At 42.4% G+C, this 144,179-nt stretch overlaps 2 protein-coding genes and 1 long non-coding RNA gene across 4 annotated transcripts in view; 2 read left to right on the top strand and 1 right to left on the bottom strand.

Moving 5' to 3' along the window:
• The window catches only part of LOC120536302, a 12,378-nt gene extending 2,152 nt beyond the window's left edge, over positions 1-10,226 (top strand). The window contains exons 2-3 of the long non-coding RNA XR_005635099.1: positions 9,555-9,706; positions 10,155-10,226. This is a non-coding gene — a long non-coding RNA (uncharacterized LOC120536302). The remainder of the gene's footprint in view (positions 1-9,554; positions 9,707-10,154) is intronic.
• A 40,540-nt stretch (positions 10,227-50,766) lies between these two features.
• On the bottom strand, positions 50,767-118,954 carry reep6 (receptor accessory protein 6). Its single transcript, XM_039767121.1, has 5 exons — positions 118,668-118,954; positions 107,645-107,738; positions 82,398-82,536; positions 57,726-57,894; positions 50,767-51,134 (listed from the first exon to the last, which is right to left on the bottom strand). Exons 1-5 carry the CDS (start codon positions 118,783-118,785, stop codon positions 51,091-51,093), a joined length of 564 nt encoding a protein of 187 aa, XP_039623055.1. The 5' UTR covers positions 118,786-118,954; the 3' UTR covers positions 50,767-51,090.
• A 10,676-nt stretch (positions 118,955-129,630) lies between these two features.
• Positions 129,631-139,370, top strand: c10h19orf25 (chromosome 10 C19orf25 homolog). 2 transcript variants are annotated; one of them, XM_039767119.1, is made up of 3 exons: positions 129,631-129,737; positions 136,197-136,342; positions 138,775-139,370. In XM_039767119.1, exons 2-3 carry the CDS (start codon positions 136,207-136,209, stop codon positions 138,969-138,971), a joined length of 333 nt encoding a protein of 110 aa, XP_039623053.1. In that variant the 5' UTR covers positions 129,631-129,737; positions 136,197-136,206; the 3' UTR covers positions 138,972-139,370. The 2 variants fall into 2 exon arrangements, with proteins under 2 accessions (XP_039623053.1, XP_039623054.1); XM_039767120.1 differs by lacking the exon at positions 129,631-129,737 and adding an exon at positions 133,491-133,604.
• Positions 139,371-144,179: the final 4,809 nt, after the last annotated feature.

Genomic DNA, 144,179 nt, shown 5'->3' with positions numbered 1-144,179 from the left:
AGTTTGGGAACCTCGACAGGAGAATGAAAGCAAATGGGACGTATCCAGAGTGCCTCAGCAAAGGGTCTGAAGCAGGGGTGGGCAAAGTCAGTCCTGGAGAGCCGCAATGGCTGCAGGTTTCTGTTCCAACGCAGTTGCTTAATTAGAAAACATCCATCCATACATTTTCCAACCCGCTGAATCCGAACACAGGAGTAGTAATATGTCAGGCGGCTTCTGTCAAAATGTAATTGAATTTGATTGATGACATTAAGCCCCACCCCTTTTTAATTGATGACCGGAAGTCCCCTCCCCCAACCACCTGTTGTTTGTTGACCTTTGATGACCTTTAGCCAGTCCCCTGTTGATTGATGACCGGAAGTCCCCTCCCCAAACCATCTGTTGTTTGTTGACCTTTAGCCCGGCCCCAGGAAACTGTCAAGGGCAATTTGATGGATGCCCCCACCCTCCTTGAACCCCCCAACACCCCACCCCCTGGCTTGGCCACCTGCCCTGCCCCATCTCACTAGGGCAAGTCCAGACATGCCCAAGGGCTGCCTAGGCCCCCGCCCCCCTTGAACCCATCACCACCCCCAACCACTTCCCAGCCCCCCTCTTCCTAAGACATGTTCAGGCATGTTGCAGCCGGACCCTGGACAAGTTCAGGCATGTTCCTGGACTGAAGGGACTGCCTAAGCCTCACCGATAGGCAGCACATGATGTCTGGCCCCCTTCTTCCGAGGACATACACACACACATGCTCCGGTCGGCCCGATCTAACTTGTCGCCGTTCCTGCCAATATTGCTTTAGGTAAGAATCCTTGTATCTATGTAACAATTATTTTTAAAATATCTATCTTTCTAATCGTTGCTATATCATTTGTAAACCCCTTGTATTTTATCTAAGTCCACTTACAGGGCCAGCTTTTCCCATCTCCGTGAAGATCCTTTCACAGAACAACAACCGACATCCAACTCACAGACAGGCTCTGCGTTTAAAAGCCTTCAGCATCGCACACAGAAACGAGATGTCAGGCATAGTGATGGGCGGAGTGAAGCCTCATGAAGCATCAAAACGTTTGAAGCAATTGTGTCGGAAATCGTATCGAAGCTTCGAAGCATTTGACACTCACCTCTCTAGTGACCCCTCCTGGCCATTTTCATTAACATTACACAAACTCATGCTCCTCTTCAACGACGTCTGTTATAACTCTTATTGCTTTTATTTATTCGCTGCTACAGACTGACAACAAAGATAAGGGTTCGTCAGCAACTTCTAGTGTCTGATGTCTAAAAAATATAAATATATATATATATAACTAACGCCGACAAGGAGAATGCACTATACGATAGCAAGAGTTAAACAAAATAAGACGCCTCACTCATGGATTCCCGGCTCTTTCAATTAGTATTTACTTTTGCACTGTATTATCATTATAATCGCTCCTGTTATTAGTATTAGAATTAACCTTCATCTTTTCTGGAGATCACATTTAATAGCCTTAAATGTTTTCTCTGGTTTGACTTAATTAAAATGGAGTAGACGGAAAATAAAGGTTTATCCCTGTACTTTGCTATGATATAGGTAAGCACATTTGAGAAAGAAAAGGTGAAATCCTTAAATCAGTTGTTATTATTCGATCAAGTATTGAAATATTTCATTTATCAATACTTTACAATATTTTGTGGAGCACGAAAGTAACGAATTAGCTACAAAGAAATGACGCCGTCAATGGCTCAACTAACTAAGGTGGTTGCTTTTCAAATTCTGAGCGTAGTGCTAGCCCGAGTTCGATCCGACTTAAAGACTCATCAAAATTAACAATAATAAAAAAATGATCAGAATTGAAATCTTTATAACCAATTTGAACTAAATAATTTTGAGAGATACTGTGGAAGGATCGCATAAGAGATCTGTTCGGAAATCGCCATCAAAATGCGATGTCTAATTGCGGATGGCAGCTCACGTATTTACATTAATCCATTTCTATTCATTGCCATTTGACGTCCATGAACCCCGCCATTGAATAAGGCAGTGGTTCTCAACCTGTGGGGCGCGAAGTAACAAAAAGGGGGGCCGAAGATGTGAAAAAAAGAAAACATCTGTTGGAACCAAAACAAATGAACTTAAACTACATTCTGATAATAGAACAATAAATACTGTATAGAGTTAGATAAATGTCGATAAAAGTTAAGTAGGTATAATCAAATATGCATCTACATTTCAAAAAATGTTAGGGGGGGCGCGATTAAAACTGTTATGGAAACTCGGGTCACAAATACTTAAAGGTTGAGAAACGCTGGAATAAGGTGATAACAAAGCCACTGTGGTAGATCAGGTTGAATTTGCTCTGCTGCACCAAACATTTAAAGGTGTCAATCCGGAGCACATCAGAGAGGCTGAGAGACACGACGCAGATCAGTCACCGGCACACTGGCACACAGACACACAGACACACACGGGACAATCCAAGGTGAGCGCTGCACATATCAAGGTCGGCATTAAAGATTGAGTGCTGAGGCAACAAAAAGCAGCCGGATAAACACATCTGGACCTGCTGTTGAAAAAGCATTTCCTTTTCCCTCGTGAACACATCTTCAAGGTCCGGACAGGTAATCAGTAAAAAGTTTTTTAGTCACAGCACAGTGCAATAATAAAACATTTCCTAAAACATATAGTTGTCCAGTCTGTATCATTCCTAAGCAATCTTCCAGTAATAGAGCCGCAATCCCAGTTACTAACACATTAACACTCAAAGTAAGAACACATTCCACCTTATCAATTTAATATTTAAAAATTGAAACCGCTAAACCCGCCATCAACAACTACAAAAACAGTTGAAACCGTTACTCAAATATTTTTTTTTTGTTATAGAAATAAAACAAGATGCACATTTCCATTTGATATATCTTTACTAGTGTTCTCGCCTTGCTCACTCCCGGTCCACGCTGGAATTTGCTGTTTAATAATAATAATAATTAAAAAGAAAATCACTCTTTTGGGTCATAATTCACAGGGGGTGGATGTGGGACCCGAACCCACGTATGCTTTATTATGAAGCGGTAACGCTACCGCTGCACCACTACTATTTTCAGGAGGATGGTATATAATGTATGTTTTTTAATGTATACATGTATGTATGTACTGAAGACGAAAACAATTCTATATAGATGTATACTATATGACATACCTTCAGTGTTGCATGAAAATGTTGCATGAGGCAAAGAATGGATATTTAGGAGAGTATTATAGTGAGAGATGTGTCGTCACCCGTATTGCTAAAGCTCTTCTTTGCAGCATTATGCATTCAACAAGTCGGCGTTTGTATGATGTATAATTTTTAATTTTATTTTTGCCACAACGTATTATCGGGCACGATCATTTAACATGTATTGATCATCTACAAACTTTCATTTCAATGGGAATTCTGTTGAGTTTTTTAACTCTGTTGATGCCATATGTACTTCAAACGGGAGCTCGATGAATAAATAATGAGTCGAAGCTTTGCGCAGAGTACTGAGATTGCATCATGACGGGCTTTGAACGGGGCTCCGAAGCCTCAGACATGCGTAGAAATGAGATTGCGACATGACAGGCTTCAAACGGGGCTCCGAAGCCTCAGGCATGCGTACTACTGAGATGATGACGGGGCTACTGAAGCCTCAGACATGCGTAGTACTGAGATTACATCATGATGGACACCGAAGCCTCAGACAATCATGACGGACACCGAAGCCTCAGACAATCTTGACGGGTCTCCGAAGCCTCAGACATGCGTAGTACTGAGATTGCGTCATGACGGGCTTTGAACAGGGCGCTGAAGCTTTAGACATGCGTACTACTGAGGTGATGACGGGGCTACTGAAGCCTCAGACGTGCGTAGTACTGAGATTACATCATGACGGACACCGAAGCCTCAGACAATCATGACGGACACCGAAGCCTCAGACAATCTTGACGGGTCTCCGAAGCCTCAGACATGCGTACTACTGAGATGATGACGGGGCTACTGAAGCCTCAGACATGCGTAGTACTGAGATTGCGTCATGACAGGCTTTGAACGGGGCGCCGAAGCCTCAGACATGCGTACTACTGAGATTACATCATGACGGACACCGAAGCCTCAGACAATCTTGACGGGTCTCCGAAGCCCCAGACATGCGTACTACTGAGATGATGACGGGGCTACTGAAGCCTCAGACATGCGTAGTACCGAGATTGGATCATGACAGGGCTTCGAGCAGACATGGTCACTGGTTACTGAATCTTTGTGAAGCCTCAGCACACTGAAAGGCATTGACCTCTATATTTTGAGAGTCTATCTGACACTTAACTCTCTAGTTATATTTTGTAATTCGTATTGACATTACACATTTCAGTTGATATGGTTAAGCTACAATTCAGGTAGTTGCTGAGAATTAATTATTGTTCTTGTGGATTGCTGTGATTTCCTTTGTCTGATACATAGTGTCAAAGATATATTGTCATATATCAACTTTATATATATATGAAAAGATTAGGTAAATCATTCAACCTTTTTATGGAACACTTAATTTTGTTCAAAACCGTATGTCATATAGTATACATCTATACATATAATTTTTCCGTCTTCATTAGGAGAATACAACAATGATACTCTCGTATCAATTAAACCATTTTAACATGCATATGTCAAACAACATATTTCATCCGCCGCAGTAAGAACAGTAGTAAGTAGTTCGGTTGTGCAGAGCTCGTTAATTATCCCGATTAGGTGGCTCAGTGGTGTTGTCGCTCAGATTCGCGTCGCTGATCCTCCTCTCGTGAAAGTTTTTTTTCTATTCCTCCATTTAACAAGCTTGGACGGATAGCGAGCGAATCGAGCTATCGAGGGAAGGTTGGGCCACCGTAGTTGGGCAGGGGGCACACGCCCCTAATTATATTGTGTATGTAAAGAGTTTCACTGCAAAACGTAATAAACTTCATATTTGTGTGTTTGGAGACCCTGGTGTCGTACTGAATTTGTATTGTAGAAAAACAAACTACTGTCCAGCATGCCTAAATGTGTCTTTTCGTTTCTGATCGCTATACGGCACTTCCAACTTGGGACAATTCGCTATAAACAGTTTCAGCCAACCAGCGCCTTCTAAACATGCAGAATGACAGTGTGAACCTTCATTGTAGCGGCGCAGCATCTTCGTTTTCAGTCAGTCATTGTCCTGTTAGACTATTTACTGTTAAGTGCTGCTTGAGCTACCGTTTATAGTACAACAGGTGGCCTACGTAGTTCTTAAATCGATATTGAAATGCACACACAAGTCTCTGTGGACGAAGTTTTCAACCAGACAGCAGGTGTGGTTATAAAGCAGCTTTATTTTTCAGAGTCACGGTGAGAAGAGTTTCAGAAAAGCAGACAATCAGATACATGACAGCGTCAGGGCTCTTCTGAACCCCGTCTGTTGGGTGGGGTCCAGTTTTATACCCCTAGAATGCGTGATTTAATATCATTATAAAATGTAACAGTCAACACATTTATTATACACAAACCTTGAGCCCCTTTAACGCCCCTTGTAAAACTTGATTTCTTGGCTCCTTTTGTTATGGCGTTCAGATGTAAGCTAAGGGACAACGTGATGAGGCAGACTCATGTGTGGAATGTCAGACCTTGAGTCCTTTGCACAAACATTTTTCTGTTTGCTAAAACAAAGCATTCTATTACAAGGTTTAGTAAAGCTTACTTCTCAGACATGAATTAGTACAAGGGAACGAAGAGAACATTCAGTTTCCACATCTCCTAAACTATTTATTGAAATACCTACATTTACAGTGTCCGTTTTAGGAAGTCGTAGTTTTTACTTGTTCTCGTTATTAGGAATTATAATTTCTCAGTGTCACATATTATTCGTTACTACTCGCGAGTCCCGTATCATTGAGATTCTGTTTTATATTCTGTATAAGCAAACTTTTTAAAAGGAGCGTTGATTAAACTGACTATAGCACACTCTAAAAAGCAATTCAAGGGACCTCTAACCACCACTTAACCAATTGCATTATATTAGGTTAAAAATTCAAGTTCAATGATTTTATTAAACATTTTAATTTGAAAACATGATTTAGTGTGTTGACGTGAAAGAATTTTATTAGTACATACTTTAGCTTAGGGTTGTAAGTAATCTAAACTCAAATTCCTTTCTTCATTTATTGAAAAGCAATATTCAAGTTCGTCTAACCTAATATCATTTTATGGCTACTTCATTTCTCCGTTTCATGAGTGGGCAAGAAGCTCCTCCCTCTTAACACGCTGTGACAAGATCGTAACGCCATACTGCTAGTGCAACAAACAACTACGGTGAGTGATAGAGCAGATATTTTAATTGCTGTCAAAGGTGACCTAATTCCTCCCTCAGTAATCCTTCATTATTATTTGCGCAATGCTGACAGGACTAGTAACGTTACTTTACGTCTGTGGAGGTTAAGCTACGGAGTCAGGCAGGCTAAGGTAATGGCTGTCTAACTAGCATTAGGCAGGTGAGCAGGTAAAAGCTAAGTAATAGAGGAGCCATTTCAAGTTAATAACTATTTACATTGCTCTAAGACAGCGGTTCTCAAACTTTCGTATTATGCGCCCAACCCCCTTTTCTACCTGGAATAATTCTGCACCCCCTGCATAATGTAAAATAGATGAGAATAACCCCAATTCATCTAACAAAGGTATGATACTCGTGCAGTGTCGCTGTATCCTATCATTTTTATTTCCATAAGATTTGCATGTGTTCGGCTAACTTCGATGAAATATTTGCAATTTATTTTTTTAAAGTGCTTTAATGAGTGTTAAAATGCCCTGTGCGGTTTTTAGTAGTAATTCTAATCCCCAAAACAAAGAATACATTATTTATTTTTTTATGTAAAGTAAAGATTAAATATGTTTTAATTTTTAAAAATCTCGTAAACGAGGACACCGATGAAGTCAATCTGCGCGAGACGAACGTATTGTAGTGACCCGGCAGCCAGCGCTGGCGGCATGATGCATTGTGGGTAATTTATGTAAAGTTTACTGTTGTGTTAAATTAGCAAGGCAATCGAATTATTGTTCCTGTTGTAATTGTTGTATGTGTTTGTGTTCAACTGGTGGGATGGGTTTGGGTTATTGCCGTCCGGGGTTATTAAATTGTAAATAGTTACCATCAATGAGAACGATGGCTTCGTTAATGACCTTGGCAATGGCTTTGCAATGAGATGGAGCTTTGTATTCTGACTATCTACTCTAATAAAGAGATACAACAGGACAGAGCTGTGTATTGCTAAGATTTCATCTAAGCAATGATTGCTGAGACCCTCGGAGTCGTGCGGTGTATGGGACACGAGTGCTCGCTGGCTTAATGAGCTGGGTACAGCTGGTGCATGGCGCTGGCATTCCGCTGGCCGACCAGCTTGGGGGAAGTGCATGGCTGAGTTCGGCTCTGAAAACTTTTAAGACTCAACCACGGGTCGCTACAGTATTTTCGACAAAAATTATGCCGCTGTTAGTTGTATCATGAAAATAACCCAACACGCAGTAAATTATTGAACTCAATTTGGCAATCTTGGCTACGCTGCCAGTGTGGTGCAGTCGCGCCGCATGATCACCTGATCTGTTGTTACCCGGATGTTCGCGACAGACACCGATACGTCTCGAACTTTCTGGGTTGAAAATATATGGCGTTATTTCAGTGCCACTATTCTGAGCGCACGTAAAAAGATATTGCAAGTGCAAGTGTTGCATTTTGAGGAGAAATTTATTTTGAGCGTACAAAAGCTGAATTTGAGTGAACAAAATTCATTGCTGCGTGCAAAAAATGTATTTCAGTGTTTGCACTTATCCATATACACACACAATAGCACCCCCTCTCGCTCAGTTTTTCATTTGCGCTTGCTCGCAATGTGTTGCTTGCGCTCACAACATTCTCTGCTGCGAGCGCTCAACTCTCTGTACACCGTTATAAGTGTGCCACAAAACCAACCAATCACAGACTTGGTTTCAAAAATTCTGATTGGCTCTTACGGTCTCCAATCAGCTCGCTAGCTGCTGCATTCCGGAAACAGTCCGAAATGTAGCAAAATCCAGCTAAACTCAATTAAACCCCAATTTGCGGATAATATCTTTAATTATTTTATTTTAAAATATATTATTTGTTAAGACTATCGTTGGTGTAGTATAATGTAGTTGCATTATACAACCATGCCAACTGACTGTTTCCGGAATGCAGCAGCTAGCGAGCTGATTGGAGACCGTAAGAGCCAATCAGAATTTTTGAAACCAAGTCTGTGATTGGTTGGTTTTGTGGCACACTTATAACGGTGTACAGAGAGTTGAGCGCTTGCAGCAGAGAATTTTGTGAGCGCAAGCAACACATTGCGAGCAAGCGCAAATGAAAAAACTGAGCGAGAGGGGGTGCTATTGTGTGTGTGTATATGGATAAGCGCAAACACTGAAATACATTTTTTGCACGCAGCAATGAATTTTGTTCACTCAAATTCAGCTTTTGTACGCTCAAAATAAATTTCTCTTCAAAATGCAACACTTGCACTTGCAATCTTTTTTTACGTGCGCTCAATATTTTTTTACGTGTGCTCAGAATAGTGGCACTGAAATAACGCCATAAAAATACGAGACTATAAAAGCAGCAGCAGCGGCGCCGCTCGTCATAGAAACAAACTTCAAATAGAAAAGGAGCTCAGAGCGTCGTATGTCGAATATCAAACCAAACCTGGACAGGCCGTGTACTTTAAAGCAGGCACATATTAGTCATTAGATCTACGCCTTAGAAATGCTTTATTTTAATTTTAGTTATAATGCATTCATTATGATTATATGCTTGCAAATTTAAATTTGAAATACAATTTTGATGTCTTGTTCATTTATTAGACGCCCCCTTGTAAAATGTTAAAAAACCAAAAAAGGCTGAAGTAAATTATCTACCACCTTATCCTCGAGGTGAAACAAGTGGAAGTTTGGAGAAGGAAAGAGTGAACCTCTTATATGAAGTGATGAAGAGGGAGAATTGTGTTGTGGTTGCAGAGAAAATGGCCAAAACCTTCTCTCTTCGCAGGAAGGAAATAATTTATCAGGCCCCTGCAATTAAAGACATCATTGACTGATGGCCTGCTTTATTTGATGCAACACAGGTGAGATTGTACACTCGTATTTAAAACTTATTTAAAAGTCAACATTTGCTTGGCATGCTTTAGACAGTTAATTGCAAAGTGTTTCCAGTCCTGCTGAGTTTAGTGGCTCTCCACATAGAAGCAGATCACCGGTCCTTGCTGTGGCAATGCCATTTGAGTGACCCAGCAACTGATACTGAATATTTTGGATGGATGTCTCCCTAGTTTAAGGTCGAATTATCTGTTAACCTCCCAAGAGTGAGAGCGCCGGGCACTAAAGAGCAGTCAACACATTCAAGCTAAAGCCCAGCAGCGTAGTGCATTACTGGTGAACGGTCATATTGGAATATCACTAGGCTGCGTTTTGTTGTTGCTCTTGAACTATCAAGATGTGGTTTAGCTAATTGTCTGCTAACTTTAATTATGTGACAACTTGTTTGTGTAAAAACAGATAAATGAAGAATTCAAAAGAATAACCACTGTAAGTCTTCGACATTTATGGCCAAACGTGATGCTTGCACCTCCAAATTAATGGATGTAGTCTCATCAAGGGGAGGAACTTCAGGACTGAGGAGAAGGCACATTAAGAATCAGCTTCTAGAGGTATGAACACTAATCAGACTTGACACCCTTTTGGATTAGTCATATTGTGAATTTCCCCTTGGGATTAATAAAGTATCTATCTATCTATCTATCTATTATATAGTGCCTTTCACATCTATCTATCATATAGTGCCTTTCACTCTATCTATCAATCTATATTATATAGTGCCTTTCACATCTATCTATCTATCTATCTATCTATCTATCTATCTATCTATCTATCTATTATATAGTGCCTTTCACATCTATCTATCTATCTATCTATCTATCTATCTATCATATAGTGCCTTTCACTCTATCTATCAATCTATATTATATAGTGCCTTTCACATCTATCTATCTATCTATCTATCTATCTATCTATCTATCTATCTATCTATCTATCTATCTATCTATCTATCTATATTGGAATTTAATGTTATTCTTTTTTCTCTTTTTACTCAATTAGAACAATGCAATTGAAGTACGGTGAGAGGTGGCCATTCGTTGCCTGGTTGTCTACCTTGGAGAAAAGGACCAGGACCTTTTCAAGGAGTTTAACATAAGTAATTTATCACAGTGGAATCTACATTTTAATACACCAGGAAAAAACCTGCTGTAGATGACTGTAATTGTTACTGAAAACCTGTTTCACTTGTAAAGTGGTTATTTTAAAAAAAAATATATGTTGTTTTTATAACTTTTACTGTGATATGCCTAAAGTAAGAGATGACAGTTTAAAAAAAGGAAATTGTTCTCTGCAGACCTCAACCAAAGAATTGAAAGTAAGTTCTACTGTGGCAAAATTTGACATCACAAATAGATTAAACCTTCTCACTTTCCTAAAGAATGACACATTATAATGCTAGAAGATAACTTAACACAGTATATGCAAGAAGACTTCATTAAATAATAGAAATAAGCACAACAGTATTTTGCTAAATCTTGGCCATCAATACAATACAATACAATACAGTTTATTTTTGTGTAGCCCAAAATCACACAGGAAGTGCCGCAATGGGCTTTAACAGACCCTGCCTCTTGACAGCCCCCCAGCTTTGACTCTCTGAGAAGACAAGAAAAAACTCCCAAAAAAAAAACCTTTTAGGGAAAAATGGAAGAAACCTCGGGAAAGGCAGTTCAAAGAGAGACCCCTTTCCAGGTAGGTTGGGCGTGCAGTGGGTGTGAAAAGTAGGGGGTCAATACAATACAATACACAGAACAGAACAATTCCTTAATACAGCATAATAATAAAAATTTTAGAAGTACGGTTTAACAGTAAATGATATGACATAATTGGGTTTGGATATTTTTAGAGTCCTGGAGACCTCATCCATCACGCTGCCTCCCCATTTGGCCATGCCACGGCTGAAACGTTGCTCCGATGAAAGGACCCCTCTTTCCCATGATTCCTGTGATCCTCCATCAGGGATGACTTTACCATAGGCAGGCACACAACTTGGCAGGTGAGCCGTGGCACCAATTGCCACATTTGGGTACCGAGAAAAGAAACAGAATAGGTGAGGGTTAGTATTCAAATATAATTATCAAGTTACTTATGTTATAGTGCTAATAACTAACAACAGAGACGCAGTCTGCACAGTTAATCAGCAGCTCTAGTCAGGGTGTGCTAAACTGAAGTAGTGAGTCTTCAGCCGGGATTTAAAGGCTGAGACTGAAGGGGCATCTCTTATGGAAGCAGGAAGACCACTCCACAGTTTAGGGGTCCCGTAACTAAAAGCTGGACCTCCCACTGTTATTTTATTAATCCTTGGAATCCTAAGCAGACCGGCATCTTGAGATCTTAATGTGCGCTCAGGTTTGTAAGTCATGATAAGTTCAGACAAGTAAGACGGACCTCGGCCATTTAATGCTTTATATGTTAAAAGGAGGATTTTGAAATCTGTCCTGAACTTAACTGGGAGTCAGTGTAAAGATTTAAGAACTGGAGTTATGTGTTCATATTTTCTTGTTCTTGTAATAATTCTTGCAGCGGCATTTTGGATTAACTGGAGGCTGTATAGAGAACAGTTTAAACATTCAGTGAACACCGCATTGCAGTCGTCAATCCTACTAGAGATAAATCCATGAATTAATTTCTCACAATCCTGACCATTGTTCCATTTGTAACTGAAAAAAAAAAAATTCTGACTGTATTGACTTAATGCTTAGTCCAGACATACACCGTGTGCACAATTATTAGGCAAGTGAGTATTTTGACCATATCATCATTTTTAATGCGTATATTCCAACTCCAAGCTGTATTAACTTGAATGCTTATTGGCTTAAGCACGTCAGGTGATGTGTATTTGTGTAATGAGGGAGGGTGTGGCCTAAGGAGATCAACACCCTATATCAAGGTGTGCAGAATTATTAGGCAGCTAGTTTTCCTCAGGCAAAATGGGCCAAAAAGAGATTTAACTGACTCTGAAAAGTCAAAAATTGTAAAAAGTCTTTCAGAGGGATGCAGCACTTTTGGAATTGCTAAGATATTGGTGTGTGATCACAGAACCATCAAACATTTTGTTGCAAATAGTCAACAGGGTCGCAAGAAACGTGTTGAGAACAAAAGACGCAAATTAGCTGCCAAAGATTTGAGAAGAATCAAACGTGAAGCTACCAGGAACCCATTATCCTCCAGTACTTTCATATTCCAGAGCTGCAACCTACCTGGAGTGCCCAGAAGTACAAGGTGTTCAGTGCTCAGAGACATGGCCAAGGTAAGGAGGGCTGAAACCCAACCACCACTGAACAAGAAACAGAAGTTGAAACGTCAAAACTGGGCCAAGAACTATCTGAAGACAGATTTTTTCAAAGGTTTTATGGACCGATGAGATGAGAGTGACTCTTGATGGACCAGATGGATGGACCTGTGGATCAGTAATGGGCACAGAGCTCCACTCCAACGTGGAGGTGGGGTACTGGTATGAGCTGGTATTTTTAAAGATGAGCTAGTTGGACCTTTTCGCATTGAAGATGAACTCAAAATGAACTCCCAAACCTACTGCCAGTTTTTCGAAGACACTTTCTTCAAACCGTGATACAGGAAGAAGACCATGATTTTTATGCAGGCCAATGCTCCATCACTTGCATCGTAGTTCTCCACTGCGTGGCCAGCCAGTAAAGGCCTTAAAGATGAAGGAATAATGACATGGCCCCTTCCTCATCTGACCTAAACCCTATCGAGAACTTGTGGGCACTTCTTAAACGCTAGATTTACGGGGGAGAAAAACAATCCACCTCTCTGAAGAGTGTCTGGGAGGCTGTAGTCACTGCTCCACAAAAAGCTGATCGTCAACAGATCAAGAAACTGACAGACTACATGAATGGAAAGGCTTATGACTGTTATTGGAAAGAAGGGTGGCTATATTGGTCATTGATTGATTGATTTTGAAATGTCAGAGATGTTTATTTGTAAATTTTGAGGTGTTTGTTTATTATTCTCACTATAACAGATGAAAAGAAACAAGTGAGATGGGAAAATTTTCATTTTTCCTTTAGTTGCATAATAAATCTGCACACTAATAGTTGCCTAATAATTGTGCGCACATATGTATTCCCCTGATGATGGTCACACTCACATTTCCATTGTGAAACATTCAGGTTTATTAACATTTTGGATTGACTGATAGCACTGTGTTTGTTCCATATTAAAATTAATCCTCAAAAATACAACTTGCCTAATAATTGTGCACACAGCGTATTCAGGTTTCTGATTAGGCTGCCAAACACCATCTTTTCTTGTTAGTGGATTAATCAATACCTGACCAACTTTGCCACTATGAAGATTCTAGTAAGCTTTACTGCTCTTGTAATTCTTCAGATTGGCACTTTTGACCCCTACAAACAAGAAAAAAGCGAGTTAAATTTGTCTCCATAGCTATTGTGTGATGGCAATGCTACTCACTGCTCATGATATGTATGGCTGTGTGTTGGAATGGTTAAAATAACGTCAACAGTAATAACACAATTCTGTTTTTACTAAACCTCTTCAGATACTTTTGCTTTTGTTCTGTCAGGATATTGAAGAGTTTGAAGCAAACTTTGACAGGCAAGTATTGAACATCGCCATCATCAAAGACCAGGATCCAAACACTGGAACCATCGCGATCGAGGAAGCCAAAATCCTGGATGGTATTAATGTCCCAAGGTGCTGTGCTGTGCTGTGCTCATGGGTTTGATATGCTCTGAATCTGAGCTACCCAAGGATCTCAAATGTACATATGAAGTATTTCAGAAACTGTTCCTTGAACTTGATGGACTAAAAACAAGTGGAAAAGTAATGACTCTCAAGTACAGCAATTTCTAAGAACACTTTTTTTTCAAACCACTGCCAATTTTTTTTTTTTAACCCGTGTTATTATTTAATCCAAAAACCGCTGTTTCAATTGTAAACATTGTCAGGTTTTGTTTAAAATTTGTGTTGATTATGAACTGTTGAAAACCTCTTCATTATGGTTTTGTAATACTGTGTTCAAAGAATGGTGCTGTTGTGTGTTTGTACCTCATGATCTATGCAAGCACTTGGGATTTTCAGAGTAATGTTGTTATATTTTTCAAAATATTTTTGCATCTTACAATAGAAGTCAGGTTTGACAAATTTGGCAATTGAATATTACATTGGGGGCGGCACGGTGGCGCAGTGGTAGCGCTGCTGCCTCGCAGTTAGGAGACCCTTAAGGGTTCGCTTCCCAGGTCCTCCCTGCGTGGAGTTTGCATGTTCTCCCCGTGTCTGCGTGGTTTCCTCTCACAGTCCAAAGACATGCAGGTTAGGTGGATTGGCGATCCTAAATTGGCCCTGGTGTGTGCGGTGGGTTGGCACCCTGCCCAGGATTGGTTCCTGCCTTGTGCCCTGTGTTGGCTGGGATTGGCTCCAGCAGACCCCCGTGACCCTGTGTTCAGATTCAGCGGGTTAGAAAATGGATGGACGGATGGAAACGACAAAAGCTTAGTCCTTCAGTAATTCTACTTACGTCAATTATTTACTCTGTTGATTACTTATTTACCCCCGCGCGCAGCCTTTGATAAGATGAGTTCACAAGGATGTTGCTGACAAGGTCAGATGCTTTTTTGAAAGTTTGGCTCCAGATGTGCTTGCAGCTGCTGCTCCTTCTCAGTACTTGAGTGATCTTTACGTTCACCTCTGGATGAATTCGCAAAGTTTCTTTACAACTTTTTTGTCTCATTAACGCAGAAATCCCGAGGCTTTCCTAAAATTGCAGAAGGCACTGTTGACGGCGCTGATTCTGTTTTAAAGACAGTTGTGATTAGTTATGCAGAACACGCTTTTACTCCCATTGCTTTTTGGAAATCAATAATACAAATCAGCAACAGATCTGGGAATCACTGAATAGTAAAAACGTTTAATGAGGAATGTCTTGCGCATATACTGGTGTAATGACCACGTCGGCTTTAGTGAAGCGTTTCTTAGCCTCTGTGATATGATCGACATGGGGTAGAATAGATTCGGGATTGTTATAATACGTGCCAAAGCTCTCCGCGGTCCCGAACAGACACGTAGCTAGCTGTAAGCTGCAGCCTGTATGCCCCTGGAGCGCTGACGGGGATCGAGTCAGACCCTACTGACGCCGTGAAGCGCGCGATTGTCTTAACACATTATCCCTCCTCCCCTGACAGCTCCGCGCTGATTCAGTCCAGGCGCGCGCGCGTGCTTTTCAACAGCTGAACGTAAGCTCCCATTCTACTATCCCCATGCGCTGGGCACGCAGCTTGTTCCCAAGACGGATGGCTCTTTAAAAGCTTTCACGATAACGTGTAAAACACGAGATAAATAGCTCGATATAAGCCCCTCATACACACACACACAGTTAAATAAGATGCAGCAGCTCCCTTTTAAATCACGTTTGAGACGTCTAAATGCTATATTAATTAATATATTTATAATTTGAATTAAAATCGATCTAAAACCATCACTTGTTCTATCCATTTTAATCCTCCCATCATGAAGAAAGGCGTTTAGTTTTTTCTAAAAGTTAGATTGCCTTAATCAGATCGGATATCTAGTGCTAGAAAAAGGCGTTTTAAAATACTCTTTGGCAAAACAGGTCTTTCCAAAGCACAGCATCCCACCACCTCCGGCAGTCTGAAGCTAAGGTGGGTGTGGGGGAGCAGTGTCGATTCACACTTCAGCTGTTAGTCCGGCTCAGGCCGTTTATGACCCATAACCTCGCGGCCGGAGTAAACTGTGGGAAAGGTGAAAAGGTCTTACGGAGATGCGTGCAGCTGTTTAAACAAATCTACGGGTTACAATGGAATCTATTAAACAAATTCTGGACTTTTCATCACCCTTCCAAAGGTGTTGTTTTTAAACACCGGACAACGGCCATTACACGGATGTCCGGTCAAAATGATGGGTAAAACACCTGATATTACAGATCACAGGGCACATTCCAAAACATCCAGCTTTCGGGTATATAAATAAGCTGTGTTCGTATCCCAAACCCATTTCTTTACGCTTCGTTCAGAACAGCAAAGATGAATTTCTCCCAATACGGTTTGTCAGCACGAATTTATTAGAATAATGTATTGTAATTTTAATGACTACAGCTAAATGAAATCTAATTATTCTTCATACAGACGAATCTGCAACAGCAATCATCAACGATCCCCCAGGTAAGGATATTCATGATTCTTATGTACGCATTAAATTAACATGTTTTAAAAACTGAGATCTGAATTCTTATATTTTTTCCTTAGAGCTGTTCATACCTGTCGATTCGCAAAATGGTAAAAAAAACTTTTTTAATATATCTTATTTAATACGCTCATGGCTTGCATATCAGTATTTAGGCTGCGCGTTCGTGTGTCGGCGCGCGCTCTGTAAGCGCTTAAGTGTTTCGGTGTTGGCTCGGGAGCGCGCGTGCATGCGTAAGCGCTTAAGTGTTTCGGTGTTGGCTCGGGAGCGCGCAAATAATTAAAGATATTATCCGCGAAATTGGGGTTTAATTGAGTTTAGCTGATTTAGCTACATTTCGACTGTTTCCGAATGCAGCAGCAGCTTAGCTGATTGGAGACCGTAAGAGCCAATCAGAATTTTTGAAACCAAGTCTGTGATTGGTTGGTTTTGTGGCACACTTATAACGGTGTACAGAGAGTTGAGCGCTCGCAGCAGAGAATGTTGTGAGCGTAGCAACACATTGCGCAGCAAGCGCAAATGAAAAACTGAGCGAGAGGGGTGCTATTGTGTGTGTATATGGATAAGCGCTAAACACTGAAATACATTTTTGCACGCAGCAATGAATTTTGTTCACTCAAATTCAGCTTTTGTACGCTCAAAATAAATTTCTCCTCAAATGCAACACTTGCACTTGCAATATTTTTTACGCAGGCGCCAATATTTTTTTACGTGTGCTCAGAATAGTGGCACTGAAATAACGCCATATAAGTGTTTCGGTGTTGGCTCGGGAGCGCGCGTGCATGCGTAAGCGCTTAAGTGTTTCGGTGTTGGCTTGGGAGCGCGCGTGCATGTGTAAGCGCTTAAGTGTTTCGGTGTTAGCTCGGGAGCGCGCGTGCATGTGTAAGCGCTTAAGTGTTTCGGTGTTAGCTCGGGAGCGCGCGTGCATGTGTAAGCGCTTACGTGTTTGTCCATATAAAACTGCTTATAACATGTTTCTACCGGGCTGATCCGATCATGAAAGGGAATGATGAGTCTATAAATATGTCTTAACTAGCCGCATGAACGATGTGCGTGAGTGAATATTTGAGTATAATTACTGGGTTGTAATGGAAAAAGAGAGCTGAGAGTCACGTGTGCTTTGTAAACGCTAGAGTCCGTTGAGAGTTGTTGGTTTGTTCTGTGGTCTGAGATTTAAATAAAAAAATACATTTTGCTCTTAAAAACTTGGGTTTTGGTTGCCGCTAAGGAACCGTGTGGGAATTTTTAAAGCTTTTTCTTTAGAAGGGTTTTTTTTGCTTTTTTTTCGCCCGCACAAGAGCAAAAGTAGCTGGGTGTTTGGAAGTGCGCTTGGAAAAGTTATTTGTACTTGTTCTTGTTACCTGTATTTGAATTAGCATCGAGGCGGCAGGGTAGAAAGCAGCAGTAACTGATATCGGCATTTGTAAATAAATAACCGCGTCGTCGTAACAGCGATTCCTTAGTTTAAAGGAAAAGAAAAAAAGGCCGCGGCTGACTTCAGAGCAGTAAAAGGTGGAAAGTCAGTAGTGCGCAGGTCAGCGGCCTGCGTTAAGACACCGATCAGGCACAAGGAGCAGTAGGTACGGAAGCGTATTAGGGCCACGGTGAAAAAATAAAATAAAATACGGACACAGCGAAGAAAAAAAAAGTCTAAATGTCGAGATTAAAGTCGACATGTTGACTTTATTCTCGACATTTACACTTTATTCTATTGTTTATTTTGTCAGTAGAATGTCGCAAACTAAACATCTTAAAATGAATGTTCAATTTACTAGATTTTCTCAAACCCCTTCTTTAATTAATATAGCACATTAAATGCTTTTATATTAAGTGTTCCCCGACCCTGTTTTAATCTCTATGCGCTTCTTCAACTGACTTCCTCTTGCACTGAGAGGCGCAGGCAGCGATCGGCGCACATTGACTTCATGATGTTCCTGCTCTAAGAACATTCAGAATACTAAGAGAAATACTTGATATCTTCTTCACGATGAAATGCATTAAAGCATGTATTAAACATGGGTGGCGTGGCTATAGAGCTGCTCCCTTGCATTAAGGGCTCCCCAGTTGTATGTTCAGTGTAGTGCAAAGTCCCAAAAACTGGATATATGAATGGGTATCGCACAGGTTTAACTTAAATATTGTGTACATATTGGGCTTGGTGGGTCGGAGACACGAACACAGGATTACATGGATGTTCTTCTGAGCGGGCTTTCTTTATTGCATGCGTGCTGTCTCTATCTGACGTACTAAACCTCCAGTTTCTATCCTTGCTTTTTCTTTCTGCACATAACCAATCACCACAAGATAAACGTCTTTGTGAAATTAAAACAAGTTATAAACTTAGACCTCGGAGTTTTCAGAACTTTAGATTATTAAAGCATGTGGGGGCACGGTGCTTGCTGGGATGGAGTTTTCAGAAATAAAAAAAAAATCTTCATTATACATGTTTAATTATGCCATCCATTCAGGGTTGCGCCCATCCCAGCAAGCATCTTGTGCGAGGCAGGAGTAAAATCCTGAATGAGACGCCAACACATCGCAGGGTGAATACGTGCAACATATAAAGTAGCAGGGTCAATAATACAGAACAAAACCCCACATCCTACATGTCTTTGAAAGGAAACTGAAACACGCCGAGTAGACCCACCAGAAAAACATGCAAACTCAAGGCAGGGAACACCCGGGACCCCCTTGCTGCGAAGCAGCAGTGCAACCACCACGCCACCGTGCCCCCATATGCTTTAATACATTTTAAGTTTTGAAAACTCTGGGGTCTAGGTTTATAACTTGTTTTAATTTCACAAAGACGTTTATCGTGTGGTGATTGGTTATGTGCAGAAAGAAAAAACAAGGATTGGAACTGGAAGTTTAGTACGTCAGATAGAGACAGCGCGCATGTAATAAAGAACATCCATTGAATTTTGCGTTCGTGTCTCCGACCACCACATCACGAGCCCAACATTTACACGATATTCCAGTTAAACCTGTGCGATACCCATTTATATATCCAGTTTTTTGGAGCCTCATCACACTTGCCATAAAGTTCACTACACAGAACATACAACTGGGGACCCCTTAATGCAAGGGAGCAGCTCTATAGCCACGCCACCGTGCCCCCCGCCACCCATGTTTAATACATGCTTTATTGCATTTCATCGTGAAGAAGATATCAAGTATTTCTCTTAGTATTCTGAATGTTCTTAGAGCAGGAACATCATGAAGTCAATGTGCGCCGATCGCTGTCTGCGCCTCTCCGTGCAAGAGGAAGTCAGTTGAAGAAACGCATAGAGATTAAAAACTGGGTCGGGGAACACTTAATATAAAGCATTTAATGTGCTACATTAATTAAAGAAGGGTTTTGAGAAAATTTAGTAAATTGAACATTCATTTTAAGACGTTTAGTTTGCGACATTCTACTGACAAAATAAACAATAGAATAAAGAATAAATGTCGAGAATAAAGTCAACATGTCGACTTTAATCTCGACATTTAGATTTTTTTTTTCTTCACTGTGTCCGTATTTTTTTTTTAACCCGTGGCCCTATAATACGCTTCCGTAAGTAGGAGCAAATAAGGTAGTAAAGTTTTATTTATTTGTTTATTTTAGATTAAACAGTCCTTAGCGGTCCAGAGGCAGAACAGTTAAGTGGGCGACAGCGTATTGGTTCATTAATACAAACAGTGCGAGTGAAGAGCTTATAAGTAAGAAGAGCGCAAAGTTAGGAGAAGAGACCGAGAAAAGTAAAGTGAACCTCATAGAAAGGCAAACAGCAGGCAGCTGAGAGGGAGAACAGGACAGGAGCTTAAGGTGTCAAATATCTGTAGCAGATCTTAGTGTCACCATTTAAGTTAAGGAGCAGCCGAAAGAAGAAGAAATTTAATTTTAAGGGAAAAAAAAAATAGTTAAGGCAGTTTAGTATTCCCAGATCAAATTTTAATAATGCAATGCAAGTCCTGTTGGATGTTGGACTTTTAGATGATGGTTTGGAAGAGCCAGTTGTCTATGAGGGCTACATCTGCAAGAGATGCCAGCTGATCCAGCACCTCGAGCTCAGGGTCGCTGAACTGGAGGAGGAGTTGGCTGACCTGCGTTGTAATAGAGAATTGGCGGACTTGGCCCAGGTGTCCTTTAGAGAGATAGTGTGCACCCCTAAGGTGGCGCTGGAGGAGATTCCAGACCAGACAGGTAGGAATAGGTGGGTCACGGTCACAAGGTAAGGTAAAGGGTGCACACTGTCCAGGGCATCAACCCCAGAATTAGAAGTGTCTAACCGTTATCATGTCCTGGCGGAGCTGGACGGTGACTCTGATAATTCTGAGGTGGTAGGCAGGGTTGAGGAGCCCCAACGGGCCACCTCAAAACCAGTTCCCAAAAAGAGAGAGGTAGTGATAGTTGGGGACTCAATCATTAGGGGATTGAAGCGCAGGTGTGCTCCAGAGAGAGAGTCTCACACGTGTGTTGCCTTCCGGGAGCACAGGTGGGAGACCTCCTGGAAGGGTGGATAGGCTCTTGGCCAGAGCGGGGGTGGATCCAGTTGTCATTGTCCACGTTGGAACAAATGACATACATAAGGGTAGTCTGTCAGTTCTGCGATCCAAATTCAAAGAGTTAGGTACCAAGCTGAGGAGCAGAACTGACAAGGTAGTCTTCTCCAAAGTTCTGCCTGTGCCACGCGCCAGTCCAGGTAAGATTGAGGAGATTAGAAGGCTTAACGCGTGGCTCAAATCTTGGTGCAGGGTAGAAGGGTATAGGTTTATGGGGCATTGGGACTCCTTTTGGAACAGATGGGACCTGTTCGCCGTGACGGGTTACATCTGAACGGAGGGGCACCAATGTATTGGGGAGGCGTATGTGTAGGCTAGTCGAGGATTGGGAATGGGGGCAGGGAGTTTAGGACAGGCCAGATTTAGATCTATACATGGAAGAACAAACAATGGTGTAGAAATAAAAATGCATAGTAATGTAAATTTTAAGCAAACACGTAAAGATAGAAGGATTAACACATTAAAAATAGCTTGCCTTAATGCTAGAAGTATCAAAAATAAGGTAAGTGAGTTGGAGTTGTATGTAGCAGAGCATAATTATGATATTATAGCAATAACGGAAACCTGGCTAAATAACAAAGATGGGGATGAGTGTAACATAGAGGGATACACATTTTTAGGAAGGATAGACAGAACAGAAAAGGAGGTGGGGTTGCTGTTTATGCCAAACAGGAATTAAATGTAAGTCATCTTCAGTTGGATGATGAGCCCCATCTTAGTGAGGACATGTGGCTTCGCCTGGAAAATATTAGGGAAAAGGTCTCATTTTAGGAGTGTGTTATAGACCACCCAATTCAGACAGTAATTTCAACACACATCTTTTAGTAATATCAAAAGGCAAGTTTACAGGGGATATTATAGTCATGGGGACTTTAATTATCCAAATATTAACTGGGATAACCTTACAGATGGAGGAGCACAAGAGCAGGAGTTTTAGAAGTAATCAGCGACTGTTTTTAACACAGCATGTTAAAGCACCAACAAGGGGTGAAGCCTGTCTGGATTTAGTATTCTGTAATAATCAGGATAGAATTGAGGGTGTAGAGGTGATTGAACCACTAGGGTCAAGTGACCATAATGTAATACAATTCTCAGTATTTTGTAAGAGTACAGATGCAAAGACTAAAATTGTTAAGTTGAACTTTAGTAGGGCTAATTTTGAGCAGATGCGACAAAGTCTAAGTAGGATAGACTGGGATAAGCTTTTAAATGTGGAGACAGTCGTGGAACAGGTTTAAAAACATGTAATGCAGGACAGATACATACCTAAATTTGGAAGTAATAGGAAACTAAAAAACTCCACGATGGATTAATAAAGATTTAAAAAGAAGTTGCAAAGGAAAAACTGCTGTATAAGGCATATAAGACTAATGACTGCAAAGAGAATCGAGCGATATGAGAACATGAGGGCAACCATTAAGAAGGATATCAGAGAGGCTAAAAGACAGTTGGAGAGGAATATAGCAGATAAGGCGAAAGAAGACCCCAAGAGATTCTTTCAGTATTTTAGTAGTAAAAGAACAGTTAAGGAGGAGGTCAAGTTCATCAGGAATAGTAATGGGAATTAAAAGATACAGACAATGAAATAGCAGATGCCCTAAACTTACATTTTTCTGAGGTGTTTACAAGTGAGCAAGTGGATAACCTGCCAGAGGTAAACAACTACTAAGGAGGTACTGAGGGATTTGGAAATTGTAGAGGGAGAAGTGCTGCTCAGATTAAATAAGATGAAATCAAACAAATCACCAGGCCCAGATAATATTTATCCTCGTGTTCTTAAGGAGGCTAGTGAGTACATATATAAACCCTTGACACATATTTTTAGGAAGTCACTGTGCACTGGAGAGATTCCAAAGGACTGGAAAATGGCAAATATCATCCCATTATATAAAAAGGGTGACAGGGCAGATCCAAGCAACTATAGGCCAGTAAGCTTAACAAGCATCACAGGAAAATTAATGGAAGGAATTATTAAGGATAAGATTGAGCAACACATGGCAAGGACAGGAGTTATTCTGAACAGTCAGCATGGGTTCAGAAGAGGGAGGTCGTGTTTTACTAACATGTTGGAATTCTATGAGGAGGCAACAAAAGGATACGATCAAAGTGGAGCTTATGATATTATTTATCTGGACTTTCAGAAAGCATTTGATAAGGTGCCACATGAGAGGTTGGGCATCAAGTTAAAAGAAGTGGGAGTTCAGGGTGATGTTTTTAGATGGGTGCAGAATTGGCTCAGACACAGGAAGCAGAGGGTGATGGTGTGAGGAACCTCATCAGAACTGGCCGATGTTAAGAGTGGTGTTCCACAGGGGTCAGTGCTAGGGCCGCTGCTATTTTTAATATTTATAAATGATTTAGATAGGCTGTGGTGGGTTGGCACCCTGCCCAGGATTGGTTCCTGCCTTGTGCCCTGGGATTGGCTCCAGCAGACCCCCGTGACCCTGTATTTGGATTCAGCGGGTTAGAAAATGGATGGATGGATGGATGGATGGATTTAGATAGGAATATAAGTAACAAGCTGGTTAAGTTTGCAGATGATACCAAGATAGGTGGATTAGCAGATATTTTGGAATCCGTTATATCATCACAGAAGGACTTGGACAGCAGACAGGCTTGGGCAGTTTTGTGGCAGATGAAATTTAATGTCAGTAAATGTAAAGAATTACACATAGGAAGTAAAAATATTAGGTTTGAATACACAATGGGCGGTCAGAAAATCGAGAGTACACCTTATGAGAAAGATTTAGGAGTCATAGTGGACTCCAAGCTATCAACTTCCAAACAGTGTTCAGAAGCCATTAAGAAGACTAACAGAATGTCAGGTTATATAGCGCCTTGACGTGTGGAGTACAAGTCACAGGAGGTTCTGCTCAACCTTTATAACACACTGGTGAGGCCTCATCTGGAGTCCTGTGCGCAGTTTTGGTCTCCAGGCTACAAAAAGGACATAACAGCAGAAAGAGAAGGTCCAAAGAAGAGCGACTGGGCTGATTCCAGGGCTACAGGGGTTGAATTATGAGGAAAGATTAAAAGAGCTGAGCCTTTACAGTTTAAGCAAAAGAAGATTAAGAGGTGACAGGATTGAAGTGTTTAAAATGATGAAGGGAATTAGTAAAGTGGACCGAGACTTGTATTTTAAAATGAGTTCATCAAGAACACGGGGACACAGTTGGAAACTTGTTAAGGGTAAATTTCGCACAAACATTAGGAAGTTTTTCTTTACACAAAGAATGATAGACACTTGGAATAAGCGACCAAGTAGTGTGGTAGATAGTAAGACGTTAAGGACTTTCAAAACTCGACTTGATGTTTTCTAATTCTAATGTCCAGGAATACAATAAAGTTATTTCAAAACGTACGGCCGATTCCTTTATTTTCTTTTCTTTAGAGGTATATGTACAAGTAGATTCGCCGATCAATTTTGATGAAGCAGGTGAGAATTTTTACTAAAATGATAAAATGTTTACAACGTTTCTACGTGCGCACTCGTGCATGTGATTACTAGCGTTCGGGCACACATGAGCTTTGCTAAATGAAATGTAATACATACTAGAGTCCCCAAAAGTCCCGGTGATTTTAGACGTATCAAAAGTATTGTTGAATCATCGGGTAAATGAATATTATAACGTGTTTCTGTATTTATGAGATTATATTTTAATACCTTGACACCCGATTATTTTGAAAATGATTTTATCCAACTTAGTTTAGGGGTTGCTCGTGCAGTTTGTTAAAGTGCTTCGTGTAGTTACAAGTAGCCGATCGGGTTGAATTAGGGATGATGCGTATTAAATCGTTCGGTGTTAATTAACCGGCTGAGCTGTGTGTGTGCGTGTGTGTGTGTGTGTGAGTGTGTGTGTGCGTAAACACGTGTAGATCAGCTTGTGTATATGTGTGTGTGTCTGATTGGAGCTCGTGCATTTGGTTTCAGCCGGTGCAAGCGCTGGAATGGGGAAATGTTATTTTAAATAGGTATGCATTTTGTTTTGTAGACGAAAATTCTGTACAAAATGAAACAGTTGCTCAAAGGGATTACACTGATTTGTACATTCACAGTAAGTGCCCTTTTCAGTTTATGGATGAAACTTTGGGGAACACACTTATCTGTAGATTTTGTGAAAAGAGTCCTTTAACTGAGAAGGTTATAATTTTATTTTCAGATTCAACTTTCCCGGGTGTTTTAACACAATTGCTGCAAGTTTCAGACAATCTAGAACTGTACCAAAACTGGCAGAATCCACAAACAACAACCCCTTCGGAGAGCATCAGCGGGCATTCTCCAGCACCCTCTTGGAGCATTCTCCAGCAGCGCCTCAGAACAGCCGTGGGTATTCTCCAGCGCAATCGTCGGCGTCTTCTAATTCTAGCCGGCGTTCAACCCCCCAGGTGGGTCACTTTACCGTCATCGCTTCACTCTGAGCGAGGATCCCGGCGAAGAAATCGTTATTCACCCCGATATTCCCATCGGCCTGGCCACGACCGGAGACATCGCGAAAGACTGGTGCAGTTGGGCAACGTTCTTCGCTGGGCACTTGAGCAATTTATAGAATTAGAGTCTCCTGGGTACAATTCCGTACCCGACATGAGTTTACATTTGCTGCATCTGTATACTTTTTCCAATATTCTACCCAGAAATTAAAGGATAGGTTTTATATTACTTATTTTTTCATTAAAAATAACATTGAGTGCAAATTTTTATTTTCTGTGCTTATAACTGTAACCTTTACTTAAATTTAGGTCATGCCTGAAAACGGGTCTAGCGGTAGCCGCAACGAACGCGACAGCGGTACAGACAGCTTCCGTGAACATCCTGTAGGGCGCAAAGGTAGGAAAAGGCCATCCAGTGAAAACCTGAGACTATTAAAAGAGATGTCTGATAACCTTGAATATTCTATAAAACCCCCTAAAATACCTACCCCTCCGCGATCACCTGAAATTGTTCAATCACCAACCCTAGTGACACATCCTATTGACAATTTTGATCTCCTTGATACTTCGCTCCAGGTTCTAAATTCTGATGAAATAGCCGTAGTTAACGCTCTGTTGGAGCTTTTGAAAAATACCTCTTCTCAGGACAGAATGTCTTCAGGCCCTTCACAACAACCAATTGCCCTAAACACGAATGTGAAATCCCCACAACCTTCTACCTCAGGAACCTCGGGACCTAGTAAGATCAGTCTTCAACACTCACCTGTTGATGACTTAAAAGAGCCGGATACTTCCTCCCCACATCCTCAGACAGGATCAGGAGTGAATAATTCGTCCGGGGTAAACTTGAGTCTCAAAACCAACTCTCCACAGCCATCTACCTCGCATACGGTGAATCCATCGTCTCCAGAGCCGTCAGTAATTTCCCCACAACCCTCTACCTCACGATTAAATAATTTGTCTATAACGGAGCGTCCAAAATTTAACAATATCGAGATTAGACACCGCTTTAATTTTTCTGAGGCCTACACACTTGATTCATTCGCAGAAGTTTTTAATCATATACACGAGACCCTTCAGCAAATATTAGACAGTTTTACGAGCACTTTGAATCCTATGGATCTAGTTCAGTTAGAATTACGAGCCGAATCTCTCAACCCCAGTGTTTTTTCCCTAACCCCGCGGGCATGCTTTCTGTTGAAGACTTTTTTAATCAAATTGAATTACTTCTCCAGAGTCACACTACTATTTTAGCCGATTCCAGTCTGACGCTAATCGTTCAGGTGGTCAGGGTTCCATCTGGCGGCGGCGGGGCTAGGCGTAAAGCCTGTTCCCTTTTCAACGATGTAATCCTTCAAAAGAAACGGAAACACCTATGGTTCTCCTTTAACCGGGATGATCAGTGCTGTTTTGCCAGGGGTTTGCTGTCTGTATTAAACGATAGGTTCAGAAATTGTGTGAACAAGAGGCTCGCCGTCTGCACGTCGGGGTCGGTTTATCAACGGATCAGAAAGTAACGTTTTCAGATGTGGAAAAATTTGAGAGGCTACTAGGAATTAAAATTATCGTCTGGTACAGGGAACCGAACACCACCGCTCTATTAAATTTGAAGCGACCCGGGTCAGAAAACCAAAGACGGCGTTCCTGTTTTTGCACCAGGATCATTATTACGGTATTTTAATCTAAAGGTATCTATTTTAATCTAAAGGTATCTAAAAGGCTTTCTGGGATTTTCCTATGTCTGCAATTTCTGTTACACGGGATATTCTATACCGTCACGACATCTCTGCGAACAGCACTGTGACGTCTGTTTATCTACAAACTGTCGATTGGTTGACGGGGAGGCTTTTCGATGTCCCGATTGTCGTCGTTTCTGTCGATCAAGGGTTTGCTTCGAACTCCACAAAACACCGAAATGGAATGAAAAGACGCATCGGTCTGAAAGTATCTGCGACGTCTTTAAAGTCTGCGCTCTCTGTTACGAGAGATACAGCTTGAAAGCCGGTTCAAAACCTCACAAGTGTCGACCCAAACACTGTCGTGTTTGTACAGCGGTCGTGAAAGAGTCGGATGAAAACCATCAGTGTTTTAGTCAAAGCTTACCGCAAAGACCGAACCATGAAAAATACGTGTTCTACGATTTTGAGTGCCGTCAAGATGTGGTACACACATCCCCAATTACATCCACTGCATGCATTGGAACGGTTAATCGTGGAGATGGGCCGGCGAGGACTGCGTAGCAAAATTCTTTCACAGATATCGATGTCCGAAATACAAAGATTACACGTTCATAGCTCACAATTCTAAGGGGTATGACGGATATTTCCTCATGAAATATCTCGTCGAAAGCGGACAAACTCCATTTGTTACATCTCAGGGTTGTAAATTAATGTACTTTATAGAAGAAGATTACAACTTGAGATTTATCGACTCGTTGAACTTCTTACCTATGAAATTGAGCAGTATGCCCAAAGCCCTGGGATTCCAGGCTCAGAAAGGGTACTTTCCCCATTTCCTTAATACCGCTGAAAATCAAAATTACATCGGCCCATACCCCGAGCCTAAATATTACGGCATTCAATACATGATGAGCCAGGAAAGAGAGGAGTTTTTGTCTTGGTACGACTCGATCAAAAGCGGTACCTTCAACTTTAGACAAGAAATGGCATACTATTGTCGAAACGACGTGGTTATTTTGAGAACGGCGTGTATGAAATTTAGAGATGAAGTGGTCAGGATCGGTAATATTGATCCTTTTCAATGTATGACCCTAGCTTCTCTCTGTCTGACCATGTACAGACAAAACTGTGCGCCTGATCATGCAATTGGAATCATTCTGACTGATCATTACAAAAGCACTCACAAAGCTTCTTCCAATGCTTCTATTCAGTGGCTAATGTTTCTTTCCGAGAAGGAAAAAATAAACATTCGTCATGCCCTGAATCACGGTGAAGTCAAGATGGGATCTTTTTATCTAGATGGTTACGCCGAAGTTCAGGGTGTCCCGACGGCCTTTTCACATCTCTACCCTATGGATACTAAAGAGGGCTTTGATGTAAGACTTCAACACCCGTTCTCAAAAATAGCCTCGGGACCCTCCTGTTCGGGCAAATCGCATTATGTGAAAAAGCTTTTGGAACACACAGAACATGTGCTTTCTCGTCGCCCTGACAATATAGTCTGGTTTTATAGCTGCTGGCAGCCTCTGTATGATAAACTATTAACCCGATTTCCCAAAATCAAATTTTTGGAGGGGTTACCCGCTTCATTAAGCGACGATGAACTACTGCCGCCTGATCGAGTTAACTTGGTGATCGTCGACGATTTGATGGAACAAGCGAGCCATAGCCAAGAGATTGAGTGGGCCTTCACAAAATATACTCATCACAGGAATTTGTCCATCATTTACTTGGTCCAAAATTGATTTTTTCAAGGCAAGAAAAGTAGAACGATAAATCTGAATGTCAATTACATAACCCTTTTTAAAAACCCGAGAGAGAAGCTGCAAATCACCAATTTAGCGCGTCAAATGTACCCTGGTAGGGTGAAATTTTTCTTGGACGCCTTTGAGGACCCTATGCGACAATCTCACGGTTATCTGTTGGTGGATCTGAAAGCCCAGAAACCTGACGAATTTCGTTTACGTATCGGCTTGTTCCCTCCCGATTGGCCTGCGGCGTACGTCGTGAAAAAGATAGACGTGTGATTTTCCGAGTATTTGAGAAAGAGACGGCATGTCGTGCAGAATAAAAAGAAATCTCCCTCTGCTCAAGACCCTGCATAGGGTCTCCTGTCGCCGAAGAAAAGTGATGCTGAGCGAGGCTCCTGACGATTTCATTTATGCTCTGGCCGAAATAGCTCTCAATACTTTAAAGGCGCTTTTCCACTGCATAGTACGGCACAGCACGGTTCAGTACAGCTCACCTTGGCTCGGTTTGCGTTTCGACTGCAGTTTAATACCGCTTTAGAGTGGGCGGGATTATTCACGTGTCGCTATAGTTGCGCCGCCTCTACTGCCGTGACACCGTGGAACTTTTACAACAACACGCAGACAACGACAACACTTTAGCTCGACGGCGCGCAAGGGTAAGCATCTAAAAAAAGCACATCACTAGCTAACTTGTATCACTGTTGCAAAGCATAAAATGAACTTAACTGCCAGTGTAACATTAAAATGCTGATTCTGTATATTACAGATCTTCCACATTTTGCAAAAAAGTCGCCGCAACAGACCATCTGTTTGGACATTTAACCGTGCTTCAGAGTGGTGGGATGTGATTGTTCCCGGTTTTACAAACACTCAGTGGCTGGAGAACTTTCGAATGTCTGAAGAAACATTCATCCACTTATGCAACAAACTGCGTCCAGCGATGGAGAGACAGGACACAAACTTCCGCGTGTCTGTACCTTTAAAGAAAAGAATAGCCAGTGACGCAGTAATGATGATTTTCTCCGGCCAATCAGTGACCAGCAGAGTTTACACGCCACGTTTTGGTAACGGTTCAGCGCGCTTGGAACCTCGGCTGAGGTGGTACTAAAAAAAGGACCAGGTACTGTTCCCAGTGGAAAACCCCCCAAAAGTGAGCTGAACTGAACCGTGTCGTGCCGTACTATGCAGTGGAAAAGCGCCATAAAACGCCGTGTCCCCCTGACTTCTAGACAGTTCAAGTTGCTGAAGAAGCATCGTTGCGCCGTTAAAAAACTCGGTGATAAAAAAACTGCCCGTTAAAAAGAAAAAAGTCATTTTAAATCAGAAAGGAGGTTTTCTCGGAGCCCTGTTAAGTGTGGCCATTCCTTTCATTACTAGTTTAATAGCTTTGAGAGTATAAATATGGAATACACACGTAAGATGTACCTGGTCCCTCAACAACAAATGGCTCAGTGGCAACAGAAACCCCCGGCTTCCAACGACCTTTTAAGCGCTACAGAAAGTGAACTGGATAAACAAATGAAACTCATACTTGAACGTGATGACTTGAGCGTCGATGCAAAAGTAAATCTTTATACGACCGTCTTGCAAAGATACCTTACCTTTGTGAAAAAAGCGGATAAAGAAACCGGTTCTCTGACATTATTGATGCCTGTCGAGAGCCAGGAGGATGCACCTAGTACCCCAGAAGAACGGGTGTACGACGAGATTTGAAAAAGTGCTCCGGATAAATCAAAGAAATATACTGAAATAATTTTACAGAAAATGTCGCATCACCCTAATACAACCTATTGGAATAGCTTGGGAGAGTTTGTGTTTCGTGGAGAACCGTTACCCGGAACGAATACTGTATGGTCGATCTAATGCGGAACTTAACCGCCCATCACAACATACCGTCCTATCGGAGACCTAGGGGCTGGAAAGAATTTATTAAGGCCCTGGCCGGCTTGAACATTCCGGCCTCGGCCGTACCAAACATGGACACTAGAGAACTTCTAGAGAGTTTCAAACCACCCTCCGCAGACGGGGCTTCTGTGCTGTCTGCTGCCGCGGCGTCTGCTTCCGATACACCTGTTGGCAGGAAAACCAGATCTCGCAAAAAGAATGAATGGATTCCTTATTGAAATGTAATTATATTTTTGTTTAATAAAATATTATATTTGATTACACAGTTTGCCTATTCTTTATTAAGATAATTACTGGGCACAGAACTTTGCATACAGGGGTGATCCTGAAAGCTTCTAAAAGTGTTCTTAGACAAGGTGTTGACAAAATTTTGAACCATATCATCGTTCTTGGTGACTTCATTAAAATACAGGTTCATGACCTCTTGATAAGAGCGTCCTTTTCCTCTATGATGCAGGAAAAAAATACAGTGTTGTCTGCAGACGGTGGAAAAACCAGTTTTGAAGCTGCCGGGTATGGTGAATAATTTCTTTACAGTTTCTGTTTAAAAAGCTGTATATTTCCTCAGGAAAATAAAGTCTGCTGGAGCTCCATAGGAATCAAAAAATTCTCCAATTCCGTCTTCTCTGAGATGTATCGCCAGCCAGTGTTCTCCGGGTTGATTTTGACGGTGAGTATTGACGATGATCATGGTCGGGAGCTCCAGAAGTATCTTTTCAGGCAGTTCGTCACACGCCAACACTCCGTAAAACAGATTTTCTGTGTACGGATTACTGGACATGAGTTCGATGATCTGCAGGGTATTCATGCTTTTTAGTAATCATAAAGTATATTTCTTCTCTGGTTTTTGTCAATAATGTTGTCAAAGACCGCGTACACTATTAGATTCACAGTATTGGGTAGGGGCTGCCGAAAGCGGATTTCAAATCTCATGTTCCCAGTTTTCATCAATGAGAAATGGTCTCCGCATTCTTGAGTTGGCGTCAAATCAAAGGCAAACGGTGTAACCTCGGGAGAATTCAGAACGGCTGATGGCCAGAGGCTGGTCTTTCAAGTGTTTTCCGGTGGCCAACACATGGTTGTAATATTCTCGAGCTGTGGTGTCATTAGCAAAATTGGGTTGAAATGGTTTGGCGGGAATCTGTTCTCCGTCCAAATACAAGGCCAGGAATTCCACATGGTTATGCTTGAAATTGAAGGGGTTTCTGGCGTAATCCCCGGAAAAGGCATCATTATCCACCATGCCTAGGACCACGTACTTGGGTAATTGTCCCAAGAACAGATTCTCCTGATTGCTCACCCGTATCCCGGCCGGTAAACTGAGAACTTTCGTATTCACTCTTTCCACGGGGTACTTGACGTTGGCATTTGTGAGTGCGTGTGCGTGCCCCAATTTCACCGCCGCTGAAACTAACTTTCTTGACAAAAAGAGAGGCGGCTAAAATGTTTACTTTGTAACGCTCGGCATCTCCGGACATCGGACAGAATTCATTTTTGCTCCGCACCATTTTTATTCTGACGTCCACTCCGTTTAGAATTAATTTTTCTTGAAAAAATAGGTCGGAATGAATAGATCCGAGGAGTTCTACTGTCTTACCCTGGACCGTTGTTTTGATTTGGGAAAATGGTTCAAGGGATTAAAACATAAGTAGGCAAAAATCAGAGAGAAGAGGTCCGATACTTCAATAAAATTTACTTATTCAATCATAACATTTAAATACATATAATGCAGTAGCGATAGATTATAGAAACAAATATATGCTTACAGTAATAAAAACAAACTCATGCTTACAGTATATCAAAAGACACAAAGCTATCATCCTAGACCAGTAGACTGAGGGAGCCCACATGTCAGTCTCGTCAGAGGATCAACTCGTTAGCCTACTCACAAATACCAAGCAGGTGTGCACATTCCCCACGGTTGAGCTTCCAAAGAAACTGAGGGCAGAACCTTCCCTTATATACTAATTAGGTGTCCTTGCCCAAAGCGGCCTACGTGGAAGCAGTGTATGCAGAAGTGATCAATTTCAGCCTACCCCCTCCTTCCACGGGACACGCCGCTATGTTTTTCTTCTACTCGGCCTTGAGACTAGTGCCTGATACCAGAAGACACAGTAATATGCTTACATGTGAAAAACAAGTCGGCATAACCTTGGCTGTATCTTTAGAACATTCCCGGCTGTTTCTCCCAAAACATTAGTAATGCAGCTGGGTTTCGCACTGAAGCGACCAACGTCCATCTGCTCTCTTGATCCCCCCTTTAGAAAAATCCTTCCATTACAACCGTATAACCGTTTCTTTTTTTGAACCCCTCATTCGGACCGTCCAAGGTTGTGTTTTCATGTTCATTGGCCGAGTCTTTGTAAAAAAGACCCGTACCAAATTGGAACTTCAGAGTTTCACTGCTGTAATTTAACAATCCCTCAAAAAGGGCCCTATACGGGTAAAGGTTGGAACTCTGTGATATTAAGCGATCTCCCAGGGTTACATCCACTTGTGAAAATAAAGCGGCTATCGGATAACTAACAAAGGCTACCTTGGCCACGGGGAGTGGATTAGTTCCGTCGGCATTGACGACTTTGCATCGGACGTGTAGAAGCGTGTTATTCAGGTCCAAGTAGTCTTCCCCATTCCCAGTAATCAGAAACTCCAGCGGGTGACTTCAGATAGAGCTGAGAGAGGGGGGACCTCGACGTAGATGCTTTTTTCTACACTAGTCTGAGTATAGGGTACCGTAAACAAGTCCAGTTCGGATTTCACACACTCTTGAGACATCCGATGAACGAAAGACATTTTGAGTTAAAAAATGTTTTTCGATTTCTTTTTTCTGCGGGTGCGGAACTTATGCTTGTGGCGGAGAGAAGAAAATGAAGTAAAAGCTGAACGGCGCGTCTTTTTGATGATCGGGGCTGGTCGTGACCCAGGAGGTCTCTTGCGTTTAGTTTTCCTCATCACCATTAGATCCGCCTCAGCTTGATTTTCTTCGTTTCCTCGAGTCATCGCTCCTGACATGGCTCCAGCCACCACGTCTTTGACAATATTCTTAGCGGCTAATTTAATGTGTGGTTTGACAATTTCGAATCCTCTTTTCAAGAGAGGCAAAGCTCTTCTAAATAACCCTCAAAATATCCCTCCGATCCCAGAGCTGTACATCACTGGGGACCCAGAGAACCCGGGGAGTCGGTTACCGGTTTGGGCCTCATAATAATGCACGTAAGGGCTAGGGTCCAGGTAAGATCTCATCTCTGTATTAGTCGTGTATACACCTCTTGGAGGGTCTGAAATGTAACTTGACTATGACCTTGCCAAACTGAAATGGAACTGCTTTGTTCTGATCCGTCTTTATTTCAATGGTCAAAGTATCAAACTGATTCTTGCTGACCGGAACGTAGTGCGGTTTGTCGTAGGTGATTGTGGTAATCTTATTCATCTCATCCTCAATATGTACGCATCTCAAGAGAGGGACGTAGCTGTCTCCGACTCTTTGGTGAGACACAATGTCGTGGTAGACGTACAAGGAATAAAACCCCGCTCTGATATTCACGGGGTAAGGAGCTTCATTCACCAGACCAATAGTTGTGTCCGAATGAGCTCCTAGAATCCTACCTAATTGTCCCTTGACATGCAGAGTTTCATCCTTCACAGTGTTTGAGAAATAGAATCTACGCTTTAGAGCCTATAGCGGAATTTCGTAGGGTCTGCTGAACGGGACTCCAAGAATTTTGAATCTTTCAACACCACTTCATTCATCTTGTCTGCCACTTTCTCGACACTAGAGTAATAGCCCGCGGGAATAGTATAAAATTTAGCTATTAGCGGATTCATCAACATAAATTCATTATCCGGTTTGTCTAGGGTGTTCCAGGTGTGCGGATAAAGAATTTCAGCCAATCCAACTTCCCAGGGGCCCTGTAGGTCGATTGGGGCGGCTAATTTGACGGTAAATTCGGCGATGGTATTATTAGGGAAAACATCCTGGGAAGAATTGCTGGGTAGTACAAGGTAAAAGCTTTTTCTCTCCATTGTGATCAGACCGTGAATGAAATACTATTTTTGATTCTCAGTATTTAACGTCTTGCGCGTAGCTTTCAGGATCCAACTGTTAAACTTTTCAGGCCACCCGAGCCATTTCACCAAAATATGCTTTTTTCTACGGATATTTTTTTTCGCCAAAATCTTTTCAATCCTGAAGACGCCCGTACCTCGAATCTTTTGTAACTCGGCGTCGTAAAAGGAACCTATAATGTCTTCGCCGTCATAATCCTTGAGCTTGTAGACGGGCGGATCCCTGGGGACTAGTTCAGAAACGGTAAATACCTCGTCTGAAAAGGTTTGTTCGTAACCCTTGGTAAAAGGACTCCGGGATTTTGACACTCTGACCGTATCGCCGACTTTGAATTTATATTTTAGATTTCTTTTGGTTTTAGTTAGGCCGTATAAGTTTTTAAAGACTTTCCAAGAATTGGAACTATTCACATCGGCAGGGGCCATTTTTATACCTGATAGCTGAGATTATAAGATTTCACCAAGTCCTGCAGCCCCGGCAGACAGGCCCGGGTATTCCGGGAGCTGAAATAATGCCACATTTTGGTCTTCAGAGTTCGATTGAACCTCTCCACCACCGAAGCCTTTAATTCACTAGCGGTGGTGAAATGTTTTATTCCGTGTTTGTTGATCAGGCTTTGAAATTCCCGATTGAGAAACTCTTAACCGCTATCCGTCTGAAGTTTGACGGGTACTCTACCTTCCTCCAAAATATCTCTTCTTTACCCGTTTTTGTTTTTCAGAACCCTGACCCAAGCGTATTTAGAAAGAATATCTATATAAGTCAGTAGATACTTGTAACCTCGGTTATACTCGGCCAGGTTTGTCATATCGGCCAGGTTTGTCATATCCGCCAGATCAACCTGCCATTGCCCGTCAATATTGGAAACATACACCTTATTCCTTTTAAAATGGATTCTGGCCGGCTTATGTATCGTGTAGGTGTATTGCCCAGATAACAAATCGGACACTTCTTGGGACCCAATATGGTGACCCGCTTGCGAGAGAGCTCTTTTCAAGGATTCTTTACACCCCAAGGACCCAGGATTCTCAGAGTTATATGTTTTTTCCAAGACCTGCTCCATCGCCGGTGATAAAACAGACACTGACACCAGTTAAAAATTAGAAAACCTTTATTTAGGAGTCTGAATTTTCAGACGGTTGTGGTTTCAGGCTCAGAAAGACCCATCAGCTCTATCATATCATCAAATTCCAGGTCCTATTTAGTCCACAGATTCATATGACCCTCATGATTAATATTTCGCTTACAAAACTCATTTGCCACACGGCGGGTTACACAGTAGGAGTATTCATCCATTTCATAAAATGACTGCATCAAGAGTAGCATAAATAGAGCTGGTACTTTCAAATTCATCTACAGTCTTTTTCAATCACTACACATATTTTGGGAATCGGCAGTAGAATATTAAAATAACCGAGAACATTCACAGCTAGTCGTTTCAGCCAATATTTACGGAAAATATTCAGAATCTTCTGAAAGTGACCTTGACGGTAGGCGATTTCAGGTTCAAAGAGGCAGGTATGCCTTACCTGGGCAGGGTGATTTACACCACAGCCTTGACATTCTTTTTTCTGGTCGCAGTAGACAATAATGTCCAGCAGAGACGTCCTCAGACCTTTAACAAGCTGTAGGACCTTTTTCCAGGTTTCAGGCAGTACCCCATCGGGGCAATCCATATTTGTCTCAGAAAGTCCTATCAACATCGGTTCCTGCGGAACTTGTTTGTGCACCCAAGGCTGCCCTGGAGCTAGGTGAGAGGTTTCCGTCTGATCGCCATTAACGGAGACGACAGTGTCCGGCTGATCACCATTGGCTGTGAAGGGTGACGCCCGACTAGACCAAGGAGACTGGAATCCGCTGTCTGTCTCAAGGTCTCTTGACCAGAGAGTGTAATCAGGCCGTATAGTAAAATAACGCGGGTCAGATTCTTGGTGGTCCTGAATGCAATCCATCCGCACAGAGTTATAGAACTGGTAAGATTAAGGTCTTGAAGCCGCAGTCTTAGGCGGAAACCCTGAGGATGTTACGCCGAACTCCGTCGTTTCAGAGTCCGGAGCTGACGATATGCAGAGAGCTTTTAAAAGCTTCAAAGAATTCTGAAATGGTCTGAGCCTTCGTCTGGATCCGTTGACAGACTGAGTATTTATGGTAAGAGGGATGGGGCGTGGCGTAAATAAAGGGGGGTTTTAAAATTCGTCATCGCTCGATTCGAACGATGTTTCAGCCAGTTAGTCCGTTACCGGTCCGTCGCTTCAGCTTGCAGAATTCAGTCCTTGAATACTACAGGCGGAGGACAGTTTTCCTTAATGTCCGCGCCTGATTTTACCCTTGTTTCGCACAACTTGACCCGATCCTCGTCAGCCGCTCCAGCTTGAAGAAACTCGGGAACCAAACATCTTTTAACCCTTTTCAAATGATCCTTAGAATAGACCCTGTGGAACTGGCGCTTCACTGGGGCATCGGTCATATTCCATTTTTTTTTTTTCTTCACAGAGTGTTTAGAACTGAGGAAAATGCATCGCTTTTTATACACCAGTTTCAGTAGTGGCCCAGGAAGTGGAGGGGCCAGACATCAGGTGCTGCCTATCGGTGAGGCTTAGGCAGGCCCTTCAGTCCGGGAACATGCCTGAACTTGTCTTAGGAAGAGGGGGGCTGGGAAGTGGTTGGGGGGTGGTGATGGGTTCAAGGGGGGCAGGGGCCGAGGCAGCCCTTGGACATGTCTGGACTTGCCCTAATGAGATGGGGTGGGGTGGTGGGGCATCCATCAAATTGCCCTTGACAGTTTCCTGGGGACAACAGATGGCCGGGCTAAAGGTCATCAAAGGTCAACAAACAACAGGTGGTTGGGGGCGGGGACTTCCAGTCATCAATTAAAAGGGGGCGGGGCTTAATGTCATCAATCAAATTCAGTTAAATTTTGACAGAAGCCGCCTGACATATTCCTACTCACAGGGTCACGGGGGTCTGCTGGAGCCAATCCCAGCCAACACAGGGCACAAGGCAGGAACCAATCCCGGGCAGGGTGCCAACCCACCGCAGGACAAACACACCAAGCACACACTAGGGCCAATTTAGAATCGCCAATCCACCTAACCTGCATGTCTTTGGACTGTGGGAGGAAACCCACGCAGACACGGGGAGAACATGCAAACTCCACGCAGGGAGGACCCGGGAAGTGAACCTGGGTCTCCTAACTGCGAGGCAGCAGCGCTACCCACTGTGCCACCAATTACAAAACAATACTTGCCAATAATTTTAATTACATGGCTTATTAGTTCTTTAAGTCTGCCATGGTAGGCCATTTTCATATCCTAGATTTTGTTTCCTTTCTAAAGATATCGTCCAAATGATAAAATGGGTGAGCGATTCTCAGTCCTTCACTTTTTCTCTTCACTTTCCTTCCAAGTATTTAATTAAAGCAAATATTGCCCAATAAATGCACACAAGTGTAAACGGAAGCAAGCTAAATGGAGAAATGCTGGCTTCTTCTGTCATTTGTTAATAAGGAGCAATTAAAAACCGAGAATACAGCTGTTTAAGACTGAAATAAGAAAAACGAGTGAGACAACTAAAAGGAAGCAAAAAAATGTCAATTGAATACTAAGTGTTTCTTATTAAGCAATTGGGTTGGAAAAAAACCTGCAGCCACTGCTGCATTCCAGGAACAAATGTGCCCACCCCTGGTGTAAGGGCTCGTTTATACTTCAGTCTTAGAACGTGTATGCGTACGTATCATGGCTGCCACGCATTCCCAGCGTTCATTTGAAGCGTCCTCTGAGGACGTCCTTAGAAATTAACGTGACACGTGCACAAGTTGCAGTACCAGCAAAAAGTCGGGGGGCGCAATGTGATAAAAGTTAGAACGTGACACCAGAGTCTCTGTTTACTACCTACATGTGACAGAAAGTCGCTTTGGTGATCCTCCAGGATCAATGTGCCTGCTTCAGTGTTTGATGAATGGTTCAATGTGGTAAAGCAAAATATCGACATACAAATGCATTTATGATGCTTTTATATTCACGTGTCGCATATTCTGCAACGTAATGACACGATACATTTTAAAAACTATCAACTGCCAGACAGTGTTCAGTAGCCATTAAGAAGGCTAACAGAATGTCAGGTTATATAGCGCCTTGATGTGTGGAGTACAAGTCACTGGAGGTTCTGCTCAGGCTTTATAATGCACTGGTGAGGACTCATTTGGAGTTCTGGGTGCAGTTTTGGGCCCACCAGACATAGCAGCACAAGAGAAAGTCCAGAAAAGAGCAACTCGGCTGATTCAGGGCTACAGGGGATGAGTTATGAGGAAACATTAAAGGAGCTGAGCCTTTACAGGAGAAGAAGAGGAGACCTGACTGAAGTGTTTAAAATGATGAAAGGAATTAGTCCAGAGGATCGAGACGATGACTTTAAAATGAGTTCATCAAGAACACAGGGACACAGTTGGAAACTTGTGAAGGGGAAACATCACACAAACATTAGGAATTTTTTCTTCCCACAGGCAATCACAGACACTTGGAATAAGCGACCAAGTAGCGTGGTAGACAGTAAGACTTCAGGGACTTTGAAAACCCGAATTAAGGTTTTTTTGGAAGAAATAAATGGATAGGACTGGCAAGCTTTGTTGGGCTGAATGGCCCGTTCTCATCTAGGTTGTTCTAAAAAGGTACAAGCACAAAGAGTGTTTTATTGTGGGAAACTCTTTGAATCAAGCATTTCCCACCATCACAGCCACAAGTATAGTAATAAGCACAATAAAGCAACTGTTTATCTTCCTCTCTCTTTTTCTCGTGCACTGCCTCCTCCACTTCTACTCACAAGTGTGGGCCACCTTCCTCCCGATTTGTCAATGTGATGCAGGCAGCTCCCTTTATCTTTCACCCGGGACTACTTCCAGTCTTCTGCACACGTGGTCCTAAAGCACTTCTGGGTGAAATGGAAACCCCATGAAATAGGGCTACCCAGCCCCTGGTGGCACCCACAGAACCCAACGGGGCTGAGTTGAAGAACTTCATGTTCCATGCTGCCCTCTGGGAATCTGAGGCACCCCTGCAACCCAGGCCGGCTGCCATCTAGCAACCAGGGGAACATAACTCTCTGTCCTTCCATCTCTCAAGTAAGGCTGCCAGGCGTCCCTTACAGTGTCATTGAAAAAGTTTTCTCTTACGTTGAGTTTCCTGAAGTTGCTTTTAGAACATTGGAACACTCTGGACGAGAACAGACCATTCAGCCCAACAAAGCTCGCTAGTCCTCTCCACTTATTTCTTCCAAAAAAACACCAAGTCGAGTTTTGAAAGTCCCTAACGTCTTAATGTCCACCACACTACTTGGTCGCTTATTCCAAGTGTCTATTGTTCTTTGTGTAAAGAAAAACTTCCTAATGTTTGTGCAAAATTTCCCCTTCTCAAGTTTCCAACTGTGTCCCCGTGTTCTCGATGAGCTCATTTTAAAGTCACCATCTCGGCACACTAATTCCCTTCATCATTTTAAACACTTCAGTCAGGTCTCTTCTTCATCTCCTGTAAAGGCTCAGCTCTTTGAATCTTTCCTTTGTAGGCACGGAGCTGGACAGTCTGACATCCGTGGCAGAGCGACGGGCACTGAGCAGGCTCCTGTCAATCATGGAGAATCCACTGAACAGGATCATCTCCAGACAGAGGAGCAGCTTCAGCGACATTATTGTGGTAACCGTCAGGATTATGGCGTGAAGGCAGGTTTGGTGCAGATGGGGTCCAGCACACAGGTGGTGGGCCTCATCTTACAAAGCAACTCATTAACAAATGCAGATGTGACTGGTGAGAGATTAGAAAAGGAGCTGCATGGAGTGGGATGACAGGGAAAGATATTAATGGATGATGGATTTATGTTAGTTAAATTATTTTATCTTTTATTTTTCAGTGTTTGTAATTGGGCCAGATGCAGGTTGAAGTAGTTTATTAAACTTCAGAGAACAAAACCCTGGGGGTTATCATGGCCACTTTCTATTATTCTGCCCTAATGCGTGTTCATTGCTGCAGGTAGAACATCTTTATAAGTCCTTCTGATGGTCAGAGAAAGCCTGGACGTGCACAGTGAGGCCCGTCTTACGTGGCATTCTCTCAAGGCGTCGGCCAGCTGCTTTCATAGACTGGAATTCTGAATTATACCATGGAGCTGAACGATTAAAGAAAACTTCCTTATGTTTTATCGGAGCTGCTTTATCAAGTGCTGAATGAAGGGCAGGTGTTCTAGTGGTCAACAAGACTATCTTGGGGGAAGACCGACAAAGATCAGAAATGGAACTAGCAAAAACAGAGGAGCAGATATTTTTAAGGTTTCAGGCAGTGAACCCATGGGGTCAGTTGATGCGGCCTGCACAACTTCAAGTCCTTCTGGTCATTTTTGATGTTCCTTCTTCATACATAAAACATGGTCTAAAAATGACCTACAAATGAGGGTTTTTTGGGTCTAGAGGGCCAATAACAGGGAGGAACCCCCAAAAAATTAGGGTTAGTAATAAATTAATAATTAATAAAGTATCTATCTATCTATCTATCTAAAAAACTTGACATCTTGCACAATTTCATTTCATTTTGTTAATATCCATCCATTCCTGCACTTCAGGCCTGTAACACATTCCAAAAAAAAAGTTGGGACAGTAAAGCATTCCGCACTTTTGTAATGTCGCCATTCTTTCTCACATCACTTAAAAGATGTTTTGGCACTGAGGACACCAAGCGATGAAGCGTTTCAGTTGATATTTTGTCGCATTCTTCCTGCAGACACATCTTCATTGTCACATTTTTCATTTCAAAATTCTCCACACATTCTCAGTTAGGGGCTGTTGAGAACTACAGGAAGGCCAGTTCATTCCCCAGACCCTTTTGTTTCCGCCGCCATGCCTTAGTGGCGTGCGCAGAATGTGGTTTTGCATTGCATGGACATCCCTGGAGAAGATGTCGTCGTGAAGGCAGCATACGTTGCTTTAAAATCTCAATGTACTTTTCTGCATTAATGCTGCCATCACAGAAGAAAGGCGCTGACACAACCCCATAACATGACAGACCCTGCAGACTTGTTGCTGATAACAGTCTGATTGGTCCTTTTCTCCTTTGGGCTGGAGCACACGGCGTCCATTTCTTCCAAAAGAGATCTGGAATATGTGATTTTTCTGTCGTCTGTGTTCCCGTAAAGGTTGCTTTTCAGATTTTGTTACCCACGTGTGTCCGCATCTCCACCCCAGCCTTTGCTTTTCTTGCTATTAGGACTTGGCTCCGCCCATTTCTCTGTGGTACTCTGCTCCAGCCCTTTATTTTACCTGCTATTATCACTTGGCCCCTCCTACATATGTGGATTATTAGGATGTGACCATGCCCATGTGTGTCTGGGTCTCTGCCCAGGCCTTCTTTCTGCCTGTTATTAAGGCTTGGCCCCGCCCATTTATATCTGGGTTTCCACCCCATTCCTTGTTTTTTCTTGCGATTAGGTCTTGGTCCTGCCGATTTCTCTATGGTATTCTGCTCCAGCCCTTTATTTTACCTGCTATTATCACTTGGCTCTGCCTACACATCTGTTATTAGGATGTGGCTCCGCCCACTTGTGTCTGAGTCTTGGCCCCAGCCTTTCCTTTTGCCTGCTATTAAGTCTTGGCCCCACCCCTTCATTTTACTTGGCATTAGGACTTGGTACTGCCTATGTGTGTTCGGGTCTCCACCCAGCCCTTCTTTCTGCCTGTTATTAGCGCTTGCCAAACCCAAACCCCCCAATTTATATTTGGATCTCCACTCCATCTTTTCTTTATATCTGTTATTAGGTCCTGGTCCTGCTGATTTGTCTATGGTTGTCTGCCCCAGAACATTGTTTTACCTGCTATTAGGACTTATCCCCACTTATTTGTGCCTGTGTCTCCACCCCAGCTCTTACTGTTCTTGCTATTAGAATTTGGCCCCACTCATTTCTATCTGCTTCTTGGCCCCAGCTCTTTATCTGCTGTTAGAACTTGGCCCCACCCATGTATGTCTTCTATTAGGATGTGGCCCCGCCCACATCTTTCTGGGACTTGGCCCCAGCCTTTTATCTGCTGTTAGAACTTGGCCCCGCCCATGTATGCTATTAGGATGTGGCCCCACCCACGTGTCTGGGACTCAGCCCCAGCCCTTCCTTTTTGCCTGCTATTAGGCTCAGGCCCTCCATATACGTGTTGGCTGCTGTATGACTCAAATTATGCAGCAGTGAAGTAAAAGGTGTTTGGGGGTTCAACTGGTGGAGTTGCTTTAGGCTTGCTGGTCATTGTAAAGTTCTGTTGGTTTATTCAAATATATTTCTTTCTTTTGTAACCAACAGTAAGTGCTTTTTAAGTTGTTCCACAAAACATAATGGTTACCAATGGAAATAAAGAAAAGGAAAAAGGTGTTTTATTAAAGAAGGTAGTAGTACTGGAAAGGGAAGAGTCACAAGGCTGAAACAACAAACTGAAAAATAAATCTGAACTGCCCCCTTCGTGTGACTAACACGGGATTTAAACACCTTTGTTTGCACAGCCAATGGCCCCGTAGTCACCTTTCCCACTCCACCTCCCAGTTGAACCTTCACCTTTCTAGCACCCTGCTCTAAGCCCTTCGGGATTCTTTGAATGGTCCTCCTAATTACCCCCATAGTGCCCCCAGGAGACTCTGCATCCCTAAACTCTAGCTCTCCAACAATTTCTTGTGTATGATTGTGTAGTTAAGTGTTGTGTGTTATAAACTTTATTATTTGCGCCTATTCCACGTTTTATTATCTTAATAGTGATGTCTTTCCACCAACATTGGGAATCTGATCCTGTTGCTGTCGATTATCTGCTTCTACGCCAGTCTGTGCAGGCCACAAAACCTGCTTCTTGAATCTGGGAGGTCAGGCCTTGAAACTAACACAAAAAAAGACAAAGAATGAACCAGAAGATGAGACAAACTTGTAAACAAAAAGTTAAGAGTCGCAAACGGGGAAAGTCTGAAATCTGACGTCAAACTATAAACGTGTCTGGAGTCCCGAGTACAGTTTTGGTCTCCAGGTTACAAAAAGGACACAGCAGCACAAGAGAAGGTCCAGAGAAAAGCGACTAGGCTGATTCAGGGCTACAGCGGATGAGTGATGAGGAAAGATTAAAAGAACTGAGCCTAACGCTTACATTAAGTTTAGGTCTTGTTAGGTCTGAATACACAATGGGAAGTCTGAAAATCAGGAGTACACCCCATGAGAAGGATTTAGGAATCCTAGTGAACTCAATACTATAAACTGCCATTAAGAAAGCATTAACAGAATATCAGGTTATATAGCGCCTTGATGTGTGGAGTACAAGTCACAGGAGGTTCTGCTCAAGCTTTATAACACACTGGTGAGGTCTCATCTGGAGTCCTGTGTGCAGTTTGGGTCTCCAGGGTACAAAAAGGACATAACAGCACAAGAGAAGGTCCAGAGAAGAGCAACTAGGCTGATTCAGGGCTACAGGGTGTGAGTTAGGAGGAAAGATTAAAAGAGCTGAGCCCATCACTTGCATTAAGCTTAGGTCTTGTTAGAGTTGAAATCACAATGGGAGATCTGAAAATCAAAAGTACACCCTATGAGAAGGATTTAGGAGTCATAATGGACACAACACTATCAACTGCCAGGCAGTATTGAGAAGCTATAAAGGAGGATACCAGAATGTCAGGTTATATAGCGCCTTGATGTGTGCAGTACAAGTCACAGGAGGTTCTGCTCAAGCTTTATAACACACTGGTGAGGCCTCATCTGGAGTATTGGGAGCAGTTTGGGTCCCCAGGCTATAAAAAGGACAAAGCAGCACAAGAGAAGGTCCAGAGAAGAACGACTAGGCTGATTCAGGGCTACACAGAGTGAGTTATGAGGAAAGATTAAAAGAGCTGAGCCTTTACAGAGATGAAGAGGAGACCTGACTGAAGTGTTTAAAATAATGAAGTGAATTAGTCCAGTGGATCGAGACGGTGACTTTAAAATGAGCTCATCAAGAACACGGGGACACAGTTGGAAACTTGTGAAGGGGAAATTTTGCACAAACATTAGGAAGTTTTTTCTTCACACAGAGAAATGGAATAAGTGACCAAGTAGTGTGGTGGACAGGAGGACTTTAGGGACATTCAGAACTTGACTTGATGTTATTTTAGAAGAATGAAGTGGGTGGGACCGGCGAGCTGTGTTGGGCTGAATGGTTTGTTCTCATCTAGACTGGTCTAATGTTGTAGCCCAGCTAGCATAGGGCACAAGGCAGGAACATACTCTGAACGGGGTACCAGTCCATCACAGGGCGAACACACACAGATCTATTTGGGGTCACCAATCTGCCTAACCTGTATGTCTTCGGACTGTGGAAGAAAATCCATGCAGAACACGACAACTCCATGTAGGGAGGACCCTTGAACCCGGGCGTCCTTATTGCGAGGCAGCAGTGCTAGCATTGTGCCATTGTGCTGCCCGCCCATGAAAAGAAGACATTGTATTTCATAATAATTAGAAATGAGCCTTTACAGAGACGAAGAGGAGACCTGACTGAAGTGTTTAAAATTATGAAGGGAATTAGTCCAGTGGATCGAGACGGTGACTTTAAAATTAGTTCATCAGGGACACAGTTGGAAACTCGGTCAGTGCAGATTTCACACAAATGTTAGAAGATTATTTTTTCTCTCAAAGAACCACAGACACTTGGAATAAGAGAGCGGGTAGTGTGGTGGACAGGAGGATTTAGGGACCTTCAGAACTCGACTTGATGTGATTTTAGAAGAATTAAGTCTATACGACTGATGAGCTTATCAGAAGTTATAATATATAATATAAATTATCCACAACCTCGGATGAGAATGAGAACCCGACGCTGACCTTTTAACGCGTCACATGGCTGACGTCATGTGCCACATTCTTCATATTTGTATCCCAAGCTGCAAGTCAGGGATTTCCAAAAAGGGTGTCCAAAACGGCACCTGATATTTGAATTACCATGTAACCCGTCTATAGGAGAGAAGGAAAAAAAAAATGATCACCTGCTTATGTCCAAAGGCAGAAATAAAGGAAGGGAATAATCAAGGAATTCATTTACAGAATATACTGCATTACCAAAAATAAGTATGTAAAAAAATGCAATTTGAACACACCTGTAATCTTTCAAACAAGAAACAATAACCAACACTGAAAATAGAGAACAAAATGTTGGCATGCAAAGATGAACTCTAAACCGATGGAAACTGGAGTAGTGTTTCTCTGCATTGAGAAATGAAATATGGCCACCTACTCAGCAAAATGTTTCAGCATCCACAGTGCCAACGTGTTTCAAAGATGAAATCCTCTTCTTTTACTGAAAAGAAATGAAATACAATTGAAAAACAGTTTCTACATACAGTGGAACCTCGGTTCACGAACATCTCTGAACATGTACAAATCGGGTTACGACCAAAAAGTTCGCCAAACTTTTGCATCTGTTCACGACCACACACTCGGTATACGAACAAGACAATTTCCCTTCTGGTTTGTACGCGCCGATGATTTCCGCACGTGTTCAGTCTCTCCCTGTACAGTACATTGTTCTCGGTCAGACGTGCATCGCGCAGATGGACTTTACCTCAAAACTGTAATCTCCTCTCCACCCAGATTCCTGCTCACTTTCTTCATGCCAGAACTCGACTCATGCAAAGTTAATTTTTTTGGTTGTTTATGGTTAGTTTTTGTATAAATTACGGATTTTTCAAGTGCTCATTTTTTTCCCCTGTGCTTAAAACCCCTGCAATGTTAGTTTTCTCTGTTCAAGGTTTTCTTAGTGTTACTCAATGTTTTTACATTTAGTTTACTATTACACTGGCATTCTATGATATAATTATATTTTTGTGCTTAAAAATCTTTAAAAATATATATTTACATACAGTTCGTATGGTCTGGAATGGATTAATTGTATTTACATACAATCCTATGGGGGAAATTAGTTCGGGTCATGACCAAATCGTGTTGCGAGAGTTCCAGAGTTTTGGAACAAATTACGGTCGTGACCCGAGGTTCCACTGTACCCAAGAAGAATTTAGAAGAATTAAGTGGATAGGACTGGCAGACGTTGTTGAGCTAAATGGCCCGCTCTCATCTAGACTGTCCTAGTAAGTACAAACCCTAATCCTCCATGAAAAAAGAAGAAACCCCCCCAATTGTCTCAGAAATGACTTGAAACTGACAAAAGTTGTCGGCAGCCATCATTGTTTATTCCACATTTAACAAATATCAGACTTTACAGTTTTGAATTCTACAGAATATTTCAAATAATAAAAGAAAATGGCATGGACCCGTCACCTCATATTTTGTGGCACAACCTTTAGACTTTGCAATCACTGCCAACAAGCGATTCCTGGAGCTCCTCATGAGACTTCTGTCACCTGTCCACAAGTTGTGTGGCCCACTCGTCCTGAGCAAACGGCTCCAGCTGTGTCAGGTCTGAATGGGGGTCTTCTCCAGACTGTGTTTCAGTTCTTTCCATAAATGTTGGATGGGATTCAAAGCAGGGCTCCCAGAATAGCCTAATGTTTTGTTCTTTACCATTCTTGGTGCTTTTCGCTGTGTGTTTTAGCTTATCATCCTGTTGGAGGGTCCAGGAGCTGCCACTGAGCCTGAGCTTTCTGACACCAGGCAGGACGTTTCACTCCAGAATGTCTTGAGATTTAATTTTTCCCTGCACAGACTCAAGGCACCTCATGCCAGATGCAGCAAAGCAGCCCCAAAACATCACAGAGCCACCTCCATGTTTCACAGTAGGTCCGCTGTTCTTTTCTTTGAAAGCTTCATTTTGTCATCTGTGGACACAGAGCTGATGTGACTTTTCAAAAAGCTCCAGTTTGGTCTCATCTGTCCAAAGGACCTTCACCCAGAAGCACTGCGGCTTGTCAATATGCATTTGAGTAAATTCCAGTCTGCCTTTGTTAGGTGGAGTCCTAAGAGGAATAATCTGTTCAGCATTTCCTGGGTCTGCCCTGAGATTTCCTTCCAGTTGCACAGGATGGTCCTAATCAGATGCCTGAACCACCTCAACTGGGTCCTTTCAATGTGGAGGAGCAGTAGCTCTACTTTGAGCTCCTCCTGAATGTCTGAACTTCTCACCTTCTCTCTAAAGCTGAAATAAGACATCCTGTGAATGAAACTCATTTCTGCAACTTGAATCCATGATCTTGTTCATTTGGGCACTACCAATAGCTCGTGACCATAGGTGACATCACCACCTACGCATTTTAATCTACTTTGAATACATTTTAAAGCCAGAAACTGCTGCAACCTTTGAATTCACCAGAATGGGTGCAAAATATCAAAGCAAAAACATAACAATAACCCTGCAAAAAATTAAAACGGGACCACTTGATAACACCAGCCTTATCGCATCCTTGGAATTCTGTGGCCTAGCATATGGACTCTTTTTAATGGGTGTAAAAAGGAGAGATAAGCTGAAGGCTGAAATTGGGCAGAGACCTTCCACTGTGTATTCACACCTCACATTTTTACTTCCTACATGGAATAATTTACATTTACTGACATTACATTTCATCTGCCACAAATCTGCCCAAGCCTGTCTGCTATCCAAGTCCCTTCTGTGATGAGTCAACAGATTCTTGATGATCTGTCTGTCCACCTCACTTGGTATCATCTGCAAACGTAACCAGCTTGTTATTAATATTCCTAACCAAATCAATATATTTAAAAAAGCAGTGGCCCCAGCACTGACCCCTGCTGGTCACTACTATTTATATCGGCCAATTCTGATTAAGTTCCTCACACCATCACCCTCTGCCTCCTGTGCCTGTGCCAATTCTGCACCCATCTAAAAACATCACCCTGAACTCCCACTTCTTTTAATATGATGCCCAACCTCTCATGTGGCACCTTATCAAATGCTTTATAGATAAATAATCTCATATGCTCCACTTTGATCATATTCTTCTATTGTGTCCTCTTGAATTCCAGCATGTTAGTAAAACATGACCTCCCTCACCTGAACTGATGCTGACTGTTCAGTAAATCTTCTGTTCTCGCCAAATGCTTCCATTTACTTTCCTGTGATGTACACTTAGCTTATTAGGCTATAGTTGCTTGGTCTGCCAGTCTCCCTTTTTATATAACATTTTCCATTTTCCAGTCCTTCAGAATTTCCTCAGTGTGCAGCGACTTCCTAAAAATATGCATCAAGGGTTTATATCCATACTCACTAACCTCGCACTAGAGGACATGATCTACATTGTTAAACCTGAATAACTCCCAGGACATTACACTGCTGCCATCTAGTGGATAAAAGAATGTGATGCCACAAAAAGAATAAAATAACTCTACAACTCTAAGGTAACTCATAAATATTCACAAGTTGGGTTGAGCCTTCAACCAAAAAAATACAATGTCATGTAAGCAAAAAGCTGTAAAGCCGGTTTTGGAACAAACTGCAACGGAACCATCAGTTAAATCAAGTGATAGTGATGATGACAATGTGAATTTGTCATTACATGTTGACACAGGCAGTGAAACTGATGCACAGGGCACTGTATGACCAAACTACTGTGATCTCCCTTATTGACATCAATTGTGTTAGGCTGCAGTGAGGTGCAATGTCTAGGTGGCAAAATTAAATATGGTTGTACTGTATATACTTGCGTATAAGTTGGGTCTTGAAACTCAAAAAAATTGTTCATAAAATCAGACCCCAACTTATATGCCCATTCAAAAATGCAACACTCTTTGTTTTTTTACATCTTCTTGCTTCTTCCAATCTCGCATCAGTTTCTCAGACACATCGAATTTTGTTGCAGCAGCGCAGTTACCAATTTGTTTCGTCACTTCAACGACTTTTAATTTAAAACCAGCTTCATATTTTCTTCTGATCGAACGCTCCATCGTAGATAAGGGATGCTCTTACGATAAAGGTGTATGAGGGCGTGAGATACAAAAACCACAAAACAGTGGAAACGTTGCATCGGAATAGTTTGGGTATTACCGTAAGGTCACGTAGGCACAAAAAAGGCTGTGTGCTCCATGGTTACTCTCTAACATGGGCATTAATATATCACAATTTTTTGGACCAATAGCGTGAGTTTTCCACATTCGACTTATATGACCGACATTATAAAATAGCAGAAATGATTTGGTACAAATCAAGTCTCAACTTATCCGTGAGTATATATGGTAATCCAAGTGGAAGGACCAGAAGGGCATTAGGCCCCTAAGCACTCCTCATAATCCAGAAACTGTTAGTCACATCAGGGAAAATGTGAAAGTCACAAAGTTTTGCACTATGGTAAGTCTACAATAACACAAAAGGTGCGTCGATCATGTGGATGAGGCACTGACACTCTACCCTCTGATGCAGAAGCAACAGAAAAATACAAGAAAATCGCACAAAGAAACCAGCGTCTACTGTCCTGACATTGAGCTGTACACTGGTGACCGTTCCAACACGTCACATGAAGGATGTGTACTAAATCTGCATTAGTACTAAATTGACCTTTCCTCCTGTATTTATGTTGACGTTTAGTACGTATGTGTTTGTTACACAAAAAAACATTTTCTTGTTAAAAAAATATATATTTTGGCTCATTTTTCGGTTGGAAACACAAAGGAATGTACCATTAGGGCACCCGAACAACAGAAGAAAGACAGCAAAAAAAAAAAAAACACGTAAATAATGAACAAACAAGGACAAAAGCATTTTACAAAGAAACAGAAAACAGTAATCAAGAACCTGCTATTGAGACCTTCTAGTAGAAGCCGTAAATGTGACCCAGACAGAGAGAAGCACACAGAGATGGGGCGGAGTCGAGGGTGTCCATCGTTTATTTGTGTCAGCTACACCAGGATAAACCAAAATGGAAGAGACTCTCATCCATACACACTGCAGATGGGAGGCCTCCCCGAAGTCTACAATAAAATAGGAGCAAACACACACACACACACATATATATATTATATATATATATATATATATATATATATATATATATATATATATATATATATATATTATATATATATATATATATATATATATATATATATATATATATATATATAGACACACGTAAAAGTGCCACAAACACACACACAAAATGAGCACAATAAATTAAGTGGGGAAGTCTTTGAAAGCAATTGCCTGAACATGTTGCTGGCAGCTTTAAATTAGCGTTACTTATCTTTGTTACATATTCTTAAAAATGTCCTTTACTTAGGTATGGCTCAGTGTACCCAAATGGCTGGCAATAAATACAAATGTTGGGTCTAGAGTGGATAATGCATCATCTGCTCCTTCTCTAGGTTGTATAGTGCCTTTGAAAAGCAGTAGCTGGTCTCAGCTGGCAGGTGAGGAGATCAGAACCGTGAGGTGGAGGGAGGCTGATGGCCGTCGATCACTGGGTCTTGTGGACAAGAGAGTCTACCGTGGCTCTGGAGGCTGAGAAAGAGACCAACAAAAAGAACAAAATTAGCACAAAAGTTTCATGAAAGGTGCTGTATACGATGGTATGGATCTACAAACTTGCTCAGTTGGCGGCTTATCTCACTTATTTTACAAAGGCTGCAACCTTCCCCACCTGCTGGATTGCACAGTGCAACCCATCATAAAAAAAACATAATGGTGTCGCAGCAGAACGTTAAATAATTAAACATAACTCTATAATAATATAAAATTATGCAACCAGAAGTGGAAACTAAGATCTTTAGGACTTCCAGAATATAAAAAGTTAAGAATGACAATAGAAAACATTTATGAAAACACCAAACAGGACCTGCTCCCAGTTTTCTGATGGTGTAATCACAACCTCTTGAGACAGACAGACAGAAAGGGTCCGATAAAACAGCAAGACTCCCACACCTCCTTGAACAGGAAGGTCATCCTAAACGACACTGCCATCAACTAGCTGGCAGAATGAAACTGTTAATGTGACAAAGAGTAAGTGAAGCACCGCATGCCATTACACATCAGAAGAGTCCAGACCCCCCTCTGGTCCCCCTAGGACAATGGTGGCGAACCTATGGCACGCGTGCCAAAGGGGGCACTCAGAGCTCTCTCAGTGGGCACGCGCGCCCTCGCCCGAGCACAGAGTTCGTTACTATAAAGCCAGAGGAATGCGGGGCCGGGCTGCTCCCCTCACCGCTCCCCCTCTTCACGCGCGCCGGAGGACTTTTCTCACATCACCCGCCCCTCTGCCCAGCAGCCCAATGGGAGCGTTTCCTTCCTCTCCTGTCTGGGGTAAGGCGGGCGGCACACATGCTGCTTGAGGGTGCGGCACGGACTGCAGCCTTTTGAGTCCCATGTGGTCCACAGCTCAAAATTGAAAAGGCCAGTTTTAACAGATAATTGCCGCACTCGCGGCTTAAAGGGTTATGGTAGAGTGGCCGGAGCGGTTTCCGGGAGCTTTGTGATGCGGGCAGTCCTCACTTAAGCGCACAGGTGAGGAGTCGTCCGCATCTGTAATTATTGCCGGGAGTTGCTAATCGCCACACCTGATCCATGACCCCGTAATATATAATGGAAGCTTTGGGGCGGAGCTTAATAGGGAAGACCTGCGTAAACACTTGAGAGGATCGAAGGGATGACAAAGGACAGCACAGTTAGTTATGAAAATGAAATCCTTAAAGTGTGGAATTCTCTGCCAAATAATCTTAAGTCAATGAAGGCACTTGAGATTGCTTTCCTTACTTTTTTTGGAACATCTTATGCTTGTGCGCAGCTGTTTTCAGCTTTGAAATAAATCAAATCTGACACCAGAAACAGACTAACAGATGACCTGAGTGCTGCATGTGTTGCTCTCAAGCTTACAAAGTATGAGCCAAGGTTAGACAAATTATCAGCATGCATACAACAGCAAACAGCACATTAATTGTTCAAAAGCATACCGAATGCAAACTTTTACCTTTCAAAAAAAGTTGTTTGTATCATTGAAAGCTCCGCTATTATGTTTTTCTTTTAAGACAAAAGATGTTAATGTATGAGTGGCTTTTCTAAACTAAAAGCTCAGTAGATAGACAGACAGAGCATCAGTATTGGCAGTTCAGTCCAATTTGTCATCCAGCTGCACTCCCAGGTATTTATAGGTCTGTACCCTCTGCACACACTCACCTCTGATGATCACGGGGTCCATGAGGGGCCTGGGCCTCCTAAAATCCACCACCAGCTCCTTGGTTATGCTGGTGTTCAGTTTTAGGTGGTATTCAGGTTAAATTGCCATGTTGGCACTTTGCGATAAATAAGTGGGTTTTGGATTGCAGTTTGGGCACTTGGTTTCTAAATGGTTCGCCATCACTGCCCTAGGATTTCACGCACAGCCCCCACTTTTAAAACTGTATTAGGCAGACTTGAGGATAAAGTTTGCATTTTAAAACTTTAGAAATGTTTGAGAGCTTTAATTTGATTTAGAATTTTATTTATTTAACGTAATAAATGTTTTGCTTGTTTGGGCCAGGATTTTGAAGGACAGCCCTCTCCCTTTGGGCACCATGTTTGAGGCAAAAGTGTAACACTTCAACCTGCTCCTCATATTCATGAGAAAAATACCTCTTAATAGATCGCTTATGGGATTTTTTTCAGGTGACATGGGAAAGCACAGTTTTTCGAATGCAAAAATACACTTCTTATTTTTTCTTTGCCTGACAGATGAAGGTGCCAGGAAACCACTGTGGCCCAGTTTCACGTTAGCCAAATGAATGACCGGTATACAACCTGAGAGTCACATGATAATTTCATACTGTTCCATAAAAACAACCTTAACAGAGCATATGTCCACTCCATGGTATTCTGTCGACTTAGTGCTATTACTTGATGTTGTCTCTTAAGTCAATGTTATCATTTAATGCTATTCTGTCAATTAGAATTAGAATTAGAACAATCTAGACGAGAACAGGCCATTCAGCCCAACAAAGGTCGCCAGTCCTATCCACTTGCTTCCTCCAAGAAAACATCAAGTCAAGTTTTGAAAGTCCCTAACGTCTTACTGTCTACCACACTACTTGGTAACTTATTCCAAGTGTCTATCGTTCTTTGTGTAAAGAAAAACTTCCTAATGTTTGTGCGAAATTTACCCTTAACAAGTTTCCAACTGTGTCCCCGTGTTCTTGATGAGCTCATTTTAAAATACAAGTCTCGATCCACTGCACTAATTCCCTTCATAATTTTAAACACTTCAATCATGTCACCTCTTAATCTTCTTTTGCTTAAACTGTAAAGGCTCAGCTCTTTTAATCTTTCCTCATAATTCAACCCCTGTAGACCTGGAATCAGCCTAGTCACTCTTCTCTGGACCTTTTCTAGTGCTGCTATGTCCTTTTTGTAGCCTGGAGACCAAAACTGCACACAGTACTCAAGATGAGGCCTCACCAGTGCATTATAAAGGTTGAGCATAACCTCCTTGGACTTGTACTCCACAGATCGTGCTATATAACCTAACATTCTGTTAGCCTTCTTAATGGCTTCTGAACACTGTTTGGAAGTTGATAGCTTGGAGTCCACTATGACTCCTAAATCCTTCTCATAAGGTGTACTCTCGATTTTTCGACCGCCCATTGTGTATTCAAACCTAATATTTTTACTTCCTATGTGTAATACTTTACATTTACTGACATTAAATTTCATCTGCCACAAATCTGCCCAAGCCTGTATGCTATCCAAGTCCTTCTGTAATGATATAACGGATTCCAAATTATCTGCTAATCCACCTATCTTGGTATCATCTGCAAACTTAACCAGCTTGTTACTTATATTCCTATCTAAATCATTTATATATATTAAAAATAGCAGCGGCCCTAGCACTGACCCCTGTGGAACACCACTCTTAACATCGGCCAGTTCTGATGAGGTTCCTCGCACCATCACCCTCTGCTTCCTGTGTCTGAGCCAATTCTGCACCCATCTAAAAACATCACCCTGAATTCCCACTTCTTTTAACTTGATGCCCAACCTCTCATGTGGCACCTTATCAAATGCTTTCTGAATTTAATCATTTAATTCAATGTTACTACTTCCTGCTATTTTCTCAGCTCTATATTAATATTCAATGTTATTCTCTCGATTCAGTGTTATTATTATGTTCTTATACAATGTTAGTGTCTCGACTCACTGTTATTATTCAGTGTTATTACGCCGACTCAATTATATCTGTTGACACAATGTTATTATTAATCAATGGTATTCTCTCATCTCGTTGTTATCGTTTAATGTTAGTCTCTCAACTCAATACTAGTCTTGTTATTCTCTAAACTCAGTGTTACTACTCAATGTTATTCTCTCACGTCTACTCATTACTCAGTGTTAGTCTCTATCCTCTAAACTCATTATTATTATTGTTATTAGTCAATGTTATTCTGTAAGCTCACTATTATTCTCTCGATTCAGTGTTCTTTTTTTGTGTGTTTCTCTCTACTCATTGCTATTATTCGTTGTTATTCTGTTGACGCAATTTTATTACATAATGCAGTTCTCTCAACTCAATGTTATTACTCAAAGCTATTCTGTTAACTCAGTGTTAAAACTCACTGTTATTCTCTCAAGTCTAAGTCATTGTTAGTCTCTATCCTCTAAACTCAATGTTATTATTCTGTAAGCTCACTATTATTCTCTCAATTCCGTGTTATTTCTAAATGTTATTCTCCCCAATAAATGTTATTATTTAATGTTATTCTATTCACTCAGTGCTACTACTTCATGCTATTTTCTCAACTCAGTGTTAATACTAAATGTTATTCTTGTGATTCAATGTTCTTGTACAATGTCAGTGTCTCAACTCATTGTTATTATGTCAACTCAATTATATCTGTCGACACAATGTTATTACTTGAGATGAGAGAATTGCATTATTACTATAAACTATCTGTTAACTCAATGTTAATCTTCCAACTCGATGTTCTTATTCAATGTTATTCTGTCGACTCTTAATGTTAGTCTCTAAACTCAGTGTTATTCTGTAAACTCATTATTTTCTTGATTCAATGTTATTCTCTCAAATCAATGTCAGTCACTCCACTTTCAAGGTTCTTCTGTAAATTCATGATTATTCTCTCGATTCAGTGTTATTCTTCAATGTTAATCTTTCGACTTAATTCTGGAGAATCTAGCTGAACAGAACTGGTCATCTAAATAGTCTGTTCTTGTCAAAATGTTCTTACAACCCTACCTTTAGTGAATTTAATGTCTTTGCATTATAGATGTATGATTACAAGGTGTAAGAATAGCCCCAGGATGTGTTATAGTTAATTCACTCATCCTAATCGGTCACTTACCTCAATCTAGTGACAGGGCAGGCTGAAGAAATAAAACAACATCGAGAAGAGGGAGAGAGAACAGACATGAAAATCAGACAGTGGCAGAACAGTAAGGCAACACACACACACACACACATACACACACACTAACAAGGAAAAGCAGAGAGAATCTTGGAAAACAGTACACCTGCCTACGGGGGTGCCATCATATCCAGTGCAATTCACTTTACTGGGTGACTATCACTGGCACCCACACAGCAGCAGGTCACTTGGGCTCTCATTTTATCCTAAGTAATGCCTGTTAAATCTCTTGGGGACTGGGACATGCCACCTACTCTACAAGAGGAAGGAATACGGGGCAAAGAGTAAACCTTTCCTACACCTCTCAAACATGTAACAATCCCAACTGTTTTCCTGTTTCAGTCATGACACACACTCCAGCAGATATAAAGACAAGTGGCAGAAGCACAAGATGTTGTTACGTACTGAAGCACTGGGCACTGGTCTGGCAGGTGCCCCCGAGGGCAGGCAGCTTTTGGTATGAGCAAGTGTGTGCAGCACTAGATGAAGAAGAGAAGAAGACAGAGACAAGTGAGACAGTAGAGATAGATGGACACACAAATGAGTGCAGCACCCCCTGCACATAAATACTGTAGGGTGATGTTGTCCGTGCCAAGGCGGCCACTTTTTACTTCTGTTTGTCATCTGCGATAGGCTATTCACAAAATACACACCTTTTTTCATTGAGCTGTTGAAGGAGTTACACTTTCCTGTCACTAGATGGCAGTAAAAATGAGGCAGACGAGCTGTGCAGCCAGCAGGCTTTGTAACAAAATTTCACCAGAAGTTTGCACACAAAGAACTGATGTCCTCCTAGAACCCTCACCTATTCTGTTTCTGTTCTCGGTACTCAAATGTGGAATTTGGTGCCACTTGCCCTACAGCCAAGTTGTTTTTCCTGTCTAAGGTAAAGTCATCTCTGGAGGAGGATTACAGGAATTGTTGGTTAGAGGGGTCCTTTCATCGGATTGGATCAGCTGTGGAATGGCTAACAGAGGGAGGCAACTTGATGGATGAGGTCTCCAGGACTCTAAACAAATCCAAATCCTATTATGGGATATCATGTACTGTTAAATTCTACTCCGTAGTTGTAATATTTTATACTGTATTGTGGATTACTTCTGTTCTGTTCTGTGTTGTATTGACCCCAATTCTTTTAACACCCACTGCACACACAACCTACCTAGAAAGGGGTCTCTCTTTGAACTGCCTTTCCCAAGATTTCTTCCATTTTTTCCCTTTTTTTGGGAGCTTAGGGAGTCAAGGCTGGGGGGCTGTCAAAAGGCAGGGCCTTTTAAAGCCCATTGCGACACTTCTTGCATGATTTTGGGCTCTACAAAAATAAACTGTATTGTATTGTAATTCATCCCCTTAATACAGCAACCACCCTTTCCACAAGCCGACTTCTCTGTGGTTCGGGTAATGCGCAGCAAGCTTCATCTGTGCCACAGTGATTTACACACCAGAGCTGCCTCTTCATCTCGGCAGCATGAGTAGAGTTTTTTGGTGATGGCCACCCTGGCCCATTTGTGGTTCACCAGACCAGGATCCATTACGGCAACTTTAGCACAGAATCTGAAACGGCTAAGCTGGCAGCACCAAAACAGGTAATGGCAAAGCATGATGTCTCCTTTTCTTCACGAAGACCATTCAGAGGTTAATATAGGAATCATCCCAAGAGCTCGAAAACACATCAAATGTTCTCACCCGCCCCCTATTCCTGACCTACCTTCTCTTGTGACACTCTCCGCCGCGCTGACTGCTCTCCCGCTCAGGTCATTGATCACGCTGTCCACGGTGGACTCGTGTTTGAGGAAGAAAGGCCGCACAAGCCGCGTGTAGATCAGTTGTGAGCCGTTCCAGGAGATAGGAGCCATGCACCACAGCAGAAAGATGCACTGCAAAAGAGACAGACCGATGAGAATGAGTGAGAGTGAGCCGCTCACTGTCACCATGACACAAGAGACTGAAAGACAGTTGCTGAAGTGTTTAGTTGGAAAGCCACTATACACAGTGACACAGTTTGGAAATCTCACAGACAGCATGGAAGACACTATACACAGATTTGGCAAAATCATGGGGGATTTGAAGGACACCACATAGTGACATGTATTTGACATCACTGGCGGTTTGAAGGGCACTATACAGAGTGACACGCATCTGATAACTTCATTGGTGGTTTCAAAGACACCACACGCAGAAACTTGGATCTGACTTCACTGGTAGGTTGAATAGCACTAAACAGGGTGAGTTTGGAGGCTTGCTGTCTGGGTCTGTCACTAACCTGTCGGTCCAGGTTAACGAGAGCACCTCTGATCTTTTCATTTCAAAATAACTGCCCCCTTCTTTAACTGCTGCCTCCATGAGGTTGTCTCCAGACATATAGATTATATGTCTGGCTTCAGTGGGACTAGGCCAACCCTGACCTAGGTGTCGAATAGGGGGCTCTGCGGCTAAGGATTTGTGCTGGTATATGGAAGATTCCCGGTTCAAACCCCATCACTGCCAGAAGGGATCCTACTCTATGGGGCCCTTGAGTAAAGTCCTTAACGTGAAAGTTGCTCCAGGGGCACTACACAATGGATGACCCTGGGCTACAACCCCAAAAGTCAGAAGACAATTTCCACTTGGGAATTAAGAAAGTATATCAAATCAAAGAAAAAAATGTTGACTTTGGTATCGATAGAAGCTTTCGGACCTCAGTACCAGCACCAAAACGGTTCCAAAGCAAATAACGTAGAAGTCCCCCCACCACTGCTGTCTCACAGTTAGCTTCATTCCTCCAGCTAGTCTGTGCCACCTTGCTACACCACATTCCGCAAAGCATTAACAGGAGCTGGGTATGGTGGTTCACTCTTTGGAGTGTCCGGTATGTTTATATAAATATGTATGTACAGATAGCTTCGGTGTCAGGGGTGCCAGTTCCCCCTTTTTGATTCCAGCAATGTGTAATTTGTACATTAAATTTAACAATCAAAGGGTGGGTCCCTCTTGGAGTTTTGATTATCCTGATAAACAATTCAGCGTGAAGCGCTTGAATCAAATCCATTTACTGCCAGTACCGAAATTAAAGAGATGTACAGTGGGTATAGGAAAGAATCAACCGTTCGAAATATTCCTTTTTTTTGCTTTACAGCCTTAAATGAAATCACACATACATTTTTTTTCCAGCTTTACTTAATGCAATCTATAACATCCAAGTGAAAGACATCACAGCTACAGTTCAAAAGAATTATAAAAAATCAAAAACAAGACCTAATGAGATTAATAGAGGATCCCCCCAATGTCAATGACATTTTTTTAAGCCACCTTTTGCTTAATTGACAGCCTTGAGTCTGGAGGGATACTCCTATCAGCTTTACACACCTAGATAGAGCCCACTCAATATTTGCCCCCCACTCTTCTTTACAGTTTAACTGTTCAAGTTCGGTCAAATTGGATGGTGAGCGTTGGTGGTCTTTCCACAGATTTTCAATCGGATTTTGGGCTCTGACTGGCGACAAGAGGACATTCACTTTTGTCTCCTTCAGCCACTGGGTGCTCAATTTTGCTGTGTCCTTCAGGTCATTGTGGTGTTGAAAGGTGAACATTCTGCTCCTCTTCAACTTTCTGGCAGAGGGTAGCAGGTTTTCCTCTAGAATTTGACGGTATTTTGCCCCATCTGTTTTTCATTCTACCCTGACAAGAGCCCCAGGCCCCCCACAACAGGATGCTGCCCCCTCTATGCTTTACTGTAGGTATGGTGTGTTGTGGATGATGAGCTGCATTGGTGTACCGTTTGGTGTTGAGGCCAAATAGTTCAATTTTGGTCTCATCTGACCATAAGCCCTTTTTCCACTTGGCAACAGAATCTTCAAGGTGCATTCTGGCAAAGCTCAAACGAGCCTTCATGTGGCCTTTTTTGAGTAGTGGCTCTTTCCTTGCCACCCTTCAGAACAAGCCACAATTGTGGAGCGCTTGTGAAATTGTTGTCACATGCACACCATTAATGACCATTCTTTGCCATCAAATCCTGTAACTCCTTCAAAGTGGCCATTGACCTCTCGGTAGCCTCTCTTACCAGTTTCCTCCTTGCTCTTCAATCCAGTTTGTACCCAGGGGGGGTCCTAGTAGTACCAGACACTTCTTTATTTGGACTTTACTGAACTTCCTGGGACTGATAAAGCCTTTGAGATTTTTTTTGTCTGCATCACCTGCCTTATGTCTGTCCACAGCTCTATCCCTGAGATCTTCTGAAGTGACTTGCCACCCACAGTCAGTTGTTTGCTGTCAGTTGCAGTGCCAAGCAAGGGAATGAATGGACCAGGAACAGCTTCACTAATCACACTCATTACAAGTGATCACAGGTGGGAGGAAGCCAGTAACCGCAATGGGAATGGTGGGCACTGACACCTGATTGAGGTGGGGGGGTCCTTTATTCATCTCAGGATTTCTTGTTTTTGATTTTTTTTTTTCTGAACTGTAGCTGTGATTATCTTTCACTTGGATGTTAGAGATTGCATTCAGTAAGTAAAGCTGAAAAAAATATTGGTTTGTGTGTTTACATTTAAGGCTGTAAAGCAAAAAAATGGGAATATTTAGAAGGTATTCTTTTCTATACCCACTGTAGCTTTGTGTTAAAGCGAATTTAAGGGTTTGTGGTGGTGTGTGGGTTTTAAATCAAATATGTGAGCTCAGGCTCAGGGGAGTGTGGGTGCATGTGGCAGCGTAGCTGAGTGATCCTGATTGAGCGCCCATTTACATGCAAATACAGTCACTCTTGCTGATTTCCTCGTTAACACTCTGGTGATTGTAATCAAGGCACCTACACCTTCAACACTTTAACACTAGAATTACCAGAGCCTACGAAAAAACTCGTAGATCTGTCCCACCTTAAATCGCTACTTAAATCCGTCCGCACCTCTGTCTCTTGTCCTGTTAATGTGCAGATTAAGAGCAGCAAGCAGCCGGCTATTCCATCCCCCACCGTCGCAGAACGGGCACGAACTTCTCATGGCTCATGCCTTGATTGATTATCTGGGAGTGAAGTGGAGTTTTAGAGTGGAAATAATAGATTGTTATTTGGAACACACGCATTTCATGTCTGTTCCGTTTCTACAGTAATCTGCGTAAACACATTGTTAATATAGAAACTTTTTCATATTTTAGTAATAAATGTTACAAAATGTAGGCATAAACTATAGAATATGTGAGGACTGATTTCCAAAGATCAAATAAACACTTTCACAAAAGGTTCAAGAATAACAGAGCCTTTCTTGTGGTGTAACGCTAAGATTTGCTGTTGTAGTACGTCTACCGTGCCTCAGAGACTTGATTTCGAATCCCCATCGGGGAGAAACTGTTATTTTTTTCTTTTTAACCTCAAACGGACATAAAATTTATAAATTGGTATGCACTGTCAGTTACTGAGATCGTTATATTTTCATGAGGGATGCTCCTTTTAAAATATTTTTTAACAACTGAGACTGCAATTAACATCAACAAGTGTCCTTATAACTGTTATTTTTAAGATCCATAATACACAGACAGACAGAGCACTGCGTAATAGAGAGACAGACAAACAGGCAGAGAAGTCACTAAATAAACAGGGAAAGTACTGTATAATAGATATATCAAAAAACAGCTAAGGGAATAGTTATATAGATAGATAGGAAGGAAAGGCATTATATGATAGGCAGACAGGGAAGCTGCTATATAATAAAAAAATTACTGTTATTACTATATAGATAGACGGAGTTCATAGTATAATAGACAAACAGAGAAAGCACTACTAAATGAAAAATAGGCGGGCGGGCAGGGGGTTAGAGCGTGATCGTCATTGAGAAAATAAAACTCAAAAAAGGAGGATGCAAAATCGACAAGCTTCTGTTCCAAGATAGCCGGTTCCCCAGGAAAGTAAACTGTGTCAGTGTCAAGTGCCATTTGAATGTCATAGAAGCCACAGCATATAGAAAAGTGTGCGCATTGCTACAGGTACACACGTTGTAATGCAGGAAAGATGGTTCTTGTACGCTCTAACCCCGCCCCCCGCCTGCCTCTTCTGATCTGACAGCGCGAGCGTTACTTCGAGTCAGATCGGGGAAGAGGGGGAGGGGTTAGAGTGCGTGAGCTTATTCAGTGCGGCAGGAACAACGCACATGTTGATCCTTTTTCTTTCTTTCAGTACATGTGCCTTCCCTGTTTATTTAGTGACTTCTCTGCCTGTTTGTCTGTCTCTCTATTACGCAGTGCTCTGTCTGTCTGTGTGTTACGGAACTTAAAAATAACAGTTATAAGGACACTTGTTCATGTTAATTGCAGTCTCAGTTGTTAAAAAATATTTTAAAAGGAGCATCCCACATGAAAATATAACGATCTCATTAATTGACAGTGCATACCAATTTATAAATTTTATGTCCGTTTGAGGTTAAAAAGAAAAAAATAACAGTTTCTCCCCGACGAGGATTCGAACTCAAGTCTCTGAGGCACGGTAGACGTACTACAACAGCAAATCTTAGCGTTACACCACAAGAAAGGCTCTGTTATTCTTGAACCTTTTGTGAAAGTGTTTATTTGATCTTTGGAAATCAGGCTTCATATACTCTATAGTTTACGCCTACATTTTGTAACATTTATTACTAAAATATGAAAACGTTTCTGTTTTAACAATGTGTTTATACAGATTACTGTAGAAACAGAACACACATGAAATGCGTGTGTTCCAAAACCAAACTATTATTTCCACTCTACAACTCCACTTCACTCCCAGATAATCAATCAAGGCATGAACTGGGAGAAGTTCGTGCATGTTCTGCGACGGTGGGGGATGGAATAGCTGGTTGCTTGCTGCTCTTAATCTGCACATTAACAGGACAAGAGACACTGGCGGAGAGGTGAGGACAGATTTAAGAAGTGATATAAGGTGGGACGGATCTACAGGTTTTTTCGTAGGCTCTGGTAATTCTAGTGTTAAGAGAGCCTAAGGTGAGAAAGCAAAGGGAATTGAAGGAAAAAGAGAGGAGAAAAGAGTCTGGAGGTTAAAGGGAGACAAAGAAGAAAGGAAGAAGGATCAGGACTGAGGTGGAGGCAAGCGTTCGGGGATGTGCCCCCGGTGGAGCGAGCAGACGGCACTCACTCCTGCTCCTGGGTCTTACAAAACTCTTCCTCTGCTATTTAAAGGTAGAATTTTAAGGTGTGACGCACTTCTTCCTTGATGTTAATCCTCATGTATGAATGTTGTGTAATTTAAATACCATAATGGTGATTCTGCATGTAACAAACCTCCACTATTTTGAAACCATTTCATTTGTCTCAGAGTTGTGGGAGGCCAGAACCTAAACTGGAAGCAACAGATGTATGGATGGACCTAACCACTAATGTGGAGGAAGTTTAATGAAGATGAATTTATAAAATGAAAACATCCACTCGGTATACAATGGGAAAGATTAGCTGCCCTTGATCCCTCTTAAAGATTCCTCCCCAAGAAGAAATGGCTGGGACGGCTCAAAAGAGAGCTGAAGCATAAGAGGCTTACGCTGAAGGGACACGAGGCTCAGATTAGAGCAGAACAGTTCCACTTTTGAGAAGTTATCCAAATAAACAGCCATGTACAAAGCTGCTCCCGGGGCAGTGGTTCTGGAATAAAGATGTCATGTGAATCTGTAAAGAACCCAAAGTGGATGACAAGTCACTCAAGAATGGCAACTATTTTCATAAGACAGGGTCCTTCTGGCTGCTGAGTGGGGTTGGCCTAATCCATGCAGGTGACCTCAGGCCTTAAGGGCCTCATTGCTACTCATTTTAACCACCCTGAAATGAACTGTCCCAAGGCTACACAAGGTCTCAATACTATACTGTAATACACGATTCATCTTTCCATACAAGTGTTGATGCAAAAGCTCAAGATGATGGCTATAGTGAGGCAGAGGGCATCTACAGGCAAAACAACAACAGTCAGGTGTTTAATGAAACTCCTGCCCTGCATTGCACCACTGCCACATCATTGCCTGATAGATAATTGTTAAGATACGCAGGTGTACAGATATTCTTAGTAGTGTGTACAGTCGTGGCCAGAAGTTTTAAGAATGACACAAATATTTATTTTCACAAAGTGTGTTGCTTCAGTGTTTTTAGATCTTTTTATCAGATGTTTCTCTGGTGTACTGAAGTAAAATTACAAGCAGTTCAGAAGTTTCAAAGGCTTTTATTGACAATGATATGAAGTTTATGTGCAGAGTCAATATTTGCAGTGCTAGTGCTTGTATAGTACGTGTTAACACACTGTGACCATATTCAGGTATGGCATGTTTGCTATTTCCAATCAGACACTAATGTTAATTTGCTTCGGTTACTCATTTTGGGGTACAGTGAGATGCTGGGTGCCGTGCAGCCTTGTCCGTGGTTTTTCTGGAGACGTGTCAGCATCATTAGGCACATTTACTATTTCAGGTGTCCCAAGGACTGAAAATGAAATCTCCTGTGATCCTTCGTTATCTCACTTAGCGGCAGTTCCTTTCACCACCTTTTTAACCGGGTGTGAGCCCAGTGATGTCTCTGAATGCCAAGTATAATCTGGTTTTGCAGGAATGTTTTTCCTTTGCAACAGATTATCTTCATTTTTAACACATGTGGTGTGTTCCAAACACACACTGATTTGTTTAACAGCTGCCATTTTAGGAGACTTTGCAGTCGCTTGCTATCTGTCAGGCCAGGTTAACAATGGCACCATTATTCTTTGCTGTTTAAACTACTGCCCCAACTCTGAGCTCCAACCTTTCCACCTTCATGAGACGCTGGATTGGCTTAAAAATTCCAGTGTGTGAACTGTCTAATTGTTCCCATCCACTTTTAAGTTAAATTCACTTTGGTTTTCTCCAGATGTAAGTTTTACATGCCTAGCAGTGTGCAAGTAGGGATCTTCAAAACACAACTTGCTATTTTGGGGAACGGAATTGGTCAGCTTCTTGGGCTCAATGCCCTGGTCTGATATATGGGCAGTGCCCCTTCATAATGTATAGGGTAAAGACAAACTTGTCCTTAATTTACCCCTCTGCTTCACAGTTTAATATTACAAATCAAATAACTCAGTCGTGATTAAAGTGAACATGGTAGAATTTCATTTAAGTGGCCTTTGCATACATTTTGGTCCCTCCATTTCAGGGCACCATAATGTTTGGGACACAGCAATGGCAGGACTAATAAAGCCATCACATTTAGGACTTTGACGCATATCCCTTGCATGCAATGACTGCTTGAAGTCTGCCATTCATAGACATCAGCAGGTGCTGAGAGTCCTCTCTGGTGATGCTCGGCCAAGCCTCTAATGCAGCCATCTTCAGCTCCTGCTTGTTTTGGGGGCTAGTTTTCTCTTCAGGATATAGAAGACCTGCTCAGTTGGACTGAAATCAGGCGACTGGCTTGGCCACTCAAGAATTTTCCATTTTTTAACTGTGATAAACTCCTCTCTTGGCTCAGTATTATGTTTTAATCATCATATTTTTGTAGGATGAAGCGCTGTCCAGTGCTTCAGAGGGAACTTGAGCAGATACGATGTTTCCCCACACCTTAGAATTCACTGTGCCGTCAGCAGTCACATCATCAATGAAGAGAAGTGTGCCAGGACCTATGGCAGCCATAAATGCCCAAGCCATAACACCACCAGCACCATATTTAACAGATGAGGTGGTCCGCTTTGGATCTTAAGCAGTTCCTTCTTGTCTCCACACTTTGCTCATCATCCCTCTGACACATCCAACATCTGCCTCCTGAAGACACAGCAATTTGGGGGCTTTTTCTTGACCACAATGAGGATTCATCTTTCATCAGCAGTGGAGGTCTTCCTTGGCCTACCAGTCCCTTTGTTATTACTGAGCCCAGCAGTGTGTTCTTTCTTCTTCATGATATTCCACACAGTTGATTTTGGTCATCCTAAGGTTTCACCAATGCCTCCAACGGTTTTATTCTTGTTCTTCAACCTCAAGATGGCTTCTTTGACTTTCACTGGCACAGCTCTTGTCCTCATGTTGAAAAATGGCAGCTACAGACTCCAAAAGGGTAGAAGCAGGCCGAGGTGTCTTACGAAGCCATGGAACCCATCTGAGGAATCACAAACACCTGTGACACCAATTGTCACAAACATTATGGTGCCCTGAAAAGGGGGGACTCTGTAGAAAAAGTATTGTGTGACTGAAATGTATGAAAATTCCCTTCAATGTGTACTTTAATCACAAGTCTGAATTGTTTGATTTGTGATTTTAAACTGTGGAGCAGAAGGGAGCAATTAAATAAAAATGGGTCTTTGTCCCAAACATTATAGAGGGAATTGTATTTCACTATGTAACTGCAACTGTTATGATTTAGTAGTCTGTTATTAATCTTTGCTGGTCTTTACAAGATTGTCTCTGAGAATAGTTGGTAGATTGAATTACAGAAGAACCACAAGTTATCTGTGCCCTGATTAACCAAGGCTCCATATTATTTGAGGTGAACCTATAAGTGTAATACACGGCATGGAAATGTTGACTGTGGGAATGCGGGTGTGACTGTCTCCCCCCTCAGCCATTGTCAGTGTGTCACCAGTGTTGTCCGTGTACACCTGCTCTACCCCTTTGTTCACTTTAGAATTTTTGTGCTTATACAATGATGAGGACTACGTAGAAAATCCAGCAGGATCTCTCATACAGAGAGTCTGAATGCCATCGAAACAGCACTTTTGTACATTGAACAGCAGGAAGACGCTACCACCTGCCAACAATCTGATGAGGAGGCGACTGCAGAACTGTAAACAGAGGCTAAAAAGTGATGCTGTACCATAGAAATGGGCAAAAACTTCAATATCTGCAACTTTTAATCCAAAATTGCTGCTGCTATTCGTTTTCAGTATTTCTAGGTAGCATCGGTCCATATTACCTCAGATAATTGGGATTCACCACTGTACGTGAAATAGTTTCATTTTCCACCTGGACTGATTCAAAATTTGTTCTTTGATGGTTTTGAAATGGCATGATGCGGTGTTAGTTCTTAAATGGATACCACAGTTTTGAAAGTTGGTAACTTTTATGTGGAAAACCATTGCCGGAGGGAGCGGTCGTGGAAGTCGTGCACTGTGCAGTCTTGGTGTGACAGTTTCTTAACTCTTTTAGGGCTAATTACTTCTTTTTTCTCTTTTGTGCGCGCAAAGCAGTGGTTTCTCACATAAACCAACATAATAAATAATACTTATTTAAGAGAAATGTCACTCTGTTTTATGTTTCATGAGCCACTACAGTATGTAAACTCACGTGCTAATTACATACTTGTTACATTCCTGTTGGTCAAATGGCTGGTAATCCGTAGTGTCCACTAGCATGCTGTGTTGTTTGATCAAGTCCAGTTGCCAGCTTGCCTCCCACAGATCTGCGTCTGTGTACTCCTTCCAGGGTGAACATTGCTGTAGGCGCATCAACTGGGGATCGATCAGCTGATGCAGGGTCCTGATTTTCGTTTTCGATCTCCAGATCACTTGCATCAAAATCGGAGTTCGATAAGATATAATCCAATAATACACAAAAAATAAATAAAAAAGTAACTAATATGCACCGAGTATTTTACTTTGCACATTTGCTTCACTCTCTCACCTGATGTCGATGCCATCCTAGACGCACACAAAGGGATTCGCTGTCAAGTCAACAAGTTTAACGGTCCTACTAGCAAAGAGAGCCTACCTATTACAGAACACTGAGTTTTGCCAACATTTACAGCTATTTTTCGCTCCCTGCCCCTGAATGTCGACTAAAGTCGACATCCACCCTAAAAGAATTAAACTGATATTGTCAAAACCTGTGGATATTCTGTATTAAAAAACTTTTACTAGCGCTCTATTTCGAATTAACACTTTGAACGTGAGCTACGAGTTAAGTCGTATTTCACTGATCTCAAAGCGTAATGTATAACTCTTATGTCAATATATGGCCATTATAGATGCAGCCAGCTTACCGCCCCATCTCACTTCTCTACTATAGTGCTGCCATCTACTGGAGAGCCATAGAACTTTGCTTTGTCTGTTTATTTATTTAGATGCAACAACTCACAGAAAATAGTGATATGAATAGTGTCACACATATATGAGTAGGAGGACGTTGTATGGAACAAGTGTAGGTAGTTCCACGCAAGGCCAGGGGATGGTGGGATGCACTAAATCTTCTCCTGCTGTCTTAGCAGACCACCCGCTGAAAACCTGTCTGACCTATCACTTTCAGGTTCCAGCACCTAAGACGATATCACTTTCAGTTCTGATACCTAGGCTGACGTCACTTCCGGCTCCGGCGCCTAAGACAACGTCAGAAGGAGGTCACTTCTGGTTTCCCTATATCACTTCCTGCCTTCCTCCTTAAAACCACCATCTTCCAAAACCTAAGTCAGTTCATGTCTGGACTCCAAAAGACACGTCTGTCTACAAGACTAAACCCATTGCAGTCTGGGATAATATATGGGTGGCTGCCCCAAACCTTTTTAAGTGTGTCGAGTCTGATCTTTTCGCAAGAGACAGTCAGTAGTTATGTCATTGCAAATAAAGTATTCAATCACCTTGAAAGTCATCACAATTTTCCACATAACAAAAGATTTGTCAACAAATTTATTAATTCAGTATTTTTAATGTGATCTCTTATGCTGTAACAATACATTTCTGAAGTCCAAGTAAACCATTTTCTGTAGATATGTAATTGAAGAAGACTCCAAAGTTCAAGTCTGCATCAATGTTCCCTCTAAGGAGTAGCATATAGTGAGCAAAAAACATTGTTTATGAGCGACATTTTGTTTAAGCCAAAAATTTATGAGCACCAATTTTTGCGTAGCGATTCTGGGGTTTATTTCAGAACAATGACAAGTTGTATTGACATTTGAAGAATACTTAAAAATTGAAGAAGCAGGTTTACATAAGCAAAATATTTATATTAAGTAAATGTACTAAGTTAAACTTACTAAATTAGTTCCTCAGTCAAATTCAAATAGTCTCTCTTCTGCTTTTTTCTGCTTTCCAGATGTTATAAACTTTATCTACGTATACAGCCTTTCCAGAATTCAAGAAGAGTTTAATTCTCATTAAATGTTCAACTTCTAAACGGTTTCTGGCTTTAGTCTTTATACTGTTCATCAGGCTAAACCCTCTTTCACAGTCTGCATTTGAGGCTTGGAATGTGCCGCAAAAATCCATGATTAAGAAGAGTTCATTTAAGTGATCCTTTACAGTTTTACTCGTGCCGACCGACAGGGGAAAAAGGGGGGCGGTTTGGCAAACATTTACTCGAGCCGATTAAAATGTAAAGATGTTAGTTTTGGTAAATTTAAGTCCTTTGAGTATCTCGCCGTTGCTATTCATGGAGATTCTCACGTTCTCGTATTATCCGTGTATAGACCTCCTAAATATAACGCGTCTTTCCTTGAGGAATTCTCTGACTTAATGTCAATTTTAGTTACAAACTATGACGCACTCTTAATAGTCGGCGACTTTAACTTTCATGTCGACAATCAGTGTGACCAAAAGGTAAAGGAATTCATGAACCTCCTGGACTCTTTTGATTTGAGGCAGCTCGTAAATCAGCCTACACATAAAGCAGGTCATACGTTAGACTTAGTGATTACTAAAGGACTTAAAGTTGATATAAAGCAGGTCACTGATATCGGTCTATCAGACCATTTCCTTCTACTATTTAATATAGAAATAAAGATAGAAAACGCTCATGAGAAGCATTTTGTTAAAAACGCTTCTTTGACTCATCAGCAGCTTTAAAGCTTACAACTATTCTAAGCAATCAGTCCGTTTATAATGCCAGCTATAATAGCGAGGATAATGTAAATAGTAAAGTGGAAAACTTTAATTCTAAAGTAAGAACTGCTGTTGACATAGTTGCACCTGAAAAGACAGTTAAAAAATCCTCTAGTACTGTTATTCCATGGAAGACCCAAAGAGTGTCTGATTTAAAGAGAACATGTCGTAGAGCTGAGCGTAAATGGAGGAAAAACTAACTATCCACTCTGAAATATTAAAAGTTAAAATAACAGAATACAATAACACTGTCCGTCTTGAGAGGCTGCTATTTCTCTAATATGCTATTTCTCTAATATTATAAATAACAATGCTAGTAATCCCAGAGTCTTATTTTCAACAATTGACCGTCTGTTAAACCCAGGTAACACAAAGGAATGCCCCCAGAATACTTCCAGTGAAACCTGTGAGAACATTGCTGTATTTTTCACTCAAAAAATTAATGATATTAGAGATAACATAGTATATCTCCCCAACACTGCAGAACCTCCAAAGCCCCGGTACTCCGGTATAAACAAATTAAATGCTTTCACCACTCTTATTCTATGTTAATTATGTTGACTTATGTTTATCTTTTATTGTGTCTTCTATTTCTCTATTCATTTTGTAAAGCACTTTGAGCGACATTTTTTTTGTATGAATATGTGCTATATAAATAAATGTTGATTGATTGATTGATTGACTGTTGTTGAGTGAATGTAAGAATATCTGAAAATGTCTTTAATGCTCCACATTTTAACTTCTCATTAATAAGAATTTTGAATTCTGAATACTGTTTACAAATATCACTTTTAAGAATATCTTCATCTTTCTGTAGGAGAAGACAGTATCTGGCTGAAAGACTTTTCATCTGCTCATGTCCAAATGAATACTCCTCCTGATTTGCAGTGGCACAGAAAGAGTCTTTTTCAAATATTGACCAATCTTTTAATTCATCATATGGAAATCGGCTGTCCATATGGTCACACATCTGCTGGATAAATTTTATTATTGACGTTGTGTTCACTGGGACTTGAAATGAAGAAATTAGAATGCTTGTTTCTTCAAGGAAATGCTTATTCTCTCCCAGATCCTGTGATCGCAATTTCTTAATTTTTGCTTTTGTAAACTGAAAGGCTTCAACAGTTGAAAGCACACTTCTTTGTAGAATTTTAGTTAATTCCGCTAGTTCTGCTAGAACATCATTAAGTATTCGAATTGCTACATGGTGTTCTGGATAACGTAACTTCTCCGAGCAATATTTGTGAACAGGATCATTGTCTTCCTCCACTTTTTCTTGGCAATATTGCAGCAAAACATCATAATTCTTTACCAAAGCATTTACTGGGAAATGTCTGGATAGCCACCTAACCTCATTCAGTGGTCTAAATGCAATCACATCTGCATCCGCAGCTTTAGCTAGTTCTTCAAACTTTGCCTTCTTAACAGATGATCTGCAGAATATTGTGTAAACAGTCCTTAGTAAAGTTTCTATCTCTCTCATCAAGGGTATATTCTTCCATGCATCATCTATACCCAAATCCTCACGATGGGCTAAACAATGTTGCTCTGATAAATGTGGAATTGACTGTCGCAATAGTGCAGCTACACCTTTTCTTTTACCCAGCATGACCGTCAGAAGTAAACATAACCATCTTGTTTTAATCAAACCTGTTTTCAAAATAAAAGTTCTGAATAGCTTGAAAGAGTGATGAACTATCGCTATTAACTTCAGGATTCCCGCAAACACAGTTTTATAGACGGATTAATTTTCACTCCTGCACTTTAGGTATAAAATTAACGGAAATGTCATTTGACTCATCAACTATCAAGGTATGATAAGCTGCTTTCCTTATTTCGGTATACATTTCAGTTTTGATAGCTGAGTTTATACACTCACTAAACTCAAAGGCATAGTTCTTACTTCACCAACTCTCTGGGATTTTGACATATTTTCCGACGTGATCATCAATATTCTGAACTGACAGCATTGAAGAATTTATTCTAATAGCAAGCAAAACGTTATCTATTAAAATCTTTACCTCATCCGGGGTTGCTTGTTTTCACTGTGTGGTCTCTTTCCTGGTTTCACGATCTTCTTTTGATTCAGTTAGCATGCTGTTTAAAAATCCCTCTGCTTTGATCTTTAAGTTTTGTGACACAATCCACATGAGATTTTTGACCTAAATGTTTTTTTAGATGATCAACTTTCCAGTCGGTCCATGTTTTTCCTGCCGTCCATTTACTGTTGGCTCCAACTTTCACGCAAATTTTGCATATAACACCATGTGCTTCGGAGTACAGTAATCCCTCACTATATCGCACTTCGACTTTCACGGCTTCACTCTATCGCGGATTTTAAATGTAAGCATATCTAAATATATATCACTGATTTTTCGCTGGCTCGCGGATTTCTGCGAACAATGTGTCTTTTAATTTATGGCACATGCTTCCTCAGTTTGTTTGCCCAGTTGATTTCATACAAGGGACACTATTGGCGGATGGCTTAGAAGCTACCCAATCAGAGTATGTATTACATATTAACTAAAACTCCTCAATTATATAAGATATGCTTCCCACACGGTGCTTGATTGTTTGCTTTTCTCTCTCTTCTCTCTGCGCCTGACGGAGGGGTGTGAGCAGAGAGGCTGTTTGCACAGAGGCTGTTTGCCTAGAGGATACGGACGCTCCTCTACAAAATGCCGCTTTATCGCGGTGCTTCGGCATACTTAAAAGCATATATTGACAGTGTCATATCTGAGAATTCCCTGTAATTTGCAGCTCTATTCATTATCTCAAAACACCATGCACATTCACAGTAATTCCCAGTTATGTCCACCACTCACACCCATGCCCACAACCATACAGAACTGATCCCACATCAGAGAATTTCCAGTTCCTGCATAAATTCACACCCGATTTGACGCTGTTCGTTTGCAAATAATATTGCATTAGTGCGATGATGTTTTTACATATATTGTCTCTTTCTTTCAGGTGTGTAATAGAAACCACAGCATAGAGAGAATTGTGTACATTGCTTCTTACAGGAAAAGGCGATGGAAAAAGTGCACTTTTGTTATACTTTTACACCAATATATGTTCCTGTGTTTGAGTGACACGGGCAGATGGGGAGTGTCTGATGATTGCATATAGCGCCAAAGTTACTGCTCTTTACCATTCTCTCCTCTGCATGTCCTGGAGTACAAAATAAACAGCATACAGTAACATGCGGGGTCTGGCAGGAACACTCAATAAAACTGAATAAAAAGAAAATCAAGTGATGGTGAGATACGAAGAAGGCAGCTTCGCCAGCGTTTGTGTGTCAGAACCCTTTGGGGGTGGCGTTAGTATGCATCGTGGTACACTGCAGAGCTATAGCGCGTCTTTATGTGAAAACAGCCGTGTCAGATGGGGTGTATGGATTGATTCTGAACGCGACTGAGAGAATGAAAAGTGAATTAAAAAAAAAAAACAAAGCTAACTTTTATCTATACTAATAAAAAGCAAAGCCCTCACTGACTGACTCATCACTAATTCTCCAACTTCCCGTATAGGTAGAAGGCTGAAATTTGGCAGGCTCATTCCTTACAGCTTCCTTACAAAAAATGGGCAGGTTTCATTTCAAAATTCTGCGCGTAATGGTAATAACTGGAAGCTATTTTTCTGCATATACTGTAATGAAGTTGAGCTCGAAAGCCACTGGGGGGCGGAGTTTCGTGTGACATCATCACGCCTCCCACGTAATCATGCAGTATGTAGAAAACCAGGAAGAGCTCCAAAAACCGCTGAAAAAAACATACATTATATAATTAAGAAGGCAGCGAAACAATTAGAAGCGAGCGAGTGACAGATAAAACCATATTCAGCGGCTCACGTGAACTGACGCAGTGCGCAGACAAAAAGCAACAGTTCCAAAGAGTGCTGAACAAAAACCGAATTACACTGCTACGCTCAAATAGACAAACCACACGCCGTGGCGCAATAGTAGAGGCTTCACCTCTAGCGCTGGCGTCCGAGGTTCGATTCCCAAAAGGGGATGCACTGATGTACGCGCGCTTCCCGATTCATTTTAGCCTCGCATCCCCTTGGTTTGAGACGTATGAAAAAATATGCAGTTAACGCAGAAAGACAGATCATCAATTGAAGCTTTATGAATAATGGATACTTTATTCACGATCAATGATTGTTTTAGTAAAGCCATACTCAGTGTATTCATTAGATGAACGGTAAAAAAGTAAGAGCGAGGGGATGATGACTTATTGAGGCACGCAGTCAAAACCACAATAGCACGTGGGCTCGATGTACTGTAGTGCACGTCAACTCGATCTGAATTGCGCAATCACATTTGAAAAAATATATCTTTTCAAGTTCTATTTAGTCCATATGTGTCAAACTCAAGGCCCGCAGGCTACATCCGGCCCGGTGTGTAATTATATCTGGCCCGCGAGATCATTTTATATATTATTGTTATTAATGGCCCAGGGATATGAAGCGCTGGTAACACAATAAACTACAGATCCCATAATGCAGCGCTTCAGCTGCCTTGCCGAACTTACTTACGTTAATCAAGTCTAGCTTATGATGCTGCAAGTTATTGCGAAGCTAGCCCACACGATGCCAAAGAGAAAAGGTGATTCTGAACATAGAGCCTTTAAAAACCGATGGGAGGCTGAGTATATGTTTACTGACATTGCCAGTAAACCCGTGTGTCTCATTTGTGGAGCTAATGTGGCTGTAATTACAGAAATTAATCTAAGACGGCACTATGAGACAAAACATCAAGATAACCTGAAAGACCTGAATGCAATGCACAAGATACAGAAAGCAGAAGAGTTAAAGAAGAATCTGACACTTCAGCAGACGTTTTTGCCCGTGCACAATCACAAAGTGATTTCAAGTGAAGCTACTTTTATGGGAGACACAAATGCACCAGTGCAACTTGCCCCACTTTCCCTGTTGCCAAGTAATGTTGAACCAAGTCGGCACAATGGTGTTCCCAAATACGCACTTTGCTGATAAACTTAGCGCACTGCGCACTGAGTTTGCACGGCGCTTTGGTGGCGTTGAAGAACAAAAAAAGAATTTTGAGTTGTTTTGCAACCCATTTTCCGTCGATGTGGAAACTGCACCTGTGCAGATTCAGATGGAGGTGATTGAGCTGCAGTGTAATGGCACACTGAAGGCAAAGTACGATACTGCACGGCCCGCACAGTTTATTCACTCTATTCCCGCACAAATGCTCCAGCTCCGTCTACATGCGGCTCGAACCTTGTGCATGTTTGGTACCACATATCTGTGTGAGAAGCTCTTCTCAGTCATGAAGACTAACAAAACAGCACACAGGAGTCGCCTTTATATTTCCAGGTTTTGTTATGCACCATGTTCATATTTGAATTTGTATAATTTTGACAGGATATACTTTTATGGAGAACAAAATCTTTTGGGATATTTAAAATTTAAGTTTATTTTTTATATAAAATTACATAAGAGTAAAGAAATTTGAATGTTTGTTCTTTTAACGTTTACTTTATTTCTAACTAAGGTTTGAGTTGATTTATTCCGAAATAATATTCTGTCAACTAAATAAAAATTCCTTCTATTTAAAATTTAAATAGAACTTGAACTTTAACAAACAGCGTATTGCACTGATACGAAATAGCCTGCCCATTTAATTATTTAGGAATGGATAAATAAATTAAGATTTTGTACAAATAATGTTTTTCATTTTTCTTCCTTCATGGATTCTGGCACCCCAATATATATAGATATGTATGTATATATATGTTTATGTATATGTGTGTGTGTATATGTAGATATATATATATGTATGTATATATGTGTGTGTATATATATATGTGTATATTTATATATGTATGGATATGTATATATTGTGAACGCTGGCCCCAGCACAGACAGACGGACGACATTTTTTCACCCAACACACTTTATTTACACTATTTACAAGTTTAGTGCACTCACGCAACCCCAGTCCCTTCAGCACCGAATCCCCCAAAAGTCCAGGGCCCACAGTCTCTGTGCCTTCGCTCTGGCCGCCTCCTGTCCTCTCTCGAGCTCCGTCTTACTGCCTCCCGACTTCCACCAATGACTGGAGGGAGGCGGCCCCTTAAATAATGCCCCGGATGAGCCCCAGGTGTTTCCGGCCTCTTCTCCTTAGCCACGCCCCAGCGTGGCGGAAGTGTCGGCTGCTTTCCTGGCGGCTCTCCGGGCGCCACACAAAGTGCTCCCGGGATAATTAGGCACCGGGGCGCCGCCTGGCGGTGGCCACGGGTCCCTACAGGGCTGGGCTTCCAAGCCCTGTACCCGAGGCCCCTGCCTAACCAGGACGGACGCCCCACTCAGTCTGGAGGAGGTACACGCCCTCCTCCGGTCTTCCAAGGCGTCCCGGCCGGGCTCCATCCCCGGCCAAAGACCACACAGGGTAAACCGGCATTGGGCGCCGCCTGGCGTGACCACGGGTCCCTACAGGGCTGGGCTTCCAAGCCCTGCACCCGTGGTCCCCAATATAACCAGGGCGGACGCCCCCTCACGGTCTGGAGTAGGCACAAGCCCTCCTCTCCTCCTCCTGGGCGTCCTCCTGGACCACTATATATATATATATATATATATATATATATATATATATATATATATATATATATGAATGACAGCAACACTCATCACTCACAACAGTGACAAAACAATTACACTGACAATCATGTTACGTTATTTTCAAAATGTTTTCTTTTCTTTTTCATTGCTTCTTTAACACACTACTTCTCCGCTGCGAAGCACAGGTATTTTGCTATATATATTGACATTGACAATCATGTTACGTTTTTTTTTTTTAAATGTTTCCTTTTCTTTTTCAAAACTTCTTTAACACACTACTTCTCCGCTGCGAAGCGCGGGTATTTTGCTCGTAAGGATCATAAATTACACCAGCTGTTACAGACTGAAATCAAATGTATGCTTTTATTCTAAAATAGTAAGACTAAGAGCAGTTTAATTCTCAAAACGAAACACTGCAGAATCGAACCCGTGACCTTTTGTTTCCCAGTTAGTAGCCAAATGTATTGCGCCACGGAGGCGATCGTAATTAGTGGGTGTCAATGTCACATGTTAAGGAGGCTTTTTTTTCTGCAGCTATTTTTTTGAATACACACTGAGGAGAGGCAAGACACATGACAGCCCGCATGGAGTTTGCTAAAAGACACCTGAAGGACTCTGAGATGGTGAGAAATAAGATTCTCTGGTCTGATGAGACCAAGATAGAACTTTTTGGCCTTAATTCTAAGCGGTATGTGTGGTGACAACCAGGCACTGCTCATCACTTGTCCAATACAGTCCCCACAGTGAAGCATGGCGGTGGCAGCATCATGCTGTGGGGGTGATTTTCAGATGCAGGGACAGGACGACTGGTTGCAATCGAGGGAAAGATGAATGCGGCCAAGTACAGGGATATCCTGGACAAAAACCTTCTCCAGAGTGCTAAAGACCTCAGACTGGGCCGAAGGTTTACCTTCCAACAAGACAATGACCCTAAGCACACAGCTAAAATAACAAAGGAGTGGCTTCACAACAACTCTGTGACTGTTCTTGAATGGCCCAGCCAGAGCCCTGACTTAAACCCAATGGAGTATCTCTGGAGAGACCTAAAAATGGCTGTCCACCAACGTTTACCATCCAACCTGACAGAACTGGAGAGGATCTGCAAGGAGGAATGGCAGAGGATCCCCAAATCCAGGTGTGAAAAACTTGTTGCATCCTTCCCAAGAAGTCTCATGGCTGTATTAGCTCAAAAGGTTGATTATACTAAATACTGAGCAAAGGGTCTGAATACTTAGGACCATGTGATATTTCAGTTTTTCTATTTTAATAAATCTGCAACAATTTCCAAAATTATTTTTTTTGTCTGTCAATATGGGGTGCTGTGTGTACATTAATGAGGAAAAAAATTTATTTAAATGATTTTAGCAAATGGCTGCAATATAACAAAGTGTGAAAAAATTGAAGGGGGTCTGAATACTTTCCATACCCACTGCAAAAGCATGTATGGCATTTGCTACAAAGCATGAGAAAGACCCAGTTAAGATGTGGAAGATGATTTTATGGTTGATGAGACCAAAAGAGAACTTTATGGCCAGACATCAAAGAGGTGTGTGTGGTGTAAAATTAATGCTGGCCAGGCCTCAAGAAACATCACGTCTACGGTGAAATATGGTGGTGACAGAATCATACAGTTGGGGATGCTTTTCATGTGCTGGGACTGAGAATTTTGTCAGAGTTGATGGGACAATGGATGGACACAAATATTGCACAATATTGCAGGAGAACCTGCTCTAGTCTGCCATGAACCTACAGCTCAGGCGAACATTCATCTTTCAACATGACAATGACCCTTAGCAGAAGGCCAAAATGACACAGGAATGGCTCAGAAAGAGAAAGGTGAATGTTTTGGAATGGCCAAGTCAAAGCTAGAGAGTCTCAAACAATTCTGCCAAGAAGAATGAGGAAGAATCACTCCTGAACAAAACTGGGACATACTGACCCCAAAAGAATGAAGGCTGTTGCTGTAGCAAAAAAGGTGGTCTCAACAAAGTATGAATGTGCAGGCCTTGAATTCTTAGGCAAACACTCACTTGGGAGTTTTTCATCTTCAGTTAAATATCTACAGGAAATGGTTACTTTGGACTTTGGAAATGCATTGTTACAGCACATTAATAATACTGAACAGGTAAATGTGTGTACAAACTAGAAAACTATGAGGACTTTCAAGAGGATTGAATACTTTTGCACATCGCTGTAAAACTGCTGGTGTTTTGACACAACTAGATGAGTTGCAAGATGAATATGTTGATGACAATGATTATGATCGAGATAGTGACAACCAGCTAGATGATGGGGCACCTGGTGCGGATTGCATGCCATGAAGCCGTTTCTTCATCACAAGGCATCCGAATTGTCACAATTGTCAGGACAACACAACATGGGCATTCTGTCACCCACTGAGTGCCAATAGCCACAAACTACCAAATGCAACAGTGCAAAGGAACACATGTAACGGCAACATTCTGGTTGATTTTGCGACCCTTTTCATTGCGCTAAGAATCGTAGTTCGCTTGCAGGAGCGATGTATTTGCACTAATCCGAGAAAGAGGCTGTGGGCCGAGGGAAAGGGGAGGCACAACGTCAGGAGTGGGGAGCCATGCGGGGCCCTCCTCACTGTTCTGTTTCACTACTACGTGGGCAGATCTGGGAGGGGTGGCTAGTGTGTATGTGTGTGTATATATATATATATATATATTAGGGATGCACCGAATGTTCGGCAACCGAAATAATTCGGCCGAAAATAGCCAAAAAGCACTTTCGTGTTCGGCGAATAAGTAAAAGGCGAATACATTTTGCCGAACAATGACGTTTTTAATGACGCGATCAAATAGTAACCCGCGTAGAGTGAGAGGCGCGCTTTATGCAGCAAAAATGTCAGCAGTGTGGAAGCACTTTAAAGCGTCAGAGAAAGAGGCAAAAACGGCCGTTTGCAGACACTGTTCTGCTGAATTGTCCAGAGGGGTACATCTGCAAAAACGTACAGCACTTCAAGTTTAATTTATCACTTAAAATCAAGACACCCCGAACATCATGCAGAGTACGAGAAAGACACGGCGGCTACGGCAACAGCAGCAGCGAAAAGGAAAGTAGCTACTCCCAGTCCTAAGACACCCACTCCATCTGTGGCTGACTTCTTAGAAAAGGCAAAAAAGTTTGCCAATGACAGTGCCAAAGCTAAAGGTATTACTAAAAGGATAATGGAATTCATCGCATTGGATGATCAACCATTCTCTGTTGTAGAGGATGTTGGATTTCGCAGGCTTATAGACCATATTGAGCCCCGTTACACCATGCCTAGTAGACGGCATTTCTCAGACGTGTGCTTACCTGAGATGTATAACGTCGTTTCAACTCACGTCCATGAGCTCTTGGCTACAGATATTGCAGCCCTCAGCTTCACGACTGATATTTGGAGCTCGGATGTGAGCCCCACCAGTATGCTGAGTTTAACTGCGCAGTGGATCGACACAGATTTCAAGCTACAAAGATTGTGCTTCACTCACAAGAGTTTAGAGGGTCCCATACAGCTGTAGCCATATCCGAGGCGTTCGCCAACATGTTTGACACTTGGCGTATCGACCGATCTAAAGTGCATGCGGTAGTCAGTGACAATGCAAGAAATATGGCTAAAGCCATGGAAGATAGTGATCTGAAAGGCATACGGTGTATGGCACACACAATTCAACTGGCGGTCAACGAGGGATTGTTGAGTCAGCGCAGTATAGCAGATGTGATAGCGATAGGCAGGAAAATTGTTGGCCATTTTAAACATTCACCGCTTGCCTATGCGCCTACAATCTATCCAAGAACAGTTCGGAACGCCACAAAATCGTTTCCAACAAGATGTGAGCACAAGGTGGAACAGTACATATTATATGCTGGAAAGTCTTTTTGCGCAAAAGCGAGTCTTGGCTACATACATAGCAGATCATGACCTGCCCGCGACATTCACAGCATACCAGTGGGTGTTAATCGAGAACGTTCTCCCTTTAAGAAGATAACAAAAGAGATAAGCTCATCTGATGCATCTGTGGCAGACGTCATACCTTTACTTGCAGCACTAAAACGTCTTTTAAACAAAGAGGCTGAAACAGACCACGGAGTTAAAACAACTAAAAGTGCGCTCTTGGAAGCTGTCAGCACACGATTTAGTCAGGCGGACTCAGAACCCCTGTACTGCATCGCGACTGTGCTTGATCCACGATATAAAGATCATTACTTGGATGTGGGGAAAAGCTGCGCACGAGAAATGATCCAGGCCGAGTTGGATTTGGGAAAGCCGCTAGGTGATGGAGACGGTCAGGTGATGCACAGCGCGGAGATGAAAACAGCGCAGAGAGTAAACGGGCTCGTACTACAGATGAGCCGCGCACAGTCTCGCTGTCTGACATGTTCGATGAGATCCTCCAAGAGAATAACCCATTTGCAAGACAGAGGACAAGCTCAACCGCTCAACAGTTAGATGGTTATCTCTCAGAAGTCCCCATCCCCAGGAGCAATAACCCTCTCAATTTTGGAGGACCAATCAAGGCCGCTTTCCGACCTGGCGCAGATGGCACGCAGGTAGGCTATTGGGAAATTAATTTAAGATTTTATTTATATTTTGGATTATGGTAACACTTTATAAGTAGTTTCTATTTTTAACATTAACTAAAAATGAAAAACCCTTATTAAAAGCATTTATTAATCTTAATGTTAACATTTACTAATACAGTATTATTTACAGTAATTTTTAATTAAAAGTATCAAAAGTGGTAGGCCTATTTGTTAAAATTGTTAATGCACTTATACTAACATGAACTAAATATTTTTTATTATCTTACATTAACGAAGATTAATAAATACCATAACAAATGTATTGCTCATTGTTAGTTAATGCAATAATGTTAACAAAAGGAAACATTGTAAAGTGTTACTACCTATATTTTATATTATGTATTTTGTGAAAATGTAACTATTTTCAGTGTAGTAAAATAGTAGGCCTACACTGGGTTTCAACCATTTCATTATCTTGAAGACATTGTTCGTTTTTAAATGAGCAACTGTCAGAAAACTGCAATAAAAATTTCAACTATTCTGCAGGTACTTGTCTGCTCCATGCACAAGCACCGACAGCGAGAGACTGTTTAGTGCTGCATCTCATGTCATCGATGAGAAGAGGAACCGACTTTCATGTGAGAAAGCAGAGAAGCTACTTTTCATAAAGAAGAACCTGCCACTTTTCCTGAAGAAGTAGGCTAAGTAGGCTTATGTCTAGGACAGTTATTCATTTGTTGTGGGTTCATCCACATTTTTGCACTATTCAATGCACATTTGTTGTTGTAGACATACAGAGTTACATTCTTTCAGCAGTCAGTTATAGGCCTAACATAGGCTATTCAAGAAGGGGCTTCAAAGATGGCCAAATAAAAATATTTTTTTATTTTACTAATTTATTTATTTTAAGTTATATTGTGCTTTGTTTGTATAATATCTGCTGGAATGTTAAAAAAATGTTCAGTGTTAAATAAATATTTTGAAATTGTATTTTTGTTATTTGATTTATTTCTCTGAAAAGCAACACAAAATAGTAAAAAGCAAATTTTACTATTTAATTATTGTAATGGTGAAAAATTGGCAAAATAAATGGAAAAAATGCGAAACACGTTGTTGTATTCGCCAAGCATTTCATTATTATTCGCTTCGCCAAGAATTTCATTTCGTGCATCCTAATATATATATATATATATATATATATATATATATATATATATCAATACAATTGTTCGTGCTGTAAAAGGCTGAAGCCCCATCCAGGGAGTGTGTGTTTTTTTGTTTTGCTTTTTTGACTTATGACTCATCTCCCAGTCCTTTTTTCTTACCTCTGCCCATTATTTTCTGTTCTGTGGCAAGTCAAGTGACTCACTCAGTTTCACACAGCTGAGCCACAAGGAACCTTGTGGTTTAAAGTCCAGCGACTCAGCCATAGCACCACACTGTCTGCTGCCGGCCAGGAAACAGCCAAACCCCAGCAGGATTCACTTCTCTTACCTTTCCAGCGTAGTAAAATGGAAACCAGAAGAGGAAGATGTCTGAGAAGAACTCGGCAACGTTGAAGATTCCGTAAACAACCCAATAGGTCAGCCACTGGGTGTCATCATCCTTATTAACGCTTTCAATGGCCTTGATCCTATGGAGGCAAGAAGAGCAACATGGATGTTAAAATTGTCACTGTGGGGAATTAAAATGGCAAACAGGCTGCATATTAATTTCATCAGCACCCTCTCACTTTTGCCACATGACCTTAATTTTAGGAATGAAAAATACACTTATGGATCAGGTAAACAGGACGTCATTTTTGTCATGGTAAGGATAAAAAAAAAAGAAAAATCGAGAAACAAATTTTACTGACACAAAAACAATCTATAAATTAGTGGAAAACGTTCAAACACATTTACTTCCAAAACATGACATCAATACATGAAAGTGTTAACGGGAAATATTATTTGTTTTACTCAAGTTTTAGAGTATGGAGTTGTAGGTGAACTCTGCATAATAAATCAGTGAAATCCTTTAAGAATATTACACTCTTGTTTGTTAAATTTCTTATGTTCTGATAGAAACCCTTGACAACCTTCAAAGGATAAGTTTGGTATTTTTCAAAGTCAAAGCTGTTTCTTTACAAGCATGGTATTTATGTGTTTCCCATATGACATCGAGTTCTAAAGTTAATCGTTTCCTACACATTTGAAATGGTGGGAAATGCTCCAGGATTAAATAAAAATTCTTTTGCTTGTACACTTGTGTCCGAGCCTGCTTATGTTGGGAGTTAAGGGAGCTGGCGCGCCCCCGTCATCCAATATTATATATATACTAGCAGAATACCCGCGCTTCGCAGCGGAGAAGTAGTGTATAAAAGAAGTTATGAAAAAGAAAAGGAAAAATTAAAAAAAAATAACGTAACATGATTGTTAATGTAATTGTTTTGTCATTGACATGAGAGCTGCTGGCATATATATATATATATATATACACATACACATACATACATACATACATACATGTGTACATATATACACACACATATATACTATGGGGTGCGAAACAGGCAAATACATTGATTTTCTGAATATATAAAGTCGGCGTCAGAATATATAAAGTCAAAACTTGAATATATAAAGTCATTCCCGAATATATAAAGTCACTGTCGGAAATATAAAGTCAAAACTTGAATACATAAAGTCAGCGTCGGTATATATAAAGTCAAAACTTGAATAAATAAAGTCACCGCTGGAATATATAAAGTGAAAACCTGAATATATAAAGTCAGCGTCGGAATTTATAAAGTCATTCCTGATTATACATAGTCAACATCGGAGTATATAAACTCATTCCTGAATATATAAACTCAAAGTCAAAATATATTGATTAAAACGACTCTGAACTGAAGTAAGTTAATAAAAACGTATTCAGAAAAATAAATTAAAAAAACACTGTTCGGTTAATGTTTTGAAAATGATGCATTTGCCCTGCCCAGGATTGGTTCCTGCCTTGCACCCAGTGTTGGCTGGGATTGGCTCTAGCAGACCCCCGTGACCCTGTGGTCGGATTCAACAGGTTGGGAAATGGATGGATATTGCAGCACTGACTTTGTATATTCCGACGATGACTTTATATATTGAAGTTCTGACTTTATATATTCCAGCGCTTACTTTATATTGTGAGCTGGAGGGCTTCGCTATTACGTGTGGGGACGAAACTTCACTTTGGTAACTGATCATGCTCCACTTCAATGGTCATACCGACAGAAAGATACAAACTCTCGCCTCATGAGATGGTTTCTGGGCTTACAACTTTTACCGTTTCACAGTAAAACATCGAACAGGTTCTGAACACGTCAACACAGACATATTATCAAGAATAAATGAACCTGGTACAGAGAGTCGCTTGATTCACGGAAATGTGAATAAAGCTGAGGGGGAGGGTGTGAGCTGAAGATACAGACGCCTCTGGGAAAACCACAACCCCTGAAACACAGACTACCATCACATTGTTCCTTACTTTCTCACTTGTGCTATAACGCGTAATGCAAACCTCGCGCGATACTCTGCTAACTTAAAAGCCTTGTGCAGCGCCTGTCAGTTGAAAATTGATTGTTTGCTTGCTTTTATATATTTATCTCCCCTCCTCCTCCTCCTCCTCCTCCTCCTCCTCCTCCTCCCTGCCCAACTTTTGTAAGGAAGCTGTAAGGAATGAGCCTGCCAAATTTCAGCCTTCTACCTACACGGGAAGTTGGAGAATTAGTGATGAGTCAGTGAGTGAGTGAGTGAGTGGACTATGGCTGGCAGTTTATCCTGGCCAAGACCCCCAAGCCGACAGATGGAGCCCTCCCTGCAATGTGAAGATGCCCAGAATTCCAGCAGGGCATCATGGACTGTGGAGTTTTAATACACAGCCCTGATGGATAACATCGGGACCACCAGGGGACGCTGCAGGGATGCACAGAGACGTTTGTTTTCCATACAGCCCGGAAGTACATCCCAGTCTCATGGTTCGAAGAAATAAAGTCCGGTGTTTTCAATCAAAGGGATGCCAATCAGGTGTGAGTGGGCACCCTGTGTTATTTAAAGAACGGGATGTATTAAAGTCTGCTCTTCACAACACATGTTTGTGGATGTGTATCATGGCACGAACAAAGGAGATTTTCTGAGGACCTCACAGAAAGAGTTGTTGATGCTCATCAGGGTGGGAAAGGTTACCAAACCATCTATAAAGAGTTTGGACTCCACCAATCCACAGTCAGACAGATTATGTACAAATGGAGGAAAGTCAAGACCATTGTTACCCTCCCCAGGAGTGGTTGACCAACAAAGATCAGTCCAAGAGCAAGGCGTGTAATAGTCAGTGAGGTCACAAAGGACCCCAGGGTAACTTCTAAGTTTCTTCCTTGTTTTGGTTGTTTGACTAAACTGACTAACCGGGCAAGTATGGCCTTAAGTTAGGGAGGTGACCAAGAACACAATGGTCCCTCTAAAAGAGCTTCAGAAATTCCTCTGCTCACATGAAAGAACCTCTCAGAAGGGTGAGCATCTCAAGCATTCATAGTAGAGCGGCTAGGTGGATGCCACTCTTGAGTAAAAGGCATGTGACAGTTTAAAGAACTCTGACAACATGTCTCTATTTTAAAAAAAAAAAATCATGGGAGGGAGACGAGATCTTCTCAGAAGACAGTTTGACGTCACATGAGACAATAGGACAGCTGCTGTACAGGCTTTAAAATGATCGACGAGCAGCGCAACAAGCAGAACAATGCAGCTCGCCAGCAGCAGCAACAAGCCAGCAGATGATCCGACTGCATATCCTTAGCATGCATTCAGCCCCATCCTCCACAACACCCCAATTCACAACGAGGCGGCAGAAACGCAAAGTGGCAAAAGGGCAGCTGCTGTACAGGCTTTAAAATGACTGACGCGCAGCGCAACAAGCAGAACACACAGCTTGCCAGCAGCAAGACAGCAGCTGATTCGATCGCAACTCCTTAGTATACATTCAGCATTACGCCGCCCCCCAATATGAGCAGCTTTATACATCCAGCAAGAAAGACATTTAACCATGCCCGGGGCCAGAAATAAAGGGAGAAAGAGTAGATGACAAAGTAGAATGTCGTAAAGAATTCAAAAAATGTTGGCACAGTACACATGCACAGCAGGTCTTCTCGGATCTTCTAGGAGGACACTTTGAAGTCCCGCGAGACTACTTGCACATCACGCCCTACTTACAATTTCTCGGAGATACTTTTAACGTCCCACGAGACAAAGAAGTGAGACAAAAGGACAGCTGCTGTACAGGCTTTCAAATGATCGACGCGCCACGCAACATGCAGATCATGCAGCACGGTACTAGCAGCCAGGTTGGGGAGGAAATAACTCATTCATTACAGCTTTATTACTGGCAAATATCAAGAAATAAAAAAATGAAGGACATGAAAATAACAAATTGTATATCTGGCGAGCGAAGTGAGCAGGGGGCACAGCCCCCTAGTGAGGACAAAATCAAACTATGAACTCTCTGGGCAGAACTCCAAGTGCTGTGTCTGGGACAAGAACAGGTGCTTCTCCTCACCTGCCTAGAAGCATGGTGGGAAGAGTATCATGCTATGGGGGTTCTACACAGTGGCAGGGAAGATTGGTCAGAGTTGACCAATAATTAATAATTCCTTATGTTTATATAAAACTTTTCATAGTGAGTGGGGAGCCACTTCAACCACCATTAATGTGCAGTATCCACCATTTTTGCACCAGTACACTCACCACACATGAGCTGTTAGGCAGTGAAGGGGTCTGAGAAAGGGGAGGATTAGGGAGGCCAAAATGACTAAGCAATGGTGGAAAACTTAGCCAGAATATCGGGATACATCCTACTCTATTTATGAAGGATGCCCAGGGATCTTTAATGACCACAGAGACTCAGGACCTCAGTTTTAATGTTTCATTCAGAGGACAGTGCTATTTTTTACAGCACAGAGTCCACATCACTGCACTGGGCCATTGAGATCCACACACAGACCTCAGGATAAGCGCCTCCTGCTGGCCTCACCAACACCTCTTCCAGCAGCTATCCAAGCTTCTCCTGGTTGGTCTCCCATCCAAGTACTGGCCAGGCATGAACACACTTAGCTTTAGGTGGATGCCCCTTTCTAAAGTGCATGTGTTATGGCTGCTGGCTGAATGTAGCCAAATATAGAGAGGTCCTTGAAGAAAACCTGCTCCAGAGTGCATGCCACCAAAAATTGGGACAACAGTTTACCTTTCAGCAATAAGAATGACCCAGAGCACTCAGCCAAGACAACGCTGCAGGGGCTTCAGGACTTCTCTACGAGTGTCCTTGAGTGGCCCGGACTTAAACCCAACACAAATTCAGCAGAAAAACCTGAAGATGGCAGTTCATAGGTGCTTCCCACCATTTCTAACAAAGCTTAAGAGGGTAAGTGGAGCAGAATGAGATAAACTGCCCAGATTAAGGTGTGCAAAGCTTGAAGAGACTCAATCAAGAAGTCTCAAAGCCATAATTGATGCCAAAGGGATTTCTGCAATGTACTGAATTAAGGGTCTGAATATTTTTAAAATGAAAGATAAAATTTGCAAACCTTTCTATAAACATGTTAACTTTTTCACTAAGGGTTACCAAGTGTAGATTGATGGGCAAAAATGGCAAATGTATCAATTTAACATTAAACGTACAACACAAGAACATACACAGAAGGTGAAGGGGTCTGAATGCTTCCTGAATCCACTGTATTTGATTTTAACGGCCGTAACTGTTGCATATTCTGGTGACCGGAAAAACTGTGGTTATAGTGAAACAGGCAAGGCAGCCACAATGTGCCCAAAGGCCGACTAAAAACGTCTTAAAAACATGGGAGGTAATTCATCAGCACTGTGCCTTGTGTGTGTAAAAAAACAACAGACATCTCGAAGCAGGATATGCAAAAAAGAAAGATCTCTCAGCAAACATACCAAAGAGCTGGGCGGTGGCAGACCCTCAAGCTGATGGACAAGGCTGACTTGGCACACGGAGAGCAAAGGTCACCAAAAAGAAAAGACACGAGAGCCTCACAGCTGCTCCATATGCTAAATGAGCAGACACCTGCAATTTAATATGCCAGACTGTCACACCTTGGAGGGTGAAGGGTGGGTTACCACACAAAAAAAATGGGACAACCAAATGATAAGGCTACAAATCACACTGGCCTTTAAACAGACAATGATATAACCAGAATATGCAACAGTTATGGCTGCCAAAAGCACATATAGCGGATTCAGGGAGCATTCAGACCCCTTCACCTTCTGCATATGTTCTTGTGTAAAGGGGCAATTAATTGTCAAAAAGGGGCAAAACACAAACCATTTCCTTTCCCAGTATAATAAAAAGCACATTAAAAAGTGCTGAGCGGCAGCGAAATACTACACATTTAAAGACCCCCACACTCAATTTCAATCCAAAGCCCTAATGAATTTAAACTTTAAGTTGAGAAGATAGCCGGCCACATGGTATTCTGCAAGTTGCTTCATAGGCTACAATAACATACCCTGATACATACAGTGCCCTCCATATTAGGTACAAAGGCACATTTTTCTTTGATTTCAGCCTCTGCTCCACAGTTTGAAATTATAAATCAAGCAATTGAGACGTGACTGAAGTGCACCTCCTCTTCTCCTGTACTTCCATTCCCATCACTCTTTTGCCCACCTTTGTCTGTCCTCAGCACATGTCCACACCACTTCAACAGACTTTCCTGTACGTACTTAGATAAGTATTGAAATGCCTGCCTTTACACACATATGAACTTTAATGACATCCCTTTTTTTATACATAGGCTTTAATATGGAGTCGGGCCACCCATTGCAGCTATAACAACTTTAACTCTTCTGGAAAGGCTTCCCGCGAGGTGGACGAGTGTGTTTAAGAGAATTTGTGACCAGGAGAGCATTTGTGAGGTCAGGCACTGATGTTGGACAAGAAGGCCTGGCTCACTCGCAGTCTCCGCTCAAATTCATCCCATAGGTGTTCCGTCGGGTTGAGGTCAGGGCTCTCTCTGTGCAGGCCAGTCACACCAAACTCGCTCCTCCGTTTCTTTATAGACCTTGCCTTGTGCACTGGTGTGTGTGCCCAGTCATGTTGCCATCCCCAAACTGTTCCCACAAAGTTGGGCTCATTAAATTATCCAAAATGAGTTCCTTTCACTGGAACTAAGGGGCCAAAGCCAACCCCAATCCATAATCCCCTCCACCAAGCTTGCAATCAGGAAAGTACCGTTCTCCTGGCCAGACTTGACCACCGGATCGCATGATTCATCACTCCAGAGGACACATCTGCACTGCTCTCGAGTCCAGTGGCGGGCGGTGGGCTTTACACCACTGTATCCGACGCGTTCCACTGCACTTGGTGATGTCAGCCTTGGCTGCAGCTGCTCGGCCATGGAGACCCATTCATCCCATGAAGCTCTCTCTCTCTCTACGCTGCACTGCTCTTGAGCTTTCGGTGGTCTGTAGCTATTAACTCTGCAGAAAGTTGGTGACTTCTGCACACCTCAGCATGCGCTGTCCCCACTCTGTGATTTGATATGGCCTACCACTTTGTGGCTGAGTTGCTGTTGTCCCCAGTTGCTTCCACTTTGTTATAATACCACTAACAGCTGACGGTGGAATATTTAGTAGCGAGGAAATTTCACGAATGGCACAGATGGCATCCTTACACTGTACTATGCTTGAATTCACTGAGATCCCGACAACGACCCAATCTTTCACAAATGTTTGCTGAAGCCAGTAGTCTGCATGCCAAGGTGCTTGAGTTTATACACCTGTGGCCATGGAAGTGATTGGAACACCTGAATTCAATGATTTGGGGGGGTCCCAATACTTTTGGCAATATAGTGCATCTCTCCCACTTTTGTTGTACCTCTGATGGCTGCAAAACTTAAGCCAAAACCATTAACGAAGGCTTTTTACTCTGAACTCTGTGACATTAACATTACCCGACTGCTGTCCATTGGACACCAGCAAAATAATAAAACAAGCCCAGCTTCAAACTGCCTGCTGTTTTGCTTTGTTCGCCATTGTCACTCATTGCAGTCTTAGTAACTGGCACATATTCCTCATGATCCTTGTCGGGACAGCAAGACATTAAAGCAGCCACGAAAAGGAGCTTAGCAACCCTTACGTGTCACATGTGCTGGCACCATGCTCCGCTAAATTAGAATACCCCCCAAAAATTGTGGTGCCTCTGAAAATCACAAACTGCTTATGGCAAAGTTACGAGGGTCTTGTAGCACTCAGCTGGTGTCTCCGTGCTGCAAACGTATTGTGACTTGTGATGTACACTGCCGGTCAAAGGTTTTAAAGCACCTTAGTTTCTCCTCAAATGTAATCAGTTGAAATGCAATAAATTAACTAAAATGGTGAAAAGTTAAGCAGTAAACTGCCAGTGGTTTAAAATTAAAGTTTAGGCAAGCAAAAAGTGAAAAAAAAAACCAACAGAATATTACAAATGGGCCTTTTTGGGAAACAACTAATAGGCTACAACCTACAGATGTTCTGTAGCAATTAAAGAAAACAAAGCCTTGCAAGTTGAAGCAAACAATTTGCAGAGGTGTCCCAACTTGTGGTGATTACTTCAAAACCCTGCGTCTGCCTTAAAGCAGACTTGAAACAGAATGAGTTACTACACCCTCTGAGGCACACCTTGGACAATATTCCAGTGATAATTTCCTTTTTCTTGCCATTAAAAAATAAAATGAGACACAGCTTTAATACCCTTAGAAGTGTAGGCCTTTCATTTGGAGAAATTACAACAAAAATCCAACTGTCAGTGAGTCCAGTGGTGTCCTACTATGGTTTTTGTGACTACTGGTCTAGTAAGATCTGGATAGCCAATTAAACCAAATCAACAATAACCAATCAACTATATACATTTGGAATCAAATTTGACCGAATTGCTCGATTCTGCCACTTCTCCAACCCTATCTGGAGAAGGCAGTGAGCATGTCAAGGGAGTATAATAGGCCTCTCCTGCTCATAAGTTTGGAGAAGGACAGAATCCTTGGTGTAGAGAGTCCAATCAACTTTAGTGGTTCATTATTGAACTTGTACCACTTTCCTCTAGCACCAATAACCATGCCAAATGTCTGACCATCGTTCACATGAAATTGATCTTTAACAGATTGAGACACGATTTCATATTTATTTTCCTTAGAGGACTTGGCTCTTAAAGCTTCCTCCATAGTAAATTCGTATCTCACTGTAAGATCTATTACCATGGCTTTATCATTCTTAGTAATAATAAGATCTGGTCTAAGAGACCATCCATTGTCCAATTTAATGGTGGTTTCCTTGTGTACCACCCAGTTGTGTCTTACAATCCAAAGGCAATTGGAAACTGGAAGAAACTCAGATAGATAGATAGATAGATAGATAGATAGATAGATAGATAGATAGATAGATAGATAGATAGATAGATAGATAGATAGATAGATAGATAGATAGATAGATAGATAGATAGATAGATAGAAATAAAAGGCACTATATGATAGATAGATAGATAGATAGATAGATAGATAGAGAGAGAGAGAGAGAGAGAGAGAGAGAGAGATCTGGCAGAGCCAAAGTCACAAGCCAATCAGAAGACAAGTTTCTGAGGGTCACCGGCTTCCTTGATCACAGGCGCCTCGCAATACAACACCTTCAAGCACAGCTTAACAGTGCAGGTTGGAAAAAGCGAGTGTCAGTTTGTACTATGAAGAGAAGAGTTTGTGCTGCAGGTTTAACAGGGCGAGTGGCAGGAACAAAGCCATTCAGTAAAGGACAAAGTAGAGGCTGGAAATACCAGCTGTGAACTACAACAGTCTTATGGGCCGATGAGACCAAATTGGAAATTTTGGTTCATCATGCAGGGTGTTTGTACGCCATCAAGTTGGTGATGTCCTTCAGTGTGTCCCACCAACTCTCAAACATTGAGAAGGAAGTATGATGGTCTTCTCATCAGTCCTATCCACTTAATTCTTCTAAAAAAACATCCAGTCGCAAAGTCGCAAAAATCCTACTGTCTACCACACTACTTTTCTGTGGTTCTTTCTGTAAAGAAAATCTTCATGTTTGTGTGAAATTTACTCTTCACAATTTTCCAACTGTGTCCCCGTGTTCTTGATGAACTCATTCTAAAGTCACCGTCTCGATCCACTGGACTAATTCCCTTCATAACTTTAAACACTTCAATCAGGTCTCCTCTTAATCTCCTGTAAAGGCTCAGCTCTTTTCATCTTTCCTCATAACTCATCCCCTGTAGCCCTGAATCAGCCTAGTCGCTCTTCTCTGGACCTTTTCTTGTGCTGTTTTGTCCTTTGTGTAGCCTGGAGACCAAAACTGCACCCAGGACTCCAGATGAGGCCTCACCAGTGTGCTATAAAGCTTGAGCAGAACCTCCTGTGACTTATACTGCACGTGTCAAGGCGCTATATAACCTGACATTCTGTTAGCCTTCTTAATGGCTTCTGAACACTGTCTGGCAGCTGTTATCATAGAGTCCACTACGACTACTAAATCATTCGCATAAGGTGGACTCTCGATTTTCAGACCGTCCATTGTGTATTCAAACCTAACATTTTTTACTTCCTATGTGTAATTCTTTACATTTTGTTACATTAAACTTCATCTGCCACAAATCTACCCAAGCCTGTCTGCTGTCCAACTCCCTCTGTGATGATTTAACGGATACCAGATGATCTGCCAATATACCTTTCTTGGTATCATCTACAAACTTATCCAGCTTGTTCCTTATATTCTTATCTAAATAATTTCTAAGTATTAAAAATAGCAGCGGCCCTAACACTGCCCCATGCTGGTCACCAGTCTTAACATCGACCAATTCTGATGCGGTTCCCCACAAACATCACACTCTGCTTCCTGTGTCTGAGCCAATTCTGCACCCATCTACATACCACAACCTGAACTGCCACTTCTTTTAGTTTGATGCCCAACCTCTCGTGTGGTACCTTATCAAATGCGTTCTGAAAGTCCAGATACATAATATCATGTGCTCCACTCTGGTCACACCCTTTTGTTTCTTTCTCAAAGAATTCCATTATATTAGTCTAACATGACCTCCATTTTCTGAATCCATGCTGATTGTTCAGAAAAACTCCTGTTTTCGCCATATGCTGCTCAATCTTATCCTTAATAATTCATTCAATTAATTTCCCTGTGATGCACATTAAGTTTACTGGCCTAGAGTTGCTTGGATTTGCCCTGTCACCCTTTTTATATAACGGGATATTTGCCATTTTCCAGTGATTCAGAATTTCTCCAGTGTGCAGTGACTCCTAAAAATATGTGTCAAGGGTTTATATCTGCACTCGCTAAACTCCTTAAGAACTAGGGGGTAAATATTATCTGGTCCTGGTGATTTGTTTGATTTCAGCCTATTTAATCGGAGCAGCTCTTCTCCCTCTACAATTTCCAAATCACGCAGTAGCCCCCTAGTAATCCCTGTTACCTCTGGGAGGTTATCCACTTGCTCACTTGTGAAGAACTCAGAAAAATGCTTATTTAGAGCATCTGCTATTTCACTGTATCTTTTAATTCCCTTTTACTATTCCTGATGCACTTCACCTCCTCCATGACTGTTCTTTTACTACTAAAATACTGATTGAATCTCTTTGGATTGTCTTTTGCCTTATCTGCTATATTCCTCTCCAATTGTCTTTTAGCCTCCCCAATATCCTTCTTAACGGTTGCTCTCATGTTCTCATATGCCCTACGATTCACATTGAAGTTATTAGTCTTATATACCTTATTCATTTGTTCTTTTTTCCTTGTAGCTTCTTATTAAACGCTTTATTAACCCACTGTGGAGGTTTTTTTTTAATAGCATAGAGCTGGATAGTTTCACATCCATGGCAGAGTGACGGGCGCTGAGCAGGCTCCTGTCAATCATGGAGAATCCACTGCATCCATTGAACAGGATCATCTCCAGACAGAGGAGCAGCTTCAGCATCAGACTGTTGTCACCGTCCTGCTCCAATGACAGACTGAGGAGACCCCACCCTATGCGACTCTTCAATTCCACCCGGGGAGGTAAACGTTAATATTATACAAAGTTATTGTCTGTTATACCTGCATTGTTATCACTCTTTAATTTAATATTGTTTTTTATCAGTATGCTGCTGCTGGAGTATGTGAATTTCCCCTTGAGATTAATAAAGTATCTATCTAATTCCAAATTTAGGTATGTACCTGTCCTGCATTACATGTAAAACATTTTTAGACCTGCTGCACTCCTCCACTGTCTCCACACTTAAAAGCTTATCCCAGTCTATCCTCCTTAGACTTTGCCATAACTACTCAAAATTTACCCTACCAAAGTTAAACTTAACATTATTCTTTGATTCCACTCTCATACAAAACACTGAGAAATGTATTATATTATGGTCACTTGACCTTAGTGGTTCAATCACATCTACACCCTCAGTTCTATACCAGAGTATTACAAAATACTAAATCTAGACAGGCTTCACCCCTGCTGGTACTTTAACATACTTTGTTAAAAAAGAGTCACTGATTTAGTCTAAAAACACCTGCTCTTGTGCTCCGCTATTAGCAATTTGTTTGTTTGTTTGTTAATTATTTTGCGTGTTCGCCACAATGGCATTTCTGATTTTATGACAGTGTTACCTCATGACACATCAGCAGGATACTAGAGGAAAATCACAGAGGGTTATACCAGGCAAACAGCAGCAGCACCCATGGTATACGAAATGGCAACAAATGGAAGATAATCCTCTAGGATTCTGGATATTTCCATTTTATTTTTTTATTTTTTTTTGTGGTAGTTTAGTTTGAGTTTGATTTTGAGTTAGGATTTATGAATTTTCATGTGCTTCTTTAGTGTGCATTTTGGACCCAATGTTTTGAAAAAAAGAGGATATCAGGGAGGGAGGCAAATACTATTTCACAGCAATTTGAAATTACTTTTTACCTTTCCACTTTTTTGACAGGTAGCTCAGTAAATAGTAAAATAAAGCCCAAACAGATAACTAACTTTACTTTGAGGATTATTGAAACTTGCCGAATTACTGAACAGTCATTTTGGACGTTCACCCTCCACCTATGGTCTTACAATTGCTTTGTAATTTATCTTGGGTTTGTGTCTCTGTATCATCTACCTCATTATCGTGTGTTATCTTGATAATTTTCATTAATGTCTGATATCCTCTGAAGAAGGAAATTCCACAAATATTATGTTGTTACACTAGAGCACATCATTTGACACCATTGATCATTCTATTATTTTTTTTTTTTACACAGCCTGGAAAATGGCACTGGGCTCACAGGTACTGTCTATGCCTAGTTTAGTTCTTATTTTTCAAATCGATTTCAATAACACAAAATTCAGAAGTTAAACATGGTGTCCCGCAGGGCTCAGTACATTAAAAAACATCACATTAATTTTTCCTCTTATGCCGATGACACCCAATCATAATTTTCTTTAAGACCAAATGACATTTCACTACTGCTGCCCTTAATTGTGTCAGTGAGTTAAAGGAGTGGAGGAATGAGAATGACTGGCTTCTAAATATAGAAACAACAGAAACTGGGAGACAGGATGATAGTGCAGCAGCATTCTGTCACTTTTTAACTCTGTTGGAATCACCCATTGGTTTAACGGAATCAGCGAGCAATTTAAGCATTATCTTTGACCCTAGCATGTTATTTTAAACACCTGTTAGAAAAGAAAAACATGTTTTGTTCATCTTACGAAAATGATGAAAAGTTATAACATCTTCTAAATATGCAGGATACTGTAGTAGAATTGACTACTACAATGCATTATTCACAGAGTGCTCAAATAAATCTTTAAGCAGGCTGCAGTTAATTCAAAATGCTGCTACAAGAATCAGAAAGTATGAACACATAACTGCTGTCCTTGAGTCACTAAATTGGCTTCCAGTTAAGCATAGGGCTGATTTCAAAATCCTCCTTCTTAAATATAAAGCCTTAAATGACCAAGGCCGTGCTTACTTATCTGGACTTATCATTGCTTACAAACCACAGCACACATTAAGATCTCAAGATGCCAACCTGCTTATGATTCCAAAGATTAATAGGGTAATAATGGGCGTCAAGCTTTTAGTTATGGGGTCCCCAAAGCTGAGGAACGATCTGCTTTCTTAAATAAGAAAATGTTCCTTCAATCTCAGGATGGAGATTCACTAACTTAGTTCAGCATACCCTGACTAGAGCTACTGATCAGCTGTGCATACTGCAGTTCTATCGGTTAGTCATTTGTATAACGATATAAGTAATGTGACATTTTTAAACCGTTACTAGCCCGACTCTATTCTCGATATCTGGATGTGGCACTTGACCCAATGTCTTACGTGCGTTTCTGATTGGAGGAGTAGTAACTTTCTCAAACTAAATAAGGATAAAACAGAAATCTTAGTGATTGGCAAAACTGGATATAATAAGGGTATCAGAAATAAATTTAGGCTTAAAAGTCAAGACGGAGGTAAAGAATTTAAGGGTAATCATTGATTCTGACATAAACTTTAATTTATATTATATCACATCAGATCACTAGGACAGCATTTTTCACTTATAAAATATAGCAAAAATTAAATCCCTTATAACTTTGCAAGATGCTGAATAATTAGTTCACTCTTTTGTTTTTAGTTGGCTAGATTACTGTAATGCACTCCTCTCAGGACCACCCAAAAAAGACATCAATCAATTACAATGAGTGCAGAATGCAGCTTCCAGAATCTTAACTAGGAAAAGAAAATCCAAGTACATCACACCAGTCTGAGCGTCACTACACTGGTTATCTGTGTCATTTAGAATTTACTTTAAAATGCTGCTGATGGTTTACAAAGCCTTCAATAATCTCACCCTGTCCTGCATGTCACCTTACACTCCAAATAGTAACCTTAGATCTTCAAATGAGGATCAGCTTAGAATTGCAAGAGCTAAACTTTAAAGAAGTGGTGAGGTGGCCTTCTGCTGTATTCATCTAAAATATGGAATATGAGTTTACTGATAGAAATTCGGCAGCCTGATACAGTGGAGCGCTTTAAAAACCTGCTAAAAACCCGGTATTTGAACAAGGCTTTCTAATAGCTACATTTTAGTCGAACCCCGATATTCTGTATATGCACTGAATTATTTTTCATCAAGGCTCTGCACTCTGTACTAACCCCTACTTTCTCTGCTGTTCTTTTTCTAGTTTTACTGTGGTGGCAATCTGTGCCATCACCACCTGATCAGGGCACCAGGCAGTTCCAACATCAATGGACTGAAGGCCAGATGTCCACATGACCATCATCATCTAATTTTTCCATGTGAAGCCTCAAAACCACGAGGTTTGATTGAAATCATTTATGTTCGGTAGAGTGCCCAGTGGGGGTTGGGTGGTCTCATGGCCTCAGAACCCCTGCAGATGTTTTTTTTTTTTTCCTCCAGCCCTCTGTCCTCCTGGCCATCAGACCTTACTTTATTCCAGGGCTGTGGAGTCGGTAGATAAATGCTCCGACTCCTCAGTTTCTAAATCTTCCGACTCCCCGACTCCGACTCCTCTGTATGTATAGACTATGCTAATGTATTTTCTACATCCATTGAAGGAAAGGAAGGCAACATACATGTCATTTCACCACAGAACTACTGGCTAGGAAGCCAGCACTCTACTATAATGCCCGATTAAAGACAAACACAATGAAAACAAGGTTTTGTTTATTTTTTTTTTTTAAACAAGTGTCTGTAAATGTATGAGGGGCTTTATTCTTACCGCAGAGAAGTAGTTCATTATGACTGTTTGTGAATTGGGACATTTCAACTTACTTTTTTAATTCCCATTTAAGTTTAGTAGGAGTCGGAGTCGGTTAACTTTTTGCCGACTCCGACTCCAGGTACCCAAAATTGTCTCCGACTCCGACTCCACAGCCCTGCTTTATTCTTTGTTATTTAGTATTGTTTAATCTTATTTTTATATTCTTCTCTTTTCTTTCCTCACTTTGAGCTCCATCATTTGTATGAAAATGTGCTATAGCAAAAAAAAAAATTGTTGTTGGTGCCACTGCTGTAATCTCAAGCTGTTCTCCTGCACATGGAAATGTCAGCTCAGATACTGGGATCACTGAAATCAGTGAGTTAAAAGATTCTCTCATCAGACTGGAGAGCCCAGCACAGACGTCACTATAGAATTACCAGTAGGGGGTGGGCGGCCAATCGGCCGAGGTCTTTAGGACTCTGACTGGGGGTCTGACTTTGTCTTTTTCTCTCTTACAGTTTTCATCTCCTCCGTGTTCAACTGGCCATAGTTCAACAAATATTTAATAGTATAATTTTTAATAGTTCCATTTATGTTAAAGTTTCTATTTTATCTTCTATGCATTTGAACAAATCCAAATCTTTGCGTACTAATTCTGTACTTAGTATTTAATATAATCCACACTTGCATTTTACCTGAGAATTTGTTCAAGGCTCCGTGTCTGCACTCATTATACAAAAGTAAGTTGTACTGTATTACTGCATTGGATTAATGAAACCCACTCTGTATAAACAGCTGCTAGTTAAGCAGGAAACGCAGCATTTCAAAACCAAAGCAGCACTTTTCAAACAACTGCCATTTCCTCTTTCATCATCCATCATGTGGTGGGTGTTCAAGAAGAAGAAAAAAAAACTTGTCCAAAAAGCCACCCACTGCGACTCCGTTTACATACAGTACCACACATGAGCGCCTGGGAGACAACTTCAGTGATCGGGTGACGCAGCAGCCAGCATTCATACTGAGAATCTTCAGGGGCTTATGTCAGGGTTATACAAAAAGGGGATGGGTGTTATTTACTTCACAGCAGATGAAGGACTAAACATTTTAGTGGTCCGGTGCCGCGAAGATTCACACCATTGAAGAGACGGCGATTATTAATTTTTTTGGTGGAGATTCCAGGGATGCACCCAATCTTGGGCCGACCCGCACACACAAGCAGAGACAAATAACAACAGGTAATAAAACAATTAAAGAATGAATTAAACACTATCCATCCATCCATATAACTACAAGCTAAATAATCCCACCCCAGTCCCCCTTACGGCGATGTATAATAAACACAAACAAACCACAACAATAAACACTCAAGACAATGTCCTTATACAGTCCAATACAGCAAAGACAGGTGAAATGATGTGGTGTGAAGATGAGAAAGCCGAGAACAGCTTCTGTAGAAAATGAATGAAAATGCCCGAGTGGCAAGGGGTGAGAATTCCAGGAGCGCTCCATTTGAAAACACACAACAATTAATCCCCCACTATAACACGACAGGCAGGCACGAGGCAGTCCATTCTTCTAATGTGAAATGATCCCGGGGCATAGGGACTTTTTAGACAACATGGTGGACAGTATACACAAAATACAGATCTCCTTTTTCTCCGTCAGGCGTCCCTTTTAAACTTTCCCGCTGGCCTCTTTCGTCCCCAGCAGCCCCTACTTCCGTTCCCATCATCCTATGCGGGTAACCCCCTTGGGTTGATGGGAAGTGAAATTCTCCCCACGGTAGCACAACAACAACATATCTAGACAACACAAGAAAATGATCACATTTGGCTGTGTTTCTGGCTCACACACCAATCAACCACAATATTAAAACCACCGAGAGTGCACCGAGTGCATAGCATTGATTACCTTATTCCAATAACGTCTGTCAAGAGGTGGGATACACTTGGTAGCAAGTGAGCAGTCGGTTCTTAAAGGTCATGGGTTGAAAGCAACAAAAATGGACAAGTGTAAGGATCTGAGCAACTCTGACAAGGGCCAAATTGTGATGGCTAGGTGACTGGATCAGAACATCTCCAAAATGGAAGGTCTTCTGGGGTGTTCTCCATACGCAGTAGTTAGTGCTTACCAAAAGTGGTCCAAGGAAGGACAACCCAGTGAGGGAGTCACAGGAACATGGGTAGTGAAGGCTAGCCCACCTGGTCCAATCCCACAGAAACTGCTGAAAAAGGTAATGCTGGCCAAGTTAGAAAGGTGTCACAACACACAGTGCTTGTGCAAGTGGGGCTTTGTACCCGCAAACAGATCCTGTGCTGGCCCCTGTCCACCACCAAAAGTATATATTATGGGTATGTAGGCATCAGAAGTGGACCATGGAGCTCTGGAAGAAGGTGGCCTGGTCTGACTGAATCCAGTTTTCTTTTAGATCTTTAACATAGAAGGTCTTTCATAGCAAAAACCCTGCTTACTAAGGGTGTACTCACACAAGGCACGTTTGCTCCGTACCGTGCACAAGCGTGATTGTCCCCCCTTCCTACTCTCCCGCGCTCACACTGGGCTTAACAATCTGGGCACACTTTCATCATGACCATGTGACTTTGTGTAAAGCCAAAGCAAGATCCAAACACGGTGTGACAGCATGCACGTCAAAATGGTTTTCCTTATTTTGTGTGCAGCACAGCGTTTTGCTGTTAATTGTGCTGCATGTCCAAGATGATTTTTAAAGTGACAAACAATGTTAAGGGAGGAATTTGCAGCTTTTCTTGCCAACCACAATTCATGTTCATGTGCAAGACGAGAATAAAAACCTATTTTTTACTCACAAGATATCGAACGAAATAAGAATTGCACTATCTGACTTGTTGCACCGTTGTCTGTTTTCTGTGCTGAGGCATGTTTAGCGATCACGCTGTTCCTGAATGCTACTGAACCGTGCTTAGGCCCACCTAATCCAAGCGGTCACAGTAGTCAAACAAACTAGACTGTGTAGGCTTACATGCAGACAACAGAACGAATTGCCAGAGTGAGTACACCCTTATATGAACTTATCACTACTTACAAAGACTGAGATCTCAGATTTCAAGGATTACTAACATTTACATTTATTTGTTTGGCAGACACTTTTATCCAAAGCGACTTACAAATGAGGGCAATGCAATTGAGTAACATTAGAATCGGGCCTATTCAACAAGTGTAGTAGGACAGGTTACAAAAGTTGATTGACACAAGTGAAAAGATGTAATAACTAATAAACTTACAAATATAGATTAACAAATCGATAAAGCAAGTAAACTTAATGAAACAACAAATCAACCAACAGTATGAAAGATCACAAAAAGTCCGCCCGCCCCAATCAATTCAACAGATATTCACAGAACAGATGGGTCTTCAATTACTTCTTAAATACGTTGAGGGAGTCAGCAGTTCAGATGGATGTGAGCTGCCCATTCCACCAACTAGAAACTAGAAACAGGGAAAGAGTCTGGATTGAGATCTGATACCCTGTAGAGGCTGCATCACCAGATGCTCTTCACTGGCACACCTGAGTGGGTGAGAAGGAGCACAGCACCTCAGCAGTGGCTCCATATACAGTGGGTATAGAAAAGAAACCTTTTGAAATATTCCCTTTTTTTGCATTATAGCCTTAAATGAAAACACACACAAAATATTTCTTCCCAGCTTTACTTACTCAATGTAACCTCTAACATCCAAGTGAAAGATATCACAGCTACAGTTCAGAAAAATGATAAAAGAAATCAAAAACGAGGCACACTGAGATTAATAACGGACCCCACCTCCCATGTCATTGTCATTTTGTTGACCCACCTTTTCCTTTAATGACAGCCTTGAGTCGGTTGGGATTCTTCTCTATCAGCTTTGCACACCTAGATTGAGTAATATTTGCCCCAAACTCTTCTTTACAGTTTGACTGTTCAAGTTCAGGCAGACTGGCTGGTGAGTGTTGGTGGTCTGCTATCTTTAGATCTTTCCACAGATTTTCACTGTGATTTAGGACTGGGCTCTGACTGGCCACACAAGAACATTCACTTTTTTCTCCTTCAGCCACCATGTGGTCAATTTTGCTGTGTGCTTCAGGTCGTTGTTGTGTTGAAAGGTGAACATTCTGCCCATCTTCAACTCTCTGGCAGAGGGTAGCAGGTTTTCCTCAAGAACTTGACAGTATTTTGCCCCATCCATTTTTCCTTCTACCCTAGTCAGTTGTTTGCGGTCAGTTGCGCTACTAAGCAAAGGGAATGAATGCTCCAGGAACAGCTTCACTAATCACACTCATTACAACTGATCACAGATGGAAGGAAGCCAGTAACCAGGGTCTGCAATGAAAATGGTGGGCACTTACACCTGACTGAGTTTAGAAGGGGGGTGATTCTTTATTAATCTCAATACAGGTAGTCCCCGGGTTACGTACGAGATAGGGACTGTAGGTTTGTACTTAAGTTGAATTTGTATGTTAGTCGGAACAGGTATGTAAATTTAATAAATGCTGTTGTTGACCGACTGTAACCAAGTGCTCTGCTCTCTGACCTTTTTATTATTTCTACTTTATTTTCCATGGTGATGGTTTTTCTCTTCTTTACTGTATCACCAGCACTTGCATCAGATTTGTGTTTCAGAGACATTGTTGAAGAGTGAAGACAAAAGATTAAGATGAGCTCTTCTGCACAGCACTGTACAGGCTATCACAGCAGGAAGGTACCCGTTGTCAACACGTCTGGCGTGCTGAGGACAACTTCCTGCTATGTACATAACAGTACAAGCAGGCTTGCTATTGAGAATGAACGGGGGCATCGACGGGCGGTTCATCACCAGCCCACCTGACAGTCACCTCCACTACTGTATACTGCTTGCAGCGTCTGCCCACCGAGAACGAACACGTAGTGAATTGTCTCCATTCAATAGGCAGCCATCCGATGCACACTACAATGCTACCCCACCGCCACCCCGTTCACCCTCAATGGCCTCCGTTCAGCCACAACCGGGTCACCGTTTGCAGCATTACCAGCCGCCCACTAAGAACGAACGGGGCAGCCGTGTGTGGTGGGCAGGCAGTGAAAGCGCTTGCGACCAGCAGCTGCCCGAGGGACACTACACTGCGCGGGCAGTGAAATCGCCCCCCTCCAGCCACCGCTTGCAGCGCCCCCAAGCCGAAGATGACAGAGCGGCAGTAACTGAGGCGCATACGTCACAGCTGCGGCCCATTCGTAAGTTGTAGGTCGGATGTCCGCAACTACCTGTATTTCTTGTTTTTTATTTTTTAAAATTCTTCTGAACTATAGCTGTGGTATCTTTCACTTGGATGTTATAGATAGCATTGAGTAAATAAAGCTGGAAAAAATATTGGTTTGTGTTTTCATTTAAGGCTCTAAAGCAAAAAAAATGAGAACATTTCGAAGGGGGGATTCTTTTTTATGCCCACTGTATGTGGTTGTGTGACGATGCGGGTTCTGCTCCATGCTCCCATCTGGCTTCTGGGGAGCTCTTGAACCCGACACCGTCGGTAATGTAACCGGATGAGCTGGACGGTGAAGACATCAACAACGAAGCAAGGGGATAGTACAAAACGTGTAAAGTGCTTTTATTTAAAACCAAACCAAAAACAGTGTTCAAATAAATAGTGCAGTGTTATAAACAGTCATTAAATAAATAATCCATTAAAAACAAGTGAAAAATGTGGAGGTTAAAAAAAAAACAATGGCTGGAAGCAGTCCTTTTAAAAACAAAACTCGGTGCCTTCTTTTTACTGGCGACTCCCCTGCTTCTCCCATCCAGGCTATGCACCATGGGAGTCATCCTACCTGCAGCTGACCTTCTCTGCCTTCTGCTGGTCTGTTTGTCTTTCCGATCCCTGGCTCCGGTGGGCTTCTCCAGACTGTGACCTGGGCTCCCCAGCGACCAGGGTGCTCACACTGGGGCTTTCACTTCCCAAGTCCCAGACTCCCACAGCCATATGCGGCGAGTCATCCTCCTTCCGGTCACTCCCGCTCCTCACTGCCCCCGGTTGCCGGCCAAACACCCTGCTAGGGCTCACACACCGGCTTTGTCCTTCCTGCCGCCTTCTTCTCCCTTAACCTTCGTTCACGTTCATTTTCCCTCTTTATGCACTCATACTCCTACTATATATAATGGGGACATGGTACGGGTGTGACAATTAGCAGTTCCCGTTTCCACACCTGTGCACATAAGCAAGGACCACCTGCATCACGAAGTGCCCGGGAATTGCTCCAGCCACACTACCATGCCCCCTTCTTTAAGCCGCAAGTGCAGTGATTATGTATTTAAAAACTGGCCTTTTCGATCTGAGCTGTGGACCCGCTATACCACAGGGCAGAACTACAACAGGGGAATGTTAGGATGAATAATGACTTGTGTGATAAGAACTGTAATAAATGTACAGCTGGTTACTCACTCTTCCCACCTTAATTGAGTCTATATATGTGCTGTATAATAAATCTTGATCTAATGCCTGTCCTGAGACTCCGAGTGCCTTCTTTGGGGCTGAGGATGCCCACACCAACCTGCTTCAACAGTCCTAGAGCCTCTTGAAGTGGACTGAAGATGTGAAGGTCGCGTGTTGCCAGGTCAGGGCTGCAAGGGGTATGTGGAAGACATTCAAAGCGCTGCTGTCGCATTGCCTCCACCATGGCAGCTGCTGCACTGAGATGTGCTGTCATGGGCCGAACAAGACCGTTTTTGACTGCATTCCTATTGTTTTGCTGGGAGTTGCAGGTTTCAGTTTCCCTCTATGCATAGCACAGTATGTTGCACTGTTCACCGATTGTTTGTGTTCCTGAAAAATGTACCACGCCACCTCTTTAAGCCACGAGTACAGCAATTATCTATTTAAAAATTGGCCTTTTCGATCTGAGCTGTGGATCCGCTATACCACAGGGTGCTGAACCACTGACTTACTCTGCAGGCAAACATCAGGGAGTAGGGACACAGATGTGATTACTGTATACATTTTTCAAATCACTAAATACAGACTAGGGCTGCCATGATTAACACTAGAATCCCTGAAGCCTACGAAAAAACTTGTAATCCCGGGCCACCTTAAACTCCCTCACACCTGTTCATCTGCATCTTTTGTTTTGTAATTAATCAATGTAACTGCCGAAAAAATTTTAGTCAAATTGTATTTTCTTAATCGACTAAATGTTCCTATCACTCCCCCATACTGTGGGGACAACTCTCTGCACTGTTTTTGAATAGGCTAATCATCCAGGCATCTGTATTACATTTAGCAGAGGAACAGAGTATTTAGCAGAGTATTTCACCCAAAAATCTGAAAAAGTGAATGTTGGATCATTGTGTGCGGTTACACAACAGCACTAGCTGGAGGGCATGCACCAACTATTGGGGGAAATCACTCTCCTAAGCCTCCCTGGAAAAGCTTGTGCCAGTTTACTAGAAAGGAGACTCCACTCAGTCGTGGCACCTCAGATTCAGAAAGAGCAATATGGATTACATCCAGGCTATGGAACGGTGGACCTGCTCTTTACCCTGATGAGGATTCTGGATGGGGCATGGAATACACTCAATTGGTCTACCTGCATCACATGGACATAGAGAAGACTTTGTTCCTCAAGGGATTCTATGGAAGGTGCTGGGACAGTATGGGGGTTCTGGGACCCCTAATAAGGGCTATTAGCCCCCTGTATAATGACAGTAAGAGTTGTGTCAGCATACACAGAAAAACATCAGCACTGTTCTCAGTGGGTGCGAGTCCACCAGGGCTGTGCTTTGTCTCCTATATGGTTTGTGATTTTCAAGGACAGGATAATCCAGGTAGTGGAGGGTGCCCAGTGATAGCCTTAAAATTGTGTCACTGCTTTTTTTTAACATAGTCCTGTTGGCTTCATCAGCAAGGCATTGTGTCAGTCTGCAATCGAGTGTGAAGTGGCAGGGAAGAAAATCAGCAACTCCAGATCTGAGGCAATTGAAAAAAGGTGGACTGCCCTCGCCAAGTGGCAGGTGACTTATTGTCTCAAGTGAAGGAGTTTAAAGTACCTCAGGGCAGGGTTAGAGTTATCAGCATCATAGGCCCCTAGGCAAAGAAGTGTGCTGGGGACCCTGTTTTGATACCAAAACAGAAACATACATAGACATCAGAATCACCATGGGGCCCCTGGCCAATCCCCATTGTTCCCTGTCTCAGGGTCTTGTTCACTAATGAGACGAAAAAGGATGGTGATATCGACAGACAGATTGGGGCGGCAAGAGCAGTGATGTGATCGCTTTACCAATCTGTAGTGGTGCAGAAGGAGTGGAGTCAGAAGGCAAAACTCTCAATTTACCAGTTGATCTACATCTCTACTCCTCACTTATGGTCATGAGCTTTGGGTAATGACCGAAGAAATGAGACAGTGGGTACAAGCCGCTGAAATGAGCTTTCTCTGCAGGGTCGCTGAGCTCCACCCTAAGGGATATGGTGACATCCAGGAGAGGCTCAGAGCAGAGAACCGCTGACCCTCCCCATCAAGTGGCGTCCACTGAGGTGGTTTGGGCGTCTGATATGGATGCCCCCCACCCCCTGCCTTTGGAGGCCTGGAAATGCCTTGGGATCCTGCAGCATTAGCTGAAGGGATGAATGGGCCTCAATGCTAAGTCTGTTTCGGATAAGCAGTGAAGAATGAACGGTCCTGGAAAACTTTATGGAAATCGTGAATTCTGAGAAGTATCGATAGACACCACGACAGCTTATGTCCAAAACCACAAATGTTTTTATTTAATTTGTCCAGTACAGTGCACCAAACTCACAGTCCTTCATTCTCCTTGTTTCTTTTCTTGATACCTCCACTCCTCTCTTGTAAGCTTCGTCACACTCCATCCCAACTCCGGGTCCTTGACTGGAGTGAGGCAGCACTTTCGGGTGTGGAGGAAGTGCTGCCTGAGCACCCGAAACCACACCAGGTCTATTTGCCTGCTGGCCTAGCAGCACTCCTTGTTGTGGCGCAAGTGCTGCAGACCACGTCTCCTGGAACGTCTCGGCAGACCCTGGTGGTGGCCACGTGCCCCAACTGGGTGGAGCTTCCCAGCTCTGAACATGTAGCCCACATGTGAACCAGGGCGGTTGCCTTCTCGTGTCTCGGGGAAGGTATGGGTCTTCCCCCAATCCTTCCACCTTCCAGGCATCCCGGCGGTGCAGATGCCCCAGTCGTCTGGTCTAATAATTTAGAAGTTCACTTTTTATGTCTGAGAAATCTTAGGCTGTTCATTCTATACATTCATTACGAGTTCCATTTCATACAATACCTAATATAATGACCACCCTGAAAGGTTTCACAGACTGACTGTCGAGCATCACTGTACATTTCTTGCTTTGGTATCTTTATTGTGGTTACTCTGTAGTGCCCACTCCTAGTGTGGCCTGTAGGAGGCACTGCAGCACCCCACGCCCCTAGACATAATTTCACAACATGGCTCTGGATTCACATATTTCAGACAATACCTCTGCAGGGTTACAGTTGCTTTCTTTCTAGATAGCACATCAAGCAATAAGTTTCTTTTCTGCACCTCCCATGCATTCTCATCCAACTCCTCCCAACTCTGACCCCTGAGTGGACAGAGGAGGCCCCTTATATGCCAGACCTAGGCATACTCCCAGGTCAGACAGAAGCCCCTGAAAGTAGGGACAGCCCTCTCCAGCCGTTCCCCTTGTAGGTGCCCAGGGAACTGAGCAGGGCCACCCCCAAGGGACCACAATTCCCAACATGCCCTGAAGGTACGGGAATGGGAATCTTGTGTGTTCAGGGAGAATATACTCTTAGGAGGCAAAACCCCTTTGCATCCATCCTATCAGACAGGCCTCCCGGGACAGGTATGCTGACTGAATTAATGTTAGCCCAGCCCTACCGTCCATCACACAAGGTAGCATGGACACAAACAGTAATGAAAATAATAAACAAAAAAATGGATATTAGCCACTGAGGACAGGGGTTACTGTATCAAAAAAAGAAACTTACGAGGTATAAGCTGGGTAGACAAATCCAATCAGGTTACAAAGCAGAGACGCTCCATAGCCAAAGACCAGATAGATGCCAATGAAGGAAACGGAACCTAAAAAAAGAAGAGTAGACCACACATTATTCAAGCGCCCCCTTAACAAAGAGATTTCAATTGTCAGAGTTCTAAAGACCCGTGTTTGATTCGTAAAGTGGCCCCTTCAAGTGTGGGGTTGGCGCTTACCATGTCAGCGAGTTCTCGCCTGCATTCTGAGCAAAAGCAGATTTGGCGGACGAGCGACTTTAAGTTGTATCAGTATGAGTACAGACTGGTGTAGAAGTCACAGTGTTTGTTAATGGATTGGCATCCCTTTGTGCCATGCAAAGGATACAGGCAGAACAGAGACCACACTGGAATAAGCAAGTTCATAAAAATAAATGAAAAAATACAATTTCGGGATAAATATAAATCAAGGGAATGTAATGAAAATGCATCCCTTCTAAGGTTGGCTCCTATGTGTCATGGGGTACGACATATGCCCCATAACACAGAGAGCACACTCTTGGGCATTGTAAGTTTTTGAAATGGATGGACTGGCATGCTGACAGGGATTGACGTTAATTTCCTTACCTAACTTGGATGCTGCAACAGAATGATGTGGATTGCCCAGAGGGGACTGGGCGGTCTCTTGGTCTGGAACCCCTACAGATTTTATTTTTTTCTCCAGCTTTTGGAGTTTTTTGTTTTTCTGTCCACCCTGGCCATCGGACCTTACTCTTATTCTATGTTAATTAATGTTGACTTATGTTTATCTTTTATTGTGTCTTCTATTACTCTATTCATTTTGTAAAGCACTTTGAGCTACATTTTTTTGTATGAATATGTGCTATATAAATAAATGTTGATTGATTGATTGATTGATTGATTGATTGACAGGCATCCCGGCCAGTTTGGTTGCCTTTACCTTTTCCAGCCAGAAGGCCACTTTCTGGGGGCATGTATACCCCCTATACACAGGGTGGCAGCATCCTTCTGGTGGAACTCCCATTTGGAAGCTGTAGTCCCGAGAAGCAGCCCTGTTGCACTACTTGGGTGCCACGAGGGGGATATGTGGCAGAATGCTATCCCTACTTTGGTCGAGTGGCTCGGAAGTGTTTATGACAGCGGTGCCCAACTCCACTCCTGGATGGCTCCAGTGGCTGCAGGTTTTCATTCTAACCCTTCTCTTAATTGGTGACCTGTTTTTGCTGCTAATTGACTTCTTTTGAATTCATTTTACTTGACTTGCTCTTGAAGACTCAATTGTTTCCTTTTCCTCAATTAGCAACCAAACAATAATGAGATACAAAATGAGCCAAAATAGGACCAGCAAAGAGTGACCATCATACAATATCTGAAAATAAGGAAAGGTGAAGGTCTCAGAAATGCTGATCTGCTCTTAGAAAAGAGAAAATGCACAATTTTGGAAATGTCTGCTATTGCACAACGAGAGCAGCAACAAGCCACAGAACTAAAGAACAAGTTTAATTAACAATGAGACTCAGCGCCTCATTAAGCAGCTGGTTGGGCTGAAATTGGTTGGAGTTTGAGGCCCTGACTTAGTTGGTTTTCTGTTGGCTCCCTCACTTCACATTTCAACTCTGTTTGGGTGCCATTTAAGGAAGGAAATGAAGCAATTCAGAGGAACAATGAAGAAATTCAGGGAAACGTTTCTTAAAAACCAACTCAATTAAAATTAATTCAAAAGAAGTTAATCAGCAGCAAAAACAGATCACTAATTAAGGGTTAGAATGAAAACCTGCAGCCCTCCAGGACCCTGGTTTATGATGTGCAGTACTTTAACAACGAAGACTCAACCTCATCTGCCTCAGAGAGTCAGAGGAGGAGGGCACCACTTATGGAGAAGCAATGGAAGAAGACAGAAGGGAACCAGTTGTATGTTATTACTGTGCTGGACTGATTTAACCTTGTAAGAGAATTATTGTACATTAAACACCATTTTATTTGACATGATGTTGTGGTTGCCCAAGTTGAGTCTGGTGTTTGGGGCTCCCCTTAGTGCCCGCAGCTTCTTGACAAATGAAAGTAAATTTCAAAGGGCAAAAGCAGCCAGAGCAGGCTTTGGGTAATCTGCCTCTCACAGGTTGTGCCGCCAACGTTGTTAGGGATTACACCCTCATGACTGAGTTTTCAGTTGTAGGCCCTCATCCTTCCCACAGTCAGTTCGTCATGAAAAGCTCTAAGGGTGCTTGTGTCAACCATCGAATCACACTGCTTAACACAAATGGCAGCCAGGACCTAACAGGAAAATTGCTTACTCGGAGATACAGCAGACCACCTACTGCCAATCTGTGCTACAATTACCTTACTAAAGGTATTTATTTGAAACTATGAATTCTAATACAGTCTTGGTGAATTTGCCTTTCTAAGCCCACAGTTTCAGCCAGTGATTCAAAATAACTCACCAGCCACGAAGGCCGAATAACAGTAAGTAGTGAGAAGGTAGCAATGTGGCAGAAATGACAACCATCAGCGGTTGGGATCAAGGTAGCAACCAACAATATAGACACTTAAAATCCCACTTACCAACTGCCGCAGCACACGTGATGTGGGAATGCCAGAGGAATACCAGAGCATCCCAAGGAAAAAGTCAACGAACACGGGGCAACCACACACAGCTGAGCTGGGATTCAAACATAATCTACTGTACTGGCAAGATGGTCGTGCCAATTTCCACTGTGCCACCAGCATTTGCAACCCATATGCTGAAAATATTTCTATATTCTTACTAATACTCATTTTTAAGAAAATTAACTCCTGCTCAGTCACTTGTGACGGTGGTCTCTTCAGACTTTCTTCTAATGCAAGGAATCTTGGGGTCATTTCCTATTCCTCCCCTTCTGACTCCACTCACATAAACCACATTAAGAAACTCTCCTACTTCCACCTCGATCACGTATCCCGTGTTCACGTCTTCCTCTTCTTTTCTAATGCTGAGAAACTTCTCCCTGCTTTTATCACATCAGGCATCGATTATTGTAACTTCCTTATGGCAGGTGCCCCTTCTACTCTTATATCAACAACAACATTTATTTCTGTAGCACATATTCATACAAATGATGAAGTTCAAAGTGCTTTACAGGATAAACAAAGAGGAAAAAAAGCCAAAATATATAAGAGATAAAATTAGACAATACCAATTAACATAGAATAAAAGTAAGGTCAGATCAAGGTGGCACAGTGGTAGTGCTGCTGCTTTGCAGTAAGGAGACTGTGGAAGATTGTGGGTTCACTTCCCGGTTCTTCCCTGTGTGGATAGCGCTTTTCTCGGTACTCAAATATATAACCAAAACAATATATTATATATATATATATATATATAAACTGCTCAAAAATTAAAGGAACACTTTGAAAACACATCAGATCTCAATGGGAAAAAGAAATCCTCCTGGATATCTATACTGATATAGACTGGGTAATGTGTTAGGAACGAAAGGATGCCACATCGTTTGATGGAAATGAAAATGATCAACCTACAGAGCCCTGAATTCAAAGACGCCCAAAAAATCAGAGTGAAAAATGATGTGGCAGGCTAGTCCATTTTGCCCAAATTGAATTGCAGCAACTCCAAATTGTACGCAGCACTTTGTATGGCCCCTGTGTTCTTGTATACATGCCTGACAACATCGGTGCATGCTTCTAATGAGATGACAGATGGTGTTGTGGGGATCTCCTCCCAGATCTGGACCAGGGCATCACTGAGCTCCTGGACAGTCTGAGGTGCAACCTGGTGGCATTGGATGGACCAAAACATAATGTCCCAGAGGTGTTCTATTGGATTTAGGTCAGGAAAGTGTGGTGGCCAGTCAATGGTATCAATTCCTTCATCCTCCAGGAACTGCCTGCATATTCTCACCACATGAGGCCAGGAATTGTCGTGCACCAGGAGCCACTGCACCAGCATAGGATCTGACAATGGGTCCAAGGATTTCATCCTGATACCTAATGGCAGCCAAGGTGCCTTTGTCAAGCCTGTAGTGGTCTGTGTGACCCTCCATGGATATGCCTCCCCAGACAATCATTAACCCACCACCAAACTGCTCATGCTGAATGATGTTACAGGCAGCATAATGTTCTCCATGGCTTCTCCAGACCCTTTCACTTCTGTCACGTGCTCAGGGTGAACCTGCTCTCATCTGTAAAAGCACAGGGCACCAGTGGTGCATCTGCCAATTCTGGTATTCTATGGCGAATGCCAATCGAGCTGCATGCTGCTGGGCAGTGAGCTCAGGGCCCATTAGAGGACATGGGGCCCTTGGGTCACCCTCATGAAGTCTTTCTGGTTGTTTGGTCAGAGACATTCACACCAGTGGCCTGCTGGAGGTCATTTTGTAGGGCTCTGGCAGTGCTCATCCTGTTCCTCCTTGCCCAAAGGAGCAGATACTGGTCCTGCTGATGGGTTATGGACCTTCTATGGCCCTCTCCAGCTCTCCTAGAGTAACTGCTTGTCTCCTAGAATCTCCTCCATGCCCTTGAGACTGTGCAGGAGACACAGCAAACCTTCTGGCAATGACACGTATTGATGTGCCATCCTGGAGAAGTTGGACTACCTGTGCAACCTCTGTAGGGTCCAGGTATCGCCTCATGCTACCAGTAGTGACACTGACTGTAGCCAAATGCAAAACTAGTGAAGAAACAGTCAGAAAAGATGAGGAGGGAAAAATGTCAGTGGCCTCCACCTGTTAAACCATTCCTGTTTTGGGGTCATCTCATTGTTGCCCCTCTAGTGCATCTGTTGTTAATTTCATTAACACCACAGCAGCTGAAACTGATTAACAACCCCCTCTGCTACTCAACTGACCAGATTAATATCCCAGACGTTTCATTGACTTTATGCTATACTCTCATTAAAAAGTGTTCCTTTAATTCTTTTGAGCAGTATATATATATATATATATAAAATGTAATGAATTATTATTATTATTATTATTAGGACAGAAAAAACAAAAATAAAACTCCAGACAACTATGCAGGGGTTCCGAGGCCAAAAGACCACCCAGCCCCCTCTAGGTATTCTACCTAACGTATCACAGCTACAGCTGATTCAAAACTCTGCTGCAAGAGTCCAAACATGGACCACCAACAACAAGCACATCACATCCACTGACTCCCTGTGTCTTACAGGATTGAATATTAAATTATCTTATTAACCTACACATCTTTAAATGGCCTCACAGTGGACTACCTCAGTGACCTTCTCCATCGCTCTGCTCCTGTTCGCACTCTGATTCTGGCCATCTTGTTGCGCTCCCCCCAACAAACCAGCACTCTATGAGTGTCAGCAGGGCCTTCAGCTGTATATAGCACCCTGACTTTGAAAGGACCTCCTGAAATTAACGAGATCAGCCGACTCCATTCATTCATTCATCCATCCATTTTCCAACCCGCTGAATCTGAACACAGGGTCAGGGGGGTCTGCTGGAGCCAATCCCAGCCAACACAGGGCACAAAGCAGGAACCAATCCCGGGCAGGGTGCCAACCCACCGCAGGACACACACACACACGCACCAAGCACACACTAGGGCCAATTTAGAATGGATTCTCATTAAAAAAGACAACGGAAACCTCATCTGTTCAGGAAGGCCTTGAACTTCACCTGACATTCTGCCTCCTCTTTCAGTTACCTCTCTGTCTGGAGGCTCAGGATAATCTGTGTGTGTGTGTGTGTGTCTGTTTATCACAAATGATGTGATCTGCTAGGCTTTCTTTTAGTATTGAATCTAGTATTTCACTCTGGTTTATTGTCTGTTATTCTATTTAATGCCTTTGTCTATGCTGTATCTAGCTGCTTTAACGTTCTATTCAGGGAACATCTTCCAAAGTTACATACGCCTGCTGTTTCTTTATGAGACTCTGTGAAGCGCCTTGAGCATGGGAAAGGTGTTATAGAAAAAAAACTCAATCTAAATCCATGAAGTAGTTCTCCAGTGAAAAGCAGACAGATGTTGGCTTTTATATATAGAGAGAAATAAACAAACAAGATTAGGCAGTAATTTGTTTTATATTAACTTCCTTGTATTTCATTTTGTAAAGCACTTTGAGCGACATTGTATGAAAATGTGCTACATAAACAAATGTTGTTGCCACAAGTCCATCCTTTTTGAACTTCTGAATCACTTTTGTTACTGTATTCTGACTGACTAGCAATGCTTTACTAATTTTCTTGTAGCCATCACGAACCAACAAGAGCGAGCACATCACAGCCATCCTGCTGCACCTTCACTGCTCCCTGTGTCTTACAGGATTGAATATCAAATTCTGTTATTAACCTGCCAACTAAGGTCCTCTCATACTGTGCCCCACACTAACCTGCACTCTGTGGGTGACAGCAGGGCCTTCAGCTGTATTGCGCCCAGACTGTGGAATGCCCTCCCAAAATTAATGACATCAGCTGACTCCATTCATTTGTTTTTAACTCATTTGTTTAGGAGGACATTAAACAGACCTGACATTCGGCCCCTTCTTTCAGTTTACCCCCTTTATCTGTCCAGGTACTCAGGTTTTGCATTTTTATCACAATTTATGCTATTTGTTCAAGATTTTTTCTAGTATTATATGTTGTATTTTAGTCTGCATTATTGTTTTTTATTGCATTTGAATGTTTTGTATATCCTGTATTTATCTTTATTTAGTGAAGATATTATTTCTAGCCAATGTTATATCAGTCCTGTTGTTCTTTCTGAATTTTGGGCATAGGAAGAGTGCTATATAAATAATACTAATAAGAACACAATTTTTTTTTTTCTTTCGACGGCCCATCGTTTATAATAATAAGTGACAAAAAAATACAGTAGTTCTATATAAGGTAATTAATATATAGCATAATTCAGTGTACAGGGTGGTCCAGATCTAATTATGCAGATCCAGATCGTCTGGATGACTTTGATTTATGGAAGGACGATTCCAGTTTGGCGCGAAGACAATTCTTTATGTCGTCAGTTCACATACTTCTCGATGGTCCGGGATTTTTCAGGTGATTTTCTTTGTAATAAACTTAATAAGTTATAGCGTAATAAAAATTGCATAATGAGATCTGGACCACCCTATAGAATATGTATTGACGTTTTCTTCACATATATGTTTAAGCCAATCTAACATTTTTAAATATTCATTCTAAATTGGTTTAGAGCAATATTGTACACATGCATAGTAGATTTTAAAAAACATAATCATTTTTATTATTAACGTTTTCCTATAATGTTCCTAAACTCTAACGTGGTTCAAACATTGTAATTATATTGTATATTTCATTCCATAAATGTAAACAAAAAATTGTTTTCAATTAACACAGATCTTGTTGATTTTAATGTAGTCGACATGTTAAATGGCTCCCACAGACCCGAACACAACGTAAATGTTAATGTTGTATTTCACAGAAACAATCCATATTGTTTAGTTTGATGTATGACACGACGTGACGGCAGAAACCCTCTGAACTTCACAATGATGTGTATTATTTGGTTTGATGTACTGTTTTTCCTTCTCATTTTTATCGCTTAATTTCTAAACAGGTTCTTCACCCAACATTACTTTCCAGGTTTTGCAGAGACCTGCTGAAACCTTCCAAAAGTAATTTTTTACGAAGTCAGTCCTGAAACGAAGGTGAAGTCACTTCCGGGTCTGTAACTGCAGTGACTTATGGTGCTGTGGCTCTGCAAGTGGATGCTACTCCCTTTTTTGCGTAAAGAAATGACTTTCTTTCTCTGGTCCTGTGACATTTCTCTTCCACTTGGTGCCTTTATTGAATGGAAGGGGTTTTCACTTGTTAAACGCCACCCTTAATTGTCAAATATCTTGTGGTCAACCTGTGTGATGGACTGGTTAGACTCCTCTGTTATTAAATTCATATTAAAATTAGCATTTTACCAAAAGTAAACCTTCATTGGAGGTGGATTCATTTTTGCACCATAGTCTTAAATCATATTGTTAAAAAAAAAAAATCCAATTTTGTTTTTTGCAGATGAGTCTCATTTACGAGCCACTAAACAAGATTTGTTGATTCTAAAAGGAGGCATATACTTCTCTAGCGCCTTCAACACCATCCAACCTCTGCTCCTTAGGGACAAGCTGACAGAGATGGGAGCTGATTCACACCTGGTGGCATTGGTGGATCGTGGCCTCTCTTACAGACAGACCTCAGTACGTGCGTCTCGGGAACTGCAGGTCTGACATTGTGGTCAGCAGCACAGGAGCACCACAGCGGACTGGACTTTCTCTGGTCCTGTTCAGCCAACATACATCGGACTTCTAATACAACTCGGAGTCCTGCCATGTGCAGAAGTTCGCTGACGACACTGCTATCATGGGCTGCATCAGGAGTGGGCAGGAGGAGGAGTACAGGAAGCTAATCGAGGACTTTGTTAAATGGTGCGACTCAAACCACCTAAACCTGAACACCAGCAAGACCAAGGAGCTGGTGGTGGATTTTCGGAGGCCCAGGCCCCTCATGGACCCCGTGATCATCAGAGGTGACTGTGCAGAGGGTACAGACCTAGAAATACCTGGGAGTGCAGCTGGATGATAAACTGGACTGGACTGCCAATACTGATGCTCTGTGCAAGAGAGGACAGAGCCGACTATACTTTATTAGAAGACTGACGTCCTTCAACATCTGCAATAAGAGGCTGCAGATGTTCTATCAGACGGTTGTGGTGAGCGCCCTCTTCTACGCGGTGGTGTGCTGGGGAGGCAGCATAAAGATGAAAGAAGCCTCACGCCTGGACAAACTGGTGAGGAAGGCAGGCTCTATTGTAGGCACGGAGCTGGACAGTTTGACATCCGTGGCAGAGCGACGGGCGCTGAGCAGACTCCTGTCAATCATGGAGAATCCACTGCATCCACTGAACAGGATCATCTCCAGACAGAGGAGCAGCTTCAGGGACAGACTGCTGTCACCGTCCTGCTCCACTGACAGACCGAAGAGACCCCACACTATGCGACTCTTCAATTCCACCTGGGGGGTAAACGTTAACATTATGCAAAGTTATTGTCTGTTATACCTGCATTGTTATCACTCTTTAATATTGTTCTTATCAGTATGCTGCTGGTGGAGTATGTGAATTTCCCCTTGGGATTAATAAAGTATCCATTTATCTATAAATTTCTGAAAAATCAATTATACTGAGCAATGCAAAATGAAAGAAAACTTAAATCACCTTATAATACACAATGTAAGAAAAAAAATGGAAAATAATGCACTATGCATTGCAAGAGTCTGTGGATTAATGATGGCGAGTAAATTTATGGCCCACATGGTTTCACTTGATCTAAAGGTGCTACAGTGGCGAGGCAACACGTATTTGATCCCCTGCTGAATTTGTTGTTTTGCTCACTTACAAAGACATGAACAGTCTCTAATTGTTATGGTAGTTTCATTTTAATGGAAAGTGAGAGGCAGAATATCCACTAAAAATCCAGAAAAAACACATTCCATAAGAGTTATAAAATGATTTGCATGTCATTGAGTGAAATAAAGATTTGATCCCCTACAACGCAGCCAGAAATTTGACTCCCACAAACTGGCTGTGTGTCCACGTGGCACACAGATGACAATTAATCAATCAATCAATCAATTACAGATACTCCTGATCTCAACTCGTGATGTGAATAAAGCACACCTGTCCACAGAATCAATTTCTTCCATTCCCACCACTCCACCACCATGGAAAAGAATGCCAAAGAGCTGTGAAAGGACAACAGGGACAGGACCTGCACAAGGCTGGATTGGGTACAAGACCATCAGCAAGAAGGCCCAGATGTTCACTGGCAAACTTAACATGGGCCTGTACATGTGCCCTCTTGAGCAGGGGGACCTTACAGATGCTGCAAGATTTCAACACATAACTGTGTAGTGTGTTACCAGTGGTGTTCTTGGTGAAATGTGGTGGTCCCAACTGCCTTCAGATCATTAACAAGCACCTCCCGTGTAGTTTTTGACTGATCCCTCACCTTTCTCATGATCATCCTCACCCCATGAGGAAAGATCTTGCATGGAGCTCCAGGCCGAGGGCGACTGATGCTAATTTTAAATTTCTTCCATTTCTGAATAATCATACCAACAGTTGTCATCTTCACACGAAGCTTCTTGCTGATGGTCTTGTAACCCCTTCCAGCCTTGTGCCGGTCTTGTCCCTGACTTCGTTTGACAGCTCTTTGGTGTTGCCCGTGGTGGTAAGACATTGATTCTGTGGACAGATGTGCTTTATACACATAACGAGTTGTGATCAGGAGTATCTGGAATTGATTGACTGTAATCTGTGGGAGCCACAATTCTGGCTGGGTTGTAGTTGATCAAATCCTTATTTCACTCAATGACATTTAAATCACTTACTAACTTTTATGGAATGTGCTTTTTCTGGTTTTTTGGTTAATATTCTGTCTCTCTACATTAAAACGAAACTGCCGTAACAATTAGAGACTGTTCATTTCTTTTTAAGTGTGCAAACTTACAAATTCAGCAAGGGATCAAATACTTATTCCCCACTGTATATAAAGTTTGTGTACCTATTTTTTCTTTTTTGCTTTGTACAGCCTTGTAGGTATTGCGGAACTTGTCATCTGGAGACTAAATAAATAACCACATAGCAGATAAAATCGAGACGTCTAGTAATTACTGAAATACAGAAAATGTTAATATTTACTACCTTGTCTTGTCTCGGCAGCGAAAACGGACAATCTTATGGGTTTCCCGTTATGGCCCAATTCCTACAGTTTTGTTGATGTACGTCGAGATTTTGCGGGTTACGGGACGCGCTCTACGACATATAAATCGTAATCACACTGTATGTTTGTTTGGAAAGGTCGCAGCGCACCCACGTCTGCCATCGTTCGAGCTGCAGAGTGCTTTAGGGCAAAGGGACACGGATCTGTTTGTCTTCGGCGACCTGCACGACAGGTGAAACGCGACACCATCCAAAAGGAGACCGCACACAGCGTCGGTGTACACGAACAAAGCCCCCAGAGCCCAGCGACTTGTCACTCACCTAAAGCCAGGTACCGCTTCTGGATACCGGTTTTCTCTTCGATTTTTCCCAGCAAGTTAGTTACAAAGTTGCTCTCGTTGAGAAACTTCTCGGCTCGTTCGATTAGTTTGGCGAACATTGTGAGATCCCTTAACACAGACAAAAACAATGCTTCACTCGAGCGTTTCTCTGGCAGGACAAACGCGGTGAAACTTTCACGCGTCTCGACTGGAACGCTAATCCCAAATTTCGCTGAGCGCACTTCGAGCAGGGAGGCTGCGTCAGCTCTCTCGCACAATCCACTTAGCGGGCACCCGCCCAGGAGGCCGAGAAGACGTGTGATTGACAGCACGAGTGGCCAATAGCAGGCAGCACTGAGAGGCGCGGCCAACCAGGAAGCAACGCGGCAGGTAAGTCTAAGCATCGGTCTGGACGCGCTCCACCGCGGCCATACGGTAAACGTAATGGCCTGTTAATCTGCTTGGAAGGACTGCACGAGACGCGTTATTTTACCTGTTTTCGTAAAAATGGTACATTTTCTGTTTCATGAGCACGGATTAAGCGGCGAGCTAGTTCCGTTCCCTTTAAAGCACGACGACACGCCCCTATTTATGCAAATTTGTTATTTGCATAAAGTTAAGCTCTGCGTGGCAGTGAAATGGGGGCACAAAATGAAGAGGAGCACTGCGCTGCGGGGTATGGAGGAATATTTCCGACAAACTAAAAAAAATTAATAAATACACAAATAAATAAAATCACTTCTTCTTTCGGAAGCTCCTGTTAGAGGTTGCCACAGCGGATCATCTTCTTTCATACGTCCTGTCTTCTGCATCTTGCTCTGTTACACAAATCCGCTGCATGTCCTAAAATAAATAAAATCACTAACAATATATAAAGAATAACAACATGAAAGGTAAGGATCGATAGAACTTCATTTGTCCCTAGGGGAAAATTTGATTTTTCACAGAAGCTGTTTAAATAAACAAATGCATAAATACATACATAAATAGTTAGATAAGTAAATACGTAAATAAATAAATATGCACATTCACTTCGGGCTGAACACACACCAAAACGACTATAAAGCAAGAAAATTAAAAAGAAAGGAAAGTTGTGATTGACTGGCACAGTCACACGCAGCCCTAGTAGCGTTTATAGAAGTATAAATAATTAAATGTGTCATGAAATATAGTTGTTTATTTATTTTTTCATTTATTTATTTAAATGAGAGCATATGCAGCATGAAATAAGCCCCAAAATGAAGGCTGTCACTTTCACTCATCAACGATAAGGGGGCAGCCTCTAGCTCAGTGTATTGACATTTTGCCGTCAATCATCCATCCAGCCCCTCCCATCATCAGGGTACTACGCTGGCTACCACAGTACAGTTTGCATCCCTGGCCACCTGTGTGTTGATGCTGTGATGCTGCCTGTGATATTCACTTGTGTGTGGTCTTCCACACTTGGTGCAATGATCTTTACGTGTGTGTGTTGACTTGCATGAATGCAGCTTGCTTTAACTTCACGCGGAGTGGTGTGGACATGTATGAATCTGTGCATGGTAAGGGGGTTCAAAGTTTGGTGCAAAATTCCAGAAATGCTTGGTTGTGATGTATCCAACTCATTGCTACTACAAAGCTGCCTTTTCCCTGTGGCCAAAAAGCATAATGTTACCAACACTTTATCTTCAGTTGACAGTGCATGGCTTCTCCACATAGATTGGTGGTTCCCAGCCTTTTCTATGCCCTGCACTCCTAGAAAATGTTCGATTTATGTTGGCACCACCTACAAAAGTAAAATCACATTTGAAGATAAAGTCCAATTTTTAATTTTTGAACTGCAAATTGAACCGCATACAATACTGCGGATGAACAACTTGAACTAAATTTATCTTTATAAATCTCCATAATAGGGCGGCACGGTGGCGCAGTGGTAGCGCTGCTGCCTTGCAGTAAGGAGACCCGGCTTCGCTTCCCTGCGTGGAGTTTGCATGTTCTCCCAGTGTCTGCGTGGGTTATTCAGGGGGTTTCTGCGTGGGTTTCTTCCAGGTCCTCCAGTTTCTTCCCACACTCCAAAGACATGCAGGTTAGGTGGATTGCTGATTCTAAATTGGCCCTAGTGTGTGTGCTTGGTTTGTGGGGGTGTGTGTGTCTGTCCTGGATTGGTTCCTGCAGACTGTGTGGGCTGGGATTGGCTCCAGCAGACCCCCGTGAGTGACCCTGTGCTGGGGTTGGAAAATGGATGGATGGATAGATGGATCTCCATAATCTTCTAAATGTGTCCCCCAAAACCCCCCCCACCTTGAAACATAGACACTCAATTGACAACCAAGGTATCTCTGCAAAGCATCCAGTAGCACAAGGAACTTACACACAACCAACAATCAAGGGGTTTGGGGGATTGGAGACCCCCATGAAGCAAAAGGTGCTGGCGCACCACTAAGCAATAAAACATAGTTGATGACCTTTGTCCACCCGGTAACACCTGCACCGCAGAGTTATGTTTGCACGACAGTGTGTTCTTGTTTGTTTGCCATTACAGTTAAAATGGCTTCACTGCAGCCAGGACCGCCAGCAGGAGACATGGGCTGTGTACAAGCATCAGGTGTTGCGTCCAATTCAGTCCCAATTGCAACACCGGGAAAAATGTCAATCAATCCTCAAAATCAGTGATGTTTTTCGCAATCAGGGCTTGCACAGAAATCGATACCAGACCTCACCCTTCTCTACAAATCACTTCAAAGTCCAAATTACATTCTCAAATTCAAAGTTATTAACCTTTATGAACACTCCGCCCGCAGCAAGGAACCCGCGAGAACACACATTTATGCGCTCAATCACAGGTGACAATCACATGCCCAATGCTGGATCCTTTTCATATCATAGGACAGGAGCAACAACTGATAAAAGGCCTACGAGTGACGACACACTGCAAGACACCGACTGCACCAAGACAAAGTCGCACCTCACTCAAATCTGGTGAATTGCAACACAGCCTTCCTTCTTTGCTGCACCCCCAGATGGTGTGGGCACTCCAGCTTGGGAAGCCCTGGCATAAATGGATTGAATTCACATTGAACAAGAATTATATACTGTAGCGATATTATTCTGTCGCAACAAGTTCTTTGTTGTCCAGCGTTTCAAGACATTCAGCCTTTCCTGGGATGTGCATGTCGATCTCTGCTCTTCTGGCAGCCTCTACCTTGTTAGGACAGCTCACAAGCCCCCCCTCCCCCAAATCCAGGTGAAGTTAAAAGTACTTTATTAAATTAGAAAAAAATAATAAAATGCTTTTATCCTGAAGTGGAAGTGGAGAGGAAGCTGGACGAATGCAGGAGGAAAAAGGAGGAGGAGGAGGAGGTTGGGAGACTGCACTGATAAAGCACATTGCTGAACCCACCACACGACAAGGCGGCACAGTGGCGCAGTGGGTAGTGCTGCTGCCTCGCAGTTAGGAGACCCGGGTTTGCTTCCTGGGTCCTCACTGCGTGGAGTTTGCATGTTCTCCCTGCCTGTGTCTGCGTGGGTTTCCTCCGACAGTCCAAAGACATGCAGGTTAGGTGCATTGGCGCCCTGCCCAGGGTTTGTTCCCTGCCTTGCACCCTGTGTTGGCTGGGATTGGCTCCCTTGGCCCTGTAGTTAGGATAATGGATGGATAGACGAACCACACGACAAACCACCTGGATTGGGACCCGAGTGCAGCCGTATAGACAGAATATTCATGGTTTAGCAATGATCAGAATTCATAAGTTAGCCTGCAGGGGGTACGACTGATAAAGGAGGAGAAGTTTAAATATCTAGGATCAGTGGTAGACCGAGATGGAAAATGAGATGTAGAGAAAACCCATAGAGTGGATGGACCAATTGGAAGAAGAACTAAGGCGAAAGTCAAAGATAAGGTTTTTAAGACAGTGGTGAGACCAGCAATGACATTTGTGTGACGGGTGTCTGGTCGCACTTACAGATAATCTAACCCTAGACACAGTTAAAATATCTGTCCTTATGTGAGTCTTCCTTCTCTCGTTGGTCCCACAACCGGTGTCTCTACGCCACCCAGTTTTTATGAAGAGACTGAGGACTCTTGAGATGTACAGATAGTAGCACACAGGTTTCTTTAAATTGGGCGGTGAGTAAGCTCACAATGAAAGAAATGGCAGAAATTTTAGGAAATGCAACAGTAACTTGTATTATACCAGACAGTATAAAATACACCAAGAAAAAAAGTAGACAAGAATTTAAAAATATCAGGAGCGAAAACCTTTTTTTAAAAATAAAAAGCAAAATCCACCCTCTGTTAACAACATAACAGTGGAGGATACATCGTTTAGTGGTGCGAAGTCCAGTTTGCGCACCGTGTACCAGCTCTCCACTGAAACACTCTGTTTGCTGGATGCTTGTTTGCCAAAAGAAGTTTTGCTAAATTGTTGAATCCTTGTCAGAGTCTCTTCCTCTTGGAGGGAGCGTTTTTTGTTTTTACTTCTGGGCTCCTCGTGCTGCTGCAGTGACCTCAGCACACCCCGCATCTCGTGCACCAGCTTCGCTCTGTCCTTATGTGAGTCTTCCTTCTCTCGTTGGTCCCACAACCGGTGTCTCTTTGGTGGAACTGTCACTTAATCCCTGGAGGTATGTGTCACCGTCCACGTGCCTTGCGCCTTGCCGGCCACCTACACTCGTCTGCCTGTGAGCCCCTGTGCTCTGTGTGGGTGGTCTTGGCAGTGTTCTCGGTGTACGGTCCCTCACTACGTCACCCACTGCCCAGAATTATATCTCTGTTTCAGTCCCTGACTAGGTCAACATGATGATTTATTAAACAATGGCTACATAACAATTTGCTTTGATCAGCAGCAGCGTAAACATTGTCACAATGACAGTCCAAAGACATCAAAAGAGGTTTGAGGCAGCCGCGTGTATATTGTGCCCTGGCTGCAAATAAGTAATTTTGTTTGAGATGTGCATAGGTTTGAGTCCAAAACAGAACTGACTTGAGTGTGAGAATATGGCGGCTTTTGAGACCGGGCCAGGAAGTGACATCATCGGGGACTCGTGAAGTGATGTCATGGGGACCGGAAGTGACATCTTCAATCGCGCCGGACACAGGAGTGACATCTTCAGGGACAGGAAGTGACGTCATCAATAGCCCCAGTGCCGTAAGTGACATCTTCAATAGCGCCGGGCACAGGAGTGTTCTAAGCTTAAAAGAAGTAGTGAGGTGGCCTTCTGCTGTTATGCACCTAAATCTGGAATACATGTTCACTTGTAGAAATTCACCAGGCTGATGCAGTGGAGCACTTTATAAAACTACTAAAAACACATTATTTCAATATGGCATTCTCACAGGCACATTTTAGTTTAATCCTGATACTCTGTATATGCCTTTAATTATCATTATAATTCATGGTGGCTCCACAATCCGTACTCACCCCTACTTTCTCTTCTGTTCTTTTTCCGGTTTTCTGTGATGGCGACCTGCACCACCACCACCTGATCAAAGCACCGTGATGTCCCTCCATTGACGGATTGAAGGCCAGAAGTCCACATGACCGTCATCATTAAGTTCTTCCATGTGGACCCTGAATACCCTGAGGACTGATTGAGGTCATTGATATTAGGTAGAATGCCTAGAGGGGCTGGGTGGTCTTGTGGCCTCAGACCCCCTGCAGATTTTATTTTTTTTCTCCAGCCATCTGGAGTTTTTTTTCCTATCCTCCCTGGCCATCAGACCTTACTTTTATTCTATGTTAATTAGTATTCCCTAATTTTATTTTCTTATTTATTTTGTCTTTTTTCTCTTTCTTCATCCTGTAAAGCACTTTGAGCTACACTGTTTGTAGATAGATAGATAGATACTTTATTAATCCCAAGGGGAAATTCACATGGAAAATATGAAAATGTGCTATAGAAATAAATGTTGTTGTTGTCCGGAAGTGATGTCATCAATGGTGCCGGGACCTAGCGGGATTTCCTGTGGATGGTCTGCAGAGGAATGACAGAGAAAGTCAGTGCAGCTCGCCACCCCCTGGTCTGGCTTGGCATTACTATTATTCAGGCCCTTTAGCTGCCTCCCAATCGCACACGTGTGACAACACATTTTCATCGTTTAAACAACAGAGTCAAAGCAGGTAAATATCCACGTCCTGTAGACAGCCAGCAACAATAACCTGTAACACAGTTACTTGGGAAATGTTCTTTTCATTTATCAGCCCGGTCCAGGCAAAGGGGTCCTATTGCCCCTTCATCTACTGGCTTTTAAACATTTCTTTGCCAAAGAGAATAAAAAAAAGAAAACCACCCAGCATACAAAAAATGTTCCCTTCCAACACCAAAATGTTCCCCTCTGACATATGGAGCTGAGATATGGGCAGGAGAAGAAGTTGGATGTGGCAGAAATGAGAATGTGGAGATGGATGTGTGGAGTTACAACAAAAGGACAAGAACAAGAAATAAGACCAGAAATCAGTCCATGCGACTGGTCAGCCTGCTCCAAACAGCTCAGTCCTGATACTAACACTCCTGATAGCTCCTTCCAATTGTTCCATCCACGCTGCACAAAACATGCAAGTATACAATTTAAACTGACAAGTTGAAAAAGTACGGATGGTCATTTGTGACTAAATGAAAAAAATCAAATGGAAACTGTGAAATATGTAATCAGATTATAAATCAGTTATGAAATTGTGAGAAATAAACAATAGTTGTCTAATTATTATGAAATACAATGTCTTCTTGTCATTGAAGGGCAGCACAGTGGCACAATGGTAGCACTGCTGCCTCACAGTAAGGATGTCCAGGTTCTCAGGTCCTCCCTTCATGGAGTTGTCATATTCTGCATGGATTTTCTTCCACAGTCCGAAGACATGCAGGTTAGGCGGATTGGTGACCCTAAATGGGCCTGTGTGTGTTTGCCCTGTGATAGACTGGCACCCCATCCAGGGTATGTTCCTGCCTTGTGCCCTATGCTAGCTGGGATAGCCTCCAGCAGCCCCCGATTATAACATTAGACCAGTCTAGATGAGAACAAACCATTCAGCCCAACACAGCTTGCCAGTCCCACCCACTTCATTCTTCTAAAATAACATCAAGTCAAGTTCTGAAGGTCCCTAAAGTTCTCCTGTCCACCACGCTACTTGTCACTTATTCCATGTCTCTGTGGTTCTCTGTGTGAAGAAAAAACTTCCTAATGTTTGTGTGAAATTTCCCCTTCACAAGTTTCCAACTGTGTCCCCATGTTCTTGATGAACTCATTTTAAAGTCACCGTCTCGATCCACTGAACTAATTCCCTTCATAAATTTAAACACTTCACTCAGGTCTCCTCTTCATCTCCTGTAAAGGCTCAGCTCTTTTAATCTTTCCTCCTAACTCATCCCCTGTAGCCCTGAATCAGCCTCGTCGCTCTTCTCTGGACCTTTCTTTTGCTGTTACAGTGGTGTGAAAAACTATTTGCCCCCTTCCTGATTTCTTATTCTTTTGCATGTTTGTCACACAAAATGTTTCTGATCATCAAACACATTTAACCATTAGTCAAATATAACACAAGTAAACACAAAATGCAGTTTTTAAATGATGGTTTTTATTATTTAGGGAGAAAAAAATCCCAACCTACATGGCCCTGTGTGAAAAAGTAATTGCCCCCTTGTTCAAAAATCACCTAACTATGGTGTATCACACCTGAGTTCAATTTCCTGATTACTGCCACATCTCTTTCAATACAGAAATCCCTTAAATAGGAGCTGCCTGACACGTCGACCAAAAGCACCTCAAAAGCTAGACATCATGCCAAGATCCAAAGAAATTCAGGAACAAATGAGAACAGAAGTCATTGAGATCTATCAGTCTGGTAAAGGTTATAAAGCCATTTCTAAAGCTTTGGGACTCCAGCGAACCACAGTGAGAGCCATTATCCACAAATGGCAAAAACATGGAACAGTGGTGAACCTTCCCAGGAGTGTCCGGCCGACCAAAATTACCCCAAGAGCGCAGAGACGACTCATCCGAGAGGTCACAGAAGACCCCAGGACAACGTCTAAAGAACTGCAGGCCTCACTTGCCTCAATTAAGGTCAGTGTTCACGACTCCACCATAAGAAAGAGACTGGGCAAAAACGGCCTGCATGGCAGATTTCCAAGACGCAAACCACTGTTAAGCAAAAAGAACATTAGGGCTCGTCTCAATTTTGCTAAGAAACATCTCAATGATTGCCAAGACTTTTGGGAAAATACCTTGTGGATTGATGAGACAAAAGTTGAACTTTTTGGAAGGCAAATGTCCCGTTACATCTGGCGTAAAAGGAACACAGCATTTCAGAAAAGAACATCATACCAACAGTAAAATATGGTGGTGGTAGTGTGATGGTCTGGGGTTGTTTTGCTGCTTCAGGACCTGGAAGGCTTACTGCGATAGATGGAACCATGAATTCTACTGTCTACCAAAAAATCCTGAAGGAGAATGTCCGGCCATCTGTTCGTCAACTCAAGCTGAAGCGATCTTGGGTGCTGCAACAGGACAATCAGCCAAAACACACCAGCAAATCCACCTCTGAATGGCTGAAGAAAAACAAAATGAAGACTTTGGAGTGGCCTAGTCAAAGTCCTGACCTGAATCCAATTGAGATGCTATGGCATGACCTTAAAAAGGCGCTTCATGCTAGAAAACTCTCAAATAAAGCTGAATTACAACAATTCTGCAAAGATGAGTGGGCCAAAATTCCTCCAGAGCTGAAAAGACTCATTGCAAGTTATCGCAAACGCTTGATTGCAGTTATTGCTGCTAAGGGTGGCCCAACCAGTTATTAGGTTCAGGGGGCAATTACTTTTTCACACAGGGCCATATAGGTTTGGATTTTTTTTTCTCCCTAAATAATAAAAACCATCATTTAAAAACTGCATTTTGTGTTTACTTGTGTTGTATTTGACTAATGGTTAAATGTGTTTGATGATCAGAAACATTTTGTGTGACAAACATGCAAAAGAATAAGAAATCAGGAAGGGGGCAAATAGTTTTTCACACCACTGTATGTCCTTTTTGGAGACCCAAACTGCACACAGGACTCCAGATGAGGTCTCACCAGTGTGTTGTAAAGCTTGAGCAGAACCTCCTGTGACTTGTACTCCACACATCAAGGCGCTATATAACCTGACATTCTGTTAGCCTTCTTAATGGCTTCTGGACACTGTCTGGCAGTTGATAGCTTAGAGTCCACTACGACTCCTAAATCCTTCTCTTAAGGTGTACTCTTGATTGTCAGACCTCCCATTGTGTATTCAAACCTCACATTTTCACTTCTTATGTGTAATTCTTTACATTTACTGACATTAAACTTCATCTGCCACAAATCTGCCCAAGCCTGTCTGCTGTTCAAGTCCCTCAGTTTGTTGTAATGAATTCTTGATTATCTGACAATCCACCTATCTTGGTATCATCTGCAAGAAATTGGCTTATCCACTGTAGTAAAGGGGCAAGAGTCTGGGTGTGTATCTGTGTGTCCGTTCAGTTACAGTTACTCTGTGATATGCTATTTAATATGGGAATTGTAAAAGCAGTGCTAATGTCTGCTGCACCATCTGTTGGAATGAAAAATGCAATGCCTTGTATAACTGCATGCATTACAAAATTAATTTCAATAGACGGTCCACTGCAAACTTTAACACTGAATATGTCCAACAGGGAGTAACTTCTAGATGGACAGAAATTAGCTTAGCTACCTTAATGAAAGGGCAAGTGTCTGTGTATCTTGTTTTGCTTTGGCCAGGGTTTCTTCTCTGGCTAATTTTATTTAATTTATTTATTTACTAGGGGGCTGTGCCCCCGGATTGCTTCACTCACCCACACCACCCCCTGCCTCCCCACGGCGCGCTATGCGCCAGCCTGTTTGTGTCTCTGTCACTCGCGTTGTGAAGGGGGGCTAAATGCATGCTAAGGAGATGCGGACGGATCAGGTGCTGGCTTGTTGCTGCTGAGGTGCGTGTTCTGCTTGTCACGTTGCGCGTCAATCATTTAAAAGCCTGTACAGCAGCTGTCCTTTTGTCTCACGGGCTGTTAAAGTGTCTCTCGCAGGACGACAAAGAGTCTTCCAAGAAGATCACGTCTCGACCCGAAGATATTTTTTAATTATAATGGAGAGATTTATTAGACACCTTTATGCAAGGCAACTTACAAAGCAAATTATAAGACATACAAGTAGGAGGGTGCAACAGAGAAGAAGATAAAAAGGCGAGCACAAGAAAGTAGAACTACAACATTATTAAACCACCAACTAGACTAAGACAAGCATCTGAATCCTACACACTTTTATCAGTGCAGCAGCAGCTATCCTGTAGAAGAGGAGCTAAGCAGATCCAAAATATTTAATGAAAAGGTGCGTTTTCAAGAGACAGCCAGACATTGGGTGCAGTACGAGGAGATAAAGGGAGATCCTTCCACAGCTTTGGAGTGAGAAGAGAGGAGCATTGTCCAGTCTCCATCTGCCCTCTCGAGCCTTCCGAGGCATGTAAGGTGCACTGAGTTTGTCTCAGGGGTCCCAGGAATGCAGAGCTCAATACACCTTGTGACAGTTTTTGCTGTCGATCACCCCAACCAGCAACACATGTGTTTCAGGTGGATACGCCTTCTATTACACTATTTTATTTTAATGCAGGTAATGAAATGGAGTGTAGAATGGCACCTATTTCTGTTACAGCAGACATAAGTACGTACCTAATTTGAGTCATGAATTAGACTTATTCGCTTTAACAAATGAAGATTTTTGAACGAGTCGGTACGAAACCTCATAAACTCTGGGTTTGTTTTAGTTGTCCATGCGCATGCGTTTCATTGTAAAACATTAAAAAAATAATGTCGCCAACGATATATTATAATTCGTTATGCTATACGCATGTTTTCGACCGCTGCAAATAGTTTTGTCATGTTCAGTGAAGCAAAAAAATGTCCAAGTTAACATCGCCGCCACGCCACGTGACCCGGGGACGTTCGCTTTCGCCGACTAATGTCCTACGCAGAGTTCTGGCGCTTGCGCGTTGGACTGGAAGTGTTTATCTGACAAGCAGATGCTTACGTCTTAGTGTGTGTCTCCCGAACCTCTTCCAGACGCAGCTTCCAGTAAGATTTTTATTGTTCGTTAGTAAATTTACTCGAATGCGGGAAGGGTGTCATTTAAATGCCGTGTAAGACATTCGCGGCAAAGCGGGAGACGTTACGTCGCGCAAGCTGTCAGGGCAGAAGCCAAAAAAGGTGCAGCGAGGTGGCAGGCAGCAAAACAGCATCGGCTGCAAATAAACCAGCTCGGGTTTTTTTGTATTTTGCATTTTTATGAACGGGTATTAGTTGTGTCTTACCATTTTAATGATGAATGTGTTTTATAAAACTTATTGACGGGTATTTAACGAAGCGCGCAAATGAAATCGAAATTTAACTCGAGTAAACTTCCCTTGAATAAGCCACGTTTTTCAATCGAGACTCAGTGGGTTCAATGAACGCGAAGAGCTCCCCGTTAACTCGAAACGGGCTTCGGCAGTCCTCGAATGTGCTCGCTCTCGGGAGATTGAAGCAGCCTCGATAAGCGATCGTCGATAACATCAATCGGAGTTCGCGTAGTTCAGAAGGGGGAGGCGATGTCGGCAGATTGGGGACCTGCGACTTGGAGCTCGGAACGATGGCGTGCAGGGTGAATTACTGGAAACGTTAACTGTCTTAACTTAGAAGGAGCTTTGCAGTAAGGAGACTGTGAAAGATTGTGGATTCGCTTCCCGGTTCCTCCCTGTGTGGATAGCGCTTTGAGTACTGAGAATAGCGCTATATAAATGTAATGAATTATTATTATAAGGACAAGCAACTGAGACAGTCTTTTCAGCAGTTGACTTATAAATAACCCATAAAGAAGGGTGAAAGGCAGGGCTGTCTTAACAGCATCATTGGCCCCCTGGCAAAGTAGTGTGCTGGGACCCCGTGTTGATAGATAGATAGATAGATACTTTATTAATCCCAAGGGGAAATTCACATAATCCAGCAACAGCATACTGATAAAAACAATATTAAATTAAAGAGTAATAAAAAATGCAGGTAAAAACAGACAATAACTTTGAATAATGTTAACGTTCCACCGGGTGGAACTGAAGAGTCGCATAGTATGGGGGAGGAACGATCTCCTCAGTCTGTCAGTGGAGCAGGACGGTGACAAAAGTCTGTCACTGAAGCTGCTCCTCTGCCGGGAGATGACACAGTTCAGTGGATTCTCCATGATTGACAGGAGGCTGTTGATAGCAAAACAGAAATATACGTCAGCATCAGAAAAGTAGTGGGCTCCTATGCTCCTGGACCCCCTAACCAGTGCCCATATGTTAAGACGGCCCTGGTGAGAGGCCATGATGTGGCAAACCATAGCAGACTGATGCTGAAGTGCATGACAGTTCTGAATTTGTGAATTGTGTAATTGAATATGAATGGCATGATTCAGTTTTTTTAAGTTTTCATTGAATTGCCTAGTTATGAAAGAAGATGATCCACCATGATGACCCCTAATGGGATCAGCCGGAAAAAGAAGTTGTTGAATTGTCTGTTTTTTTTGTAAACACTTTGGTTAGTGAATGGTATATTCCCAACTGTTAAAACAATAAAGTATGCAACAGCGATATGAAGTACATTTGGCAGCAATTGAAAACTAATACACAAGAACATAACTTACTTGAGAATTTCTAAAACGGCACATTTATCATATGCAAATGTTTAATTCTAACACATCAGACAACCAAAATGAAATCTGCAGCTTCTGCTACTGGTTTGGTGCTCCAATGTCACTTCAGAAGAAGGAGTTTGTACTCCTCAGAATGTCTGACTGCACAATACGACTGCCATTTTAAAGGACATATTCTAGGGTGTTCGCACTTTGCAGTGCTTAGGACCTCCCAAAAGTGGGCCAAACAACAACAGTCTATCTATCTATCTATCTATCTATCTATCTATCTATCTATCTATCTATCTATCTATCTATCTATCTATCTATTAATTATATAGTGCCTCTCAAATAATCTATCTATCTATCTATCAATCAATCAATTATATAGTGCCTCTCAAATAATCTATCTATCTATTAATTATATAGTGCCTCTCAAATAATCTATCTATCTATCTATCTATCTATCTATCTATCTATCTATCTATCTATCTATCTATCTATCTATTAATTATATAGTGCCTCTCAAATAATCTATATCTTATATAGTGCCTTTCATATCTATCTATCATATAGTGCCTTTCATATCTATCTATCTATTATATAGTGCCTTTCATATCTATCTATCTATCTATCTATCTATCTATCTATCTATCTATCTATCTATCTTATATAGTGCCTTTCATATCTATCTATGTATCTAAGAGTAAGGTCCAATGGCCAGGGAGGACAGAAAAACAAAAAAAAACTCCAGACGGCTGGAGAAAAAATAAAATTTGCAGGGGGTCCCAGGCTATGAGACCACCCAGCCCCCTCTAGGCATTCTGCCTAACATAAATGATCAGGGTTCTCATGGAAGGACTTGATACCCACTGCTCTTTACGAAGGACCCCCAGGGATCTTTTATGACCACAGAGAGTCAGGAACTCAATTTTACGTCTCATCCGAAGGACGGCATCACTTTTACAGCTCGGTGTCCCCGTCACTGCACTGGGCCATTGGGATCCACATTCGGACCACAGGGTAAGCACCCCCTGCTGGCCTCAGCAACATCTCTTCCAGCAGCAGCCCAAGCTTTTCCTGGTTGGTCTCCCATTCAAGTACTGGCCAGGCCTGAACATCTTTAGCTTCAGGTGGATGACCTCTTCTGAAGTGCAGGTGGCATGGCTGCGGGCATATTCACTCTCTGATTAGCTTGGCAGTGTCGTTATTTGCACATAAGTGCGGTCTGTTGTGCCTGTGACATTTGGGAAGCCTAAATGATTTTATCTAGTGTCAGCAAAGTAGCATTCCTTCTGTCACTGCCAGGATTCGAACCGGCAGCCTTCAAATTTCCAGTCCAGATCCTTGAGCCACAACGCCACCGCTCTGCCTTATGGCCATGGAGAAGGCCCTGAGTGCTGCTCTGGTGTTTCGGTCAGCCTCAAAGCACACCATCTCACTATCGTGACTTGCACACTTTTTGCTCCTTTCAGTTCTCTTCGTTAGTTGTTGACCCTTTTTAGTTCCTGTGGTCTGCCCAGCTGCCATTTTGAAGCCAGGGATTGTTTGCGGGAGTCTCATTTATTCACAGGCTGAAGTCCAGTGGCTACTGACCTTCATACCGGCCAGTGCCAAAAACAGATGCTGAGTCAGCCGCCAAAGGGGTCCCCCTGAAGCTTTGAGATCCACTGGTAGCGGCCCACTTCAGGCACTCGGGGTCTGCCAACTCCGCGGTGGCTCTTCCCGCTGAAACTTTGCGAGTGACGCAGTAATCAGCCTGCTGCTGCCCCTCAGCTATTTTTTGTGCACTCCCGTTAGGCCAGGTTTATACTTCACGCGGCGTATGCTCCAGCGGGCGCTCCTGCAACGCCAGTGTTTTACTGTTCATACTTGCGCGCGTACTTTACGAAATCTGGAAGAATCCACCAGGTGGCAGTGCGAGATATCATCGCGGTGAGAACAGGTTCGGCTTCGCTGTGTTGTGAATTACAGGGAGCAGCTATTAAATTCTAATGACACCATATCTCTGAAAAGGATGTTTAATGATTAAATCCATCAATCCAGGGATGTGTCCATTCCAGCAAGCATGAGGCAGAAACAACCCCTAGACAGGGCATCAGCTCATCGCAAGGTGAATACAAGCACTCACATACCGTACACTGGCGTCATTGTAGCGTCACCAAATCTGCATATCTTTGGAAGGAAACGGGAGCACACGGAGGAAACCCAGCAGGAACACAAGCAGACTCCAGACAGGGAATACCAGCAACGTGACTCCCTGCGAGACAGCAGTGCCACTGTGCCGCGCAACACACGTGTGTAATTATTAACAGTATTCATTTTTTAAACACAATTAACAATTTTATCTGTAAAATGTAACATACTTCAATGCATTTCATCATGAACGTGATATCAAGTATAAATCTAAGGAGTCTAAATGTGCAGAGAGTTGGAATATCATACATGTAATGTGTTCTGTGTGGCTGCTGTCAGGTCAGGAGGAAGCCCCAGGAAAAAAAGTCGGCCCAAAAGATGGTATGTGAGACTTTTAAAATGTATCGTGTCAGTTTCAGTCTGGTTTTCACCCTGGCCATAGCACCGAAACAGCCTTGGTCAGGGTCACAAATGACCTTCTGATGTCAGCAGATACTGGTTCTCCTTCTTTACTCATTCTCCTTGACCTGACAGCTGCTTTTGATACAATTGATCATAATATTCTTCTTCACCGTCTGCAATACACCCTTGGACTTTCAGGAACTGTTCAAAATTGGTTTACATCTTATTTGACCGGTAGAACTGAGTATGTCGCACTTGGCAGCGCAAAATCTCACACCCATAATGTTACCTGTGGTGTTCCACAGGGCTCTGTGTTGGGCCCCATCCTTTTCATCATTTATATGCTCCCCCTTGGAAGTGTCATTAGCAGACATGGTTTTTCTTTTCATTGTTATGCCGATGACACTCAGCTTTATCTTAGGACAACTCCCACCTCCTCTACTGCTCCTTTGCCAACATCTACACTGACTATTTGTTTGGAGGAAATAGAGGCATGGAGGAGGCTCAACTTCCTTCAGCTAAACAGATCTAAAACAGAAGCCATTTTAGTTGGCACACCACACCAGCTTCGTTCCACTACCATCACCAGTATCACCTTTTCTGGAAAAAAGATACCTCTTTCTACATTTGTTACAAACTTGGGTGTTAAAATGGATTCTCAACTCACTTTTGACACCCACATTAAACATCTCTGTAAGTCATCTTTTCACCTTCTCAGGGACATTGCTAAACTCCGTCCAACAATTACCCTGGCAGATGCAGAGAGGCTTGTCCATGCCTTTGTCTCGTCCAGGCTGGGTTACTGTAATGCGCTCCTCATTGGGATTCCTGGCAAGAGTATCCAGAGACTCCTGTACATTCAGAACAGCGCTGCCAGGATCTTGATGAGGGTGCGAAAGCATAGCCACATCACTCCTATCTTGAAAACCCTTCACTGGCTCCCTGTGCCCCTTAGAATTGAGTACAAGGTTTCCCTCCTTACCCCTCAGTGCATCTATGGATCTGCTCCCCTGTTTTTACAGGAACTCCTCATCCCTCAGACTTCCTCACGCACCCTCCGCTCTGTGCATACTAACACTCTTCAAGTTCCCAGAACTAAGCTTAGCAGTATGGGTGATCGGGCCTTCTCTTCGGTGGCACCGAGGCTGTGGAATTCTCTCTCTGACTACCTGAGAGCCCCACAGTCGACTGATGCTTTCAAACGAAACCTAAAAACTTATCTTTTTAGAAAGGCTTTTTGTTAAATTATTTCAATAGATTTTTTTGTTTGTTAATTTTATTCTTATTTTGTAGCACTTTGAGATTGTTAAATATAAAGCGCGATATAAATAAAATCTATTATTATTATTATTATTATTACAAACGGGAATATGCGACGCTTGAATATAAAAGCACCACTTTTTTTCATTTGTATGTCGGCATTTTGCTTCACCACATCGAACCATAAATCAGACATCGATGCGCGCCCGTCGATCCCGTAGGGTCCACATAGAGGCTTTCTGTCACATGTAGATAGTAAACGGAGACCCTGACGTCACGTTCCAACTTTTATCACACTGTGCCCCGACTGCAACTCGCGCACGCGTCATGTTAGCTTCTGAGGATCTGCTCACAGGACGCTGGGAACACATGTCAGCCATAATGCATGCGCGTACGCATTCTAGTGATGGGAAGTTCAGATCATTTTACTGACTCGGATCTTTGAGTCTCGTTCAGCAAAATGAACGAATCATTTTTCGAGTCATTTCGTTCAATTCTCTTTCCGGCTCAGACTGCATAGGTTAAGCTTATGGGGCTGTCACGTGATGAATGAACGACTCAAACCGCGACTAATCGAAAAACCATAGGTTAAGACTGTCGAAACAGGTGAATCAATTCCAATACAGAAACTATAGGAATTTGGGCAAATGCGCATGCGCGACTGAACGAATCACTCCCACGAGACGACTCGTTCTTCCCGAGTCACATTAAAGATTCGTTCAAAATTAACGAATCGTTCAAGAACGACCCATCACTAACGCATTCTGAGCGTGAAGTATGAACGAGCCCTTAAACAAACGAGCGCCTCCTGCTGGAATACGAGTACCTGACAGCTTACTTGTGAGGCACGCAAGATATTAAAAAAAAAAAAAAATCTGCTTGTGACCTCTGACTTCCGCTTGTCTATCCTTCATATAGCTCCGGCCAGGCAAGAAGTCATTTTACCATCCAACCAGCATACCCATCTGTCCTTCATGGCACTTGCGCAAAATACGGGCATAGAGATTTAAACGCTAAGTAAAAAGAGAGCCGGTCAACCAAACTTTTCCAGATGATTGCTTTGCTTATTATGGTTTTTTTTTTCTTTCTAGTGGTCTACAGATGACTTCCAAGGGAAAGAAGCGTGTGGTTCTACCAACCCGTCCTGAGCCTCCAACTGCAGCCCAAATCCAGGAAGACATTGAAAAGGCATCTCCAACTGATCCCGTCTTCACAGTGCTCAAGGACGCCACTGAAGGTGCTTTCAAAACACATTTAGTGCCTTAGATATTAGAACATTACAGTACACGGAGATGTTTGATGAGAACAGGCCATTCAGTCCTGCAAAGCTCATCTAATTCCTCCAAGATAACATCAAGTTGAGTTTTGAAGGCCCCTAAAGTCCTCCTGTCTACCACAGTACTTGGTCACTTATTCCACGTGTCTGTGGTTCTCTGTGTATAAAGAAAAACTTGATAATGTTTGTGTGAAATGTACCCTTCACAGTTTTCCAACTTTGTCCTTGTGTTCTTGATGAGCTCATTTTAAAGTCACCATGTTGATCAGGTCAGGTCAGGTTGGGGAGCATGCACTGGTACAGCGTGTTGCCGCACCAACCATATGACAAAACAGCTCGGGATCCTGGTTGGCAACCCTCCAGACAGACACGCGGTCCAGTCCCACCCTCCAGAAATGACCCTCTATCTGCCACAGCCAGGTGTTACATGGGCATCCCCTTGGCCTGTTGCAGCCACTCAGGTCCTCCACACCGAGGGTCCTGCGAACCTGATCACCCCCGCGGAATCGCGCCACATGGCCGTAGTGCCGTAACTGACGCTCCCTCACAGTGCAGGTCATGTGCCTCATTCGGGACTCCATGAGCAACACAAAGTCAAACCAGTGGTACCCAAAGATTCTCCAAAGAGACACAGTACCAAAGAAGTCCAGTATTCGTCTCTGGATAGCCATGTAGCAAGACAAGAAGCACCAGGACTCTAAAGACTTGGACCTTCGTCCTTTATCATAGATGTCAGGAGCGCCACGCACCCCTTTCCAGCGACCTCATGACCCCCCCATGCTCTCCCAGTCCGTCTACTGACTTCATAGGAAGAGTCACCAGAGACATGAATGTCACTGCCGAGGTCAGTAAACCTCTCAATGACGAGGTCGACACTCTCTCTGCAGACAGACACACTGCTGATGGCCGTGCCCAAGAGGTCATTAAAGGCCTGGCTCTTTGGTTTTTATCAGGACCCTCGCAAGTCCAGACATTCAGACTCCTCACTCAGTCATTCGAGCCCCCGATCAGAGCCTCCATTGACTCTGCGAAGTCTGGGGTGAACTTATTCAGGCTGGTGGTAAGGCTGTCCTCCTGGCATTGCAAGCAATCTTTGCTTCCATTTGGGAGATGGGTGCCATCCCATCTGACAAGAAAATGGGATTTGTCATCCCTACCTGGAAAGGGAAAGGCGATCGCCTGGATTGTGAGAACTACAGGGGGATAACACTGCTCTCTGTGCCGGGTAAGGTCCTTGCTAGGGTCGTCCTCAATAGGATCTGTGATCACTTGCCCACCTACCAGTGACCGGAGAAGTCTGGTTTTACGCCTAAGAGGTCTAGCATCGACTGCATCCTGGCACTGAGGGATCTCATGGAGCGCAAACTTGAATATCGGCAGAGTTTCTTTGCAGCCTTTGGTTTTCATAAATCGTTCGACTCGGTTAATCGAGCTGCCCTGTGAGACATTCTGAGACACTGCGGGATCCCCTCGAGGTTGCTGGATATCATGGCTGGCCTGTACACTGGTACTATGAGTGCCGAGCAGAGTGGAGGCAGAACCTCTGCGCTTTTCCCACTTGATTCTGAGGTCCTTCAGGGGTGTATTCTGCTCCTACAGGGGGCAGTGTTAGGGCCGCTGCTATTTTTAATATATATAAATGATTTAGATAGGAATATACTGTAAGTAGGGTGGCACAGTGGGTAGCGCTGCCGCCTTGCAGTTTGGAGACCTGTGGTTCACTTCCCGGGTCCTCCCTGTGTGAAGTTTGCATGTTCTCCCCATGTTTTCGTGGGTTTCCTCCCACAGTCCAAAGACATGCAGGTTAGGTGCATTGGTGATCCTAAATTGGCCCTAGTGTGTGCTTGGTGTGTGGGTGTGTTTGTGTGTGTCCTGCAGTGGGTTGGCACCCTGCCCAGGATTGGTTCCTGCCTTGTGCCCTGTGTTGGCAGGGATTGACTCCAGCAGACCCCCGTGACCCTGTAGTTCGGATTCAGCGGGTTGGAAAATGGATGGATGGATTTAGATAGGAATATACTGTAAGTAGGGTGGCACAGTGGGTAGCGCTGCTGCCTTGCAGTTAGGAGACCTGTGGTTCACTTCCTGGGTCCTCCCTGCGTGAAGTTTGCATGTTCTCCCCGTGTCTGCGTGGGTTTCCTCCCACAGTCCAAAGACATGCAGGTCAGGTGCATTGGCGATCCTAAATTGTCCCTAGTGTGTGCTTGGTGCGTGTGTGAGTGCCCTGCCCAGTGTTTGTTTCCTGCCTTGCGCCCTGTGTTGGCTGGGATTGGCTCCAGCAGACCCCCGCGACCCTGTAGTTAGGATATAGCGGGTTGGATAATGGATGGATAGATGGTATCATGCGAACTTGCGTCCCTCCATTATCTTGATGTGTCTTCTTGTTCTTTCCACAGAGATGCCCTTCGCTACTTCTACCCCAAATGTGGACAGTGAGCTGGAAAGGAAATACCAACAAAGCCGGCGATACTACGACTTAAATGAAAAGCTGCTGCAGATGCGAGGAGAAGTGGCTGCCAAAAGGCAGGAGCTTCAAGAAGCAGGCAGGCGGCTGGAGGAGAGCACGGTTGACATCAAGGAGAAGTCGCTCTGAGGAATTTTTTACAAAGACCGGTAATTTAGGATTTGAACTTTTGTTGCCGTGCCACTCCCTTAATGGTGACGGTATTATCATGCCGTGGAAGGATGTTAATGGAGGTGGCAGAGCTAAGCTGAGCGTGATTTGGGAAGATTTTTTTTTTTTGGGGGCGTCTTCCCAAAACCAAAATTCCGTCTAACGTTGTCGGCTGAAAGGGAAAGACGTCAGTCCGCGATGACACATACATTCATGTCACTTTACACGTCTACAGAAATGCTTGGCTGTAGTTAATCAATCGGGCTTTGCGGACTTGATGCTTACAGAAAGCAGGCATACGCATCTGAGGAATACAAAGAATTGTCCTCTGGTCACAAATAAAATGGCACAAGATCTCCTGACGTCACTTTTGCTCAATCTGTCTTGTTTTCATTTTTTTATTTTCCTCTCTGTCTGTCTCGGGGTTTCAGGAGAGCGTAAGGTGGTCGTTTTTTGTCCAGCACCTTTGTAGTTTAGTGTTGCAAGCTCATCTGGGGACAAATTAAAAATGAAACGTGAACTGTGCATCGTAAGATGGCAACCCTGCCTGCTCTAACGCCTGCCATGTGGCCAGTAGCGCTAAGATGGCCATTCACTAACGAAGCCAGCTAACCTCTCTGTTGGTGAAATCAGCTTTTTCCAGGTGATCTTAGAATTTTCTTTGTGTCCATCATATCATTTGCGTCATAATTTCCATCAGATGTGATTCTTTCTCTTTTCATTGTTGCACTTTTTTTAAAGACACTCCGTTACTGATGATGGTGAGCACGTAACAGCACCACACTTATGATACACGCTGTTGTGATGCCTTTTTAAAGAGTGAGTTTCGATTTCGGGATCGTTCTGAACACAAATACCAAGGCCTGAATCAAAGCCTTTACCAAATAAAGGATGATGATGATGATAACCTGCTGGAGTGAAGAGCTCGGCTTGAGACACCGTAGCACATGTGCATGAAATCGGGGTCCTTTATGTTCTTTAGTCCATGACGATGTGGTACAATAGCAAATACACACTGGCTGGTAAGAGCTGGGTTGGTATCTATATTAATAAAAGGCAAAGCCCTCCCTCCCTCACTCACTCATCTCTAATTCTCCAACTTCCCGTGAAGGTAGAAGGCTGAAATTTGGCAGCTCATTCCTTACAGCTTCCTTACAAAAGTTGGGCAGGTTTCATTTCGAAATTCTACACGTAATAACTGGAACCTACTTATGTACATACCTGTATATACCGGCCATAACCTGCAGCTCGGTCGCCATGTGAGGCGGAGTTGCGTCCCTCATTGTCACGCCTCCCACGTAATTGAGTGCCTGCCCATATAAGGCCGTCCGTCAGCAGCAATCCAATAGACACGCTGCCGCTAAATATTCGCGGGTGAAGGGCTGTGCTTATGCAAACAAAGATGAGATGGTCAGGGTGGTGTTTGGCACAAACTCAGCAGAAGTGTGAGAGAAACTTTTAAGTGCTGGGTCTGAACTAACATTAAATAAAGCCGTGGACGTCGCACGATCGCATGACATAGCACAAGCACAGCTGAGAACCTTCGATGCATGTGCTCCGAGCGGCTCACGTGAAATGACTGTGAACGCGGTACGCAGAGAACAAGCAAGAGCTCCAAACACAATTACATTACACAATTGAGAAGGCAGCAAAAGAATATGAAGCGAGTGACGCATACAAGCATATTCATTAGTGCAGCTACTGCGGAAACAAAGCACACGGTGTAAACCTTAAGTTTAAATTAGGTTCATAGACACGCTGCCGCTGGCGTTTGTCATGCCTACGACGAATACGATATTCGCGAGATACAAGTTTAATGAGAAGACGCAGGGTATAAACAAGACTTTTCATCACTTTGTAACGGAGTTAAAATTGCTGGTGAAGGACTGTGCTTATGCAAATGAAGATGAGCTGGTCAGGGTGGCGTTTGGCACAAACTCAGCGAAAGTGCGACAGAAACTTTTAAGTGCCGGGTCTGAGCTAACATTAAATAAAGCCGTGGACATCGCGAGATAGCACAAGCACAGCTGAGAACCTTCGATGCATGTACTCCGAGCGGCTCACGTGAACCGACTTTGCAGGACTGGGAAAGGTAAACCCGTGCCTGCAGTGTGTGATGTCTCAGATAAAGAGGAAGACGAGCTGCTTATTGATGAAGTAAGAGAGGAACAACCCTCTGACGCCGAACAAGCCTTTGTAGACATATCAATAGGAAAGCAAGGTGTAAAGCTTAAGTTTAAATTAAGTTCATAGACACGCTGCCGCTAAATATTCGCAGGCAAACCCACAACTTAATACCGGGAATGCCTGTTAAACATCTTAGATTCACGAGTAGCGATTTGGGTCGTGAACACTTTGATGAATGAAACCTGTTATCTTTACAACGGTTGACAAACACGTAATATAACTTGAACACAACACGTCCTCCAAATACGAACCTGATTGAAAGAAATAATGATAATCAAATCCTTGATGACAGCAACACTCATAACACTCACAAAACAATTACATTGACAATCACGTTACTTTTTTTTCCTTTTCTTTTTCATAACTTCTTTAACACACTACTTCTCCGCTGCGAAACGCGGGTATTTTGCTAGTATCCTATAATATACAATGCCTGCAGTGAGACTCTGACATTTGTATCAACCAGAGTTTACTTAGCCTTAATATCTGAATAAAGCGTTAACCTCCTTGTAAGTGTGGTTAAGCCCGAGTGCCTCTCAGTCTAAGCTGTAATGAAGTGTTAAGCCTGAATAATGCTTGGGGCAGTTTTCTGCTGCCATCTAGTGGATGAAATAAGATTTTGCTGTGAACTATCATGACTAGTTCTATGCCTTTATGCCACTCTGTGGCAACTTATTAATATTCACGAGTGGGGTGGATCCTTCAACTAAAACAAATCCATCCATCCATCCATTATCCAACCTGTTATATCCTAATTACAGGATCATGGGGCTCTGCTAGGGCCAGTCCCAGCCATCAAAGGGCACAAGGCAGGAAACAAACCCCGGGCAGGGTGCCAGCCCACCGCATGAACACACACACAGTGGCATGTAAATAAAATCTGTAAAGCCAATTTTAGAACAAACTGTAACTGAACTGTTAGTTGAATCAAGTGATAGTGACGAATAGTGAAACCGATGCTTACAAACAAATCACCAGGGCCAGAGGAGATTTACCCTCGAGTGGCCTAAGGAGGTTAGCAAAGTACTCGGATAAACACTTGACACTTATTTTTAGGAAGTCACTGTGAATCGGGGGGAAATTCTGAAGGACTGGAAAATGGCAAATATTATCCTATTACTTAAAAAGGAAGATCAGGCAGATGCTCTAAACTTGCATTTTTCTGAGATCTTCACAAATAAGGAAGTGGATAACCTCCCAGAGGTCAACGGGACTACTAAGAAGGTACTGAGGGATTTGGAAATTGTAGAGAGAGAAGAGCTGCTCAGATTAAACAGGTTGACATTAAACAAATCACCAGGGGCCTCATGTATAACGCCGTGTGTAGAACTCGCACTATAACATGGCGTAAGCACAAAAGCCGAAATGTGCTTACGCACAGAAAAGTCCAGATGCAGGAATCTGTGCGTACTCCAACTTCCACGCTCTTCCGCTACATAAATCCCGATCAGCGTGAAAACTAACGCTCGTGCACGCGCATTATGTAACACCCCAAATCCTCCCAGAATTATGCCTATTTGAATATGCAAATCAATATAAATCGCCCTTAAGCGCAGCCTTCTGTGAAAAGACAATGGGAAAAGCACGGGGAAAATATAAGAATTTCAGCGAATACCAAGTGGAGGCAAAGGAAAAATATACTATTTGTTCAAATAAACCGTGGTATAATCAACAAAAGGAAGTTGATCGAGTGACATAGCGTGTTGGAGAAACTTGAAAGCTCACATTCACAAAATCGCACAGTGCCGGAAATAAAAAAGAAGTCGCATATCAAAGTCGCCCTGAAAAGCTGAGTTGTAAGCCCACTGTCTGAGTGTCATATGAAAGCTTATTAGGGTACAGAGAAAAAAGGCACACAGTGGGGAAAAAGCACGAAATGTCAACTTCAATCTCGACATTTCCACTTTAATCACGTAGTTTATTTTGTCATTAAAGTAGAACATCATAAACTTCATCTTAAAATCGTTTAATTAACCAGTTTCTCAAATCACATCGTAATTAAAGTAGCACGTTAAATGCTTTGTTTTGTATTTGATCTTCTACTCGTATGTGCTCTGTGTGTGTGAATCACTACTTGCTTCTTAAACCGGCTCTCTTCCTCCAACTGGACACAGAGTCCATTACATTTGTGATATTACAGCTCTCTGAATAACTAAAATACTGAGATGTATCGTGATGTCATTTTCATGATGATAGGAGTTAAAGCACGTTATTAAACATGTGTTTCACTTCGATGAAATAATTTATTGCAGCAGTACTCAGGGGCGGCTCTAGGCTTGTGGTGGCACTGGGCAGAGGAAGAATCGGTGGCTCCTTCGCCCCGTCAGTAAGGTAGCTTATGCATGGTGGATGGCCACGTCCGTTGCAGACACTGCATAGCCGCCTCGTGCTCATGACACAAGCATTTAACTTTTGCCGAAATTTGTCGCTGCGTTTTTAGCTGTGTTGTTATTTTCTCTTTCTGTTTTATATTCAATATATATTGGCGTGGCCGTCACTGCAGTCCTTGCTTTTCTTTCCCCAAGTAACCGATCGCCACACAATCAGCTCTGTAATAGACGTTAAGCCATCTGTAAGCTTAGCGCCGATTCTTCAAAACGTTTAAGGAACATTGAAATGTCTTCGTAGTACATGTTTAATTATTCTATCCTTAAAGACACTCCCAGTGAAGAATATAGATTATTTAAATGAAATTAAAGTTTTATCTGTATAATTTAATACACATATTTTGCTGCATTTCACCTTAAAAATGATATCGTCATCATATGTAAATACGCGCTTTATAAAGTGGCTCAGGTTGTGAGATATTATAACTGTAGTGCAAGTTTACAGTGAGGTGATTGTACTTATAAGTACAAACAGTTCTACAAGGAGCAATTGATTGAGTGCGTTTGTAGTTCTTGGGATTAAACTGTTTCTGAACCGCGAGGTCTGTACAGGAAAGGCTTTAAAACGTCTGAGGTAGCGTGTCCTTAATGCCGTATACCGATAATTCTCTTT

Source organism: Polypterus senegalus, chromosome 10, assembly GCF_016835505.1.
Source record: "Polypterus senegalus isolate Bchr_013 chromosome 10, ASM1683550v1, whole genome shotgun sequence".
Taxonomy (NCBI): domain Eukaryota; kingdom Metazoa; phylum Chordata; class Cladistia; order Polypteriformes; family Polypteridae; genus Polypterus; species Polypterus senegalus.
The sequence above is the reverse complement of the archived record's forward strand: the minus strand, read 5'-3'. Positions and strand labels throughout refer to the sequence as shown.

Coding starts and splice junctions, on each gene's coding strand:
- reep6 (XM_039767121.1), bottom strand. CDS start 118,785: ATGTTCGCCAAACTAATCGAACGAGCCGAGAAGTTTCTCAACGAGAGC. Junction 82,537..107,644: donor GTCTACCCAGCTTATACCTC/GTAAGTTTCTTT, acceptor TTGCCTCCATAG/GATCAAGGCCATTGAAAGCG. Junction 51,135..57,725: donor GGAGAGTGTCACAAGAGAAG/GTAGGTCAGGAA, acceptor TCTCTTTCTCAG/CCTCCAGAGCCACGGTAGAC.
- c10h19orf25 (XM_039767119.1), top strand. CDS start 136,207: ATGACTTCCAAGGGAAAGAAGCGTGTGGTTCTACCAACCCGTCCTGAG. Junction 136,343..138,774: donor GCTCAAGGACGCCACTGAAG/GTGCTTTCAAAA, acceptor TTCTTTCCACAG/AGATGCCCTTCGCTACTTCT.